Source organism: Serinus canaria, chromosome 6, assembly GCF_022539315.1.
Source record: "Serinus canaria isolate serCan28SL12 chromosome 6, serCan2020, whole genome shotgun sequence".
NCBI lineage: Eukaryota > Metazoa > Chordata > Aves > Passeriformes > Fringillidae > Serinus > Serinus canaria.
In genome coordinates, this window is record NC_066320.1 from 34,458,630 (window position 1) to 34,580,525 (window position 121,896).

At 53.2% G+C, this 121,896-nt stretch overlaps 4 protein-coding genes across 14 annotated transcripts; 3 read left to right on the forward strand and 1 right to left on the reverse strand.

The window, feature by feature from the left end:
• The first annotated feature begins 8,709 nt into the window (after window positions 1-8,709).
• Window positions 8,710-32,167, forward strand: PPP2R2D (protein phosphatase 2 regulatory subunit Bdelta). 2 transcript variants are annotated; one of them, XM_050976549.1, is made up of 10 exons: window positions 8,710-8,841; window positions 9,059-9,154; window positions 19,866-19,963; window positions 22,106-22,271; window positions 23,303-23,415; window positions 25,805-25,982; window positions 27,112-27,276; window positions 28,923-29,092; window positions 29,170-29,261; window positions 30,191-32,167. In XM_050976549.1, the coding sequence occupies exons 1-10, from the start codon at window positions 8,835-8,837 to the stop codon at window positions 30,468-30,470; spliced, it is 1,365 nt and encodes a 454-aa protein (XP_050832506.1). In that variant the 5' UTR covers window positions 8,710-8,834; the 3' UTR covers window positions 30,471-32,167. The 2 variants fall into 2 exon arrangements, with proteins under 2 accessions (XP_050832506.1, XP_050832505.1); XM_050976548.1 differs by having other exon boundaries at window positions 8,716-8,841; window positions 9,056-9,154.
• A 1,175-nt stretch (window positions 32,168-33,342) lies between these two features.
• On the reverse strand, window positions 33,343-41,378 carry BNIP3 (BCL2 interacting protein 3). Its single transcript, XM_050976555.1, has 6 exons — window positions 41,271-41,378; window positions 38,767-38,947; window positions 38,085-38,169; window positions 35,145-35,251; window positions 34,908-35,057; window positions 33,343-34,275 (listed from the first exon to the last, which is right to left on the reverse strand). The coding sequence occupies exons 1-6, from the start codon at window positions 41,305-41,307 to the stop codon at window positions 34,224-34,226; spliced, it is 612 nt and encodes a 203-aa protein (XP_050832512.1). The 5' UTR covers window positions 41,308-41,378; the 3' UTR covers window positions 33,343-34,223.
• Window positions 41,379-46,757: 5,379 nt separating this feature from the next.
• JAKMIP3 (Janus kinase and microtubule interacting protein 3) lies at window positions 46,758-107,895 on the forward strand. Of its 10 annotated transcripts, none has more exons than XM_030241277.2 (24): window positions 46,758-46,956; window positions 68,548-68,691; window positions 69,538-69,720; window positions 70,827-71,324; window positions 78,039-78,254; window positions 79,853-79,972; window positions 80,782-80,928; window positions 81,347-81,478; window positions 81,950-81,985; window positions 83,366-83,425; window positions 84,634-84,762; window positions 86,141-86,269; window positions 88,012-88,095; window positions 88,812-88,874; window positions 89,494-89,592; window positions 89,862-89,960; window positions 90,047-90,106; window positions 91,699-91,764; window positions 92,481-92,549; window positions 92,621-92,698; window positions 95,556-95,759; window positions 96,044-96,109; window positions 97,765-98,987; window positions 106,765-107,895. In XM_030241277.2, exons 3-23 carry the CDS (start codon window positions 69,586-69,588, stop codon window positions 98,047-98,049), a joined length of 2,775 nt encoding a protein of 924 aa, XP_030097137.1. In that variant the 5' UTR covers window positions 46,758-46,956; window positions 68,548-68,691; window positions 69,538-69,585; the 3' UTR covers window positions 98,050-98,987; window positions 106,765-107,895. The 10 variants fall into 10 exon arrangements, with proteins under 10 accessions (XP_030097137.1, XP_018766035.2, XP_018766034.2 ...); XM_018910490.3 differs by having other exon boundaries at window positions 90,047-90,100; XM_018910489.3 differs by having other exon boundaries at window positions 84,637-84,762.
• A 1,047-nt stretch (window positions 107,896-108,942) lies between these two features.
• Window positions 108,943-121,601, forward strand: DPYSL4 (dihydropyrimidinase like 4). Its single transcript, XM_050976547.1, has 14 exons — window positions 108,943-109,251; window positions 111,455-111,543; window positions 111,821-112,005; window positions 113,271-113,435; window positions 114,802-114,863; window positions 114,955-115,035; window positions 116,406-116,474; window positions 116,590-116,710; window positions 117,351-117,507; window positions 117,701-117,842; window positions 118,818-118,988; window positions 119,631-119,810; window positions 120,791-120,962; window positions 121,510-121,601. Exons 1-14 carry the CDS (start codon window positions 108,943-108,945, stop codon window positions 121,599-121,601), a joined length of 1,995 nt encoding a protein of 664 aa, XP_050832504.1.
• Window positions 121,602-121,896: the final 295 nt, after the last annotated feature.

The window sequence follows — 121,896 nt, forward strand, 5'->3', positions numbered from 1 at the left end:
GCAGCAGCTGCAGACCCCCAGCCCTCGCTCACAAGCAGCAGCACATCTGCAGGGACACAGCTCCTCCCAGCCCAGCCCTCTCAGAGCTCAGCCCACCACTGCAGGTGTCCTGGACACCCTGGTGCACCTGGTACTGCTCCCCTGCCTCAGCCATTCCTGTTATCCAGGACTCTCACCCTGCTGAAGGACTGGCAGATGCTCTGCTCCCCAGCTCCACATCCCAGCTCACTTGTGCTGGCACTCAGCAGAACGCCTCGGGCTGGGGAGGAGCTCGGGCACCCCCTCCATGGAGCTGCTCAGGCAGTGCCAGGCAGGAGGAGGCTGCACAAAGACACATCAAACTCACCCAATTCCTCAGACACGAGGAGCTCTCAGCAGCCAGGGTGGGAGACAGCAGCTTTTCCAACCCCAGCAGCACTCCTCTCAGCAGAAACAGCAATTCCCTTCTGATTGCACAGGCAGAAGGGCACTTCTGGGTTTCTGGAGAACACCCTTTCATTGGTGCAGTTGTTTCTAGCAGGTGTGCACACCTCCTTCCCCAGATCAGCACCTAGTCTGATCCTTCTTCAAAATAAGTTCCCTTTCTTTGACTTTAAGCAGCTCAACTTCCTAATAAAAAACCATCTGCCATAAAAGAGCCTTTGGTGTAGAGCTCATTAGTAAGCTCAGCTCTCCCCCACTGCTTCCCACGTCTTTGGGATCCCTGGAGAGAACAGCTTTGCTTTGATTAGAGGGGAAAACATCTCCTCTTTCAGTTTATATCAGAGTGCCTGGAACCCAGCACTGAATTTGGGATGGGGACGTGGTACTTGTGCATGCCAGTAATGGAGAGGTTTGTGCAGAACGGAGTGAAAGCAGGGAGCAGCTCCAAGTGAAACTGGGCTGACAGACAGCACTCAGCAGCACGGCTCAGGGCAGGGCTTCCAGCTCTCCAGGGAAAGGTGTTCTCCTTCTAGGACCTTCTGGCTGACACAATCTCACTGTTCATCACTCAGATCTGGAGAACCCAGGGCTGCCTGCTCCCTGTGGCTGTGCTGGAGCCCTCCAGACGGATTTGGGGGTTGCCTGGGATGATTCAAGAAGTCATATGTATAACATGCCTCAGACAAAAGGTTTGAACACGGAAATCTGTAAAATGAGGAGTGCAGTGCCTGGTTTTGGTGTGCTGAGTGCAGAGAGCCTGTGCAGGCACCTGCACACCTTTGTCAGGGGGCTCACCTGGGCCACAGCCAGCTGCAGGACAGGGGCTTTGACATGGGCACAGCTCATCCCCTCACACTGATGGTGCCTCACAACATCTAACCCTAACCCCACATCCCCCTCAGAACATGAACCTGGGGTGTTTTCTTGCCCTGCTCACCACCAAGGGGAAGCCCCAATAGGACAGACACAAGAGAATGCTGACAAAAATATTGGTGTGAGGATAAAGAGGAAATGTTCAACCTTGGAAACACTGAGCAAAAACCAGTAAAGCTCAGAATGATGTGTGCTGCAACAGTGGAATGAGTTGAAGGTATAGCCAAAACGTACCCGCCCATCTGGAGCGTACCTGGGTGACAGCAAAGCAAACCAGCAAAGAGGGAGGAACTGGAGCCCAGCAGCTCCAGCCACAGCCAAGCTCCCTGACAGTACCTGCCCAGGTAACCAGCCAGGGCTTGTAATACAGCTCAACAACCAGCCTCATGGGTGTTTTTATAGGTGTGGCCTTGTCAGTAACTTCTATGGCATTGAGATGGAAATGAATCAATGGAAAAGGCCTCACTTCGGAATTACGACTTTAAAGAGTTCAATAGTTGAGACAAGTTGCACTGCTAATAGAATTTGCATTCTTTATGAGTAGGATATTCTGCTTCCCCAGTGGCTGCAAACACTTCCTAGGGCTGTGGTGAGCACACAGGGCAGCCCAAACCCCTGCGAGCAGCAGCTGAGCTGTGCTGTGTGGGTGCTGTTTGCCCTGCTCCGGGCCCAGGGCCAGCTGTGTCTCACAGCTCGTGCTGTTCCCCCAGCACACGCTCCAGGACACAGGCCAGGGACACTTCCTCAGCTGACCAGGGGCAGGACAGCAGCACAGCAGCACCACAGGGACACGCTCCAGCTCTGTGAGTGTCCGTGGCACTGCACGTTCTGGCACGGGAACATTTGGGGGCTCCTCTGTGCAGCTCAGGACGATGGGCTGTGGTGTCCCAGGCTCCTGTCCCCATCCCTGTGCGTGTGCCTGAGCACAACACCACACTGCACACCCCAGGGACACTGGGGAGCCACAGCACCGTGGGAGCAGAGCACTCAGAGCCCAGGACACAGCTGAAGGCTCCTGAGTCTATTTCCTCCCATGTTTTACAGCTCCAGTTGTAGCTATCCCAAGCAACAACCTTGCTGTTCTCTTCTTTACAGAGCCATGTCTCACATTGTGGAAGCCTGGGTGGTGCTCTCAGCACACGGCTGCCTGGCTGGCACCAGCCCTGGGGACAAGAGGGGCTGCTGGGGGCTGTGGGAGGGTGCACAGCCGTGCCCCCGTGCCCTGGGAGCCCCCACGGCCTCGGCCTGCGGGGCACAGCTGGACTCAGGGAACAGCAGCTCCCTGCGGGACACGGGGCTGTCCCTCTGTCCCCAGGGCTGGAGCACAAAGCAGCCTCAGTGCCACAGCTCTGGGAGTCACAGAGAGAAGGGCCCTGTCTCCACGACTCTCCTGGGGCAATAAAAATACCCAAAGCCGCTGTCCCTGGTTTGGAACTCCCTCCCCTTCACACACCATTGTCACTACGAGGTGCACAGGGCACACAGGCTGGAGACAGAGGAGTTTTAACAATTGCACTCTATGGAGCCCATAGTAACATATTCTGTTACCAACATCCACCAACTCCTCAAGGATTCTTCCTGAGACTTCCAACCCAATTTAGCTCCACCATATGTCAGTGCTACTTGCTTCAGCACTGAATTTTCTCCAGTATTTCACTACAGCTAAGCCACTCCTCTGTTATTCTGAATAAAATGAATAAAGGGAAAAAAATAACTGAATAACTGAAAAAAACAACTATTTAAGAGGATAATGGATCTGGAAGCCAACCAAACTTACCATCACCCATTGGACAGAGTGCAGGGAGCACCTGTTCAGTCCCACCTCCCTTAAAAATCCCCTCATTTTTAAGAGTTTTGCTGAACACTTTTTCCATGCCAAAGCCTGGCAAGCAGAGCACCCCAAGGGTTTTCTAAGACACTGCTGCTGGGATGTGCATTTCCTTCAGCAGCCAACAAGGAACGTAGAAGGGCTTGCTAATCCTGTTCATTTTCAGCTCCTGAGTTTGGCCCATATGGCTCTTTGATCCTTTAACCCTCTTGAAATCACAGCCTGCCATCAGCAAGGAAATAGGAGAAAAGGAGTCTTCATCCAAGCCTTCAGTATCCCAAACTAGAGAAGCTGCATCAAGGAAAAATGCCATTTCCTACATTTATGTCATCCCACACAAGTGGTTTGGGGGCTTCTCCCTGCAGCCGACCCCAAGTGAGGGAGACTCATTGGGGTCTGCAGCTCCTCCCGAGGGGCAGCTCTGATCCCTGCTCCCTGGGACAGGGACAGGACCCAGGGAAGGGCTGGAGCTGGGCTAGGGCAGGCTCAGGCTCATCCCCAGAGGGTGCTGGCACTGCCCAGGCTCCCCAGGGAATGGGCACTGCCCAGGCTGCCAGAGCTCCAGGAGAGCTTGGACAGCGCTGCCAGGGATGCCAGGGTGGGATTTTGGGGTGTCTGTGCAGGGACAGGGGCTGGACTGGATGATCCTTGGGTCCCTTCCAGCTCAGGATATTCCCTGATTCTCTGAAATAAATGGGTGTTTCCCCAACAGGAGTGTTCACAGAGGAATTCAAACATTTCCTTTGAAAAGTGAAGTGCTTTTCTTTTCCCCCTGCCTTAAGCATCCACCCTGGTTCCCCGCAGGAAGAAGTGCTGAGGAATGAGTGCTGTCCGTGCTGGCAGTGCCCCGTGGGGAAGGACTGAGAGCCCAGGAGCGCAGGGCCCGCAGCCACACCTTGCCAGGCAGTGACTCACGGCTCCGCTGGGACACGTTTATAACTTCTCCTCTCTGAGGAAAATGCACAGGTAGCAATTAAAATCTGGGTGAGGCTGGACAAACCCATAAATGTTTGGAATTATTCCGAAGTTTTTAATTGAAGTTGGAGAGCGGAGCAGCTCCAGCGGAATGGGAATGAGATTTTGACATTTAAGGAAGTGTCACTGAGAGAAATCTTGCTGTCACAGATATGACTCACTCATGCTGTGCCTGACAGGTGTCTTCTCTGACTCCTGAGATCAAGATAATTTCACTTTAATCTGAGAGAAGCAGAGGGATGAGCAATTCCATTTATTTATAATACAAGCTCCCTTCAAAGGTAACTTGGAAATGAATATTTTGGGAGGACGTTCAGAGTTTGTTGCTGCCGAGGTGTGAAAGCAGCACAAAGGGCCCTCTCTGGATGGACAGCACGGCACAGAGAAGCAACACCAATGTCCCCAGAGCAAAGCCTGCCCAGGGAAGAGACACTTTGTGGTGGGAGAAGCTGGGAGACATTTGGAGAGGCCAGCATCAGACAATGCAGCACGTGGCAAGGCAGAGATTTATTTGGTTTTCATTACAGTAACAAGGTGACGAACATTTAGCTCCCAATTTAACCTGAAAGACTAGAGTGGCACACCTGGTTCCTTCCAACAGCAATTCCCATTGGGAAGAAGTGCCCAGGACCTCTGCAATGCCATGACCCAGCCCTGAAGCAAACTGGCAGGGACTGGGCAGAGCAACCAACCATTTGTGTCAAAGGCAGTGATAACCTGAAAGGCTGGTTGCCATAAATCTGACTGGAACAGGATGGAATTCCCAGCTCTCAGGCAAATAACCAGGAGGTGATCTCCAAAGTCACCCTCAGCTGCTCCCAGCTCCTGCTCTATGGAACAGTGAGTCAGGCACCAAACGAGATGTGATCCCTGGCTTGGGCCCCAGTAACAGACAAAGCCTTTTCCAAATTCCCACCAGTGCCACTGTGGCTCCTCAGCCCGGGGCACGGAGCACCCATTCCCAAGGTCCTCTGCAGGCAGCAACATTTCGGACATGACTCCAAAAGTGGTTCCTGCAAAAGTGCTCCCAGAGTGCAGAGAAGCTGCCTGAAGCGTTGGGTTAGCTCTAGATCTTTCCTTAAAAAGCCAGAGAGCAATTACTGGATCACAGCACGAAGAACACAATAGAACAGACACTTTCTTCAGTCAGGAGGTGATTCAGCTATCAAAGAGGTTCTTTTGTTTCTATTTTGGGGGAAAAACCCATCGCTGCTTTCAGATGTCTAAAGCTGACGTTGCCAGGGCTCTTCAGGGCTGTCAGCAGCTGAGAAGGGCTCTGTGATCCCTCCCTTCTCCTCACACTCCAGCCTTTCTGACAGCCCTGTGGAACACCTGGGAATGCTACCTGAGGGTGAGCAGGACACGGACAGTGACTCAGGGCACACCGTGCCTCTGCAGCCAGAAATAGAGAGCACAGCACATGGCCTCATCCCTTCCGTCCCCTCACCCAGCCAGGACACACACACAGCGCCAGGAAAACGCTGTGCTGCTCCTTCCTGGAAGAGCTCCCCTCTCCAGGGCCGGGGCTCAGCCCCTGCCAGGGCCCAGGGACACTCTGCACGGGACAGGCTGCTGACAGCGAGGAAGGTGATGGCTGTCCCTGGGAGAGCAGGGAGGGAAAAGCTGAACCAAAGCTGAACCACGAGGTTTAGGACATTTGCTGGATGTGGCAAAGGGACTGTCCTGAGGAGCTTGGACACAAGGGCTCTCTGAAGCAGGAAAAGTCTGAATGCCATGCACACCCCATACAACACCAGCATGTCAGGGACAGCGGGGTCTGTGCTCAGCTGTGGGAACAGGGACCTGGGCAGGAGCCACCAGAGGTTAACAAGGACTGAAGCCCAGGGTATCTTCATGTACCATAGGGGTAAATACAGTGTAAAAATAACAGGTAAAATTACTAAACACAGGGCTCATAAGGCAACCCACCAGCTGCCAAACCACAGGTTTGCTCCAAAGTTTGGAACACTGACAAAAATTCCATGGGAAAAAAATCTGTTGCGCTTCTCACCTAAGAATAATCAGGAGTTTTGCTGTCAAAGAGCACGTGACATGCATGTGGTTTCTATCTGTTAATGAAATCTGACTCCGTGTGCCCACCAGCCGTACCTCCCTTTAGGATAAACGCTCTTTCCATGGCTTGCCCCATGTTTTTTGAATTTACCCTTCCAGCAGCCTCTGTTTTCAGAGCAGTAGCAGTGAGAGCCCCTGGCAGAGCTCAGGGCTCTGTTAGTCCTCCCCAGAGGATGGAAAACGGGCTGAGGGACAGGGCTGCAGCGCTGGCAGCACCTCCCACAGCACACGTGAGGGCACAGAGCAGCTGGCCCTGCAGGATCTATTTCCAGAGCACATTTGGAAACTTTGCTCTCAGGAGCTTTTCTTGCTCAGAGTGGCCAGGGCAGAACGTCACCTTCCTGTGAGTGCAAGCCCTGAGTACACAGCAGTGACCCAGTGACTGGGAACAGCCGCTGCTGACACCCTGTGCCTTACTTCTGGGAATTCTGCAAAAGCATCAGACCCCAGCTTGTGCAACACCTCTGCCCAGGCCCCACACGCACCCCGAGCTGAGCAGGGACAGCTCTCCCACCCCAGAACCACCCTGTTCCCAGCATGGGCAGCAGGAAAGGGGGGATTCTGCCCCTCTGCCCCTGTGCCCAGGTGAGCCCCACCTGCAGAGCCCAGCCCAGCAGGGACCTGGGGCTGCTGGAGAATCCAGAGGCACCAAATGCTCAGGGGATGGAGCAGCTCTGCTGGGACACCTGGGGGGGCTCACCTGCACAGGAGAAGGTTGGGGTGACCCCAGAGTGGCCTCACAGCACTTGAAGGAGCCAACAAGAAACTGGAGAGAGATGATTTACAAGGGCCTGGAGTGCCAGGACACGGGGAAGGACTTCCCCCTGCCAAAGGGCAGGGTTTAAAGGCATTCTTTGCCCTTCAGGATGACTTTCCTACAGCTACAGAGGAGACAGCCAAGAGACCAAGTAAAAAATTATTTTATTTAAACACTTGACGCACAACACACTGCATAAGGAATAAACACAAATCAAGTCATGAATTTATAAACGGGTACAGATGTCATAGCAAGACATGAAGTCTTAAGTCAAACGCATTTCTGTATCTAAATTACCAAGAACAGGCTGCAAGCTCAGAGCAGAAATGTGTCTGAGAGGAACCATCCTGAACACAGGCAAGTGCTAGACTTTAGTCCTTCCACAGGAAAATCCCAGAGAACCTGCAGGCAGAATTCCATTCAGTAAAATAAAGACTCCCAGCAGAGAGATTTACTTGTCCCTAACAAGACTCTTACTCTGTAAGTTCTTCACTTATCTGGGTTCAAGATCACAATTAACCATGTCTGTTCATCAACCACTTTCCTTGTGTTTCCTACAACCAACAGGATTTAGGAAACCACCTCAGACTAAGACACAACAATGCAGACCTGTCACCTTTCCAAGCACTTAGCCCTTCCCTAGAAACAGCTGGGCTTTAAAGTTCTTTAAGTTGTACCACTTTCCAAGGGACTTAGGGACCAGGAATACATTAACAGAGGGGTTTTGGGGCAAACACAGAATTCACTTTTATTTCTTTCTGCTCTCTTGGACTTGGGGGCAGAAATTGCATCTTCACAACTTCCAGTATCTGTGCTAGGAAAAGAAGCGGAGCCAGGCTTAGGCAATGCTGTCAGAGACACCAGAGCTGAGCCGGGCTTAGGAAATGCTGTCAGAGACACCAGAGCTGAGCCGGGCTTAGGAAATGCTGTCACTGAGACACCAGAGCTGAGCCGGGCTTAGGAAATGCTGTCACTGAGACACCAGAGCTGAGCCGGGCTTAGGCAGAGCTGTGACTGAGACACCAGAGCCGAGCCGGGCTTAGGCAGTGCTGTCACTGAGACACCAGAGCTGAGCCGGGCTTAGGCAATGCTGTGACTGAGAGGGCGGTCGGGCCTTGGCAGGCGCTGCCCAGGGAGGGTTGGAGTGCCCATCCCTGGAGGTGTCCAGGGAATTCCTGGAGGTGGCACTCAGAGCTCTGGGCTGGGGACAAGGTGGGGATGGGGCACAGCTGGGACTCGGTGATGCTGGGAGGGCTTTTCCAGCCTCAGTGGCTCTGGCATTCTGTGATAAACCTGTCCCAGAGCAGCGCTGACCCCCTGAGCCCCCGCTACCCTCCCTCCCCTCAGCCAGCTCTGGCGCTCGCTGAAGGCGGAAACGAGTCAGAGGCACGTTTGAGGGGTTTTGTTGCTTTTGTTGTTTTTTTCCCTCATCACAATTAACCCTTCAGGGAGCGAGCAGAAATAAATCGGGAAGCACAGCGTTATCTCCCCTCTGTAGCGGGTCCCGCCCCGTCCCTTCACGTAAAGCCGCGTTTGGAGCAGCGCGCGTGGAGCCCCCGCCGCCGTCTGGGGAGCGCCTCCACAGCACCAAGACCACCACTTCTTCCTCCTCCTCATGCTCATGCTCATCCTCCCGCTCCCGCCGCCCTGCTCGCCCCGCCGGACCAGTACCAGTAACGGTGCCGCGGCCGGTACCGGTACCGGTACCGGTAGCGGGCCGGTGCCGGGATCACCGCCCCGCTCGCTGCCCGGCCCGCCCTCCCTGAGGGGAGCCGGCGGTGACGTCACGGCCGGGCCGCCCGGCAATGGGCGCCATTTTGAAACCGCGAACCCTCCCGCGACTCCGGGCGGCTCCGTCCCGCTCCCGGCCCCGCTCCCGGCCCCGCTCCCGCGGCTCCCCCCGCCATGGCAGGTCTGTGTCCGCGCTCCGCGCTCGGCTCCGCGTTCGCGCCGGGATGGGCCGCGGGTCGGCTCCGTGTGGCCGCGGGAGCCGGCCGCAGGCCGGGCCGCGCCGGGCGGCACCGGCGGGTGATGCGGGAGCGCGGCGGCCCCGAGGAGTCCGGGCCGGGCTCGGCGCGAGGTCTCCTCTCTCCCTCCCTCTCTCACCGCCCTTTCTCCCTCCGCAGTAGTGGCGAGAGCTGGAGGCGACGGCGGCGGCAGCAACAACGAGGTGCAGTGGTGCTTCTTGCAGGTGAAGGGGGCGATCGACGAGGACGTGGCGGAAGGTGAGGGGAGCCCCTGCACGCTGAGCCCTGCCGGGCGGCCGCGGGGCAGCGCCGCAGCATCCCCGGCCGTGCCGGGGGGTGTGTGCCATGACTAAGCGAGCTCCCACCCGTAGAGCATCGCAGAGCAGTCACGGCGCCTTCCTCCAGGTCTTTGGTGTGAATCCCTAGGTAGTTGGGGTTGGAGGGGATCTCTGGAGATCACCCAGCCCAACCCTGCCCAGGCAGGGCCACCTGCAGCAGGGACACAGGAACGTGTCCAGCAGGGTTGCAATGGCTCTGCAGGGGGAGACCCCAGCCCCTCCCTGGGCAGCTGCTCCAGGGCTCTGCCCCTCCAGGGAAAGAAGTTCTGCCCCACGCTGGGGTGGAACTTGCTGTGGTTCAGCTCCTGGCCAGTGCTCCTTGTCCTGGCACCGGCCTCTGGCAGCCCCTGGGGAGATTTGTGGGGGTTGATGGGGTCCCCTCTCAGCCTTCCCTTCTCCTGCCTGACCAGGCCCAGCTCCCACAGTCTCTCCTCATCTCAGAGATGCTCCAGTCCCAAAATGATCTCAGTGGCCTCTGCTGGACCCTCTCCAGTAGCTCCTTGACTTTCTGGTCCTGAGCAGCCCAGAACTGGGCACAGTTCTGGGCTTAGGATAACTGTCTACAGTTCTGGGCTTGGGATAAAAGGTAACAACAGTGATACGATACAGGGAGAGGAAAAAAAGAAACACCAGTGGAGTCTGTCAGGCTTGTCAAGTTTCGCTCTGACGCACAGAGAGTGCAGCTCTGTCATTTGTGCTGCACTGAAAAGTGCAGTTTAAAGGGTTCCTGCAGCTGCGGAGAGATTTGATTCCCACTTGTTAACGTTTGGGAGCTATAAATAGGGATATTAAGCAGGGAAAAAGGGCACACCTTCACATTTCTCTGAAACTTTCCAGGCGCTTCATGTTTTGGACAGAGTAGAAAACAAGAAATGTCTTAACTGGGAAAAGTGTTTTCTGTGGAGTGCAGAGTGCAGAACCTGGGTGGAGGTTTTGCTTGACTCTGATGAGAAAGTTCTTTTTTTGCCCCTAAATTTTCTGTGTTCTAACTGTCCAGGCTGGCAGTGCTCCTTCTAAAGCGTGAATTAACTTGCAGGGCCGTGTGTGCTCAGCTTGGGTTTGGGATTTTATTTTTGTTACTGGATGCAGTAAATATTTTTCCTTGCTGCCTGCTATGGGGAAATTGTGCTGACAGTGTTTTCATTTTCATGCCACTTGTTTGGCATTCCATTTAGAATAATGGCCACTGGAGGGATAGACTGGAAACTGCTCAAGAAACTGGACTCATTCAGTTGTTTTCTTCCTTTTTCTTCCCACTGTATGTTTGTAGCTTGCTCTGAAGTTCCCAGAAATCTTGTAGAAATGTATATTAAGGAGCTTATGAAATCTTGTAGAAATGTATATTAAGTAGCCTGTATGTTTTTTAAATCTTTCTTTTTTCTTGGACCTGTCACCTGTGTGACTAAAAGTCAGTTCTCCATAAGTAAAGGATTTATTCCTGGGGACATCTGGCTCCTGGGGGCATCTTGCTTCCCAGGTAACTCCTGTGCAGCCTGGATTTGCACAGAGCAGGAAAGCTCCAAAAATCATTCAGAGCCTGATTTTGCAAAACTGCCACTAAAGTCTCATTTTCCTGTGGGAATACCAGAACTATTTACAGGCTTTGTGACTTCTTGATTTTTTGTTTTGATTTGTGGCCTTTCCCCTCCTCTTACATTTTGCCTTGAAATTGGAATTAGCTATAAAAAATACACTATTTATTTGCTAATAACTGCCCAAATTTCATTTCCTAGTAAGAGTACAAATACATGGCTAGATTTTGGGCCTCAGTTAGGGACATATTTACTCATTACCATCTTTTAAATCATCTCTTACCAAACTGCACATCTAAACCTGCTTGATGGACAACCGTTGCCTTGAAATAGTCTTCAAATTGCACATAAATTTTTGTGACTGTGCAAACTTGATGCTGCTGTCAATTTTGGTCTATTTTCTGAAAAATCAGCTCTCTAGAGGAGGAGGACACCATGAAGTTGCTGTCCAGCCTGTTCCATGCAAAGTGTTTTGCTGGATTTTCTTAAAAGTATGTTCAGGAGTTGAAACTGCTCAGCCAGGCAACTTTATTAGAAAATCGTTTCTTTTGCAGTGCAGTTCTAACACACATTTTATACTCCATAGTTGTTTCTCAGGTGTCTGGCTTCATCACAAACACTGGGACAAGTGGCTGTATCAGACTGGCAGCTGGATTTTCCTGACTGGGGCATTAATACAGAAAATCACTGTCTCCTCTTTGTCTTGTCCGTGCGTTGCCTTTCCTCGGTGACTAATCCTTGACCTCTGTTCAGGCTCTGTGTCAGGAAAGAGAAGGGCACTGTTCAGTCTGACCAGTGTTTCTGAAAGACCAGGATAATCCATCACTTATTGAATATGGATTTTGTAGAGGCTTGGATATGACTCTTCTGGAACGGAAAAGTTTAGCTGGATTCAGGGAAGAGGACTGGAGGATAAAACAGAGATTGTGTGAAGATTTAATATTAGGGATGGCAACCATCACAGTTTGAAAACAAAGCTAATTAAAGATTGTGTTGTAATTTTGCTGTTAGAACCACGTGACTCCAAAACTTGCACTGATTGCCCATGGAACTTGTAATTCTTGGGCTGCCTTCTTGTAGAAAGACCTTTCTAAATAGAGAATGCAAATGCTGCCAGTGACTTTATCACTTCCATGATTTTGGTGTTGAATTTGTTTTGCATGTTCAAAATTGTCCATTTTGGGAGGCTCTTTTATTTTTGGGCAAGTAAAATGTAAATCTGTTTGTTTAAATAATGTAGAGATTATGCCCAAATTCCCGTGGGCCAGATGTTCTGCATCTAATCCATGACCACTTGTGGATGCAGTGCTGTATCTCCTGTTAGTGATCCAAGAAATAAACTTCTTTTTTTTTTTTTTTTTTTTAATTCTCCAGATAGGACTGGTATTGATTGGCAGGACAGTCAAACTGAGACATCCCATGTTACCATCACTTCAGCCAACTCTCCTCCTGCTTTTGCTGCCTGTTAGGTGCTAGGTCAGACACCTCAGGAGTTTGCCAGGAAGCAGAACACAAGGAGCAAAGACAACCACCATCTGATAAAAATATATTAGCCTGCCATCCTGAGTGCAGCTACAAGTGATTTAGAAATGTTCTTTAGAAATTGTTGTTACAAATGAGTGGTTTAAGATGTTCTCAGGTGTGGTTGGGGATTTCACTTTGGCTATTCTCCTGTTCTTAAAGGAAATTCAGGCATGGTTTTGTGCTTTAAAAAAAACTTTTCAGTAGGGTGCAGCTCTGCGATGTCTGGTTCAGTTGCCTGAAGGGAGGTGCAGAATTGGTTGCAAGCTTTAATATTGTCTTTTTTCTGTAAGAACTGGAAGGCAGGGGACTAGTGACTACAGAGCCATGTGCTGTTTGCTGTCACCCTAAGTCACTGGTCATGCCTGGAGGTGACACTTGTGCTGCAGAGGGGCAGGAGGTGGGCTGTAAGCTGGGTTTGGGCTGGGTTTTTCCTTGAAAGCCAGTGCTTTGCCATGAGCAGGACCTCAGATGCCTCTTTGCCTTCCCTGAAGCCTTAGGGTTACCCAGGGCAGCTGGGGCTGTCCCTGGATCCCTGGAAGTGTCCAAGGCCAGGTTGGAGCAGCCTGGGACAGGGGAAGGTGTCCCTGCCACCCATGCAGCCGTGGCACTGGGTGGGCTTTGGGGTCCCTTCCAACCCAAACCAGGCTGGGATTCCAACATTATATTTTGATGAAATATAAAGTTTTGGTAAGATGGAACTTGTGAATGATGAAGAGTTTGAATAAGGAGTGAGTATCAATTGCAGAGTTGTAAGTGGGAATGCACAACAAAGCAATTTGAGTGGTGGGAATACAGGAATTAGTGCAAGTCTTCCTGTGTGAGCAGTGGGAGCCACTGCTCACACAGGATTTGTCCCTGCAGACAGGCAGGCTGCGTGCAGAGGGAAAAGCCTAATGAAAAATTACAAAACCCACTATTTTTTTTAAAGGATGGGAAGGTGTGAAAGCTTCAACTGAAAGAAAAATTTGATTTTCTTATCATGGTAAGACTTTTATGAACTCCTGATAGAAGTACACCCAAAACCATCACAATGAGCTACTTAGAAAAAACTAACAATAGCATGAATTAATTAAATACACTTCTAGTAGGAGAAGGCTTATTGGAATTAGTCTTCCAAAGGTTAAAAAATAATACCGAGGCAGTAGATTTGCACAAAGAGTACTGGATTATGTCACGAATCTGAGAAACAGCCTCCAGAATTTCTCATGGCTTGTAGGGAAGGCAGGGCAAGTTCTGCAGGCAGGAAAGGAGCACATCTGTGGAACTGAGCTCTGGCTTTGCTGCTCCTTCCCGTGCCATGCTGGTCTGGCTTTCTGTGCACTGACACAGACAGCTCTGTGCACCCCAAACTCAGAAGACAGCTTTTTCGGGATGTCATTCCAAGACTGGACTCCCAGTGTCAGGTCATGGCTGGTTCCATTGATAGAAAACTCAGACTGAGCTGCATGAGGGGATGGCACTCACGTCTGCCATGAGCCGGAGCTCTGGGGTGCTGTGCCGTCCCTGGGGGTGCTGGCAGCCCCTGGAGCAGGGTGCTGCTGCTGCCTGTCCGTCTGTCTGTCCACGCTGTGCTCCCGGCAGAGCAGCCTGCGCACTCCTCCAGGAGCCAGGTGGCTCAGCTCCAGGCATCCAGGACGCACAGGAGCTGGCAGGCTTTCCCACACAGCTCCAAACAAGATGTTTGGAGTCTGCCATGGCCTGTCAGCAGCAACACTGACCTCAAAGAGCTTCTGCTTCCCGGCTGCCTGGTGCCCTGCTCTTGCTTTACCTTAAATCTGTTCAAGGATTTCAATTAGTCCCAAAAGCAGAGTTATTTTGGACTAAGTTAAACACTGCCAGGTGCCTAAAGGCAATTCAAGCCAATTTCACAAGTGATTTGAGTATTAGGGCATAAAAAAAATGGTTGGACCTTACAAAGAGGTCTTTAGGTTGGCAGAGTGTTTAGTGGTGTAAGCTGAGAGAAGTTTGGTCTGAGCAAAACTATACCCCTTTGGCTTAGTCTCCTTATTTCTGATACACCTCACTCCTGTGGTAACTCTTCAAAGAAATCCTGAAAGTGGAAATGTACAAATTGAGTATATAAGGAGGCTTATTCTGAGCAATAGGCGATTTGAGTAACTTGGATGTGTATGTATATTGTCAGGTGGTTATTGGCAGCTGTAAAGTTTGGCTCATGTTTCAGTGCGATTGTGATTTCTATCGGCTGTTAGGAAACAGCACTTCAAGAGCACTGACAGCAGGAGCAGTCAGTCCCTCCCCACTGCAGGGTGGCCCCCTCTGTTCCACTGGCTGTCCTGGCAGCTCCAGGGGACAGCCCTCCTTCACCTGGAAGCAAGTCAGTGACATGGACAGGGAGGAGGGGAGAGGCTGAGGGGCAGAGGTGGGTGCTGGAGTCAGAGTCCTGCAGCGGCTGCAATGGCAGCTCTGCCTGCCTGCCCAGCACCAGGAGTGTGGAGCAGGGTGCTGCCAGCAGCCATTCCCACTGGAGAGCTGTCTGACTTCACACCCCTGCTTCCCTCTGCCCACCCCAGAGCCTTCAGTGCAGCTGTATCTCCATGGGAGTGTTTGGGAAGTGCAATTACTGCAGATCAGTGACAAGCAGTTCTGAGGCCCTGTGTGTCTGGAACTTGTTAAGCTCCGATAGGATTTTGGTTTTTAAACGTTTTTTCTATTATTTTCTCTTTAGCAGGTCCTGGTCTCTAAATTGCTTGATTTTCTTTGATAATCTCTTCCCTCTAAAGGGGCTTTCTGGTTTTTTGACTGATCTTATTTGCTCCTATTATATTTTTATTTGAGGAGTCTTTCCTGAGTTTCTCTGAAGCAATGGCTCCTTGCTGTTCTCACTGCCCACATCTGTCTCCTGTGGTCCCTCAGAATGGTCTGCTGTCCCTGTCTGCTGCAAAGAGAGTTGTGTTCCTTCTGATGTCATGTCACACAGTTCAGCTCAGCATTCCAGGGGGATCCAGTGTCTGCTCTCTGAGTTGATGTAGGAGCACATAAACTGCACTGATCCCTTCTACACTCTCTGCTTGCTTCCCATCTGCTGTGGGAGACCACACGGTGCCTCTCACAGCTTTGTCCATCCACAGGATAACTCCAGCTTTATAGGATAGCAGTGTTGAGGGAAAGGTGTGCACCTCTTAGCTTGATCACAGCCACAAAAATATTCCCTCTGCTCAGCTCCCACTGGCAGTGGGAGCTCCCCTCACAGTCCATGCCAACCATCTGCCTGCAGGCCAGTCCAGCCATTTCCTCTCAAAGCAGGAGCCTCTGCAGAGGTTTCCCTGGGCCTTACAGAAGTTCCTGCTTTGGTCCCAGGATGGGTCATGGGAAATGGGGCTGTGCATTCAGGCTCCTCTCCAGGGAGCAGGACAGGAGCCAGGTTTGCAGGCAGGCATTGTTCAGGCTGTGTGCTGAAGTGATGCGCTGTCCATTACATATTTGGAAAATTCTAGGTTAAAATGCCCTGGAAGGTGGAACAGCCTCCTTTTTAGGTGCTGTTGGAGAGCTGTGAGTGTATGGTTCCTTTTTACTTCATGTCTGAGGAGTGGGTTGTAACAAAAGGCCCAATGCAGCTCGGGAGGATGACAGGCACTGGTGCTGACCATGTCTCATTAGTGTTGGTCCTGAGTGCGAGCTGCAGCTGCAGATTCCTTCTCTCCTGGGTGAGCCATCAGGTAATTCCATTTTTTCAGGTTTGGGTTTTAACCAGAGCAGCAATGCACAGCCAGCTTAGAGAGGAAAAGTTCACAGGAGCTAATTTTAGGCACCTGATGTAGATGTTGTGGATCTCTTTGCATTCTCCATTACCTCAGCTGAGAGGCCGGGCGTTGATACCCGTGTCAGAAATACCCAGGATGAATCCTAGGGGGATTAAGTTAGTTTGCAGGTATAAGTTTGCTGTCATCTCCAAATCCTTACAAAAGCTGGTTTCTGCCACCCTGGCCCACTTCACTCGCAGCAGAGCTTGCCCAGGAGGCTCTGGAGGCTGTAAACTTCCCAGAATTCTGGCAGGAGTTGTTTGTAGGGAGGTTTGCACTCAGCAGAGATGGTGAAAGGCTCAGAGCACTCAGACTGAGCTTTGTCACATCTGTCAGGGCTTACAGGGCTGTCCTGAGGCAGGCAGTGGGCTCTACCACATTACTGCACAGCTGGATTTGTGGCCTCTGATGTGTTGGGATGGTGTTTCCCACCCATGGAAGTGATGAGTGCTCTTAAATTGGGGGTTCAGAATCACAGTGTAGTTGCCAGCAATCCTTTTAATACACCAGCTGTGAAGACAGCTCGAAGTTTCTCCTCTGGATGCAGTGTAACCAAGTTGGAACTCATTTCCAGAAGTGAGGCTAAAGATGAATTTTTCTTGTCTGGAAAGAAATATTACCAGCCTTGTATGTTACTGTGAAGTCCCAGGGATTGCTGCCCTCCCTGGTTACAGGAGGAGGATTTACATGGGTGCAGAGCAAGTCCCAGCCCCACAGGAACAGAACTGGAGGGACAGCTGGACAAACCTCTGTTTCTAGAAAAGCAGTACCTGGGAAGAGCCTTGGGGTGCTGTCTATGAGCAAATATCACCCTGGTTTGGCTTTGCTCACCCTTCCCCACATTCCATTGGGAGTTCCTCTGCTGGCATGGAAAGTGAGGCAGGGGGATAAGAGTGATGCTTGTATACCTGAGAAGCAGTTACGACATCTAATAAAAAAGCCTAGAAATCCCAGAGTTAATGCAGTGATGAAGAGCCTGCAGAGGTTTGCTTTGTTCTTTCCTAAAAGTTTTAAGGTGACTTGGAAGTGAAGAGCAAATGTAGGTGGGTGAAGTGTTGAGCAGAGCAGGGATGGTGTGGAATTCATTCTGTGCTGTACTTGGAGTATTGGAATACTTTTTTTATTTCACCTGCTTTGAGATGGTAGAGTGGTGAGGATAGTGGGTGGAATGATTTGGGGGATTGATCTGCTTCAATTAAACGTGCCCATAGGGAAAACTATAATCCATACATTTATGGATAAAACAAGTACAGGACTATTAAAGCAAGTATGTGCTCATATTCCAAATTTTGTAATTTAGAAAATATTTGAAGGAAGCTTCTCTATTTTTGTCCTGCTATGCCCCCCCAGTTCCCTGTTCCCTAGGGCATGTTGGTGACAGACTATTTCAGTGCATCTTCTTTTCTCCTCGTCTCCCTGCATTTCTTGTTTCAAGCCATGGAATTTGGGTAGTGTCTCTGTTTTGGTGCATTTCCACCCAAGACTTTGTCTGGGTAGCACTGCTGGGGAATAATGGCTGTGTCAGCAGCTGGTTTGGGCATTTTTGAGAAACAAAAATGGTACACAGATTATTTTGAGCAAATAAGTGTGTGAATACTCCAGCAGAAAATGGGAAAAGCTAATAATAGCTTCTTCTTTTTCTAAAATAAAATGGAAAAGTAGCTTTTGTGACTTTGAAGGAATTGTATGTGCTAAGGAGGCATTTATTCCTGCTGTTCTTCCTAATTCTCCTAGGGTAAAAGGGATCCTTGCTAGAAGGGCTTGCAGGTGGGGGTTGTAATGGAATATTAGTTTTGCTACTAATAAACTGCCATAACTCAAGGGCTTCTTCCTGTCTGAGTACTGAAAATGTCATAAAATTCTCAGTGAAGTCACTTCACTGATTGCTTACCTTCTCAGTTTGTTTCTTTTTTCTTGGTTTCCTGCTTCTCCAGGGTGTCTTCTAAAATCCCTGTGTATAATTAATAATAACAGATAATTGACTAGCAATTCCCTTTAAAGAAAGGTGGCTATAAAACTGGATGCGTCCAAAAGCTGGTTAGTAAAGTGATATTGGAGGCTGGCATAAATCTGGCATATAATCTGTGGAAAGATTATATTTACTCATTTATTTAGTTGTTCTAAATATTTTTTTTAATCCAAGAAGGTAAATCATTATCTCTCCATACTAGGAAAAAACTTTTAATGGCACCATTGATAAAAGATGAAAAATGAATTTATATTGAGAAAACTGGTTAGTGTCTCTAATCACCTTCCTCGTGAGAGTGAGGCATTATTGAAAGGAATTTCAAAGATAGCACATCAAGATCAATACAGGAAAGGAGTTTCCAGGGAGTCTCCAATTGCACACTCTGGTACTAATTGATATGATACACTTCAAACCTCAGAATTTTGCTATCTGCATCATAAATGCAATATTTGATGTGAGCAGGAGCAGTGTTTGCTGAGTGCTTTGTCGGGTTTGTTGCCATCTGCCCCAGCCCCGGGACAGACATTTCCAGCTCCTTATCACACCTCCCCTTGGCTGGCGTTGTTCAGTGGCAATTATTTCTTTATTGGCACCTCCCAGAGGGACTGGGGCTGCTCTGGGGGATAAGCACTGGCCTCTCTCCAGCCCCAGGGCACTGCAGGTCCTGAGGGCTTTTCCTTTGCTCTCCTGCTCCTTTTTCCTTTGCTCTCCTGCTCCGCGTGTCCTCGCTGAGGCTTCTGCAGGGAGCTGGTTCAGGAAACTCAACTGAAGAATTTTGTTTCTGTTTTGCACCTTTGGCCGAGCAGAGCTGCCTGTTCCAGGTTCCTGAAGTTGCTAACTCCCTGAATGCTTGGCTTGGGGAAGGCAGGTGTGCCTCAGCCTCACCTGGATCAGGGCATGCTGCAGGTGGGAGCAGCACCCGTGGCAGGATGTACACACTGGATGGGATCCCTGGGGGAGGCTCAGGGCAGGGATGGCCCCATGGACACTGCAGAGTTACTGCCCAGGGTCAGCACACACACCTTGGGGGGCTCAGGGCAGGGATATCCCCATGGACACTGCAGAGTTACTGCCCAGGGGCAGCACACACACCTTGGGGGGCTCAGGGATATCCCCATGGACACTGCAGAGTTACTGCCCAGGGGCAGCACACACACCTTGGGGGCTCAGGGATATCCCCATGGACACTGCAGAGTTACTGCCCAGGGGCAGCACACACACCTTGGGGGGCTCAGGGATATCCCCATGGACACTGCAGAGTTACTAACCAGGGTCAGCACACACACCTTGGGGGCTCAGGGATATCCCCATGGACACTGCAGAGTTACTGCCCAGGGGCAGCACACACACCTTGGGGGGCTCAGGGCAGGGATATCCCCATGGATACTGCCCAGGGGCAGCACACACACCTTGGGGGGCTCAGGGCAGGGATATCCCCATGGACACTGCCCAGGGGCAGCACACACACCTTGGGGGGCTCAGGGCAGGGATATCCCCATGGACACTGCAGAGTTACTGCCCAGGGGCAGCACACACACCTTGGGGGGCTCAGGGATATCCCCATGGACGCTGCAGAGTTACTGCCCAGGGGCAGCACACACACCTTGGGTTCCTAAGCCACTGTGCCTTTGGTGACTAAAGGCCTGCACTGAGGAATGAGTAAGTGTTTTAGCTTGTCATTAAAAGTGTGTCAGGCTTTGAAACATGGCTGCTTTTGGGGATGTCAATGAAGAAATTTGTCATTGCAATAATACAAGTTGTAATTCTTTTTTTGTGCTCAAGTCTTGGGACTCCTTGATTTGCTTTCCACATTACAGTGCTGGTTTATTTCTGTTCTCTTTACAGCTGATATAATTTCAACAGTTGAATTTAATTACACTGGTGATCTTCTTGCAACAGGAGACAAAGGTGGCAGAGTGGTTATATTTCAAAGGGAACAAGAGGTCAGTGACTCAAAAAACAAAAGTGTTGTTACTACACTGTTCTTGTGTTGCACAGTCTCACTTCATCTGTTCATGCCTTGATGTTTAAATGGAGAGTTTTCTCAGAAAACCCCAAGTTAGACACGTTTCTAAGTATCTGCCCTGTGCTGTACTTGGTAAGTAGGTTTCGTGAGGGTTCCCCTCCCTCCTTCCAAAGAAGAAAGTCCCCAAAATCCAAGTGAGTTCTTTATATGTACCTGGTGTCCTCAGTGTCGCTTTGCAGAATTTGGACTTTCTCCTGAATTTTTCCACTGGGTCAGGCTGGTCTGAGATAAATCACAATGCTTTGGGAGAGAATGTAAAAGAAGTTCAGGAAATAAGCTGCAAGAACTACAGGATAAGGTAGTTTAAAAATTGTTTGAGGATTTAAAACCAGTGGAAGCAGCCACTTCTCCAGAAACACTTGAGAATTTCCCATCAGGAGGGTGGGAGCACTGTCCCCTTTGCACTTCCACAGCTCCTCTTCATGAGTTCAGCAGTTGTATGACAGTGCTGTAATGTTCCTGTGTGTTCATCCTGAGCTAGGATTTCCTGAGCAGCAGTGGGGATGGGAAACGTCCACCAAGTGCTGAAAGGTAATTGTCATGTCTGAGAGGAATCTGGGATTGTGTTCTTTAAAAAATCAATATTCCACATGGCAGTTCTCACCAAAGTATCAGCATATTCTGTCCTTTGAGGAGTTGAGAGGAATTTGAGGGTTTGAGCATTCTCCTGGGTCAGAAATACCAGAATTGATAATGGAATTTTAATTCCGCTTGTCTGTACATGCCTATCACAGATCTTTGGGTGCTGTGGGATTTCTCCAGCAGAACCCCTCTGCTCTCCTTGTGGGGCTCAGATGATGCTCTGTTAATGAGCACCTGGCCAGTGTTTTTCATTTGTGCTCACTGTGCTGCTGGTCCCAGCCTGTCCCACAGTGCCTCTCTGGTTGTACTGGGAGGCTCTGGAGCGGGAGGTGCCAGCACTGCTGAAATGTTACCTGGCTGCCCCCACACGCCTCCGGGCTCATTCATCATTTACTGGGGTGGCCAGAGGCTTGACTAAGGCCCAGAGATAAGGTCAGAAGTGCCTCTGGCACATCCTGAGCTTCTCAGGATCTTGGACTTGCCTGATGTGGAGGGGGACTATTATGGGCTGGCTCTCAGTTGTTCCGTAAGGCAAAACCTGCCTGTCATGGCACTTCATCAGAGAGGGAAAAACAAAGCCCAGGTCAGAGTGTTCACACAGGAGTGTTCTGCTGTCTCCTTGGGAACACATGGAAACTGAGGGAAGAGTTGGGAATGAGGGACATTGATTTTGTTATGTGCAAAGCTGCAGGAAAGATTCTAAAATAAGTGTATAATGCTGGAACCTTAAAATAACAGTATTTTTAAACCAGTTTGTATTTAAGATTCGGTTCACTAGGTCAGTGACAGTTTAGGGTGGTTATACAGTTCCCCAGACTCCTGGAATTTGGGAATGCACCCTGGAGTGCTCTGCATCATGCCCTGGTCTCATAGGACTTGACTTCACTTGCAAGCAGCAATTACTCCAGCCAAACGTGTGAGTAGAGAGGGAAAGCACCAGTGCCAAGGCAGCTCACTCTGAGTGCAGGAAACTTCAGGATGGGGTCAGATGCGAGGAACCTGCTCAAAATTCTTACAAGTCAATGACATGTAGGGAGCAAAATCATGTAAAGTCTGAGAGTTCAGTGGCAGTGTGGAAACTCCACAGCCATGAGACACTGCAGGGCAAACTGCACCCCAGGGCTATTCTGCACCACAAACCACTGACACCAACTTACTCAGAAAGCCTGATAACAAGTTGCCTCAAATCTGATAATGCAAATCTGGGGAGCCTTGGGACTTTGCTCTCTGTTCCTTGCTCCCACACCCCCCACATGAGAATAGCAAAGCCTGAAGGGTGCACAGATATTTATACATAAACCTGCATTTCTGAAGAGGAAGGGCTGTGTGCCCTGTATTGATGCTAAACTGGGTACAGTATCACAGAGCTGATGTAAAAGCTGATGTTCTGATTGACAGTTTCTAGTGGTTGTGTTGTGTGGGCCATTTCTGAGGGACCCAGTGCTACCAGCCTCAAGAAATGCTCTTTTTCTTGCAGACTAAAAGCCGTCCTCTCTCTCGGGGAGAATACAATGTTTACAGTACCTTCCAGAGTCATGAGCCTGAGTTTGACTACTTGAAAAGTCTAGAAATTGAGGAAAAAATTAATAAAATTAGGTGGTTACCACAACAGAATGCTGCTCACTTCCTGCTGTCTACAAATGGTAAGGGCCCTTTCTTTTGCACAAAGAACTTTGTCATTGGAATATTGTCTCACCTGTCATACACTTGGGGTTTTTTTCTGACATTTTGGGGTTGTTTTAATGTCTTTTCTAATTACATGCAAAGTATGTTTTGATTGTAATGTTGGCTGTGTGAATATTTGGTCTGTTTAGTTTTGATGTATCATGGAGCATCTGTAAATGAAATTGTAGAACTGGGTACATGCATTAATTGGAACAGTTAGACTGAAGTCTTAAAGGTATTTTCCAACATAAATTATCCTGTGGAAAAAACTTGCTCTTTTTATCAGAGGAATACATTATTCCTAACTGTTTATGTCACTTTGTGAGGTCGTGGTAAAATTCCAGAAGCAGGAGTGACTTCTGTCTACTGATCTGTGCAATTAAAATAATTTCCTGTGATAGGAGTCTTAATAAAGTATTCTTTAAATGGTGTCATCTGAAATGCTCTGCAGGAGTTTGGGGAGGAGAGGTTTGGCTCCAGGGATCTCACCACTGGGTGAGACAAGTGTGCACTCACTGCCTGCACTTGGGGTGCTTCTCTGGTAACACCTGGCAAGTGCATTCCTTTGGAAGCCCAAACACTGGGGCAAATCCTGATCTCTGCCTTTGGCTGGCTCTGAGCAGGTGCCTGGGACAAACGTGGTTTCCTTTAGGACCGTTAGTATGAGGAGTTCATGTGGTTGTTGGGTTTTGTCCCCAGCAGTGGTCTCCTAATGTAATTCAGCTAATCATCCAGGGCTTAGTGGGGAGTTTGGGTAATTGGTGTGTGAAACTCTCCCCAGGCAGTGGCATTTGGGTGAGTGGGAGGCACAGGGCCTTACTGCTCAGGCACAAATTGGGATCTCTCTCAAACTGCACCTCACGTTGTGGGTAAAGAACTCTGTCAGGGTCCTTCTGCTGCAGGCAGGGGAAACGCAGACAGGTCACTCGTGTCCTCTCTGCTGAGTCCATATTTACTGGTTTGATTTTGTATTCATTCCGTTTCAAGCATGTGAATTTTTTGGTTTTAGATAAAACTATTAAACTATGGAAAATAAGTGAAAGGGATAAACGAGCCGAAGGTTATAATTTAAAAGATGAAGATGGAAGACTTAGGGACCCTTGCCGAGTCACAGAACTACGGGTACGTCTCTGCTCTTTGACTTTGTGCATCTCTCTGCATGCTCTTCTCTGTCTCTGTGCTACCAAACTGAAATGTGCAAATCAGAAATGGTGTTTGCATCAGGCTCATTGAAACCTTCAGAAAAAAATGGAGACACTTCATGTTCTTAGATATAAAAACTAATAAAAAAAGTTCCTCTGGAAAGCTTGAGGAAAACTTTAATTGTTATAATACTGTATTTCTAAGAGTATGCTTCAAAACTTTGAGTAAGGTATTCTCTGGCTGGATGAAGGTGTGTTTGTTAGAGCAAGTTTCAAGCATTTGAATAACCTAATGTGCACTGGAATAGTCTTGGACATCATGCTGTAGTGGTAGGGTTAGTGCTCCAAACTTGGGATCATTTGGAGCAGGAGCCCAAGAAATGAAAGGTGGGGTTGGGGTTTTTCCTGGGGTTTGTGATGTTCCACCATCAGCAGAACTTAAGGCTCTCGATGCTCTCAAGAGCCACTGCTCTGTGGTTGGGACTTCAGCTGGAGGCATTTCTTGGGGTTTGTCTTGCTTTTGCCTAAGCTGAACATTGAACAGAAGCTTTGGGAGTAGGAAATGCATTGGGAAAGGATTTCCACTGCCTCAATTTGTGCAAGCCAGGATTGGATTGAGTGTTCCATGAGAGCAGCTACATCCCTTAGGATCCAGTGGTAGAAGGAGGTCCCAGTGAAGTTTTGGGTTCTGCAGCCTTGCCCTGCTGGAGCAGGCACCAGCTGGGGCACTGGAGGGGCACTTTGGGCTCCTTAAGGCACTGTCCTGCACGGGGGGAGCAGCAGCAGCACGAGCCTCTCCTGTCAGTGCCCTGCACTTGCTGCTGCTCTGGGCTGCAGCCCTTGCAGGCACCGCAGCCTGCCTGGGAGAAGGGCTGATGGATGAGCCAAATGTGAACAAGAGCTGGCTGGAGGAAAAGCCTCACCTGGAGGTGTTGAAATGCTCGGGGTTTGGAGAGCCGGTGTGCCAGGAGCTCAGGGCTCTCTTGGCAGGTTTTGTTACAGAAACACGGTGCTCATGTTCATGGGGACGTGGCCATGGAGGAGAAGGAGCACTTTACACAGAGACCGTGGCATTTCCAAGTCCCATTCCTGATCTTTCCCATTAGTGCCCCTGTGCTGCACAGCCAGGCTGGGAGCACTCTGCTGAGCTAGGACAGTGGCCTGATAAAAAGGAATGGATTATTTGCAGTCGTTAGGTGGTGTAAACAGGCTGGGAGATACAAACTGGGAAGGCAGGTAGGGAGCACTGGGCTGGATCAGTCCTTGTTCCAGGAAGGCAGGTTACCTTGGGCACCCCTGAGCTCAGCTGGCTCTGGGAGCAGGACACCCTCGTGTGCCTGAATTCCTGCTGACTGTTCATGAACAAATTGGGGATTTTCTTGGGAGAATGTTCTGGCCAGTTTCCTGAGCACCCGTCCAAGGTCTGGGGACATTTCTGAGGGTTTGTTTACAAACACAGCCAATGTGCTGTTGGGTGAGGCACCAAGGGCTGGCTTTGACTGAGAGGTTTCCTGTTGGCAGTGTCCAAAGTCAGCATCCATGTGCTCTCTCTGTATTTTTTGTGCTCAGTGGATTTCAGAAGTGTTTAGTCACCTAATCAATACAGAAATCTGTGCAGTGCAATTAATTAATTGCCATCAAACAAGCTGTGGGGATCAGGGCTCAGTGTTGGCGCCAGTTCTGTTTAAGGTCTTTATTGATGATCTGGCTGAGGAGATCGAGGGCAGCCGCTGAGTTGACAGAGAATGGAAGGTGAGTGGGATGTGCATCTGCTGGAGGGCAGGAAGCTCTGCAGGGGAAACTGGACAGGCTGGATTTGTGGGCCAGGGCAGAGGGGTAGAGTCCCCATCCCTGGAGGGGTTTCACAGCCGTGTGTGGCACTTGGGGACAGGGGATGGTGGTGGCCTCAGCAGTGCTGGGGGTATGGACTCAATCCAGAGGCTGTTTCCTAAGGCACTGACCCTGTGCTGGGTAATGTGTGGGGGTCAGCAGTGACTCTGTGGGTATCACCAGTGGCTCTGTACCAGGGTGGTGTGTCAGGGTCAGCAGTGACCCTGTGGGGGTCAGCAGTGGCTCTGTATCAGGGTGGTGTGTCAGGGTCAGCAGTGACCCTGTGGGGGTCAGCAGTGGCTCTGTACCAGGGTGGTGTGTCAGGATGAGCAGTGACTCTGTGGGGATCAGCAGTGACTGTGTGCCAGGGTGATGTGTGGGGGTCAGCAGTGACTGTGGGGGTCAGCAGTGACTGTGTGCCAGGGTGATGTGCGGGGGTCAGCAGTGACTGTGGGGGTCAGCAGTGGCTCTGTATCAGGGTGATGTGCGGGGGTCAGCAGTGCCTCTGTGCCCAGCCCGTGTGCTCTGTGCCCGCTCAGGTGCCAACGCTGAAGCCCATGGACCTGATGGTGGAGGCCAGCCCACGCAGGACCTTTGCCAACGCCCACACCTACCACATCAACTCCATCTCTGTCAACAGCGACTACGCCACGTACCTGTCTGCCGACGACCTGCGCATCAACCTCTGGCACCTGGAGGTCACCAACAGGAGCTTTAGTATCCTTCGGTGCCCTCTGCACAGCAGGTGCAGCTCAGCTGCCTGTGTTTAAGAGAATCACTTCAGTGTTACTAATTAGAGTGGGTGTTTGAAGCCAGGGCTTAAAAGAGGAATCTGAAGTCTGGAGGTGTAATGCAGTGAAAGCAGGCTTTGGGATGCTCAGTCTTTGCTGAGGGCAAGCATGCCTCCAGTGGAAGACTGTCAGTAGAAACATCAGAGAGGGTTTGATTTCTAAGGAAAAATTGAGGAATTGTGGGAGCATCCCTAACCTTGGAATTCAGTAAGCTTAAATAAGAGTTGTTGGATATGAACAGTAGATCCTTTGTTACTGCGGATACTTGCTTCAAAGTTTGTGGTCTCTTAACCAAGTGGCATTTCTCTTGAAACCAAATCTCAATATCTTTTCATGTCAAATGATACCATTAACTGCAGAAGTAATTTTCAGATCTTTCTGCAAACCTCTGCAACTAAAACTAACAGAGTGCTTTACATTGACAAATCTGCAGTAAAATAAAAGTTGCGGGAGTACTGGTGCCTGAATAGGTCAATTTCCAATGTTATAGGTCAGGTTTTCCAAAGCTTTAGGTAGAGACAAGGCTTATTTGGTGTGCAATAAGAAGCATTAAGAAGGATGCTGAGGGAGACTTGCTGGACTTTGTTTCTTGTGAGATAGTCTTTCACTCCAGGTGTCTGAAACAGTCCAGCATTTGTGGATTCGAGATGAAGAAAGCACTTTTTAAAGAGTGGAGAGGCACTTTTTAAAAGAACATGTAATGACAGGCCAACGGGGAATGGCTTCCAAGCGCCAGAGGACAGGGCTGGATGGGATGTTGGGAAGGAATTGTTCCCTGGCAGGGTGGGCAGGCCCTGGATCCCTGGCAGTGCCCAAAGCCAGGCTGGACATTGGGGCTGGGAGCAATCTGGTCCCTCCCACCCCAGACCAGTCTGGGATTTTGTGACTTGTGAAATCCAGAGTGCTCCAGGCTGTCCCCCACTCTTGTACCTTACACAGGGTGGAAAGGAAGCTCTTGCCCCAGTTTCCTAGCTGGCATTGATAAGCTCTGTCACTGATGAGCTGCCGGAGGGGCTCGGGTGTGAGGCGTTGCAGGCCTTGACCAGCTGTGGCAGACATCGTGGACATCAAGCCAGCCAACATGGAGGAGCTGACGGAGGTGATCACGGCGGCCGAGTTCCACCCGCACCACTGCAATGTGTTCGTCTACAGCAGCAGCAAGGGCACCATCCGCCTGTGCGACATGCGCTCGTCAGCGCTGTGCGACCAGCACTCCAAGTGTGAGTGCCCTCCCTCCCTCCCTCCCTCCCTCCCTCCCTCCCTCCCTCCCTCCCTCCCTCCCTCCCGTCCCTCCCTCCCTCCCTCCCTCCCTCCCTCCCTCCCTCCCTCCCTCCCTCCTCCCTCCCTCCCTCCCTCCCTCCCTCCCTTCCTTCCTTCCTTCCTTCCTTCCTTCCTTCCTTCCTCCCTTCCTTCCTTCCTCCCTTCCTTCCTCCCTTCCTCCCTTCCTTCCCTCCCTCCCTCCCTCCCTCCCTCCCTCCTTCCTTCCTTCCTGCCCTCCTTCCTGCCCGCCTTCCTTCCGCCACTTCCTTCCCTCCTTCCTTTCTTCCTGCCCGCCTTCCTTCCTGCCCACTCCCTTCCTCTCCTTCCTGCCTGCCTGCCTTTCTTCCTGCCCGCTCCCTTCCTCTCCTTCCCTCCTCCCTGCCCACCTTCCTTCCCTCCGGCCATGGGGGACCCGACCTCCCTGGGGAGCGCCAGGGGAGGGGAGTGCAGCAGTGCCGGGCACGTCTCAGTTCTCTTGTTCTATATCCACCCCTGGGCACAGGTGTAGCGTGAGGCACCACCTGGCTGCTCTTTGTCCATTTGTGCCTCATAAACTGACAGAGGCAAGTGCTTTGGGCACAGTAGGCCTGTCTGCTGGCCTCACTCAGGCTGGGTGCCTCTCAAGGTGTCTGCTCTCCCCTGTGACCAGTGCAGCTGCTAGGATAGGATGAATCCCTAGGAATGCACCCTGGAAGTTTCCAGGGGTGCAGGTTGTCTGCTCCCCAGGCTGCTGAGCCACCAAAGCATGAGCAGGTGAGGAAAGAAAGCTTTGCTGTGGAAGCCATGGGGATCCTGCCTGGGCCTTGCACACAGCCACATGTTCCTGTTCCCTGCTGGCAGAGCTGAGCTCTAGCAGTGCCCAGCCCTAGGGATGCCTGCCACACGGACACTTCCAGGCCAGCTTCCTGCAGTGCAGAGAGGGCTTTCTTGGGCTAGAAGGAAATACTTGTGCAATGGGAAGTGACTAATGCAAGGCCACCCCACTGATCTGGTTCAGTGTTGCATTAAATCACTTAAAAGCACTTTATTTTTAATTGCTTGTGACTAAATCACATCCTGCTACAAGGGGTCTTTCAAAAATGAGTGAGATCTGGGTAGGCTGGGTCAGGGATCTCTGATTTCAGAGGTTGACTTGTGGATTTAAACTCATGTGTTGATCTGCTCTCTGAAGTCACTCAAACTGTGTTGCAAATGTAGCTGCTCACATTTCAGGGTTTGTTTAGTACAGCTGTGGTTCAGAGCTAAAGAAAAGTACATGGTCCAGTGGTCTCCTGGTGTTGGGGTCCCTGCTGCTCCCACCTGCTGCTGTTCTGGCTGATGTGTAGGTCAGGTGTGATGGTAACAGTACCCACTGCAGTTTGCTGCTCTGGTTGATCCCCAAGACCTGTGAGTTGTGCTCCAGTTGAATGTTGGAGATGGACATCTGGCACTCTGGTGACCTAGAGCACCACAGTGCTTAAAAAGAGATTATTTCTGAGACGTGTCCAACAGCAACTCTCTTCAAAAAGAAGCTAGTCACTGATTTAAAATTCTCTAGTGCTGAAAACATGGAGGCCACGTAAGAGCCGGCGTTGGTTTCATGTGGAACTGTGTGTTCTCTCTGCAGTTTTTGAGGAACCAGAAGATCCTAGCAGCAGATCATTTTTTTCAGAAATAATATCCTCGATATCTGATGTGAAATTCAGCCACAGCGGGCGATACATGATGACAAGAGACTACCTGTCTGTCAAGGTGTGGGACCTCAACATGGAGAACAGGCCCGTGGAGACCTACCAGGTACAGCAGCCACACATGCTGAGCTGTCCCTTTTGTCCCCGTGCCGTGTGCGTGTCCAACGCGTGTCCCTTCCCCAGGTGCACGAGTACCTGCGCAGCAAGCTGTGCTCCCTGTACGAGAACGACTGCATCTTCGACAAGTTCGAGTGCTGCTGGAACGGCTCCGACAGGTGAGGCTCAGGGCCTGCTCTGGGGAGGGGCTCAGCCTGGCCAGGGCCCGGGCTGGCTGCTCCCAACAGGGTGCCACAAATCCCTGCAGTAGGCAGGTCACACCCACAGGATTGCCAGGGCTGTTCTGCCCTGTGCCAGGTGAGCCCCCACCTGCAGAGCTGGCCCAGCACAGGAGGGACCTGGAGCTGCTGGAGAGAATCCAGAGGAGGCACCAAATGCTCACAGGATGGAACAGCTCTGCTGGGAGAGGCTATTCAGGCTCTTCCTGAAAGGCTGTTCCCTGGAGAGGAACAGCTCCAGGGTGGCCTCACAGTACCTGAAGGAGCCAAGAAACTGGAGAGTATTTACAAGGGCCTGGAGTGCTGGGACACAGGGAATGACTCCCACTGCCAGGGGTCAGGGATGGATGGGATATTGGGAATTGTGCCCTGGCACGGTGGGCAGGCCCTGGCACAGGGTGCCCAGAGCAGCTGGGGCTGCCCCTGGATCCCTGGCAGTGCCCAAGGCCAGGCTGGACAGGGGGCCTGGGAGCACCTGGGACAGGGAAGATGTCCCTGCTGTGGCAGAGGGGCACTGGGTGGAATTTGGGATCTCTTCCAGTCAGATCAGTCTGACTTCTTTTGACAAGGGGCAAAGGGATAGAGGAGCTCCAGGAAAACCTGCTTTGCTCATGTGCAGCTGAACAAAGTGTCACTGCAGCTGAGTGCCAGTGGCAGGAGGGGACACCAGGGGAACACCTGCTAAAAGAGAAGTGGTGCACTGGAAGCAGTGCTCAAGCCCCAGAGGAATGGAGCAGGTGTCAGTGGAGAGGAGAGGAATGGAATGCCACGGCCTGGTGATGAGCGTGGTCTGACAGTCACGTGTGAGACTGAGAGGAGGGGGTGGATTTTATTTCTTACAAGATGTGCCTTCCTTTTCCTTGAACCAGTACAATCATGACTGGATCTTACAACAACTTCTTCCGGACGTTTGAGCGGAGCACGCTCCGGGACACCACCCTGGAGGCCTCCCGGGAGAGCAGCAAGCCTCGTGCCATCCTAAAGCCGCGCAAAGTGTGCACTACCGGCAAGAGGAAGAAGGACGAAATTACCGTTGACAGTCTGGACTTCAACAAGAAGATTCTGCACACAGCATGGCACCCCATGGAGAACATCATCGCTGTAGCTGCCACCAATAACTTGTATTTATTCCAGGAAAAGGTTAACTAAGGATGGCTGCCCGCGGACAGAGTCTCGTCTCACATAGTTCAGCTCAGTTGTTTATCTGTAACAGAAGGCCTTGTTGTCCTATCAGTGAGGAACATTGATGCACTTACTTCCCTTGAGCTATCGGAGAGCATCTGGCCTGGCTTTGAGTTCCTGGCGTGGTTCTGCCTTCGGTGGGGTGGGAGCGTCCACGCGGCTTTCGGGGAGGACCCTCCCAGGCAGAATTGGTGGACAGTGCTCAATGAGGCCAACACTCAAAACAAATGTATTTATTGATGTCTGAGCCTTCCTTTCCAGTTTATAGACCAAAAAATTTAACACCTGAGAAGAAAAAGTTGTCATAGAAGTGTAATTTCTCTCTCTCGCTCTCTCTGCTGTAATATTTGGGCCTTTCAGAACATTTCTCGTGCTTGATGCCTGTCCATTCCTCCTCGGGCCCGGGCCAGGGCCTGACCTCAGAGCACAGTGCAGGGCTTGAGCTGGGGTCTAGGCAGGTGTCCATGGCTATTTACTCACCAACTGTACCTATAACCACACCTTCTGGTGGAAACCACTTAATAAATAACAGCCTATCAAACGTGTTCTTAGAGCTGGAGGGATGTATTCAGTCTTCTTTTTGTATTGCATGTCCTGAGCTGGTGCAGAACAGTTCTGGTGGCACCTCTGACAGGGTTTGCCCCAAAACACCGAGTTTTTGGCAGACTAATACGAACTTTTTTGTGTAGTATTTCAGATTCTGAATTTAGAGTTTCCATGGCATTGTCATAGAGTTGGAGTTGCACTGGATTTGTTGTCAAAGGCTCTGTGTGTGCCAAGTAGGAGATGGAAAGGGTCCTAGAAACATCCACAGCCTTAACCAAGTGTCGGCCTTGCACGGAGGGAACCAAAACATCGACACCTTCTCTGCTCTGAGGATAAACATGCAGCTTCCTGGCGCATCTCACCCTCAGCTGGAGACAGACCTGATGTGCATTAATGGTTTTTAACCTTTTTAGTATTTGTCACAAAGGGAACAGTTTATTTTAAGTATTTGGCGTAGAATCTTGCATTTCCCACTGCAGTTCCAGAGCCACTCTGGGCTGTGCTGCAGCAGGGCCGGGCTGGGCTGCCCAGGGAGAGCCCCAGCTGGCGGGACAGCAGCTGCTGGAGCTCTCTTGCTCACTTGTTTTAAGCCTTAGGTACTGTTTCTTTCTTGGTTCTTTTTTTCTTCCAAAGAGGCCTAAATCACATCCCCTTCCCCCGGATGAGCCCGGGCCACGTCCAGCAGCCCCCAGCAGCCAGAGGCTGCACTCTGCCAGGTGCCTGCAGCCTGGGAACTCCTTCCCAGAGCCCCAAGCTTTCCCCCAGCCAGCCCCAGGTGTGGTTACACTCCGTTTTCCCTGGAACAAAGGCTTGTTCCAGTCCCAAGAGCAAACCGTGGCCGTCCTGCCCCTCCCGGTACCGCCCCCGAGCCGCTGGGTCCCAGGAAGGTGGGAAGGACAAAGCCTGAGGTTCTCCCACCCAGGAAAGGCTCGGTCCAGCCAGTCCTGTCCTGTAGTTGGTTGTGACACTTTGGAACTCTTGGAGATGTGGAACTGGGGGGTCGCTGAAGCGTTGATCCGACCGCGTTCCCAGCGCCTGCTCGAGCCGATCCGTGGGGTTGTACATAATTGTTCAGTTCTTTTGACCAAAAAGTTTAATAAATTTTAAATGTTTACCTGGCCGTGCTCCCTGTGTTTTGCAACGTTACCTTCTGTGGGGGAGGGAGTTGGCTGGATGGGCCAGCCCAGGGGCGTGTTTCCAGTTGGGATGGTTGGAGCGGCCAGGGCTCCTGGTTGTGGATCTGTTTTTTCAGCAAATGCAAGTGGAATATCCATAAAAAGGATATGGTGGAATCTCCTGTTCTACAGCCCTATTTGCTTGTACACTTCCAATTAGCTTTTGACTATTCTCATGGAATTTTATCCTTTTATGCAAAACCAGATTTTGGTGTCAAGTTTGGTAAAACTGCTGCCTAGCGGAGCAGCCAGTCTAGTGCAAGGTTGTGCTCCCCATGGTAAGAGGCAGAACTGGATGGGGCAGAGCTGGGTGGGCTTTCAGGTCCCTCCCAACCCAAGCCCCTCTGGGACTGTTCCTGCCCCTGGGCTTTGGGCAGGCCCACAGGGAAGCAGCTGAGGGAGCTGCACCAGCCCCAAGGCCATGGGCTCAGCCCCTGGTGATGGTCCCAGCAGTGAGGAGTGGGTGAGCGTGGGACACTGCAGTACCTCACTGTGCCTGAGCAGCCAGCGCTGCCCCAGCGTGTCACCTTTGGGGGGACAGAGCCGGGGACAATGGCAGGGAAAGAGGGACACGGTGGTTTAACCCCTTCCCTTCTCCAGCCAAAGCCCGGCCGTTTGCTCAGCAGGGATCTGCTGCTCTCCACAGGAAATGGGAGGTGGCACCGGAGCGTTCAGGGGCTCTGGTCCCACCTTTACTCTTGGCTCCAGCCTCAGGGGAGAGGTTTGGATTGGAGGGAAGGAAAAATTCCTTCCCAGAAAGGGCTGCCCAGCCCTGGCACAGCTGCCCAGGGCAGGGCTGGAGCCCCCACCCTGGGGGGAGTTCACAGCCCTGTGGAGGTGGCACATGGGGACAGTGCCCAGGGCAGTGCTGGGAATGGTGGGACTCCATGGGCTCACAGGGCTTTTCCAGCCACAATTCCATGGTTTCCAGCTCCTCCGGAGCACGACACCCTGTGTGTGCAGTGAGTGCAGGTTACCCCGGGCCTGCTGAGGTTTGCTTGAGCTGTTTCCATGGAAACTTCTCCATTCCACATCAGGAAGTGACCAGTGGGAAAGGGGCAGGCAGAGGCCAAGAGCCTCATCAGCCCCTGGAGAAAAATGAACGAGGAAACTCTGAGTTCACCAGGAACCTTTTTATTTAAATATATAAAACATGGTATTTTGGCAAACATTCATTTTCTCATTAAATAAGGTAAAATCACAAAAGGGAGAAAGGCATTGCATCAGTAAAAACCAAGGAGAAGCCACCCTGTGGTTCATCTGCCCAGGGCTGGGGTCAGGTGCAGATTGATGAGGGACAGGAAAAGCCTGTAAGCGACAGCCTGCGATAGGTACAGCAGAGAACCTGGAGTAACTGCTGGGGCTAAATAAATGTCCTGGCAAAAGCAGCTTTTAGTAGGCACTAAATCCAAATTCTACCTCTGAACTAGGACAAACTGATGGAGTTTTACCCACGTGCTCGTCTCTTCCCACTGTGTCTCAACACCTTACACCTCCCACCAAAGTGAACTAAGCACCACCTACCCGAGGAAAGGCTGCCCGGGGCGGTGAGAGCCCCTGGGAATTCCTGGATCATCTGTAAGGCCACTCCAGTCTGGGCTCATCCCTCCCTGTGGGGGCTGCAGGAGCAGGGACAACATTCCCACCACAGGCACAGGAGGGGCGGGATGGACACGGCCCAGCACAAGGGCTGCTGAAAGCTGGGACTGATTTAAACACGGAGCTGCTCTAATGCTCAGGTACTTCACTACAAAGCACTAAGGGACATTACAGCATCTGCCACGTGCTCATGGGGTTATCCAGCAGGGATTGATCCAGAAGGCTCTACGTGACACGGGAGCTCCAGCGTCTCCCTTCCCATTTTTAGACTAGACTAAAACAGGACACAGACAGGACACACACACACACACACACACGGCGCCACGACCAGCTCCCCCCTCCTCTGCACCTCCTGCGCTCCAGCTGCGGCCGCTCTGCTCCAGCTCCACCCCCGGTGCCTCTAAAAGGTGCTGCTGGAAGCCGTGGTGGTGAGACGCCTCCCGATGTAAATCCTGCAGCAGGGTCAGAGCACACGGCTGTGTTTCAGGGCTGGGAATGCCCTCCCTGCCAGGCCACTGCCTCTGGAGTTCCCGGCAGGAGCAGCACTGCCAGCTGTAACCAGGCAGGAACAGAACTGCTCCCGAGCCCGGCCCCAGCCCCAGCGACTGCCCCTGTTCTGGCAGCCCTCCCAGCTCCAGGGCCCAGCACCTGCCCCACGCTCCTGTGGAAAGGAAACGTCCCCCATCCCTCTTAGGAGGGAATTTAAAAATCTACTGAGTAATTTAAAATAATATTAAATATTTTTAAATCTATGTCAGTGGAACTTTTAAAATCTATTCAATATTAGCTTTTTGCTTTGCTGATCTCCTAGTTGTGAGATTAAGAGTCTCATCTCCAGTGGAGCCAAGTGTTGTGTGACTACAGTTCCAGTGTACAGAATTCCACATTTCCCTGCCTCTTAACTGTTCTGAGAAATTCCCAACCAGGGAGAAAATCAGAAAACTTCAACCATCCAGCAATACCACAGGCAGGAAGCACTTCCTGAATAACCATCTTGGACAAAGAGGGAATTGGGAATCAGAACCAGGCCTCAAAGAAAGCGGGTAAAAAATCTTTTTTTTTTTTTTTTTTAATTGAACCTTACCCTAGTCCAATGGCCAGCAGGTGAGAGAGCAGCAGGGATGGGAGGAAAACCTTCAGGAATTCCGCAGAGAATATCCCCCCTTTCTTCATGACACTGGTGTTCCTCATGCTGAGCGTGGCTGTGCGCCGGGGGTGCTTGAAGAGGAATTCCCTGGATTTGGGGAAGGAAGGTGAGCTGTGTGCTCAGGCAGCAGAGGAGAAGCTGCAGGAGCTCTCCAGCAGCTGTGGCAGCACTCACTTGGGCGGGATGTTCTCGGGCCGGCTGGACCAGTCCCAGATCCAATCCGCGTTCTTCCTCAGCAGCCGCTCCACCTCCCTCCTCCTCTCCAGGAAATCCTCCTCAGACTGCAACCAAGAGCCACCAGCACTGAGCACCGAGCAGGGCACGGCTGCAGCCACACCACGGCCAGGCCAGCCCTGACACCCACCTTCCCACCCCCCTTCTGGGCAGTGTTCACATCCCAGACCAAGAGCGGGAGCAGGGAGATCCATCCTCACTCAGAGTGGGGTGGGAATGGCAAAGAACACAGCCCATATCCCACATCCCATATCCCATAGCCCACATCCCATAGCCCATAGCCCACATGTGCCTGAGACAAGACTGCCCTGGCAGTGAAATCCCAGAGCCAAGCATTTAATCCTCATGCACAGACCAAAATATCCCCAGCTCCCAGCCCTGATGGACACTGGGCACAGGGATTCCTGCCTTATCCCAGCCCTGATGGACACTGGGCACAGGGATTCCTGCCCTATCCCAGCCCTGATGGACACTGGGCACAGGGATTCCTGCCCTATCCCAGCTCCCAGCCCTGATGGACACTGGGCACAGGGATTCCTGCCCTATCCCAGCTCCCAGCCCTAATGGACACTGGGCACAGGGATTCCTGCCCTATCCCAGCCCTAATGGACACTGGGCACAGGGATTCCTGCCCTATCCCAGCCCTAATGGACACTGGGCACAGGGATTCCTGCCCTATCCCAGCTCCCAGCCCTGATGGACACTGGCACAGGGATTCCTGCCCTATCCCAGCTCCCAGCCCTGATGGACACTGGCACAGGGATTCCTGCCCTATCCCAGCTCCCAGCCCTGATGGACACTGGCACAGGGATTCCTGCCCTATCCCAGCCCTAATGGACACTGGGCACAGGGATTCCTGCCCTATCCCAGCCCTGATGGACACTGGGCACAGGGATTCCTGCCCTATCCCAGCCCTGATGGACACTGGCACAGGGATTCCTGCCCTATCCCAGCTCCCAGCCCTGATGGACACTGGCACAGGGATTCCTGCCCTATCCCAGCTCCCAGCCCTGATGGACACTGGGCACAGGGATTCCTGCCCTATCCCAGCTCCCAGCCCTGATGGACACTGGGCACAGGGATTCCTGCCCTATCCCAGCTCCCAGCCCTGATGGACACTGGCACAGGGATTCCTGCCCTATCCCAGCTCCCAGCCCTGATGGACACTGGCACAGGGATTCCTGCCCTATCCCAGCTCCCAGCCCTGATGGACACTGGCACAGGGATTCCTGCCCTATCCCAGCTCCCAGCCCTGATGGACACTGGCACAGGGATTCCTGCCCTATCCCAGCTCCCAGCCCTAATGGACACTGGGCACAGGGATTCCTGCCCTATCCCAGCCCTGATGGACACTGGGCACAGGGATTCCTGCCCTATCCCAGCTCCCAGCCCTAATGGACACTGGCACAGGGATTCCTGCCCTATCCCAGCTCCCAGCCCTGATGGACACTGGCACAGGGATTCCTGCCCTATCCCAGCCCTGATGGACACTGGCACAGGGATTCCTGCCCTATCCCAGCTCCCAGCCCTAATGGACACTGGCACAGGGATTCCTGCCCTATCCCAGCCCTGATGGACACTGGGCACAGGGATTCCTGCCCTATCCCAGCCCTGATGGACACTGGCACAGGGATTCCTGCCCTATCCCAGCCCTAATGGACACTGGCACAGGGATTCCTGCCCTATCCCAGCTCCCAGCCCTGATGGACACTGGGCACAGGGATTCCTGGCCATGCTCAGAGCTGGCAGATGTCACTGGCAGTCCTTGCCCAGCTCCTGGCAGGACCAGTTCCGGACCCTGGCCCTCCTGGGAGGCAGGTGAGCCTGGCCAGGTGTGTGCTCCCAGAACAAGCCCCCCCAGCCCCAGCTCTGGTGCAGTTACAGCACAAACGCTGAGTCAGGGCAGAGCTCCTGGCTCCGCTCTGCTCCATTCCACACAGCCCAGGCCTTGGGATAAAAATAGATCCTGCTCCCAGAATTCCAACAGCTCTGGATGCGCACACACACACGATGGAAATAAAACTGTCCAGGCAGCTGGAATTCTGATGGCTTTCTAACTTGGGGTTATTTGTTCTCAAAGTCTAAATAATGATCTTTAAACAACTGAAGGGTGTTTCTGACAATATAAAATAATAATTTCCAGTAATAATTAACTTGCAGTACCACATTTAGCTAACCTAAAGCTGAGTCCTTGGAGTCTGGCAGGAGCTGTAGAAATGATGCAGAAAAATTCACTTCCTTGAAATACTTCCTTCCTCAAAATGCTTTGTGAGTCATTTTTTTAATATTAAAAGCTAATTTATTACACTGAAGACTTCAGATTTCAGCCTGTCATCCCGCAATAAGCCCTGTATTGATGAAATATGGTCAATGCACATTATTTCCCCCACTCTTGTTGCAAATGTGTTTATTCATTTTCCTTGCAAGGTAAACAAACCTGCAAAGTGAAATCAGAAAGAACAGGGAGTTTTCCAAAGCAGCACATATTCAGGTTTGGTATTAATTGTTAAAATACCTGGAATCAAAGCTAGGGCTTGGAAGTTGTGTATTTTTGCCTGCCATATTTAAGTGACTCTAGAAATTCTTGCTGCTGTCAAAATATATTTTTAAATTCCTACTGAATTGATGGAGGTGCCTTGGAGGAGGACATAGGAAATGCACCCCATCAGCAGCCAAAGGGAGAGAGCAAATCCTTCTGAGAAATCTCAGTCACAGAAAGACCAACCCAAAACATCCCCACATGTCAGGAACAAACACAGCCAGGCTGGATCTGCCAGGGGTGCTGGGAGTTGTGGAAGTCTCTTCAGCAGCTTCTGCTGTTCCTGCCCAAAGCACAGGGACCCAGAGCTCCCCTCTCCCCCAGCCAGGTGAGGATCTTACCTGGAAGCTGTTCTTCTCCCCACTGCTGTGGCTCTCTATCTCCAGAGCTCTGTGGCTGTCCTGGGGGGTCTGGGAGCGAGGAGGGCTGCACCAGGACAGAAGCACCAGGAAAGGAGGAGTGAGGTGTTCTGTGACACCCTGGGACACCCGGACACTCTGCCCAGGAGTGCCCCAACCGTGCCCCAGGGGCTGCATGGGGCAGCGCTGCCACAGCCCAGCCACCTCAGTCCCTGCTCTGATCCCCAGCCCTCTGCCCACGCCGCTGGGAGCCCTGGCACTTGCACAGAAACAACAGGCAGCACACGAGGAGTGGCAGAGGGGTTTGGTTTGAATCCCCACCAGCCAGGCCGAGCCTGTCCCGCTGTGGAGTTCCAGTCCTGGAGTTTGGGCTTTTCCAAACACAATTTAGGCTGGAGACCTCACGGCCCATCAAAATCCAGCAGATGCATTAATGGCACTGCCTGAGCGCCTGCCCCAGGGCTGGGCCATTGTGTGACACCCCTGGACATCTGCTCTGGTTTCTAGGACACATGCACACACGTGTTCATATGGGAACACACACAAACCACACATAACCCTATGCACACGTGTGTTCATACAAACAGGCACGTGCACGTTAACACACCCATCAACACTTCTGTCTCTGGGACCCCGTGGTGACCTTGGCAGAGCCCCTGCTCACCTGTCACAGTGGGAGCTCTCCCTGGAGCTGCTCCTGCCCGACTCGTGCTGGGCATCCAGCAGGATCTTCTCCATGTCCCCGTTGTGGATGGACAGCGAGGCTGGCACCTGCTCCTGGCTGCCCGTGGACACAGAGCTGCCACTGCCACTGCCATTGCTGAAGTGCAGCTCCACCCAGGACCCTGCCAGGCGAAAGCAGAGCTGAGCCCCACGGCCTGGGCTGCCAGAGTGACAGTGCAGGGACACGGGCCAGCCCTGCCTCCCAGCTCATAAACAGCACGGCATGCAAAGGGCAGGCACTCGAGCTGGGAAGGCTCACAGGGCTGGGAAGCAGCTGCTCAGAAGTACATTGTGTTTCTCTCTGCACATACAGATCTTTCATTCTGGAATATGTTCAATTTTTATTGTTCAACATAGGTGGCAGTCAAAATAAACCTAAGGACTTCTGCTGCCAAAGTTCAGTTATTCATTCGTTGAAATTATTTTGGGCTCCAGAGCCCAGGGACTGTTTAGTGCAGCCTCTTTTCAGTGCCATTTGTAGGTGCTGCTGTTAAGCAACTGCGGGTGTGTGGCAAGGGCTGTCATGGGTTTGCTGCTAGCAGTATATTTAACACGGTCACATGGGCTTTGTTTTCCTAAGGGAGGGAATAACAACTCCCTCCTGGGCAGGGACAGCTCACTGCAGGGCCTGGAGCTGTTCCCTCCCTATAGAATCCTGGAATGCTTTGGGTTGGAAGAGATCCCAAATCCCACCCAGTGCCACCCCTGCCATGGCAGGGACACCTTCCCCTGTCCCAGGTGCTCCCAGCCCCAGTGTCCAGCCTGGCCTTGGGCACTGCCAGGGATCCAGGGGCAGCCCCAGCTGCTCTGGGCACCCTGTGCCAGGGCCTGCCCACCCTGCCAGGAACAATTCCCAATTTTCTATCCATCCCTGCCCTCTGGCCGGGGGATGTCCTGTCCCTCCTTCCTGTCCCCCAGAAAGGAGCTCAGGGGACAGAAAATACCTGAGTTACAGAAATGCCAGAAGAACTCCACTGTGGAACAGGTGTGGCCCAGCTCCAGCAGTGCACAGGGAGCAGAGCAGCGAGGGCAGGAGCAGGAGGGCAGCAGGAATTCCCTGGATTCTGGGCAAGGATGTCTAGGGAATCAGCAGGGAAAGCAGAGACAGGGACAGTGGTGCTCAGGCTGCTCAGGGAACCAAGGCACAGCAGGAGCAGCTGGAGCTGCAGGGTCCCTTCCCAGCCATCCAGCAGCACAGGAACCAGGTGGGGAGAAGCCAGGACAGGGGTTTAGAGTGAGGCAGGAACGTCAAACCAGCAAAGATATCCCAAATATCCTGGCTGGGAGGAGACTGAAGGCTCCAAAATCAAATGGGAACAGCACAAAGCCAAACTGCCTCTTTTGCATCAACAACACGAGTATCTCCATCCCAAATACACGGACCTCCATCTGGACAGCCAAAGTACCAAAAAACTGCTGGATACAAACACTCCCAGCCACCGAGTTTGGAAGAGACGCACTTCTTCCAAACCCCTGTTCCTTTACAGCTGGTTTGTTGTTGTTTGGGTTTGTTTGGGAATTTTCCCCTCCACGTGACAGTGCCTGGCATGTGGCAGGGAGTGTGCTCAGAGCCAGACAAACCCTTCCCTACCCTTTCCCCCAAAATCTAGGGAAGCTCAAGTTGTTGCCAAAGAACGATCACAACCACTAGAGCTCAAATTAAGACTTTATCTGCTGAAATCTTACTGGGTACAGCGCTGGGAATGCAGGATAAAGCAGGGACAGGGTTGGGATTGCAGCAGCAAGCAGACAGAAGATGTGGTTTACAATTTTCTCTTTTTTTCCTTCTCCTTTTGGACACTCCTCAGAGAAGGGCTGTGCTGGAGCGCATGGAACGGGCTGTGATATCATCATTTAAAGATAAAAGCAGCTGTGTTTTTATGAAGCTGGAAACACAAACAGACCGAAGCCCACAAGAGGCGATACAGCCCGGCCAGACGAGTCCGGGGATGGGCTCGGGACAGAGGGGTCTGTCACGATATCCCAGCCCAGGACACATGTGCGAGCACGGACCGGCACTGCAAAGCACCGGGTCAGCGCTGGGAAGTGTAATTTTCTTACGATACAGCTTTCAACGCTAGGAATTAAGACGCAGAATTCTAGAGAGCGATGAGGACGGCCCCATAATCGCTACAGCCCCCGTGCCAGCCGCACTGCGTGTGGCTGCGCTGGTTTTTCCCTTCCCCGGCCAATCCGGGGCTATCCAACACCCGATCCCCGCGACTGGCCCGAGCCCTGCCCACAGGCACATCCTCCGGGCCTCCTCCCCGGGACGCGGGCCGATGGACACGCACTGCGGCGCGCACATCGGCCACCGCAACCACCCAATATCGCCACCCAGAAGGGCCGCGCGCGCGGGTCCGCCCCCAGCCCGCAGCGCCCGGGCAGTGCCGCCCCGGCCGGCAGTGCCGCCCCGGCCCGCAGCGCCGCTCCCCGCGGCCTTACCCTGCAGGTTCTCCTCCTGAGGGCTCTGTCGCGACATGGCTGGCGGGCGGCCGGGCACGCACTGACCGCGCTCCGGCCGCCTCAGCAACGCCGCGCCGCCCCGGTGACGTCAGCGCCGCGCCGCCCGCCCATTGGCCAGCGCGGCGGGGCGGGGCAGGGGTTGGGGGGCGCGCGCTCCTTCAGCGTCCCCCCAGGCCGCCATGATGGCGGGAGCGAGCGGGGCTGGGCGGGTAAACGGGAGTGCGGGGACCGCTCCTCCTGGAACTCCCTCAGGACTCCATCCCTCAGGACACCATCCCTCAGGACTCCATCCCTCAGGACTCCATCCCTCAGGACTCCCGCTCTCTGCCCGCTGAGCGCTCCGCACGGCGCTTCAGAGTCACACGGGGAACGCGGACACGGAGGGGTTTCACAGCACACACGTCCGCTTGCGAAGTCACGGCTTGCGGCCGCTAAGCCAGCCCCGACGGCGAATGATACATGGCCTTAAAATAGGTAATAATCACAGAACGCTTGGGTTGGAAGGGACCCACAAGCACCAGTCCGACTCTCGGCCCCGCACAGAACAGCTCCAAGGAAATTAATAATAACAAATAAATAAATAATAGATAATAAATAAATCTCCTTTTGGTCTTTAATTGACGCGATGCCATCAGCGCTCTCGACAGCGGGAACCACTTAACTCGTGTTGTTATTTGAAAGCAGATACTGATTTACTGCTGGGACGTTGTAAAGACAAATGCATAAAACCTGATTTTGTTTAGCCAAATTATTAACTCAATTAAAGCATGCAGGCTTTTCTGCCTTGTCTGGAATTGTTTGCACCTGTGCCTTTTTGCAGCCGAGTCACAAAGCCCAAGTGAAATACATCAGTAAATTGACTGTGAGTTGTTGCGAGAGTAAGGAATTGCCTTATAACCTTCCCAGAAGGACGAGGCCGGGGTGTTACGGTGAGGGCACGGCACTCTGGTGGATAGAGGGGCAGTGGAACCGGCTCTGTTCCAGTAGGGAAGGGCCGTCCCTGGCAGGGGCAGCGAGGGGCGGGTTCCCGGTGCCTGCGCTCGGTGCCGCTCCCGCTCCTCCCGCAGAGCTCTGCTGCTCCCTGCTGCTGGCAGCCCCGGCACCGGGCACGGGCATGGGCACGGCAGCCTCCCTCCCCGGGCACGGGGCACGGGCATGGGCATGGCAGCCTCCCGGCACGGGGCACGGGCATGGGCACGGCAGCCTCCCTCCCCGGGCACGGGGCACGGGCATGGCAGCCTCCCGGCACGGGGCACGGGCATGGGCACGGTAGCCTCCTGGCACGGGCATGGGCACGGTAGCCTCCCTCCCCGGGCACGGGCATGGGCACGGCAGCCTCCCTCCCCGGGCACGGGCACGGCAGCCGCTCCTCGGGGACACAGGAGGTTCTGGCTCCAGGATCTGCCCCTCTCCTGCAGCCAGCCCTGCCTCGGCTGTGAGGAACGGGGGGCTCAACGCTGCGGGCACACAGCAAGGGCTGCCTGCCTCAGGAGGGATGTGGGGATCGCAGAATCACAGAATCCCAGAAGGTTTTGGGTTGGCAGGGACCTTAACTCCCACCCAGTGCCACCCCTGCCATGTCAGTGACATCTCCCACTGTCCCAGGCTGCTCCAAGCCCCATCCAGCCTGGCCTTGGGCACTGCCAGGGATCCAGAGGCAGCCCCAGCTGCTCTTTCATCCGTCATTGGGTGAATGATTTTATTTCCATGTATAATCTGATGGCAGAAACTTTTGGGTTATTGGCAGAGACCCACTGTGCTGTCATCAGGAAAACTTGTGAATTTTCATGTTGTTGGATGAAGTCTTTGAAAGGTTATTGATTTATTGCACTGCGATCCTCTGCACAGCTGGGACTCGCTCTAATCATATTTACTTGCATGTCACAGATCAATCATGTATTGATTCATTCCCTTTAAGCCATAACCAGTGACCATCTCCTCCACAGAAAAACAACGGCGATGATTTGGGTACAGAGTCACGCTTGCTGCTCAGACAGCTTCAACTTTGTGTTTGGTTTTCAGCCTCTGGGCTGGGCCTGACATGAGGGCTCAGCCCAGCTGTGAGGGACAGGTATTTCTTTCAGGCATTGCACAGAAGTTGTTTGTAATCCCAAACCCGTGATAAACTTGCATTAGTTTACAAATGGATAATATTCACTGACATTTCTTTGGTTTCTTACTAATAAAAATCAAGGTAATCCACCCACTTCCTAGAGGTACAATGTGAGACAGTGGGAATTTCAGGACTGATTTGGGAAAATGTGCCTACAACTCCCTGCCAGGAGGGGACAGCCAGGGGGGTCGGGCTGTGCTCCAGGGAACAGGGACAGGAGCAGAGGGAACGGCCCCAGGCTGGGCCAGGGCAGGCTCAGGGTGGGCACAGCAGGAATTTCCCCATGGAAAGGGGGCTCAGGCACTGGCACTGCCCAGGGAGGGTTGGAGTGCCCATCCCTGCAGGTGTCCCCTGGAGGTGGCACTCAGGGTTCTGGGCTGGGGACATGGTGGGTAGGCACTGGGCACAGCTGGGAGGGCTTTGCCAGCCCAAATGATTCCGTGATTCTGTGACTGTTGCTCTCCTGTACAGACACACGCTCAAGCCCCGCTGAAATCTGAGCACTGCCTGTCTGCATCCCCCCGAGGGTTGGTCATTAACCTCCCTGGCTGCCTCTGGAAGTGGAACCGTGCGTGTGTTTCATGCTGAGCATTTCTTGGAACCAGGTTCATCATTAACCACCCAGCTGCTCTTGTGTCCTTTCCATGGTGCTGCTGCTCACCCAGGCAATGCAAGGTGTCCCTGCCCATGGCTGTGGAACACGATGAGCCTTAAGGTCTCTGGCAGCCCAAACCCTTGTGTGATTTGCTGGTTCTCTGATTTTATTCCATTTGGAGAGTTAATAAAAAGCCTGTGTGTGGTGTGGTCGCTGCTGTGGCAGGGCTGTGCTGTCCTGGGCCATGTCTGTCACATTCCTCAGCAATCCCCACGCGCTTTGTGCCGTTCTGTGGTGGCTGCACAGGGCATTGATCCTGCCTGACCTGAGCTCGGTGTCACAGGGAGCTCAGAACCTGTGCTGGCACAAACCAGGGCTCAAACCAAACCCAGAGCACGCTGGTTTGCTTTTCAGTCCTACAAGGGAAGAAACTGACCACTTCCAGTGTGAATCAGAAAAGCAGAGCATGAAAACTCCTTCAGCTCTTCTGTACTTACTAACTTCAGGTTTTTAAAGCCCATTCCCATCTGTGTGCAGCTCAGCCCGTGGAAGTTGCCAGAGGAATGCTTCTCCTGAGCACTTGCCAGCTGAAAAACAAACCCCCATTCTTTGAGTGATGCAAACCACTGCTGGGCTCTTGTGTAGGTCTCTTACAGCACTGCCTGCGACGTGACTTGTTTTGCTTACAAACTCCCACAAAGTGTTGCAATTCAGCTCTAAAAATAGAAACCAGTTTTATTTGTCCCAGAGCCCTTGTTGTCACAGCTCTCAGAGCCACAGCCAGTCCTGTTGTCTCCAAGTGCCACTACAAGTCCCTTTGGCAAAGGATAATTGAACCACTGAGCAGGGAACAGGCAGAACACAACGTTGGGATCCACAAAAATAGGAACAAGTTTCTAAGGAATCTGGTTAGCAGTCACGTGTTTCTCGTCCTGCACAGTTGTGAGCTTTGGATGGAGGGAAAATGAAGATTTTCTATGCGAAGTTCCAGATACTTAGCAGTTGTTTAAGGGGAAAAAACCCCAGACCCTCCTTTCTAAAACTGAAAATTTTGTGTTCCAGGGTAGGTTTCTGCTTCCCAGCCCTGCACTCAGATCACCCTGTCATTCCTATCAGCAGTTCATGGACATACACTGGGAACAGTTCCCAGTCTTCTTCCCAGTCTTCACTATGTCTCATGTCAGGAAAACACAAAATCAAACAAATATGCCCTATATCCTATTTGCTTGTAGAGAACTTGGTGGTGTGGGGCTGTTAGAAGTATCTTGTACCCAAATGCATTTCTTTCATGCATATTTGTGATTAGTTTCTGATGGAAAGGGGAATTTTCAGTGGGCAATTGATTATTGACAATGGATATTTCCTCAGGTGTGAGGAGCAGTGGGACACAGCACACTGAGAGTTCCAGACTTGCTTTACATTCGTGTGTTTTAGTCCTCAAACTGAGCCTTACAGGGCCTTGCAACAACACCTGCCTTTTCCACCCCCCAGCACTGCCAGGTCACTGCAGAGCACGCTGGCACCCAGGAATGTCAATCCTGTAAGAGAGAAACACCCCAGTGCCTGCCCTGCACTTCCACAGGGATTGGCTTCCATGGAACATGGAGTGAGTCCAGAGTCCTGCTCTGGAGCCAGGCTGTGACACCTGGGGGGGCTCACCTGGGCAGGAGCAGGGAGAGCTCAGAGCCCTGCCAGGGCCTGGAGGGGCTCCAGGAGAGCTGGGGAGGGACTGGGGACAGGGATGGAGGGACAGGACCCAGGGAATGGCTCCCAGTGCCAGAGGGCAGGGCTGGATGGGATATTGGGAATTGGGAATTGTTCCCTGGCAGGGTGGGCAGGCCTGGCATAGGGTGCCCAGAGCAGCTGGGGCTGCCCCTGGATCCCTGGCAGTGCCCAAGGCCAGGCTGGACACTGGGGCTGGGAGCACCTGGGACAGGGAGAGGTGTCCCTGCCATGGCAGGGGTGGCACTGGGGGGGATTTGAAATCCCTTCCAACCCAGAAGAGCCTGTGATTCCATGATTCTCGAACTTGATCCCATCTCTATTGCTAGGAGCAAGTGCAAAGCCTGGCAGCTGTTTCTAAATCCAAATATCCTTCAATCCCCCCCTGCCCTTTTCAGCAAGGCAGCCCTGCTGGAGGAACAGCTCAGTGTGGGTTCCAGCTGTGCTGGATGCAGAGCTTTGGCTTCCTCATGGGGCTGGGAATGCCCATCCTGGCTGGAGTGCAGGGCCTGAGCACGTTTGGAACAGCAGCCTCGGCTGGCTGGGAAGGGACAGGGACAGAACGGAGGGAGCAGAGAGCTCTGGAACTGGTCTGGGAAGGCAGGGATGGGAGGGCTCTGGAGCTGGTCTGGGAAGGCAGGGATGGGAGGGCTCTGGAGCAGGGCTGATCTCGGGAAGGGAGGGCTCTGGAGCAGGAGCAGTGCTGATCTCGGGAAGGGAGGGCTCTGGAGCTAATCTCGGGAAGGGAGGGCTCTGGAGCAGGAGCAGGGCTGATCTCGGGAAGGGAGGGCTCTGGACCAGTGCTGATCTCGGGAAGGGAGGGCTGATCTCGGGAAGGAAGGGCTCTGGAGCAGGAGCAGGGCTGATCTCGGGAAGGGAGGGCTCTGGAGCTGATCTCGGGAAGGGAGGGCTCTGGAGCAGGAGTAGGGCTGATCTCGGGAAGGGAGGGCTCTGGAGCTGATCTCGGGAAGGGAGGGCTCTGGAGCAGGAGTAGGGCTGATCTCGGGAAGGGAGGGCTCTGGAGCAGGGCTGATCTCGGGAAGGGAGGGCTCTGGAGCAGGAGTAGGGCTGATCTCGGGAAGGGAGGGCTCTGGAGCAGGAGCTGCTGACGTGCTGCCGGGGCTGCAGTGACTCCGCAATGGCTGAGCCTGCCGGCACTGAGCTCATCCCGCAGCCTGCCGGGGAAACCTGTCCTTAGCTCCTCCGACTGCTCGGATCCGCGCTCGGGCTACGTGGTGAGCACGTTTTACTCTACGCTTGGGGGATTTTTAGTATTTTTTGTTTTATTTTCCTTCTCTGTCCTCTCAGTGCTTCCCTGGACCAGTCGATGCATCACTTCTCATCTGATCCCACTGTTTAGAGGACAGAGAGGGAAAACAGAAGCATCTGCAGCAGGGATGGATTATTTTTTTAGCCTTTCGCAGTGTGAATAGTAAAAAATCTCTTAAAATGTGTCTGCTCGAGCAGCCTACAGGTTTTATCTGGAATGCACTGCAGGAAGGGGCTCCCTCGGTGTGCAGCATGAGGGAGTGAGGTTTCTGCCTACCTGTGCTCCTTAATTAGCATCTACCTGTGCTTGCTAATGAGTGCCTAACTATGCTCCTTAATTAGTGCCTGCCTGTGCTTGTTAATCAGTGATTACCTGTGTAACGTATCTATAAATATGGACATAAAGTGTGATAGACAGATTTGCTGCACATGACCCATCTGCTGCCTAGAGGCTTTGCAAGCTCCATTTTCAGGTGTGCTGTTTGGCATTCTGTGTCGGGGTGATTCCCCGTTCTCCCTCGGGGTGGTGATACCCTGGCTCTGATGTGCAAAGCTGTGCTCTCGGGTGCCAGGAGGGGATGGCTCTGCCTGGCACTGGGGCCCAGCTGCACCTTCCCTCTCCGTCTGCTCCTCAGCATTTTGTGGAGCCTCTGTCTGTGTGTGTGATGCAGTCGAAATGCCAGGTCAGAGATTGCTGCTGAGCCTCCTCTGCAGCTGTAGGTGTTGGTGTTTGGGGTAATACACGCCCTGATAAATCGCTGTGACAATAATCTGTGTCTGTGCTCAACGAGGAGCTGATTCGGGCATTTCCTGTCGGCTGAACTCTGCGCACGGCATCTCAGAACTGCTTCCATGGCAATCCTGTGCTCCTAGGAGAGCAGCTCCCCATCCCTGGCAGTGCCTGAACTCCTTCCCATGGCAATCCTGTTCTCCTAGGAGAGCAGCTCCCCACACTGGCAGTGCCTGAACTCCTTCCCATGGCAATCCTGTGCTCCTAGGAGAGCAGCTCCCCATCCCTGGCAGTGCCTGAACTCCTTCCCATGGCATTCCTGTTCTCCTAGGAGAGCAGCTCCCCATCCCTGGCAGTGCCTGAACTCCTTCCCATGGCAATCCTGTCCATAGGAGAGCAGCTCCCCACCCCTGCCAGTGCCTGAACTCCTTCCCATGGCAATCCTGTCCATAGGAGAGCAGGCTCCCCCACCCCTGGCAGTGACAAACTGCTTCCATGGCAATCCTGTCCATAGGAGAGCAGCTCCCCATCCCTGGCAGTGCCAAACTCCTTCCATGGCAATCCTGCCATAGGAGAGCAGCTCCCCATCCCTGGCAGTGCCCGAGGCCAGGCTGGATGGGCCCTGGAGCGCCTGACACAGTGTGACATTGGTGTCCCTGTCCATGGTAGGGTGGAATGGGGTGTGCTTTAAGGTCCCTCACAACCCAAACCAGTCTGGGCTTTTGATTCTATTCTGTGCTATTTAACCTAAAAAAAGAAAGTTATTTTATTTTTCCTCCCAGCTGCTTGCTCTCTCAGGCATTTTAGATGTGATTTATCTCATCCAGATTCCTTTTCCTTTCAGTTCATGGGATGCCTCTACTGACACTGCTAAAAATGGAGACAGAGATTAGAAAACACATTGGAGTCGGGTTGACTTTTGCCTGTTATTTCACACATTGTGATACAGCCAGAGAAATGTGTGTAGTACAAAATAATGATTTCCTGGCAAGAAAGACTCACAGCTGTCAGCCTGGGCTCTCTCTCTGGACATGCAGCATCCTTAACCTGCCACCCCTCTGCACTTGGGCTCCTCTCTCTGTGTAAGGGCTCACTGGGTGCTTAATACATGCTCAAAACTGAAAGTTTCTCAGGGCAGATTTCTTTACTTTGCAGTGGAATTTCTGCCTGGTTTGTGTTGGCTCTTGGCAGCTTCCTGACCCATAACCCCTTGTTCTTCACCTGCAAATATCAGGCTGGTAGGAAATTTAGTGTTTGCAGTGGTGATTAAGAGGACAGTGGGACCAGTAGGAGGCCACAGGAAAGTGCATTTGTCACCAGGGCCCTGATGGAGAAAATGACACCTCACTTGAACAAGGCTTTAAAGAATGTGCTGAAGGCTCATGGGTTGTCTTGACAAATACCAGTCTGGGATGTATTTGTGGAACCGTGTGCCTGTAAATCCCTCCCTTGGTATATGCTCAGTTGTCAACACCTCCCACGTGGTGAAGTTTCACCAAGTTTCCCAGTGCACTGTCGGTTTACATGAAGAGTAAAACTTTGCTTTTTTTCCCTTAAAATGCATCTCTAAAATATTATTTTTTATTGCAGATGGCTTGAATTCAAAGTAGCATCAGCAAATGAATGTTAACAAGTGAAGGCCTTTAAATAATGATCTTTAACATTTTCCCCTACAACATGTGTTCTCAGTTTGTCACCTTCTGTGCTGCAGCTCTCCATGTATGATCAGGAACAGAGGCTTGGCTTAAATGGAAAAATAATTTCAAAAGCAAGTCCTGAAAATTTTACACATCCTGGTTGACTGGGATGTAGGATTTGAACCCATCCAACCACTCTGGGAGCACTGAACAATTTTAAGACATATAACAACATTTGTAGGAATATATTTTATGGTAAAAGCAGACAAATACTGGCCAATACCTCATCAATCCAAACAAAATCACTCGTGGGATCCTGTCTTTATTTGCCCACAGTGGGCCAGGAGCAGGTACCTGCTTGCAGAGGAGAAGAGAGCTTCCTTCTCCCAGAGCACTGAGTGCTGGCTGCTGTAGTGGCTGAATGCTAATCCATTTCTAGCAGTCATTTCACCTGGACAGCTCATTCCTGATTGTCCTTTGCAACCACAGCCACACGTGCCATGCCCAAATAAACCCCCAGAGGTCTCAGGAGCTGAACAGAATTCTGTAAAGTGACTCTAATGGAGAGTGACATGGTGACAGATTTTTGAAAATCCCTCATTGCTGTGCAGACCCACAGCTCTTTCCAGGCACACGTGACCAGGATTTGTGATTCACTGCTGGTGTGGAATCCAGATGAGGGTTCAATGGATTTCATCTGTGGAGCAGAGGCACTGCCTGAGGACAGACAGCTGGGAAAGGTCTGGGAGAATGTCTGGAGGACAAATGGGTTTCCCCAAACACACAGCCAGCAGCAGGGTGTGGAGTCCTGGCTGCCCTTAAATCCAGTAGGGCTCCTGGGGCTGGAGCTATTGCACCGTGCCGTGGTCACTGACCTTGACAAGGTCACGTGCCAACAGGGGCTCTTCAAAAGGTCCCTCTGAGCTGCAGAAAGTGCCTTTCCTGTCCCCTCAGCTCACGCTCCTGGCTGTGCTGTCCCTGTTGGTGGTTCCAGCTCAGCTGGCCCAGCCTGGAGGCACTGCTGCCCAGGGAGGGGCTGCAGGCTGGGCTTGGACCCCGCAGCTCTCCCTCACTCCCTGGGGTGGGACCGTGGGCTGGGCTGGCTTGGGAGGGCCCTCAAAGCTCATCCCAGTCCTGTAACCATCCAGGTTTTACCAAGGTGAGGCACAAAGGGCTGAGCTACCACGAGATCTGACCAGGGTGTGTTAAACTGAGCTTGTTACAAGCATTGTCAGGTCAGGCAGTAGTCAGTGGCCACTGTGACTGGTTTGTTTGCTCCCAGGGCTGTTGTGCTTGTTCTCAGTGTCCCTGAGATGGTCCCTGCTGTGCTGCTGTCCCCTCTGAGTGCTGGGCTCAGGTATGTTTGTGTTGGGGTTGTGACACCTGGTTATGGTACAATGGAATGGTTTTGAGGGAAGATGTATTTGCTTTTAGTGCAGTATAGCAAGCAACTGGAAAACAGTGGTCAAGATTTATCCATTCTATCCCAGATAGTGCCTGCAGTGGTTAAAAGCCCTTTTCTCTCCAATCAAAATGCTTTTGGGATTTCTACTGGGGCTACTAATGACTAACAAAAACTTGCTGTACTGGTGGATCCCAACTTTCTCCTGCCTGAGCTCTTCATGTTCCCAGCTGTCACTGAAGGGGGTGGGATGGATTTGGGGTTTGTAAGCCAGCCCTGGTGCATCCCAGAGCTGTCTCTAATGGGGGTGGGATGGATTTGGGGTTTGTAAGCCAGCCCTGGTGCAAGCCAGAGCTGTTGGGAGCGCTGGGGAGGTTCCTGCAGGGCTGGTCCGGGGCTGGAGCAGCCCTGTCACAACGGGGGAACCCTTTATTGTCACAAAGCACAGACCCTTTACTGTCTGTGCTGCCCCTGGAAAGGCTCCCTGCACGGTTTGGCACTCCCTCTGACTCGTGCCTGCTCTTCCCAGGCAGAGCTGGGGGCTCCTGGCTCCCCTGCCCATCACAGCCCCACGGCTCTGCCTCTGCCCCCTCACCCCTGGGGAAAGGGGCTCAGCCTGGGGAAAAGGGGGCTCAGGGGGGACCTTCTGCTCGGGGTCTGCTCCCAGGGAATGGGAGGAGAGGGAACAGCCAGAGAGGCTCAGGGTGGATATTGGGAAAAAATATTTCATGGAAAGGCTTGTCCAGCCCTGCCCCAGGCTGGCCAGGAGGTGTTCAAAAAGCGTGGCTGTGGCACCTGAGGACATGGCTGGTGGTGGCCTTGGCTGTGCTGGGCTGGCAGCTGAACTCGTGGGCTCAGGGGGCTTTTCCAGCCATCAGGATTCCACAGTTCTGTGATTTAGCAGCACAGTCAGAGACAAATCAAAACAAGCCTTTGGAACAGAGGGTGCTCTTTGGGTTTAGTTTTCTCTCCTTTCCTGAACACACAGCTGGCTCCTGAACTGGCTCATGCAGAAATTCCAGTTCCCCATGTTGCCAGTCCCAGTCTAGGGGGACAAAACCAGCACTGCCAAACTCTGGACTGTGCTGGTTTGCAGGGCTGCAGTGGAGGGAATCCCATCAGGTTTGATTCCCTTAGGACACACTCAGGTGTAGCAGGAGTTAAAGGAGCTGCTGCTTGGCAGGGGCCCCTTGTTACCTGTCAGTCACCCAGCAGCCTGACCTGCTTCCAGCCTGAGGGACCTCTGCCAGGCAGCACTTCCTCAGCAAAGGCCTTTTTTGACTTTCTTTGGTCAGGAATTTTTTTTAAATTCCCCTCTTGCTAAAATACCAGTGTGTGTCCTAGGAGTGACACTGGTTTGGCCTGGTAAGGTTTTACAACCAGAAATCGAGTAAAAAAAGCACAGTGGAGAAGCAAGGAATGCAGCAAATAGGATATATCCTGGATGTGAAGAGGAGTGCAAAGCCAGGAATGCTTAAAGCCTCCCTAGAGTTGTGCTGCAGGAAAGAGAAGGTGGGAATGGATGCTGAGACAGGAAAAGCAGGGGCACAGGGATGGGGACAGTCACTAAGGCTGGTGTCAGAGTTAGCATCAAGAGCAGGAGCAGACAAATATAAACATGGTCTTTTCCCTCAAAGCTGTTTGTGGTGTTTTGGGAGTTTGGGGGCAGTGGCATGGCTGGTTGGCTGTAGGAGCAGTAACAGTTCTGTGAGGGGAACAAGTTGTTGGTGAACTCGGTGTTCTGCATAAACCTGTGAGACCAAAGAGAAATAAAGGCTTGCTGAAAATATCGTTGCTGTTGTTTAAAAATAAGCCAGTCAACAGCTGAATTTGAGAGTGAGGAGTATTTCCCAGGCAGGAATGTTTCCTTTCCTGCTTGTGTTCCGTGTCAGTCAGCACAGGGTACTGGGGAGTGGCAGTGAGCAGACGTGGCTCCAGGCAGGGATGTCTGCACAGGCAGGGGTGCACCACACATCCCTGTGGTCATTATTGTTGTGGTGGTGTTGGGAGGGTCTCCAGGACAAAGTGAGAGGTGAGAATTGACTCCAAGTTATCAGAAGGTTGATTTATTATTTTATGATATTATATTATATTAAAAGAAAATTATATACTAAGACTGTGCTAAAGGAAGAGAAAGGAGCCATCAGAAGGCTCGATAAGAATGATAATAAAAACTCGTGACAGACTCAGAGAACCCAACACAGCTGGCTGGGATTGGTCATTAATTAAAAACAATTCACATGCTGGGTAAACAATTCTTCAAATCACATTCTAGAGCACCAAAACATGGAGAAGCTGAAGCTTTCCGGGAGAAGAAATCCAGGCAATTGATTGTTCAGAAAATATGACAGTGACACGTCCCCAAAGTGGGAGTGAAGGGCAGGCAGCAATGACCCAAGGGCTTGTTAAAACAGCTGCAGCTTTGGGATGGAGTTTGGAGGTGCTGTTGTACCCCAGCACTCAGGGGCTCTGGGTGGTTCAATCCCTGATGAGCCCTGGCTGTGACCAGGGAGCTGCAGCTTTCCTGAGGGGTGCTGTACTTGTGCCTTCAGGAGCGTTATTTCATGGCTGTTTATTTCATATTAATGCACTCATCTATTTGAAGTAACATGAGTGCCAGCTTAGGGCCTTCCACTTTCCCTGGAGTTCTGAATTCCAGGCTGGCTTGACTCACATAGGGTAAAATTTTCTGAGATGTTTTTCCATGTTCTTTATCACCCAGATCAGTTTTGTTCCATCTAAACAGAGGCTATCAGCCATGCAGACCTGGCAGGAGTCATTTCTGACACCAGCTGTTGTTTCATTGCTGTTGTGTTCTCAGGCTCAAGCCCAGTGCTGGGTCTGCCTTGTGTCCTGCCCACTGCTGACAGTAAAGTGCACTGAACATCAGAAATGTGAAGTGGAAACCTCTCTGGGCAAGCTTTCCCCTGGGGATCAGAGCCCTGTGTCAGTGCTCTGCAGCCCCCCAGCACAGGTCCCTGACTGTCCCCATGCCCTGGTGCAGGCAGTGCTGAGCACAGGAGGCCAGCCTGCTCTCAGCCCAGGTCCTGAGTGTCCCCATGTCCCCCTGTCCTGGTGCAGGGAGTGCTGAGCACAGGAGGCCAGCCTGCTCTCAGCCCAGGTCCTGACTGTCCCCATGCCCTGGTGCAGGGAGTGCTGGGCACAGGAGGCCAGCCTGCTCTCAGCCCAGGTCCCTGAGTGTCCCCATGTCCCCATGCCATCATTCAGGCAGTGCTGAGCACAGGAGGCCAGCCTGCTCTCAGCCCAGGTCCTGAGTGTCCCCATGTCCCCCTGTCCTGGTGCAGGGAGTGCTGAGCACAGGAGGCCAGCCTGCTCTCAGCCCAGGTCCTGAGTGTCCCCATGTCCCCCTGTCCTGGTGCAGGGAGTGCTGAGCACAGGAGGCCAGCCTGCTCTCAGCCCAGGTCCTGAGTGTCCCCATGTCCCCATGCCATCATTCAGGCAGTGCTGAGCACAGGAGGCCAGCCTGCTCTCAGCCCAGGTCCTGAGTGTCCCCATGTCCCCCTGTCCTGGTGCAGGCAGTGCTGAGCACAGGAGGCCAGCCTGCTCTCAGCCCAGGTCCTGACTGTCCCCATGTCCTGGTGCAGGGAGTGCTGGGCACAGGAGGCCAGCCTGCTCTCAGCCCAGGTCCCTGAGTGTCCCCATGCCCTGGTGCAGGCAGTGCTGGGCATGGGCAGCCAGCCTGCTCTCAGAAATGTGGCGCTGTCTCCATTGCTCTCTCCTCGTGAGCAGGGCGCTGGGAGGGCGCTCAGAGAGAAAAGCTCTGTGTGAAATATCACGTTTGGCAGCCTTGCAGCATCTCTTCAGAAAATCTCATTTGCATCCTGAAATATTGTAATATTCTTGCTGGGATATAGGATTTGTTGTGGTTTTTTTAAAAAAATTGCAACACATCTACTTTGAAGATGAAGCATAAAAATTATTTTTAGCACTTGATGCTAAGTCATCAGAGATGATAAAGGAGAAAGAGCAACATTTATAGCTCCCTTCTCTTTGGCAACAGCAGAAAAACCCATCCTCCTTCCTGGCTGAGTAAGGAGCTTTCCTCAAAGTTGACCCCAAATCCCACCCAGTGCCACCCCTGCCATGGCAGGGACACCTTCCCCTGTCCCAGGTGCTCCCAGCCCCAGTGTCCAGCCTGGCCTTGGGCACTGCCAGGGATCCAGGGGCAGCCCCAGCTGCTCTGGGCACCCTGTGCCAGGGCTGCTCACCCTGCCAGGGAACAATTCCTAATTCCCAATATCCCATCCATCCCTGCCCTCTGGCACTGGGAGCCATTCCCTGGGTCCTGTCCCTCCATCCCTGTCCCCAGTCCCTCTCCAGCTCTCCTGGAGCCCCTTCAGGCCCTGGCAGGGCTCTGAGCTCTCCCTGGAGCTGCTCCTCTGCAGGTGAGCCCCCCCAGGTGTCCCAGGCTGCCTCCAGAGGGGCTCCAGTTGCAAAATAGGGCTTTAAAATTCTTGATTTTAATTAAACATAAGTGCTTCTAAAAATTCAAATGCCATTCTAAAACACTTCATTTCATTTTTGACGGCATCTCAATTTCTCATCTTAATGTTTTGACTAAAATGATTGAGAACTAAATCTATCACCAAAAAATGCTCCAGGCAGCAGAGTTCACCCCAGCAGCTGTGTGGGGTTGTGGGGTCCCCATCCCTGGAGGTGTCCCAGGAACTCCTGGAGGTGACACTCAGCTCTGGGCTGGGGACAAGGTGGGACTCCAGGGCTGGGAGGGCCTTTCCAGGCTAAACAGTCCTGTGATCCTGTGTGTCAGCCAGTGCCTTGTGCCTGCAGCCTGTGGGGCTCCCTGGAAAGCTCAGTCCCTGCTCTGCAGCAGTCATTGCCCTTGTTTAACAGGAAGGGAAGAGGCAGAAGAGCAGCGGGTTTGGCTCCATGGCAACGGCGGCTCCAGCCATGCCTGGGGAAGGGCTCCTGAGCAGGGGCTTGTTTGCAAAAGCTGCTAGGCACAAGCCCCTTGCCAGCAGAGAAAGCCTGTTTTCCTCATTCAGTGAGGAGAGGGATGTGTCACTGTGCAGGGCCAGGCAGGGCTCTGGGATCCCCTGGGGGCTGCTGGGGACAGGCCTTGCCTGCACTCAAGGGGAGCAGGGCACGACAGGAAAAGTGGGCACTGGAAGCCCCTGTTCAGCTCCAAACAGGGCATTTCACTCCATCCCCTCTGGTTTGTATCCTGCACTCAAGGGGAGCAGGGCAGGACAGACTGGGCACTGGAAGCCCCTGTTCAGCTCCAAACAGGGCATTTCACTTCCATCCTCTCTGGTTTGTTTCCTACTCTGCTGGAGGGTTCCCAGCCCATAGCACGGGTTGGAAGTGTCCAAGGCCAGGTTGGACATTCTGCCTGGGATGGTGGAAGGTGTCCCTGCCATGGTGGGGTGGAGTGAGAGGAGCTTTGAGTTCCTTTTCAGCCCTAACCAACCTGGGATTTTAAGGTTATAACAAATACAAGGGTCAGACTGCTGAAAGAAATGGCTGAGTTGGAGATGGAGAGGTGCCAGCCTTTCTGGGGTCTGCCTCCCCCTCCCAGAGGCGTTGCTGGTGTGTAATTAGGGGCAGTGTCCCCCTCCCAGGTGCTGGTGTGTCTGGGGCAGTAATTACAGGTGTGTAATTAGGGACAGTCTGCTGGATTCTGGCCTGGGGGGTCGGGGCTGGTGCCCCCTTCCCTTTGAAGCCAGGCCAGTGCACAGAGCTGCTGTGAGCAGTAGCTCAGGCAGCAGGAGCACAGCCAGCCCTGCTCTCCTGGGGTTTGCAGACTCTTTTAAATTGGGATGCTCTTGTGCTTCAGGCTAATATTGATTTTTTTTTCTTTTCTGGTTTTATTATTTTTTTATTGAAGTATTCACCTCTTGTCTCCTGCATGACATGAAAATTTCATTCTTCTGCTTTCTTACTTGTTCACACATTGAATCCATTCTAAAACTCTCAGCTGCACCTTGTATTTCTCTTTTTAAAGAAGATGCTGTTCATTGGTTCACAACTGAAACTGTACCTGATGGTCACTAATATTTTAGTGGTTTGAACAGATTTATGTCTGCAGAGATGTCAGAGTTCTCTGTGTGTCTCTTCTATATGTCTGTCTTCTGTATCTCTTCTGCACCAACTCTTGGCTGCTGCTGGAGCACCCTGTATCCCAAACCCTGGTGGTCAGAAGCTTTGTAACCTTGAGGACTTTGGTAAATCCATGGAAGTTTGCAGGATGTGTTTGGAATTCGGTGGTGCCAGCACAGGAAGGAAAACAAGACAGTCCTTTTATGTGAATGACATCTGCATTCTTGCTTCTAATTAAAAACTCGAAGGGAAAAGCTTTCTGTAATTAAAGGGCATGTTTGCTAATTTGTCACAGGCTGGACTCTGGAGCAGTTCTGGTTGGAATTGGATCATTCTGGAAGTAACTTCCAGTTTTCCCTCTCCACAAGAGCAGGCTGAGCATTTCTCTGGTCACAAATGCCAAGGGCAGGGCTGAGCAGGGGCAGGACAGTGTCCGTGTGTCTGACCCGGGCTGCTGTGCCTGCAGCCATGGCCCCCCTGCAGACCCCTGCCCAGGTGTGGGGTGGTGCCAGAGCTGGGGATGCCTTGGCAGGGGCTGGGGGTTTATGGGCTGGGCCAGCTGCTGCTGCTGAGCTGCTGGAGCTCAGGGCTGTGCCAGTGGCAGCCACAATCACCCAGCTGGGTCGTGCCCAGCTCCTGCCCACCCAGGCAGGCTCAGCCTGGGGCAGATGGGCATCTCAGCCCTCCCCAGCTCCCCTGAGACCCCGCTCAGGGACCCCCTGGGCTGTCCCTCCCTGCTGTGGGCAGTGCAGAGCCCCGGGATGTGGTGGGCTCTGGCCCATGGCTCAGAGCTGTGGTTGGGGTGAGGAGATCTTGCTCTGCCTGGTCCCATCCAGGGGGATCCTGCAGCCTGTGCAAGGCTAGAGGGATCCTCCGAGAGCCAGCCTCACTCGTGGGGCACTTGCCAACCTCACTCGTGGGGCACTTGGCATCCCTGCCAACCTCACTCATGGGGCACCTGGCATCCCTGCCAGCCTGCCAGGTCTCCCCGGGCAGGGCTCCTGGGGCAGGGCCTCCCATTCCCATTGTTGTTCCCATCCCCATCCCCATTCCCATCCCCTTTCCCATTCCTGTTCCCATCCCCTTTCCCGTCCCCTTTCCCGTTCCCATCCCTGTTCCCATCCCCGTTCCTGCTCCCGTTTCCGTTCCCATTGTATTTCCCATCTCCATTCCCGTTCCCATCCCCATTCCCGTTCCCGTTCCCATTCCCATTGTCATTCCCATCCCAATCCCCGTTCCCGTTCCAGCCCAGCATGGTCCCCGCAGCTCCCGGCTGTGCTCCCAGGCTGGCTGTGAGACGTCGCCTATGCTTTTCCCTCCGGCGCAGGTGGAGGCTGGCAGTCTCTCCCTGCTCGCTCGGCCCCGGTTCCCATGCAGGCTTTGCATTTGATTTTTTTCCCCCAAGAAACCGTTTCCTGTTGTCGTAACGTAGCCAGATGGGGAGGGTTCAGTGGAAATACCTCGGGAGAGGCTGGCAGAGCAGCGGATCCAGGAAGCAGATCCTCCCCGTAATATTGGCACGGTTTGGTAAGTTCCATCTGAAAAATAAAAAGCTGCTCCTTTGCTGAGTCACAGCCCCTCGGAGCTGGAGCCGTGACAAGCCGGAGCCGCCGCTGCTGGAGTTGGGCTGAGGTGAGCGGAGGGCTCCGGGATCCCGCCGGGAGCTTTTCTCGCCTGAAATGATGTTTTACCCCTCAGGAAAGGGCTGTAAGTGGAACGCCGTCCGTGGGAACGTGCAGCGGCCCTGACGGCCCGCAGGGTGGGGGTGGCATGGCTGTGCCGAGGCAGATGCCGGGCACATCCCGGTCACTTCCCGGCCACATCCCGGGCACATCCCGGGCACATCCCGGGCAGCCCCGGCCGGGGCATGGAGCGGCTGCGGACGCTGCCAGCGGCTCGGGATGCGTATCCCGGGCAGGACCGAGCCCTGCCCCGGGCTGGCAGCTCCCGGAGGGGCCGGAGAGCCGTGCCCGGTGCCAAGGGCAGCTCTGCCGTGCCGGGGCCGGTGTCGGGGCCGGTGCCGGGGCAGGCGGAGCTCCTCCCGCAGCAGCGCCGGTACCGAGGCTGTGCCGGAGCCGCTCTCCCGTTCCGGGCTGTCCTCGCCGGACAAACCCCTGTGCGGCCACGGCCCGGGGCTGCTCCAGCCCTGGCACCGGGGGCTGTCTGCTGCGGGCTCACAGCTCCGTCCGTGCCCCCGTGCCCGGCCCCGGGACTGCCGATGCCCGGTGCCGGGCTGCAGGTGCACGGTCCGGGGTGCAGGTGCACGGTCCGGGGTGCAGGTGCACGGTCCCGGGGTGCAGGTGCACGGTCCCGGGGGTGCCGATGCCCAGTCCCGGTGTGCAGGTGCACGGTCCCGGGTGTAGGTGCACGGTCCGGGGGTGCCGATGCCCGGTCCCGGGGGTGCCGATGCCCGGTCCCGGGGTGCAGGTGCACGGTCCGGGGTGCAGGTGCACGGTCCCGGGGGTGCCGATGCCCGGTCCCGGTGTGCAGGTGCACGGTCCCGGGGGTGCACGGTCCGTGGTGCAGGTGCACGGTCCCGGGGGTGCCGATGCCCAGTCCCGGTGTGCAGGTGCACGGTCCCGGGGGTGCACGGTCCGGGGTGCAGGTGCACGGTCCCGGGGTGCAGGTGCACGGTCCGGGGTGCAGGTGCAGATGCCCGGTACCCGGGGTGTAGGTGCACGGTCCGGGGTGCAGGTGCACGGTCCCGGGGTGCAGGTGCACGGTCCGGGGTGCAGGTGCACGGTACCAGGGCTGCAGAAGCACCATCCCAGGTGTTTGTTCCCTGGAGCTTTTTTATCTCCTCCAGCACACCGAAATGGATGTCAAATCCAGAGGAATTTATGCAGGGAGGAGGGAGCTGGGATTGCTGAAGGAAAGACAGGAGGGTTCCCTTACAGCAGAGAACCTGCAGGTAGGACAGGGACACAGGAGCATTTCCTGAGCACCAGTAAAATGTGGCATTTGACACTTGAAAGTAATTCTAGTTCAGTTGAAATTCTGCCAAGATATTATTATCTCAACAGAAAAATGGTCTTGGGCTATTTCCAGTGTCTCTGTGGTCATTTCAATTGCAGATTTCGTTTTCAAAGCACATCTGAAGTTGTTATTATTGTTAGACATGTTTTCCTTGTACTTTTTAATAAGCTTTTAGAAGTTTTTAAAGCTCAGCATCTTTAGGAGCTGTGGTGTTGCTGATCCATGGGTGATCAGCCCACCTCCAGCTGCTGAGCACTGCAGGTGACCGTGGCCTGAGCTGACATCCCTGAGGGATGGAGCAGAATCATGGAATCATAGAGTCACAGAATTTATAAAGTTGAAAAAACCCTTGCTGATCATCAAATCCAGATATTGACCTACACCACCACCCTGTTCACCTCTAAACCATGTCCCTAAGTGCCACATCTGCATTTTTGGAACACTTCCAGGGATGGTGACTCCATCACTGCCCTTGGCAGGACTGCACAACCTTTTCTGTGCAGAAACTTTCCCTGATCGCCAACCTGAACCTCCCCTGGTGCAACTTGAGGCTGCTTGCTCTCATCCTGAGGAATGGAGCTGGGCTCCTCTCCTCCCGGCTCCTTGCCCCTCTCCTGAGCCTCTGGGCCATCCCCTCTCCTCCTGGCCCAGCAGGGCTCTCCCAGCTGTCCCCAGGACACCTGTCCCGTTCCACCTTGCACCAGGCAAGAGCAAAGCAGGAACTGTGATTTCAACACAGGAACAACTAAATGAGAAGGACAATGCTCTCCCCCAAAGGCAGAGTGCAGGCACCAGGGACTGCCAGCCCTGGCCTGCCCTGCCTGCTGCAGGTCGGGCTGATGGGCTGGGCTGGGCTGGGCTGGGCTGGGCTGGGCTGGGCTGGGCTGGGCTGGGCTGGGCTGGAAGGGCTGGGCTGGAAGGGCTGGGCTGACCTGACCTGACCTGACCTGACCTGACCTGACCTGACCTGACCTGTGGTGGCTGCTCTGGTCCCAGCCCCAGGGTCTCAGCTCCTGCCTGTTCCTGCCCAGTGATGGTTTGACCTCAGGAGCAGTAGAATGATGGGCAGCTGCTCCCAGGGTTTGTGGTGTGTGATCCCAAGTCAAAGATTCATCTTGCTACCGGAAAAATAATTTCATTTCCTGCCAGTGCCCACAGGGTGGTTTCTTGTTCTTGCATTAGTACAAAAAAGTAACTGAAACATCCTTTTCACCTACACAGTATCAATCATTTAATAACTTCCTGTTCAATGCCCTTCCAAAAACTCACAGAGCCTCTCTCTTCTATTACCTGGTCACACCTATTATGTTTCATTTCGGAGAATTTGAGTGGATTAATGAGCACCTACCATTTAGCTTTCTGCAGCATCATAGTGCTTTTCCTCTGATTTCCCATTTCCTGCCTCTGTAATACCTTATTTACATTGCTGTGTGCACTGCAGATGTCCTCAGTGATGACTTGATCTTTCCTCCTAAATCTCTGTGTGCAGGATATGTCAAATTGTATTTTTAAATGTAGATTATCTTGTACTTTCCCGGGTTGAATTTCGTGTTGCTAAGTTACCTATTTTTTCTTGTTTGAGGTTATTTTTTTTTTCCTGTCTTGTCCTCTTTCCTGATTGACCTACATAAACCTCTGTTATCAGCAGGATTTATGTCCTGCCCTTTACCAGGTCAGCAGTACACCCAACAGTGCCAGCCCCTGCTCTGAGCTCACAGCTGGGAATCTCCTCCCTGGAGCAGCAGCTTCTGTGTTTGGGTCCCCACTGTGACTGCAGCTTGTTTCACATCAGTCCCACTGCTCAGTCTCCTCTCAGGGTGCCCAGGGTCGGGTGTTGGGGTGCCCTGGCCAGGGCAGGGCTGGCTCAGTGGTCCCTGTGGGCCACATCCAGCTCAGATATTCTGTGATTCCACAGCCCTCGAGCAGTTACTCACAGCAGTGTCTGACCCTGGAGTGTCCTTGTGGAACTGAGATCCAGATTTCCATCCTCACCTCCCCATCACCTTTGGGCTCCAGGACTCACTGAGGTCACTCTGCTGCCCCAGAACAGCCTACATGTCTCAGCCCATCTGCCTGCTGGCAGCCTGGGCAGGGCGTGCTGGTCAGGGTGTGCTGGCCATGGGCTTCTCCCCTGGATGTCATGAGCCGTGGGAGCAGCGATCGGGTCCAGGCGGGGTCTGGAGCCAGATGGGCACAGCCCTTCCTTGGCTGAGGATCAGCGCAGTGCCAGAAGCCACTTTCCCTGATGTAATAAGTGCAGAAGGCCAAGAGACTGGAGAATCTGGAACTCAAATCCCAGATTACCCAGCTGCCACACTGACCCACTAGAGGAAAGGGCTTCTCTGCAGCTTCTCCAGCCTGTGACGGGAGCTGTTGGTGGCAATGCTCCCCCGGTCCATGGTGTAGCACATTTCACACGGGAAAGCAGGGCCGGTGCTCTTCCTGATCATCTGCACGTCTGAGGGGGAGATTCCTGCAGGGGAAGGATTCTCCAGAGGAGGCATCAGCCAGGAGAGGCCACCGGGAATGAGTCACTTGGCCTCAGAGGTGAACTCCAGGAAGTTAATTTTAGTGACCCAATGGTGAGCACAAGCAGAAGCAGCTGATGAAGTCCCTCTTTCCCCCCCCCCCCGTTTTTTTTTTTTTTTTTTTTTTTTTTTTTTTGTTAGTCTTGGTAAAAAAATCACAGACTGGTTTGGGTTGGAAGGGACCTCAAAGCCCACCCACTGCCACCCCTGCTGTGGCAGGGACACCTCCCACTGTCCCAGGTGCCCCCAGCCCCAGTGTCCAGCCTGGCCTTGGGCACTTGGATGGGGCAGCCACAGCTGCTCTGGGTAGATTGTTCAGCCTGGGGAGCTTGGACTGGAAATGTTCAAGTGAGGGTGAAGCAGCCTTTTCTTCCCTGGGCTCTGGGTCTGCCATGGTGCAAGGAGGCCTCACTCCCTCCTACTGATGCGTTCAGTGGAGCTGCAGGGCAGTGCTCTCTGGCCAGGCAAATTGACTCCAAAGGTCCATGCAGCATTCCAGATCAAATCAGCTTTGAACAATCAGATTACAGCTGCAAAGTCCTCAGCCCGTGCATGTGGTGCGTGCAGAGCCCTCCTGGAAGAGCTGCCCTGACCAAGGGCAGCAGCACGGGGTCACCTCTGTGCCTGGGGGCCTGGGTGCCTCCATACCCCCATGGGCACGGGCTTTGGCTGATGCCACACCAGTGCTTCCCGCTACTCTGAGCTCTCTCCATGGGCCTGCAGCCTTTTCCTTCCCACCTGTTGCTCTGTCCCTCCTCTGGAAACAGGAGCTTGGTTCTGCCAGGTTGGTCAGGGTTTCTGGCTCATCAGCTGGGAGGACATTTTGCTTCTAGGATTTTATTCACTCATTTTCCAGGGGCTGCTTTTGTTCTGAAATCCTTTTTATAGTGGATCTTTTCTGTAGAGTTGGAACAACTTATTTAGCTGGTGCCTGAAGGGGCTCCAGGAGAGCTGGAGTGGGGCTTTGGACAGGGACTGGAGGGACAGGACACAGGGAATGGCTCCCCCTGCCAGAGGGCAGGGCTGGGTGGGAGATTGGGCAGGAATTGTTCCCTGGGAGGGTGGGCACAGGGTGCCCAGAGCAGCTGGGGCTGCCCCTGGGTGCCATTGGAACAGTGCCATTGGATCACGGTCAGTAACAGGGCAGAGGTGGGCTGGCACTGGGAGGACACTCGCAGCAAGTGTCACAAAAAGGTCATTTAAACCAGGGTATTTAGTAATGAAAAATCAGGTTTGAAATAATCTGTTCCTCAGTTTTCCAGGCTGCAGAAACAGCTTTTCACCAGAGCCTGATGGACATCTCCCAGCTGTTTGCATTTGGGAGATTAATCAACTTTCCATTCAAATTCTTGTCTGTTGCTGGGAAATGTCAATTTTGGTCTTGATTTAGAGCTGGGCACACACCTACTGAGAAGTAAAACCCACTGTCAAATAGAAATGTGATTTTTGGATAGCCTGGTCAGCCTAAAGAAAGGTACCTACTCCTGTCAGTTTCTTGTCCTGCTGCCCAGATCCTCACAGCTGAATTTAATGATGATGAATCAGTCTGGAAATTAACCTTAATTCTGAAACCCAAAGCATAGGGGTTTTGTTGCCACTGTTGAGTCTGTTATTTTTCAAGCTCATTTATAAATTGAATAAATCCAAGAATTGAAAATCTTTTATAAGAGCGTAGCAATTAAATACTGCCTTTTCCATCCTCAAATCCAGCTGTGTTGTGTGTTGGTGCCGAAGAGGGTTGGAGAGGTAGCATTAAATAGTTATTTAGGGATGTTAATAACATGCTTAAAATGTTTCCATCAAGTGCTTTTGGATCGTGCGATGCCATCTGTGTTACAGTTGATTTAGTTAATTATACAGGCCTGGATTCCTTGGGAGAAGGGATTGCTCTAACAGCTTGTTTGTGAGCAAGAGAAGGCAGTGACACGCTATTAAACTCGTGGAATTGGCTCTGAAATATATTCCTCACTAATAGCCCTCCCCAAATTACTGCTGCAGTTTAACAGATCATTTGGATGGGTGTGTTATTGGAGCTTACTGCAGAAACTCCAATGGATTTTTGTACCTTAAATATTGGGGATTACCTGAGAAAAAGGAGAAATTACTTTCCTACCTAGTCACCTGTTTTAATTAATTGTTGCCCTTTCTGCAAATTAGCCCTTAGAGTTCCACAGTTAAGCAGGAGTCCTGCTGTAAAATGTCCCTGCTGGGATTCAGCAGCAATTGTGTCTGTGTTCAGAGACTGCCCTGGGACCCACAGGACCATCCAGTGCAGCCCTGGCCCTGCCCAGACAGCCCAGAATCCCTCCTGGGCATCCCTGGGAGAGCTGTGCAAGCTCTCCTGGAGCTCTGGCAGCCGCGGCACCATGCCCATTCCCTGGGCAGTGCCAGAACCCCCTGGGGATGAACCTTTCCCAAAATCCATCCAAACCCCTGGCATAGCTCCAGGTGTTCCCTATAAACCATAATTAGCTTCATAATTGACACCCACCTATGGTTTGCACTTGAAACAAAACCCCAAAAACCTGTGTGAGCCTCATGCTGAAGAACCAGAGGGTGGGATCTCCATCCCTGGCTGTGGCACAAACAGGGAATTTCACACACAAGGGGAGGATGCAAGTGTAGAGCTCACAAAGGACATGATCCACCCATCAAGGAGTTAAAGCCAACAACGGGGGAAGGATTAATCTTTGAGGAAAAATCCAGGTCAGTAGGGATTTGACATGTGTCTGTTACAGCTGCTGCTGGAATCAATCTAATCCTCAGCAAAACTTTGGCTAGACTTCCATCTGCAGAGGTGTCGGGGTGAGGGGTGGAATTATTTTGAATTTAAAGCAGATATTATATGGTGAGAGATAGGTTTTAGGGCTCACTTCACCCTGGGAAGCATTGGTTGGTTACTTATTTCCCTTCTGGAAATGGAGACTTGCTCTACAGCAGGCAGCTGTGGTACCAGGGTGTGTGCCCTTTGCAGTGTGGGGAGCCTGCAGCAGCATGGAGCCAGCAGGTGGGCTCTGGAGGTCTGGACTGGGTCATCCACACTGCTTGTGCTTTAAATAAAAGAATTTTATCTAATTAGTCTCAATCTAAATAGCACAGAGAAAAAAATTCTCATAGAATGTCCAGGGAAGGGAACAGAGCTGGGAAGAGGCTGGAGCCCCAGGAGGGGCTGAGGGAGCTGGGAAGGGGCTGGAGAATCCCTGAGGAGCTGGGCAGGGGCTCAGCCTGGAGCAGAGGAGGCTCAGGGGGCCCTTGTGGCTCCTGCCAGGAGGGGACAGCCGGGGGGGGGTCGGGCTCTGCTCCAGGGAACAGGGACAGGAGCAGAGGGAACGGCCCCAGGCTGGGCCAGGGCAGGCTTAGGGTGGGCACAGCAGGAATTTCCCCATGGAAAGGGGGCTCAGGCACTGGCACTGCCCAGGGAGGGCTGGAATCCCACCCCTGGAGGTGTCCCCTGGAGGTGGCACTCAGGGCTCTGGGCTGGGGACAAGGTGGCCATGGGGCACCAGGGCTGGGAGGGCTTTGCCAGCCCCAGGGATCCCAGCATTGGATTCTGCATGTGAACCCATGGGATCTGCATGTGACGGGAATGCACAACAGCACCCTGAGTGCAGGACAGCTCCTGTCTTGGCCTGCTCACTCCTTTTCCCATGCAATCCCAACAGGTTTCCCTCTCACCTTGCAGCTGAGGGAGTGATGCACTGGTTACATGGATATATGACAAATGTTTCTATGGATGAAGCCCAAAGCACAGTTCCAGCATGGGACACGATTGCATGGCTTAGCATGAAATTCCTTTTCAGAGCAAAACTCATTTTCTTGCATTTGGATCTCTAGGCTGGTGCAATCCTAAGTGGAACATGGATATTACTCGTATGAAAAAGTGGGAGCTCAGCCATGAACTGTATTATTTTCTTTCTATCATAGTATTTCAAGGTGCACCAGAGGCTCAAAAAGGTTTGTTTAAACTAATAAATCAGAACAATTTGTCAAAAACAGAGAACACCAGTGCTTGTAGGGCTGAGGCAGATGTTGGAAGTGTTCCATACTTGTAAGAACAGTGTTCTGCTTTCAAATATTGGTACCCTGGGTAGGGATTAATTCACTTATTTTTAAGCATGGTGAAACATTCATTTCTGCAGCTACTACCTAGAAAACACATTTCCTAATTAGTCTTGATGTCTGAATTGCAAGTCAGGAGGCAAAGGGAGCGCTGAGCCCTGCTCAAGGCAGCTCTGATGCATTATTGATGCTGTTTTCAATATCAAACATGCCAGGAATCAGATGCATAATCTATCCTCCCAGCATCAGAAATATCATGACCTTTCTGTTCTATTAAGGTGATGTGTCTGATGGCTGCCCCTTCTATGTAACTCACTGGAAAAATAAAGGGAAAAATCCCGGGGCAGGTGACTGTTTTCCAGGGAATGTCTCCTGTGCCCAGTGCTGTGGGGAGGGGGAGCTGCTCTGTGCCCTGTTGAGGGTCTGTGCCCGGGGACCTCCCGAGGTCCCCACATGTGCCCAGGGGCAGAGCAGAGCCTGGAGCAGCAGCTCTGTGTCCCCTGAACCCAGGAGGAGCCACCTCCTGCCTGCCCCTGGCTCAGCACAGCACACTGCCTGGGGAACCTTTCTGTGGCATGTTGTGCTCCAGGATTTGTGATAAATATTCTTTCAGGCCTGGCCTGGCAGCTGGCCCTGGGTCCAGCTGCCCCTGTGCCCAGACTGCTGCTGCTGCAGGGCCACACTGGTGGGAGCACAGGCCCCCACTGTCGTGGCTCCAACAATGGCACTTGTCCCCTGCACGCACACGAGGTCGTGGCTGTCACTGGGAGCTGCCGTGCCCTGCTCAGCCCTGCTTCCATTCTTACCCTGGGAACAACAACCCAGTGAGTCCAGCCCTGCTGGGGCAGCTGCCAGGGCTGAGCTCTGCTGGCCCCAGCACCACATATATACATACACATATATGTCTATAAATATATATACACACACACACCTGGCTGCTGCATCGCTCCTGGGCTCTGCCATCCTTCACACACTCACATCCCCACTGCCTCCCCAGACCCTCCACCCCTCAGAGAGAGCCACATTTGTGAGATTGGTGACATGGTTTAGTGGGCACGGTGCTCATTCCTGGACTGCCCTGTGCAGGGCCAGCAGTTGGAGTTCAAGGATCTAAGCAGCTGCTTAGCATGAAATGTGTCAATCCGTAACATTTTAAAGAAAATTAAAAACCTGTCACATTTTAAAGAAAATTAAGACCCTGATACTTGCACTGTAATTATCAGGATCTGTGCTCTACAAATTGACCTCAGACAGAATTCCCAGCCAGCAAACTCTGTTCCAGAGTACCAGCTCCTGAGTTTTCTTTTTTGTAACACACAGATGTAAATCCTCACAGCCCTTGTCTGTCAAAGGAATCCTGTTAGCAATTACTCCCTCAAACCCCTGCACCATTCAAATGATGATTTGTCTGCCATTCATGTGGAAGCAGTTAAAGCTTGTTGGTTGCTAACCTGGCTCACATTGCCTCTGCCTTTGGAGGGAATCCTCTAAGAAAATAATTGTAATGTGCACAAAGGGCTCATTTGCTGCAGCAGGTACAGCTCTGTGCCTGTGGCTACAGGCTGCCCCATTTTTTATCAGTAAAGAAAGGGGTTTTAAATCTCCATTGGTGTGTTGTGTCTGCTTGCACAAAGCAGCAAGAATCTTAAATGCAAAGAACATGTATTCATGTTACAGATTTCTCAGGCAATATCTTTAAAATTTAATTCATTTCTATTCCTTTGCCCTGTCAAACATGTTTTTTTGTATAGAAATTTCCAGGCTACAGAGTCAGGCACCAGCCTGAGAAACAGCAGAACTGAGACTATTTGTACCACCTTGGTTTGGACAATTAATTTCAGGAGTGTCATTTTATTCTCCCACTTGTTTCTCTAGGTCTCAGCCTCCCTCCTCCCCTCTGACCCAATGTCCTAAGTGATTTCTCTGGCTCTCAGCAGCTTTGCCCTCCCAAACCCCAGCCCTCTCCCAGCCTTGTATCCCATTTTTATGCCCCCAGAGCAGCTGCCTCCCTTGGCTCTCTTCTCCCAGGTAGATTCAGGCTTTTGCTCTTAGAATTCAAACCAGGCTTTTTTACTTACAGTGTTGTTGTGGAGGTTGGTTCTGTTGCCGTTTTGCTGCTATAATTCATGGTTATTCTCTCCTTGCAGGTGCCCTGACCTGCTGAGCCCCATCCCTGTGCCTGGGCAGGGACAGTGCCTCTGCTGTGGCTGGACCATGAGGGACAGAGCGAGGCACTGAGGGTGACCAGCCAGGAGCAGTGCTACCCACGTTAACAGGATTGCTTTAAAAAGGTTAGAAATGTTTTCCCAAATCTGAGCACTTTTTAAAGGAACTTTGTAGTATGACCATCCAGTGCTTCCATGATTCTATGCAAATAGAATAGAAATAAAATCTTCCCAGTGGTTGCTGCCTCTGAGCTGTGGCAGTGCCAGGGACTGGTGGGTGGATGACCCTCCTGAATTTCATCTCCTCTGCTCTGTGTAGGTTCCACATCCTCTACATTCTCTGAATTCCACATCCTCTGTGCCGTGTGGGTTCCAGGACAATAATTGTCCAGGGGGGAACAGGCCCTGCTCCCAGGGAAGAGGAGATGGGACAAGAGGCTGCAGCAGAGGAGGTTCAGGCTGGATATTGGGTTCACTTCTCCATGGAAAGGGCTGTCCAGCCCAGGATGGGATGGGATCCCTGGAGGGATGTAAAAGCCATGTGGATGTGGCACCTGGGGACGTGGGGGATGGACTGAATGGTCTTAGAGGACTTTTCCACCCCAGCAAATCTGTGATTGCACCCTCAGCCCGAGCAGAGCTGTGATTGCACACTCAGCCCGGGGATGCTGTGATTGCACACTCAGCCTGGGGAATGCAGTGATTGCACACTCAGCCCGAGCAGAGCTGTGATTGCACACTCAGCCCAGGGATGCTGTGATTGCACACTCAGCCTGGGGAATGCAGTGATTGCACACTCAGCCCGGGGATGCTGTGATTGCCCACCCAGCCAGGAGTGCAGCCCCTCCAGCTGACCCTTCCACCCCAGCAAAGCCATGATTGCACACCCAGGCGGGGATGCAGCCCCTCAGGTGGCCCTGGGGCGTGCTGGGTGCCGTGTCCCTGGCAGGTGACAGCTGTCCCTCCCTGCAGGCCCCAGAAGATGTGAGCAGCGCGCCGCGGGGCCGGGCCTCCCTCAGCATGGCCAAGAGGGGCTCCAGCAGCCGCGCCAGGGGGGACAAGCCCGACGCCCTGGCTGCCCTGCAGGCTGCCAACGAGGAGCTCCGGGCCAAGCTCACTGACATCCAGATCGAGCTCCAGCAGGAGAAGAGCAAGGTGGGCAGCTTCCCTCCCTGCGAGCGCATGCGGTGTGTCCGGAGAGGTCAGGGCTGCCAGAATTCTCTCTGCTGCTTCTCTTTCCCTTTCACGCTCAGTTCATTTGGGTTTTGCACTCCAGCTCCTCCAAACCAAGTGCTAACCCCCATGTGCAGTACTGAACCTCAGCTGTGCCCCCTGTGCTCATTCCCAAATTCCAAGGAGGCACAGCTTCTCCCTCAGCCTTTGGGAGAGGGGCAGCAATGGGGCTGGAGCCTCAGCTCTAAGAGCTTCCAGCTCCTGCCCTCAGATCACTTCTCAGCCAGAGCGTGGAATATTCATTTGCTTTTCCCCAGTTCTCCAAATCAGTTTCCACAGATAGACTTTGGGGGTTTTTGGTTCCAGAACAGAAATGTGTTGCTGTGCAGGGACAAAATGATAGTTTGCATTTTCCTGTGAATTTGCATCACTACCAGGCATTTTAGACTGTGAATCTGACACCCAGGTATAAGTAAATAGAACATCTGTTGATCCTTTTGCTGTGCAGCAGCCTTTGCAGCTTTAAGGCTGAGGACTTTGTTTTCCTTCTCCCTGTCCTTCACAGCCACTTCTGGCCATGGCTTCTCTAGAGTTTATGGCATGGTTTTAAATTGAAACATCACTTGAGCCTTGTGTGCTCAGGTACAGTCAGTTATTTCTGCTGAATAATTCTTCACTTAAAAACCATCTGGTAAAATGCAGCTCTCTGGGGCTCCACAGGAGCTTGCACAGAGCTGCTTGTGCCCTGCCTGTGCACGTGCAGGTTTGGCCTGCCTGCCTGAGCAGGCCACGGTGATGGCCTTGGCATCTGATTTTTTCCCTTATTTTGGGTGTAATGTGCTGTGAGAGCTTCTGCAGAATAAAGTAAGGAGTCAGACTTACTCAGAAGGTGCTGACTGACTCCTGAATGTGTGTTAAAAATGAGCCTGCAGTGAAAGAAAGGTCTTTGCTACCACCAGTTTGTAGACACAGATGTACCAGCACTGAGGTGTAATACTGTAAATCATCTGCACCATTTTTAAATATCATGATGTGTATTCATTGTTTGGTTGATTGAAAATACTGTATTTTTTTGGTTTTCCTTATAGGTCAGCAAGTTGGAAAGGGAGAAAAATCAGGAAGTGAAGCAGATCAAGGAGCACGAACAGCACAAAAGCACAGTGGTGGTCACAGAGCTCAAAGTCAAACTTCACGAGGACAAAATGAAAGAGCTCCAGGCTGTCCGAGAAACCCTTCTGAGGCAGCACGAAGCTGAGCTGCTCAGAGTGATAAAAATCAAAGACAATGAAATCCAGAGGCTGCAGACGCTGCTGAACGCCGTGCGGGACGGGGCCCCCGACAAGGTGAAGACGGTGCTGCTCAGCGAGGCCAAGGAGGAGGCCAAGAAGGGCTTCGAGGTGGAGAAAATCAAAATGCAGCAGGAGATCTCCGAGCTGAAGGGGGCCAAGAAGCAGGTGGAGGAGGCCCTGACGATGGTGATCCAAGCTGACAAGATGAAGGCGGCGGAGATCAGGAGCGTGTACCACCTGCACCAGGAGGAGATCACCCGCATCAAGAGGGAGTGCGAGCGCGAGATCCGCAGGCTGGTACGTGCTGCTCCCTGCTCCTCTGGCCCCTGCTCCTGGGGAAATGAGCAGGGCTGGCCTCTCTGGGGGACTCTGGGGCTCGCTCCAGCTCTGTTTACATTCACTACTAGAAAGGGCAAAGTGGTTTTTGAAAGTGTGAGGATGTTTTGTGAGAAACTTCTTTATCCCTGTGAGCACCTGTAGATGTTGTTCTTATTAAAGGTAGCAGGAAGAGCCCTCAGGCTGCTGGCTGGGCAGGGGAATGCTACCACGGCAGTGTGTCTTGGGTTATGCCTCTATTTGCTCACCAGTCCTTCCCTCCTGACCCACCATGGTCCCTCCCTTCCCCTGCCTTTGCTGACTCCCGTGAACACCCCATAGTGAGGCTCACACAATCCCAAATGCTCTTTGTCTGCACCCCTGAGTGCTGCCCACACAGCAGGGCATGCAGGGGGAGCTCTCTCAGTGCCCACCCTGGTGGCTTTCCCCAGGACAGGGCTGGCTCTGCTCCTGTGTGGCTCCCACCTGAGCAGGTGGCTGGGATCTCACCTGGGCCTCAGGAGCCCTCTGGGTGTGGCTGCTCAGCCTGCCCTCACCCCTGATCCTCAGCTGCAGCAGCTCCACTTTGGAGATTTCCTCTGGCCAGTGGGACCTGGCTCGGAGCTTGGAAGGGTGGGGGTGCTTGGGAAATGGGGAGATCCCTGTGGGAGAGAGGGAGGGAGGGAGCTCCCTCGCAGGGAAGGCTGTGCAGCAGAGCCTGGCAGGCCAGCAGCACTGAGGAGCTCGGGGCGTTCATTGCTGCTGTCCCAGCCCCTGCCTTGTGCCCCAGACCTGAGCCCCACAGGGCTGCTGCCCTGCCCCGGCCTGGGGACACAGCCATGCCCTCAGGATGTGTGTCTGGGCCTTGTCTCAGTGTCTGTGTGGTGTCACCATCACACAGCCATGCCCTCAGGATGTGTGTTTGGGCCTTGTCTCAGTGTCTGTGTGGTGTCACCATCACACAGCCATGCCCTCGGGATGTGTGTCTGGGCCTTGTCTCAGTGTCTGTGTGGTGTCACCATCACACAGCCATGCCCTCGGGATGTGTGTCTGGGCCTTGTCTCAGTATCTGGGTGGTGTCACCATCACACAGCCATGCCCTCGGGATGTGTGTCTGGGCCTTGTCTCAGTGTGGTGTCACCATCACACAGCCATGCCCTCAGGATGTGTGTCTGGGCCTTGTCTCAGTGTGGTGTCACCATCACACAGCCATGCCCTCAGGATGTGTGTCTGGGCCTTGTCTCAGTATCTGGGTGGTGTCACCATCACACAGCCATGCCCTCAGGATGTGTGTTTGGGCCTTGTCTCAGTATCTGGGTGGTGGTCTGTGTTTGCCATGCTGCCTCACAGCCTCAGTGTCCTGGCACAGACCCACCCAGGCCTCTTCTAAGCCATTAGCCCTCAGCTGTTTTCCAAACCCTAAGTAAGTGTAAAATGCCCCAGGAGCTCGCCGCCTGGCCCCAGATGAAAGGCTGGCAGTGTGACCAGTCTGCAGAGACCCCCTGCAGGACCCCTGCCCTGGAGGATGCTGTACAGCATCCCCTGAGCCCTGACCCCAAAGGGCCTGGCAGGGACTGGCACACCAGCACTGGAGTGTCCCCTGCCTTTATTTAGCCTCCTCTTCTCTCAGACTTTCGGCTGTTAAGGCTTTTTTCATAGATTATTTTATTTTTATGAAGAGGATATTGAAAATAATTTACAACCAATTGCTCTATTGATGCTGTTCAAATATCCTGCAGAGTAAGTACCTTCTCCTCTAACCATCCATCACTGGTGCATTGATTTCACACAGCACAGTGAATGGGGGTAATGGGCATCCTAAATAAACCTGCTGCATCACGTGGAAGGTCCCCACTAATGGCCTTTAATGTAGAAGCTGTAAAATAAATATGGTCTTAGTTACAGGGAACAGAGTGGTTCAGTGGGATGTTATCTAAACTGCCTTTGAAAATCAAACTTTTGAAAAGTTCCTGCTTGAAGGAATCAGATTGGCTCACTGCACCAATGACTTTGCCTGATGCCATGACTTTACCTGATACCATGACCTTCCCAAGCCCTGAGTGCCTCCTGGATGCATCCAAGTGCTCTCAGCTCCATGGGCTCCACCTCAGTTATTTGGGTGGGACCTGGTGGCTCCTGGCACCTTGTGGGGAGGGCCCTGATGTCTGGGGTGCAAGGCTATGCAGTGCCCTGGTAACAGAGATCAGGGACCCACTGACTCAGCCTCAGGGCATTTTCTGTGCTTGCACTGACTGCAGGCTGTGACAGGAGCAGAGGGAACGGCCCCAGGCTGTGCCAGGGGAGCTCAGGGTGGGCACAGCAGGAATTTCCCCATGGAAAGGGGGCTCAGGCACTGGCACTGCCCAGGGAGGTTGGAGTGCCCATCCCTGGAGGTGTCCCCTGGAGGTGGCACTCAGAGCTGGGAACAGGGCTGGGATGGACACAGCTGGGACCCCAGGGTCTATGATTCTGGGTATTCCCCAGATTCACCCCCAGCTCCTCACTGCAGCCATTCCCAGGGCCAGGGTGGATGCCAAAGGCTCCAGCCCACTCCCATGGTGCAGGGCTGGCAGCTCCCAGCACTGCAGGCAGCACAGAGAAGGCAGCTGGGTGGGTTTGGGTGTTTCTGGGTGTGCTCAGGCTGCTCTGACCCCGGTGCTGTGCTGGCCCACGTGGCTGCTGCTGTCTGTGCCTGCTCAGGCTGGCTCAGCTGGCCCTGGCTCTCAGCCTCAGGGGTGGCCCAGGGAGATGAGATCCCCCTGCAGATGGTAATGAGTACCTGTGGCAACAGCCTCCTTTGGAGAGAATGTCTCATTTTAGCCAACCGTCCCTAAATTTCAATTTGTGCATTCTAAACTGTCTTAAAATACTGCATGGCTGTGTTTAATGATGGACAGGAGCACTCCTGCTTAGTGTGTGCACAGCCAGGGCAGCAGCCTTCAGCCTGCAGTGTTCCCCAAGCCTTGTGGCTTGCCACGTGGGGACCAAAATTCAGTGTGGTACAGAGCATTTAAACTGTAATTAACTCTGGGTTGGTCAGGAGGGAAAAGTTCTGCACAGCCATGTCCACTGCAGCCTCCTCACTCCTATCTCCTTCATCAGGGGACTGAGAAATCAGAAAAACTGAGGAAATGGGATTTTCTGGAGCCTGAGAGTGGTTATTTTCAATCTAGATAAACTTTAGTTGATTATGAGCAGCAAAAGCTTTAATAACCTGTGCCAATCCCCCGTGAGACCTCTGGACACGGAGAGCTTGACAGCTTCTCATGGCAGTGCCACCACACAGCCAAAGAGGGGATCAGGGCTCTGAGCAGCACTCTGAGCTCTGCCAGACTGGTCAGTTAGTGAAGATGTCTGATGTAAAGGGTAGGAAGCTGAGTTTTTAAATATTGATTTTATTGGTGATTGATTTAGTCTTCACCCTCTGCTTTTGACTCCCTTGTGTGTTGAGAAACCCCTATATCTGGGGTTACAAAGGTGACTCAGCACCTGACAGGTACACACATGTTCAAGGTGAATTGTTCCTTCTTCCACCTGGGGATTTTTAGTCATTTGTGGTTTGACCCTCATTTACCACAATTTTCTTCCCCAACTAAACCTGGGCTGAAGGATTTTGTTGCGTATAAAAACCAGACAGCATTACTCCTACGCTTAGGAGGGTCAGGAAACCTCATTCTGAGGGGTTCCTTTCATGTCTCTCAGGCCAGCTTTTAATAACATTTTCCCCTGTGGACCTAAAGAAGGAACTAATGTTTCCTGGGCTGTAACCACACTGTTGTTGTGCTACAGCCCACCTAACACAGGATATGGGCTTGGGCCTCTGGGAGAGCTTTTGTGGGGTTTGTGCCTCCAGCAGGAGCTTGGCACAGCCCGTGCTCCATTCCTGATTCACCAGTGGCACTGCTGGCTCCACTGGGCTTCACCATCTGAGCTCCCAGCTCCCTCCCAGGCTCCCTTCCAGGGCCCTGTGCTGCTGTGGGGTGCCCAGGACAGGGAGGCAGTGGGGCTGGCTCTGCAGAGGGAGGGCACAAGCAGGGTGTGTGTCCCCTGTGCCTGAGCCCTTCTCCCAGGGCTGGCACACCCAGGGCCACCCTGTCCCCTCCCACCTGGGCAGCTCATTGCCAGGTCCCAGCACCCTGGCAGTCCCATCGAGGCTGGCACAGGTGTCCTGCCATGTGCTGTGCCCAGACCATGGGGAGACGTGCCTGCCATGAGCAGGGATCCTCCTCTGTGCCCCCTGCCTGGGGGGATGCCTTTGATCCCAGGCACTGGCAGCTTCAAAGGCCATTTCTGACAGCATCAGTCAGCTTGCAGGGCCCCAGGAGGATTGCAGGGACAGATGCCCCAGCCAGGACCCTCAGCCTGGGTTTGAATGAGGATGGCAATAATAACTTTAATAACAGAGTCAGGGCTCCAAGCCTCGAGCTGCAGGAGCACCGAGGAGCAGCACATCTCCCTGAGCACGGCTGCTGCTCTGTAATTGGCACCAGCTGTGCTGGGGCTGCCTCCAACCAGCAGACACATAAATATTCATCAATATCCGTGCAGCTCTGCGTGCAGCGGGCGCCTGCAGGTGCCTGGGTGGGTGCTCCTGCACTGCCGCCCCTTCCCCGCTCAGGAGCACCAGGGTGGGAGCAGGGAGAGCAGCCAGAGCCTGGTCCAGCCCAGCAGAGCCTAGCAGAGCACCAGTACAGCCCAGCATGAGGCCAGGCTGGCCCTGCCCGAGGGCAGCGTGCCCGTGGACCCGCAGCGCTGCCCGTGAGTTCTGGGGCCCTTGCCCTGCCTTTCCTCCCTCTCACCCCTGTGCTGAGGCACTCCTTCCCTTCCATCTGTGCTGTTTCCACACTGTCTCTGTTTGTAAGTGGCTGCAGGCACCAAACTTGTGCATGTGTCATGTATGGGAATTTGCTCGGGTGAAGGAAGATGTCAATGCTGGGGTTTGCTTGTGGTCTATGAAGGTTATGTTTAGGGATTTTTTTTTTTTTCTGGAAAACAAGCCATTAGTGAAATGCTTTGAAATATTTTGTGTTTTCTCATCTCTTTGCTCCTCCCAATTTCACATGTTGCCTTTGTTGTAATGTCTTTGTTTCTATATAAATAATAACCAACTCCCCAATATTCTGCTTATTTTAAACAAATAATCATTTGATGATGTGTTATCTTTTCACCTGTGCATCCATTTAGATTTCTCCTCATTTGGCATTTAGCAGAAAGACCTCAGGTGCTCTGGAGCACCTGTGTCTTTGTTTCATTCCAAGTCAGCAGATGCTGCCTTCATGGTCATTTTTGGAAGGATCATTAGTCAGTGGCACCCAAAATCCCTTTCATTTGCTCCATTTTGCTTTCCTGGTACCTGAGTGAGCTGCCAGCACCTGCCCTCGTGGACCACCTTGGCATTTACTGCAAACAAAGTCCTTGGAGTGACTGTTGATTCCCTGTGTCATTTTTTTCCAGGTTTGCAGACAAAGCAGAGATAAAAGTATGAACACAGCTCTTAGAAGGCAAAATGTTCTTATTTGAAACAGGCCAGGTTCAAAAACTGATTGTTAAAATTAAATGTCTGAAATCTCAGAAACTGATGGCAAAAATCTTGTGTTTCTGGAGTCTGAAAGCAGCTGGCAGTCCCCTGAGGGCTGGGTGGGATTGCTGCCTTTCTGTGCAACCCCTGTCCCTTGGGCTGTGCCCACTTCTGCAGCCGGGGGAATGTGCCTGGGGGTCCAGTGTGGGCAGCACCCCGGCCCAGCTGGGCTGGGATCAGCTGGGCTGGGATCAGCTGGGCTGGGATCAGGCATTCCTTCACTGGGCTGGGATCAGGCATTCCTTCACTGGCAGGACCCAGCCCCCCTGGTGAGCTGCCACCAGACCTCAGGGGTTGGATCCTGGCTGATCCCATGGGATGTGCACAGGCAAACAGGGAAGGAGAGCGCTAGACGTCACTGGGCATTTGTCATTTAAACACTTTGTAATTTTGCACAATGTTTATTATGTGTAAGTAAAACCTCTCATGGAAAAGAAATTGCTCACAAGGGAGACCTTTGGACAAAAAGAAATTTTAAAAATTCGTATTTCTTCTAAGAATTTTGAAAATTTAAAGAATACTGAGGTTTCAATATTTTTCTTTTAAAATTATTAATCCGCATTTTCTAGAAGTCACATGCAAGCAAAACACTGCAGAATCACTGAAGTGTTTGAGTGAAGCAATGCAATGTGATGCAAATGTTCAATTTTTGTGAAGATATTCTGAAGTGGTGATAGGATTTCAGGCTGTTTCCCAATATTTCACTGCCAGCTGCCTGCCAAAGGAGGGATTTCCTGCTGGGTGGCCCTGGAGAGGGGCAGTGCTGTGCACAGTGCTCACTGTCACTGTGGTGGCAGGGCAGTGCTGTGCCCAGTGCTCACTGTCACTGTGGTGGCTGGGCAGTGCTGTGCCCAGTGCTCACTGTCACTGTCACTGTGGATGGCAGGGCAGTGCTGTGCTCACTGTCACTGTGGGTGGCAGGGCAGTGCTGTGCACAGTGCTCACTGTCACTGTCACTGTGGGTGGCAGGGCAGTGCTGTGCTCACTGTCACTGTGGTGGCAGGGCAGTGCTGTGCACAGTGCTCACTGTCACTGTGGGTGGCAGGGCAGTGCTGTGCTGCCCTGGGGTGCTCGGGTGCTGCTGAGCCCTGTGTGACTGTGTTCTGTTCTCCTTGTAGATGGAGGAGATTAAGTTTAAGGACAGAGCAGTCTTCGTGCTGGAGAGAGAGTTAGGGGTGCGAGCCGGGCATGCTCAGAGACTGCAGCTCCAAAAGGAGGCTTTAGATGAACAACTGTCCCAGCTCAAAGAGTCTGACCGGCATCTGAGCAGCCCCAAGCGGGAACTTCCTTATGCAAGTGGTGCAGGAGACGCTTCAGATCATTCGGGAAGCCCCGTAAGCACTTCCACGTGGTTTCACCTAAATGAGCGACCAAACGAGTGGCAGAATCTTGATGAGTGCACCTTGGAGCAGGAGCTGTCCCATGGCTGTGCAGGGCTCCTGAGGCACCTGCTGGTGCTCTGGTTTTTGTGTGCCCAAACCCTTGAGATTTCCAATCAAAGCTCGCCATGGGAGAGCTTTTGCTTTCTGTCCTTTTGTTTCCCGGTCGGTTTGGTTTGGTTTGGTTTTGTCCGCAGGGTGGAATTGCTCTGTTCTTTCTCTCCTTTTCCTCACTGTACCATGCTCAGCCACCCGCCTTAGTTTGACACGACTGCCAACAAACGATGCAAATGCATTTCTCACCAAGCGCTGTTTGTGTGCAAGCTCTCGGAGGCACGGGCTGGGGCTTGGGGAGCAGACGTACGAGGCCAGTTCCAGAGGGGACGGGGAGGGCAGTGCAGGGCAGCACGGACCCTGCAGCCCCAGGGCAGCCCTTCCTGCTGCTCACTGTCAGCAGGACACAGAGCGAGCCAAATGCCTCCTAACCTATTCTCTGCTGTTTATCCTCTGCAATAGCCAGAACCTTTGATTGGAGTCACCCCTCCGCAGTGGCTTTTGCAGTGTAACTCTGGCCCCTCCCTGCTGGGGCCCCCCTCTGCCCAGAAGAGCCCTCGGGTAACTGCCCTCGTGCCTCTGACGTGTGCAGGTCGTCCTCATTGCTGATCCTCATCAAGATTTCTTTTGTGACAGCCTCGATTGTCTCAGTACAAGTGTAAAACTTACACCTGAGCAAACCAATCTGTTTTATTCTTTGGCCCAAGCCTCTCCTGCACCTGTTGAATGAGGAACCCTAGACCTCCCAAAAGTGCCACCAGCACTTTTTTGTGGGCACTAATTTGCCTCTCTCTAGTTCTACTCAACTTCTGCCAAAGACCAGAACAAGTTGTAGAGAAGGGGAAAAGTCTGTCACGTTTGTCAGGAGCTGTAACTCCTCTGATTCTGAACAAGAACACATCTACCTCTATCTCTATTCATTTCTAATTTGATTGACGCATTTTCACTCAGATAAAGTGCTACCCCTGTGGCCTTATGAGCAACCCTTTAGGACCCCATAAGGGCCACAGCTTTCTGGAAGAAGAGTTTATTCAATTCATAATTGCATGGATTTTCCCCATTCAGTAATTTTAATTCCAGTTTCTTATGACCAAGTCCTCAGAGTGGGCGATGTGTCTGAAGCTCTCAGTTCAACAGTGGCATCATTGGAACACGGCCTTCAGTTCTGATATTTTCTGTTGTTTCCAAGTTTACCATTTGTAAACTTTGTGTTTGCACATTTGTATTGTCACATTTGTGACGTTGTATTTGCATATGCATATACACATACATATGCATATACATACCTCTGCATTTGCATTCTTTGTTACATTACCACTCCTGACTTTCCGTCGGTGTCCCCCTGCAGCTTTCCATGGTCAGCTGGGTTCCACGGGTTACACTCTGTCCCGTAACGTTTTATAATGTTTGGGTTTGGGATAAGGAAAAGTTTGAGCTTTGCCATCGTGCTCTTGCGTGCACACTTATGAACAGTTATTTGCAGTTGATCTTTGTTTTAGGAACAGCAGTTGGATGAAAAGGACGCCCGGCGCTTCCAGCTGAAAATCGCGGAGCTGAGCGGGATCATCCGCAAGCTGGAGGACAGGAACGCGCTGCTGTCGGAGGAGAGGAACGAGCTGGTGAGTGCAGCAGGGCCAGGCCTGGGGACGTGTGCCCTGTGCCAGGAACACCCCGGGGTTTGCTCCTGGGCTGCCCTGGAGGGGCTGCCTCCTGCTCAGCCCTCTGCTCGGGCTGGGCCGCGCCGCTCCCCTCTTGGCTCGCCCAGCAATGGATTTTTAGGATGGCATTAGCTTGAATTATGTGTGTTTCTTTTTAAAAATAAGTACATTCCCCACATTGAACATTTGCTGCACAGGCAGGATATCTTACTGTAACCAAAGCTCTCTTCACAGAGAGCAGCAGGCGCAACTTTCCCAAGGATTTCTCTGAGGAAAAGGCAGTGAGAACCTCAGAGAAAATAATTCTTATCTCCACTTGCTGCTCCTGTTGTTTGGCACATGTGGAATGTGTGAGGAGATTGTTTACCGAAAGGGATTTGTTAATTGGACTCTGGTGGTGGTTGTTTAGATTGATGAGCCAGTTAGGTCAAAGCTGTGTCGTGACTGTCTCCAGACGGTCATGAGTTTTTCTTTATTATCTTTTTAGTATAGTTTTAATATATAGCATTAGTGTAATATAATATAGCTTAATAAAGCATTTGTTCAGCCGTCTAGAATCATTAGAGTCAAAGCACATTACTCCTGCCTCAGGGGCTCCCTACAATATCTTCTCATGTGGGAATGCTCTCTTCCCAATGGAAAATCCCAAGAGTTTTTTTCAGTTCTGCTTTGCATGAGGAGAAAATACTTCTAGTGTGATAGTTACAGAATGTAGTTAATATATTTGATGAAAAAGCTCCAGAGGTGTTATTTTCCTCTTTATCTTTCAGTTGAAACGTCTCAGAGAAGCAGAAAGTCAGTATAAGCCCATTTTGGACAAAAACAAGCGCCTCAGTAGGAAGAATGAGGAGCTGTCACATGCCTTACGTCGAATGGAAAATAAACTGAAATTTGTGACACAGGAAAACATTGCCATGGTGAGTGCCCATGCTCCTGGGAGAGCATGGGACGTGCAGCTGCTGGGGCTGAGCGAGTCTGGCATTGGCCCACCCCTGCAGGTTCCATGGGAAACTCTTCCATCCTGGCGAGGTCCCTGCCAACCCAAACTAACCTGGCATTCTATGGTTCACCTTCAACTTTCCTGCCAGAATCACCTCATCATCCCTGGGAAATCTGCACCTGTGACCCTGCCCCTCTCTCCAGCTGGAGGAGCAGGACCCTCTGGCACATTTGGAGCCTGGATGTGAGGCTCAGCAGAAGGGGGGGTAGCAGGAGATCTGCCAGGGCAACCATTAGAGAGATGTTTTTTACTTGCTGTAAAGGGAAGGGCCAGACAAGTCCCTGGCCAAGCCTCCTGATAATTTCTTCCTCTGCCCTGTGGTTTTTGGATTCTAGAGGCAAAGAGCTGGAGCAATAAGGAGACCAAGCTCCCTAAATGACCTTGACCACAGCCAAGAAGAAAGGGAAGTGGATTTCCTGAGACTACAAGTTATTGAACAGCAAAACCTCATTGATGAGCTCTCCAAGGTAAGATGGGAGGCTGCTGCTCTCACATAAGAGTGCCCAAGGGCAGAGCAGAGGAAGTCCAAGGAAAGGGTGCCTGAGGTTCTGGGAGCTGGTGGGCAGTGGGCAGCAGGGGAGCCTGGCAGGCATTTCTGTGCTTAGGAGTAATAGAAATTATCTGTGGTGTTTGGGAAAACTCTTTCCCTCTGCATTGGCCTGGCCTGACAGAATCATGTCCTTGCATGTGCTGGTGGCCCGGTCTGGGAGGGAATCTGTCCGAGCTCCTTCAGCTGGACACACCACCAGGGCTGAAGATTCCTGTGTACAGGGAGGGCTCTGCAGTCCTGGGCTTGGGGTTTTGCTTCCTTCTTAACATGTTCTCTGTCCTTGGAAACAGAAAACACCTAAATCATGATACTTTTCCCGAAAACAGCTTTTATTTCTTCCCTTTCTTTTTAAGCCTGTTCAGTTACTGACATTGTTCTTTTCCATTAGACCCTGGAGACTGCTGGCTATGTGAAGAGTGTCATGGTAAGAGTGACATTAGCTTCCCCCTCATCTATGTATGCTTTAAATTGCTGTTCATGGAAAGCAGGCAGGGTACAATAGCATTTATTCTCCCTTCCATCTGTGTTCAGCAGTGAGCTGACCCAGGGGTTTCCTCAGAGCAGATTTTGTATCAGCAGTTGTTCACCAGAGAAAAGCACAGCAATGGTGGGCAAGAAAGCTTTAATCCCACCACCTGTCCTGATGGCCAAGGGCAAGTGTCCCCATCTCCAGGGCAGCTCTGTCCACTTGGAATTGCCTTTTTTCTCACTCTGGCTACCCCTGGCTTTGTGTGACCCACAGCAGGCTGTGCTCAGCCCTGCCCTTGCCCCATCCCTGTGCTGTGCTGAGCTGTTTGGGGTTCCAAACTGGGATGTTTGGGGTTCCACCACTGATGGGTATTGATGGGATGTGCTGTTCCCACTGCCAGGCAGCGAGTGTTCGATTGTCCCTGGCCTGGGATTGGCCACCAGGCTGAGCAGCAGCCTGTGTCAGTGTCCCCAAGGTCGCCACATCCTTGTACCCAGGGGAAATGGAGCAGCTGAGGGTTTCCTCTGTACAGCTTCCCTCTCTGCACTCCTGGGCTTTGCAAGTCCAGAACAGAGACCTTTTTCTGAGTACTGTAAAAAATCAACCTAAAACCACAAAGAGGAAGGAATTGTTCCCTGGCAGGGTGGGCAGGCCCTGGCACAGGGTGCCCAGAGCAGCTGGGGCTGCTCCTGGATCCCTGGCAGTGCCCAAGGCCAGCCTGGATGGAGCTTGGAGCAGCCTGGGGCAGGAGAAGGTGTCCCTGCCATGGCAGGGGTGAAAGGAGGTGATATTTAAGGTCCCTCCAACCTGGAATTTGATTATTTTATAATTTTGTCTGATTGGAAGAATTGTTGGCAGCAGTAAGGGCTCAAACCTTACTCCAGAGGCACAGGAAACCTGCAGATCCTTAGAGAAGGAGCTGAGCCTGGAAGTGCAGAGTTCCTGCAGTGCGTGCAGTGTGTTGGGTGTGTGCCCCTTCCAGAGCCACCAGCAGCCGACAGGGGCAGGGACAAGGACAGGGGCAGAGCCAGGGCAAGGGCTGCGGAGCCATGGTCACCCAGGGAGCAGCTCCACGGGTCACCCAAACTCTCAGCACAAAGCTTATCACCAGCTTTATTGTAGCTTGATTTTCATGGACATAAAGAGCAATTTCTAGTTGTCTGTGGCAAAGCTGAAAGATGTTGGAGTAAATAACCCCGGCCTGGTGGTGGTGTGGGACAGTGGCCAGCAGGGACATTCCTGTCTGCTGCTTCCCCAGTGGCTCCTTGTACTGACATGGTTAATTTCAGTAACTGCTCTCTGAAAACAGCTAACACGTGTCTCTGACTCTTGCAGGAACGTGATAAGCTGCTAAGGTTCAGGAAGCAAAGGAAGAAAATGACAAGAATTCCTAAGGTAAAAAACAAAGCCTTCCATCGTGACATGCTGATGGACAAGGCTGGGGTGCTCAGGGCACCCCAGGGCCATGGCAGTGTTCTCCTCAAGGGTCTGCAAGTGGGTACTGAACTTCAGTGTGGGTGATGTAGCTCAAGGACATTGACAGACTGCATTGGGATATTCAAGGGGGGCTGGGGACCTGTTAGCATTGAGCATTCTGAGCCTTTTCATGCTCTGCATTTATCCTGGGGGACTCTGCTGGGATGTGGTTGTCTTAAGAGCAGACAAATTTTATGAATTAACACATCTCCAAATGATCTTCTAATGGTGCTGCCTGAAAACATGTGTACATAGTAAATAATTCATGCTGCAGTTTAGTAACATGTGAGAATTGCTGGTTGGGGAAGCAATGGTTAGAGCTCAGGGAAAAGGGGATGTTGGTTAATGAGGGCTTGGCAGGGTGTTAATGTAAATATTACCACTAAAATGGCACAGTAAGGTTTAATGTCAGGGCTGCCAGTGTGCTGTGATCCACTGATGAACAATTAGAGAGAGGCTGGAGCTAATGAACCTATGAATAACTAATTGAGGTCGATGGGAGATAACTCCTGTCATCCTGAAAGCACATCAGGCCTTCCAGGGAGACACTTCTGTCTGAAAGCTGGGTGGGGCTTGGGCAGGGGCTGGAGGGACAGGACCCAGGGAATGGCTCCCACTGCCAGGGGCAGGGCTGGATGGGATATTGGGAATTGGGAATTGTTCCCTGGCAGGGTGGCAGGCCCTGGCACAGGGTGCCCAGAGCAGCTGGGGCTGTCCTTGGATCCCTGGCAGTGCCCAAGGCCAGGCTGGACACTGGGGCTGGGAGCACCTGGGGCAGGGGAAGGTGTCCCTGCCATGGCAGGGGTGGGATGGGGTCACAGAGCCATGGAGGGGATCCCAGGACCCCCCTGTGGCTCGGGGCTGTTTCCATCCCCCAGCACTTTCAGCCAGTGGCTCTTTGCCTGGCAGGACATCTGTCCAGCTGCAAGGGCAGTCTGTCTGGGTGCCAGGGGCAGTCTGTCCAGCTGCAGGGGCAGTCTGTCCTGGTGCCAGGGCAGTCTGTCCAGCTGCAAGGGCAGTCTGTCTGGGTGCCAGGGGCAGTCTGTCCAGCTGCAGGGGCAGTCTGTCCTGGTGCCAGGGCAGTCTTTCCGGGTGCCAGGGCACTCCCTGACCCTTCTCTCTGTCAGAAGCCAGTGGTGGAGACGTTCTATGGCTATGATGAGGAGGCTTCCCTGGAGTCAGATGGTTCCTCCATCTCCTACCAAACCGACCGCACCGACCAGACCCCCTGCACGCCCGAGGACGACCTGGAAGAGGTACTCCTCAAAAACCCCTCCTGCTTTGCTCCTGACCTCGGTGCTGGTTTTTAATGAAAATCCCTGCTCTGTTCCATCACTTCTTTCTTTCATTGCTGCTCTCTCATATCTGTTCTGTCATCCTGTCACCTAAGACCACAAAATGAAACACTTCTGTTAAATTTGGTACTGTGCATGTTGGTCAGTATCTCTAAATCTCAGATCTTCAGCAGCTTCCCAACTTCCAGCCAAGCTGGAAATCTCATATCCTAAGAATATTGAATTTATGGCAGGTTTGCAGGTCTGAAAAACTGAGAAATTGGACAGGCCTTGGGAGGTGTGTTCACTCTGAGCCTGGCTGCAGATTTTGGCAGGTGCAGTTTGGGCCAGCCAAGCTCAGTAAGGTCTGTGTTGGTGGAGGGAGAGGGAAGGAATGCTCCCCTGAAGCTCTGGGCTCCAGGGAAAGGCTGGTTCCTGGCTGGGTTCCAGAGGCTCTGAGAGCAGAGCACACAAATGTAATACAAATTAAAGGGATTAGTCCTTGGATTTGCCAGGGCTTCCCCAAAATGCACTCCCCAGTGTGTGTCAGATCACTGGCCCATGACACAGCTCTGGGCTTAACAAGACTCTTGTAATAAACAAGAATTACCCCTGATGATGTGCAGCCTTTCCACGGTGTGCTGGCTGCAGGTGTTAATTCAGTCTGCAGAGAGGGAGCCTGCAGAATTCCTCACTCCATCATGAAAGAAACCTGATGGTTACCAGGCTGCACTGCAGGAAATCTGAATGCATTTGTGTATGCATGAGCCTGTTTATTTTTCATTCCTGTATTGACATCTTCCCCCCGTTCAGCCAGTGGGAGTTGATGTGTGCACCCAGCAATGTAATTCCATCTCATGTTGAGTGAAATATTCCGGTCAGACATGAAAGCATTCCATCCTAATATTGTAAGGAGGGTGAAGAAGATGAAGGGCTCCTTTCATGTTGGCTGTCACCACTGCTACAACTATTAACTCTGGATTCGTGTTTTAATAATTGAGTGAGGCTGTCAAGCTTGGTTTCCTTTCCAAATTGAAACCTTTTGTTGTTAAAGAAAGCTGCATTTTCACCTTTAATGTGACGATTTTGCCTGTTCCAGTAGGAAAGGGTGCTGCAGTCATTAGTGTGCTATGGGAAGGTAAGCTTTTATCTTTCCAAGGCAGGGATTATCTTTGTATTTCTGTATTGCACTTCCTGGAGGTAAGAGCGTGCAAGAGATGTGTAGGGGACGGAGGGGAAGCAGCTTGAGGGCACTTAACCCAGATTTCTAGCGCCGTGCTTCCAAATTGCACTTCAAAAGGGATAATTTTGGCACTTTTAAGAGACAACAGACCCACCCCATCTTGTTCTGTGCTGGCAGGGCATGGCCAAGGAGGAGACGGAGCTGCGGTTCCGGCAGCTGACGATGGAGTACCAGGCGCTGCAGCGCGCCTACGCCCTGCTGCAGGAGCAGGTCGGGGGCACCCTGGATGCAGAGCGGGAAGTCAAGGTCGGCAGGGCCTGCATGCCATGGGAATGGGGCCTTGGAGCTGCCAGGGCTGGGGGGGGACCCACCTGGCGGGGCTCGGGTTGTTCTCCAGCCCACCTGGGCTCAGCCAGGCTCCAGGCACTCTGATGCTGCCAGCCCCATGGGAAGGGGCTGCTGAGAATCCAGCACTGCTGCAGCTCAGGCTTTTCACCTCTGGTCTGCTCAAGGGAAATCCAGAGGATTTTTTATGGGAAATCCTTGAAAGTAAGCTCTTTTTCTATAAAGAACTAGGACAGATAGCCTTAAATATATAATGCGTGGTCTATAATTCCTTGTGGGCTCTGAGAGATTACATGATTCCTCATAAAATGTTTAGAAGGCTTATAGCTGAGATTTTTTTGTTAATTAAATTGCAAAGTGCTCTGTGCTATTCTGCCTGTTTGCCTCACAGAGTTCCTGTGGCTCTGGGCAGCTGGCCTGACATGCTGCTTTTGTTAGGAGCTTGTTGTGTGTGCCAGGGACTTACAGAGGAATTGTTCCCGGGCAGGGTGGGCAGGCCCTGGCACAGGGGGCCCTGCCCCTGGATCCCTGGCAGTGCCCAAGGCCAGGCTGGACCCTGGGGCTGGGAGCACCTGGGACAGGGGAAGGTGTCCCTGCCATGGCAGGGGTGGCACTGGGGGGGATTTGGGGTCCCTTCCCACCCAAACCATTCCTTGACTCCCGGAAGGTCTGGCAGGATGGGTCATGCCCAGCCTGCAAGGGTGGGTGCAGGCAGGAAAGGGACAGATTTGCTGTTTAACAGGAAAAATGTGCCTGCAGAGCCCTAATTTGTTCCTACACCTGTTCTGTGGAGGTGTTATCCAGGAACTCTGGGAGTGGGTCACGGTGTAATGCATGAAAACTGACATTCCCAGAATGAACATCTACTCTGAAATGTCAGGGATTGCACCTGGAAGGAAAATCCCAGTGAGCCAAGGCATGCCCAGCTGTGAGAGTGACTGGATTTTAGTCTTTTCACAGGGGGCCAAAGGAGGCACCAGTGTAGGTCATGCAAACAAAATCACTTTCAGTGTAAGTAACGGGATAAATAGCAGAGAAATGGCTCAAGGAAATAAATGTTCTGTGAAAGTGTGTAACAAATACAACTAGCAATAATTACATTTGTTCTCCAGAAAACATGTGTAGGAATGTGGTGTCTATTTAAATAAGCAGGAGGCTACAGATACAGTAAAAAATGAGAGATGGGTATGAAATAGATATGGCACTAAATCATAGATAAGGCTCCAAAGGCACAAGGTCAATGAAATTGCCAGTTTGGGCAAATTAATTACTGTGGTCTCTGTTCTGAGTGTTTAACGTGCCCCAAATGCAAGGGAACCAGCTGTGCCCAGAATTGGGCCATGGTAATTCTCATTTGTTCTCCTGGAGAAAGGGAGGCTCTGGCTGCAGCCTGCCATGAGCAGCTGGGAGGGGCCAGCTCTGCTTTGCCATCTTGTTACTCTTGAGTTAAATCTCAAAATCAGTAATCCCATCTCCCAGACTTGGTTGGATTACATTTGATTATTTGATACTCTGTGCTCAGCTGCAAATTTCTTCTGCCAGGGAACTTTCAGAATAATTTGTTAAAAGCCTTTGGTGTTTAAAATATTTTCTGTAACTGCATTTGGTTTGGTCTTTTGGAGAAAGTTTGATTTTTTTTAATTTATTTTAAAATTATTCTTTATCAATTTTTGGTTTTTTCATTTCTCTCTCATACCCCACAGACACGTGAGCAGCTCCAAGCTGAAATACACCGGTCCCAGGCTCAGATAGAGGATCTGGAGAAGGCTCTGGCTGAGCAGGGACAGGTAATGCTGACTCCAGCCCTTCCCCACCTCTCTGCTGGGCGACCAGAGAGGTTCCCAGGCTGGTTACACCTTGTGCACCACTTCTGCTGACAAAAAACAGCAACCAAACAAAGCAAAAAAACCAAAACAACAACAACAAAAGTGAACAGAAAGTGTTTTTGAGACAATTAAATATTGTCTCAAAAAATATTTGCCTCAAATCTCATGAAATAAAATATAAAAATAAAATATAACAACAAAATATAACAATAAAATATTAAATAAATCAATCATTGCCTTCCCAGCATAACCTCTTCTTGTTGTTCTTGCTGATAAATGATGTTCTGGGTTTGTGGGTTTTATATTCCTCAGACTAAGAGATTAGCTTCCAGATAAAATTTAGTTTGCCTGATCTGCAGAAATATATAATTTGTATTTAGCAAAGAAGAAGTTTGATAGTTAACACATAGTTAGAAATATCCCTTTTAATGAGAACCAGATTTTTCCTGAAAGAGTTGTTTAATCACTGGAGTGTTTTTACTCCGTTTGTGTACTACAGAGCTGTTGAAATGATGTGGGCAAGTTTAGCTTAGGAAGTTATTTTAGGAGGTAATGGACTTACATTTCACAGCTCTCCCTGTCCTGTCCCTCTGCACGTGAGGCTCAGTGAAATACTTGCTGCTGTGCTGCTGCAAATGTTGCAGCTTCACCTGCACTGTTGTTCATTTCTCCCCAAGGACATGAAGTGGATTGAGGAGAAGCAGGCCTTGTACAGAAGGAACCAGGAGCTGGTAGAAAAGGTATTTAATGTTTCTGTTTGCATTATTCAAATAGCAGTTGTGTCCTGAGGGATGCAGGAGGTGCAATATTCCAGTCTGTATGGCACTGCCCTGCTGGCAATGACTCATGTTTAATAGCAGATCCTCATAAACCTGCTGGAGAAGTGGGGCTCTGGCACTCCCCGTGCCCTGTGGGTGTCTGTGCACAGGGACAGTGGCCCTGGGGGTGCCCTGTGTCCCCCTGGCCCGGGGTGGCTCAGCCCTGCCCTGTGCTGGCTGTGCCTGTCCTCCTGGCTCAGACAGGTGCCCAGGGCTGGCTGTGCCTGCCCCCCTGGCTCAGACAGGTGCCCTGTGCTGGCTGTGCCTGCCCCCGTAGCTCAGCCCTGCCCTGTGCTGGCTGTGCCTGCCCCCGTAGCTCAGCCCTGCCCTGTGCTGGCTGTGCCTGCCCCCTGGCTCAGGCAGGTGCCCAGGGCTGGCTGTGCCTGCCCCCCTGGTCAGACAGGTGCCCAGGGCTGGCTGTGCCTGCCCCCCTGGTTCAGACAGGTGCCCTGTGCTTGGCTGTGCCTGCCCCCCTGGCTCAGCCCTGCCCTGTGCTGGCTGTGCCTGCCCCCTGGCTCAGCCCTGCCCTGTGCCTTGGCAGATCAGGCAGATGGAGGCTGAGGAGGCACGCCTCAAACACGACGTGCAGGATGCCAAGGACCAGAACGAGCTGCTGGAGTTCAGGATCCTGGAGCTGGAGGTGAGCCCCTGGGGCAGCCCCATCCTGCTGGGCACGGTGGGTGTGGGGCACTGCAGAGGGGCACTGCCTCTGCAGGGAGGGGGGCTCTGCACCCAGTCTGGTGGGAGAGGAGAACCACAAACACCACAAACAAACACCAGCGTGGTTGATAGGTTGCTGTGGCAGGAGGATGGGTGGGATGAGCTTTAAGGGCCCTTCCAAGCCAGACCATTCCAGGGTGCTGGGGTGGGACACAGCCAGGGGGTAACCAAGGATTCCTGTCCTTTCAGGAGAGAGAGAGACGGTCCCCGGCCATCACCTTCCACCACGGCCCCTTCACGGAGGGCAAGAGCCCTCTGCAGGTGTACTGCGAGGCTGAAGGTGTAACAGTAAGGGATGCTCCTTCCCTCTCCTGTCCCTGAGCAAAGCCAGGTGCCCTGTGCTGACTCCTGCTTCTCCGTTTCTCTCTTGCCAGGACATTGTGGTGGCAGAGCTGATGAAAAAGTTGGACATTTTAGGGGATAACGCCGTAAGTGTATGTTCCTTTAATAAATTGTGCATGCTTTGGGGAACACCTGTCCTCGTGTGGAGTGAGCAGAGCTGCCTGCTTTGGTGCTGCACAGCCTGCCCTGCCTCTGGTTTGGGCTATGAGCAAAGCATTTGCTGCATTTCAAGGTTTTGCTGCCCCTGAAGAGTGAAGTACAGGGGCTCATGGCACCACATTGCTCCAGATCCCTGTCACTCACTCATGTTGGTGTTTGGGGCTCTCTGGCCCCACTGTCACACACAGTTCCTTGATTTGCTTGCTCTGCATTTGCTTTGCTTTTGCATTTCAGCAGCTGTGTGCTTGGAGTTTGCCCAATAACCCATTAACCCTTGATACAACCAGGGTGTTAAACAAGAAGCCAAAAGAGCAGCATGAAAAGGAGAAGCAAATAACAAGAAAGGTCCAGTGCTTCTCCTTCAGCAGTGGCAGTGAGTAACTGCACACAGCTATGCACATGGAAGGCACCCACAAGGTCCTGTGGGTCTGTTCCTGTGCTCTCCTCTGTCAGCAGAGCCCCAGGGCTGGACAGCCAAGGAGAGCTGAGCCCCTCAAGGTCTCACAGAGCCCTCCTGGGACACCCACCCCAGCACTGGGGCTGCAGAAGGGTCTCCACTGTTCTCACAGCTCTGCACCTGGGCTGCCCCACCTCTCCCTCTGACCAGGTTGGACACCCGGGCTGCCCCAGTTCTCCCTCTGACCAGGTTGGATAGCAGCAAAATTCCATCTCCAGGACCATGGCACAGCCTGGAAATACTAGAACTATAAATACCTGAGGGTTGGCAGGCCCTGGCACCTGCTCAGGTGCCCAGAGCAGCTGGGGCTGCCCCTGGATCCCTGGCAGTGCCCAAGGCCAGGCTGGACACTGGGGCTGGGAGCACCTGGGACAGTGAAGGTGTCCCTGCCATGGCAGAGGTGGCACTGGGGGAGTTTTAAGGTCCCTTCCCACCCAGAGCATGCCAGGGTTCCCTGATTCAGTCCCTGCAGTACAGCCCTGCCGTGTCCCAGCAGTGCCTGGGGCTGAAGCTCTCCAGAGTCCCCCTGCTCAGCAGCTGCCCTGGCTCTGGCTCAGGGTCCCACACCAGCCAGGCTCAGCCCTTCTCCTGCTGTACCCGTGGTCACACTGGAACTTGGGATGAAATGCACAGCTCCACTACTTTGAGATTTTTGAGAAAGCAACAGAGGAGGGATGGAATGGCCAACACCTCAACAAATGCTTCCCAAAACCATCACTTGGCTGCACAAAGTGAGGATGGTGCATCTCTTCTCCCCATGGCTCTTGGTGCTGAGCTTGATCCTGTCCTGTGTAAATGTCTGCTTATTCCCTGTTGGGTACCAATAGATCCAGGGTCCCCACTCTTGTTAGTAAATATGAGAGTTTTGGGAGAATTACATATGACAAGGATTGGTACTAAATAGTGACAATGCCTTTTACAATGATTTTGCATTACAATATTAATTTTCTCTGCCTCAGTTTATTGTTCCTCAGACATATTTAATTCCAGACATTTTTGAAACAGCCAAGCAGTGGGTTAGGCACAGGAACTGGGATTTGTTGTAATTGTGCTCTGCTTTTGGTGCAGAATCTGACCAACGAGGAGCAGGTGGTCATCATCCAGGCCAGGACTGTCCTCACGCTGGCTGAAAAGGTGAGGAGCACAGGTGGGGAGGGGAGGAGAGCACAAGTGGGGAGAGGAGGAGCACAGGTGGGGAGGGGAGGAGAGCACAAGTGGGGAGAGGAGGAGAGCACAGGTGGGGAGAGGAGGAGAGCACAAGTGGGGAGAGGAGGAGCACAGGTGGGGAGGAGCACAGGATGGGAGGAGCACAGGTGGGGAGGGGAGGAGCAGAGGTGGGTGGGTGAGGAGAGCACAGGTGGGAAGGTGAGGAGCACAGGATGGGGAAGGTGAGGAGCACAGGATGGGGAGGTGAGGAACACAGGATGGGAGGTGAGGAGCACAGGATGGGAGGTGATGAGCACAGCAGGGGAAGGTGAGGAGCCCAGGTGGGAAGGTGAGGCTCAGGGCACCTCTCCAGGTCTCTGTGTTTGGAAGCATGTGCCCCTCTGAGCAGACCTGCTGAGGGAGCTGCCAGCCCCACACAAAGGCGTGGTGCCTGTTGAGGAGCTGCTCTGGGCTGTGTCCCAGCAGGGTAGCCAGCCAGCAGTGCAGCAGACTACACTTAAATGCAGCTCCACTTAAATGTGGCTGAACTCTCACGGCCAGGCAGAAGGAAGGGCCGGGCTTGGCAATGCAGCTTTGCAGAGAAGACCAGTGGCAGGGTTAATGGTGCTCTGCTGTGTGGGTGGCACCTGCCTGCTGGCACAAGCCCAGCCCAGGGCCCTGCTCAGGCTCTCTCTGCTCCCCAGTGGCTCCAGCAGATCGAGGTGACCGAGTCTGCGCTGCAGCAGAAGATGCTGGACCTGGAGAACGAGAAGGTACCAGGGAGGGGTGGGCAGGGACAGGGCCTGGCCCTGGGGGTCACTGACAGCCCCTTCCTCCTCCCCAGGAGCTGTTCAGCAAGCAGAAGGGCTACCTGGACGATGAGCTGGACTTCAGGAAGCAGTCCCTGGACCAGGCCCACAAGGTGAGGGCTGTCGGGGGCTGGCTGAGGACACCTGGGTGTGAGCCCTGTGCTCTGGCCCTGTGCCAGCTCTGCCCTGGGCACTGCTGCTGTGTGTGCCCCAGGGGCTGCATGGTCAGGTCCAGCGAACCCTCTGCACCCTGAGCTGGCCAGGACTGCCTCGTGAACAGAGCTCCTGGCTCTGTGTGGCCCCTGCAGGCTGAGCACCTAAACATTAACTGACTCAACACCAGTCTTAATTCAACCAAAGTTTCAGTAAAGGTCTGATAAGGAAACTGGGTTTTCAATAATTTGCCTTAGATTTTTAAATAAGATATTTTAGCCTGCACATTTCCTTGGATTTTGGATTACACCTTCTGTAACCAGAGCAGCTGGAGGTATTCTGGGATATGTAAATTTGAAATTAAACTGCTTTTAAGTCGAGTTCATCATTAGCTGATCCTAAGGCATTTTGCCCATCTTTTCAGTCATCAGCTGTCTTGTTTCCATCAATGAGAGAAAGGTTACACATATATCCACAAAAGGCATAAATTTTCCTCACAGCTTATCTCATTTTCCCAGTTCTACATAAACCTAGAGCACAGTTACACTTTGTGAGGAGCAGTGAGTGTTTATGCCTCTGTTTATGCTCCTGTTGTCTACTTGTGTCTTGAACCATTTGGGGGAGCTTTTGCTCCATACATTTTCTGTCCTGTGGGTGATTTTTAGGACTGGTTTTGCCACGTTCTGAGCTGTACCAGGAACCAAGGCACAGTGGAAACCTTGGAAAGCACACAAGCCCCCTCAGCTGTGGTCCCAGCCCTAAAACATCTTGCAATGGAATTGCCCTGCCCATGGCAGTGGAATTGCCCTGCCCATGGCAGGGTTGGTCTTTAAGTCTGGGACTCTGTGGTTGCATCCCCTCCTGTCCTGAGCAGCAGTTTGTGCAGCTGCAGGCTGACTCTGCTGATGGGAAGCAGTGAGTGCAAGGAGGGGCAGCCCCTGCAGAGGGGGCTCAGGGCTATTTGCATTTTCCTGTGTTTTCTGGGGCACCACACGTGTGTCCCAGGCACTGCTTTGTTCCAGGGCACAAATACAGCCTGAAAGCAGCAAAGGAAGCTTTGTTCTGCCCTGGAATTCGAGTGGAAAAAGCTCTTTTGCTTTATAGAATTCGCTTCCCTTCCCTGTTTCCTTTGTGCCCCTGGAGATGAGGAGCAGCTAATCATGATTCCCCTGAAGCAGAGCCAACAGGATTAGCAGGCAAACCCTCTGAGCCTGGCTGCTGCAGGGTCCTGCTCCAGGCAGCACTCAGCTGACACTGCTGCTGCTCTGGGGCCAGGAGGGTCCCCAGCCCCTCTCCAGACAGGGCTGGGCTTGTGTCCATGAGGCTGGGCACAGCAGAAATACAGGTATCAAACAGCAGCATTTTGCTGGGACGAGGTTAGCAAGGTGCTGGTGTTCTTCTAAAAGGAAAAGCAGAATCTTCTGAGATCTGATGTGTTCTTCCCCATGGAGATGCCTGGTTTTCACCAGTTATTAACCAGTTATTAACCAGTTATTAACCAGTTATTAACCAGGTATCAGCAGTTATCACCAGCTGTCACCAGTTATCAGCAGTCCCACAGCCCCTGCCATGGTGCCACTGCTCTGCTGGGAGCGTTCTGCTCTCCTGGCTCTGCTGAGACCCAGTCAGGCACCAGCAGCAGCTCAGCTGGAAAATGGGATTTTGCATGGAGCTGAATTATCACCACAGACCCAGCAGGGATTTCAAAGCCCTGTGGATGTGGCACTTGGGGACACAGGGCAGTGCTGGGGGACAGTTGCCCTGAGGGACCTCGAGGACTTTTCCCAGCCTCAGCAGTTCCGTGGTTCTGTTGCAGTGGGGTCCTCCTGAGGCCATGGAGAGCTCTGCAAGGTGCCCCCAGCTCTGGAGGGGGTGTGCAGAGGTGCCCCCAGCTCTGGAGGGGGTGTGCAGAGGTGCCACCAGCTGCTGCCTTTTCTCCTGTTCTGGATCCAAGGTGCTGAAACAGCTTTCAGCTCACTGTTGGCTTGCTGGGGTAATAGCCTTTATCCTGGATTCCAGGGCAAGGGACCCTGTCTGCCACCACCAGGAGGGTGCCAGGGATGCAGGGATGCTCAGTGACCCCAGGGAAGCGTGGCCAGTGCATCTCCTGCACTTTTCCATCCCAGTGGATGCAGAGGGTCCATCTGTCTGCCTGGGAGGGGCAGGAGCAGAGCCCAGCTGCAGGACAGGGTCGTTTCCTTGGGCACAAACCCTCCTGGAGCTCCCAGAGGAGGTGCTGGGAATGTGTTCCCATAAGGCATTTTCTCTGGTTGGTACAAAATGCTGCACACACGTGGCAGGGAGTTGTTCCTTCTGGCAGGAGCATGGGCTGGTGCTGCTGTGTCCTCTGCTGGGGAGCAGGAGAGCTGGGAAAGGGCAACCAAGGGACTGGAAAATGCATGTCAAAAATATCTGTAACTCACAAAATTAGTCTTTTATGAACCTCTTTCCTTTTTCCTGTTGGCCTTTTCCCTTCTCCCTTTCCCCCTTCCCTTCCCTTTTTTCCTTCTCCTGCTCTCCCCACGGCCATCTCCCATGCCCAGGGAGGAGCAGCTGGCTCCCACACCTTTGTGGGGCAGACCAGGCGGGGCCCAGAGGCTGTGCCAGCCCCAGGGCTGCTCGGAGCCCCTCAGGATGGAGGCAGCCCGGGGTGTTTTCCCTCTGGATGGAGTTTTCCATGCTGTCCTTGTGGAGGCTCAGCACGCAGCCCCTGCTCCGCTCCCGTTGCCTTTCAGGGTCGGACGTTCCGCTCCTCACAGATTCCTCACCCAGCCGGGGACAAGGTCGAGCTGACAGCTTTATATTGTTTTTGATTAGCAAATTCTGGAATTAGAAGCCATGCTCTATGATGCCCTGCAGCAAGAAGCTGGAGCCAAAATTTCCGAACTTCTTTCAGAAGAGGAGAAGGAGAAGCTGAAGAGCGCCGTGGAGCAGTGGAAGCGGCAGGTGATGAGTGAGCTCCGGGAGAGGGACGCGCAGATCCTGCGGGAGAGGATGGAGCTCATCCAGCACGCCCAGCAGGTGGGTCTGGGCAGGGCCCTGGCCTCCCCTGGAGCTGTCCCGAGCTGGCCAGGCCCGGGACAGGCTTTGCTTGGCCTTGGATGCCCCTGCAGACAGGGCAGCGTGCTGTTCCTGCCTTTGTCACACACGGTGGCAATCACAGAGCGCTCACCTGCAGCCCAGTGCCCAGTCTGGCTTTGGCAGAAGCACAGCACATACAGTCTATATCCCCCAAAGTAATGCATCTGCTGGGTACATCTGTATTTGGTTGGTTAATAAATATTTTTTTATTTGAAATCTGACAGAGAATTAAAGAGCTAGAAGAAAGAATTGAAGGCCAAAAAAGACAAATAAAAGAGTTAGAGGAAAAGGTAAGGTCATGCAGACGGAACAGATGCTGTGTGTGCACATGACCATTCTCCATTTCACCTGGGCCAAGGAAACCACCCTAGAGAGAGCTCATGTGTGTAGTGCAGTGAGAAAGGGGGACAGCTCCAGGAAAACAGCTTGCATTTGCACCAGCCCCTCTGAGGAGGGGAGATGAACTGGCTGAATTGAGTCCTTCCTCCCTGTTACCCCTCAGGGCAGCCTGGCACTGGGCAGGGAAGGGCCAGAGCCAAGGGCTCAGCAGCAGAGCTCTGGGGAAGGGGTGTTGCTCCCTGCTTCCCTCCCATCCATCCCAGCCCCTGGAAAGGCAGTGCATGGAGCAGCCTTTCCCTGCAGGAACAGGGGCTTTGCTCTCTCTCCTCCCTCACCTGCAGCCATGGCTCGTGTCCTAGAGCATTCTGCAGCCAGCCCAAACTGCTGTGTTTTACCCCAGAATGGCCTCAGCCCTGCCCTGCCTGCCCGTGGGAGGGCTGTGCTCAGGTACAGCAGGGGCTGAGCCCAGAGCTCAGCAGGGCCGGGCTCGGGGTGTTTTGAGGGGTCAGGAGAACTCAGCTGAAGTTCCCCCATTTCCCCCAAGCCCGTGGCTGGAGCTGGCTGGGCTCACAGGGCCAGGGGGTCACTGTCACCAGCCCAGGGGACACGGGAGCTCTCCTGAGCCAAGCTGAGCCCTGAGCACTCGCACTTCACTTCACACTCCATATTTCTTCTCACCTGAGAGTTTTGTTGCACCCTGTCTGTAACCACAGCTTATTTCTCAGTTAAACACACTGTAAACTCTTAATCTCTTTCTTCTCTTCCATTTTTCCCTCTCTTCTCTCCCCCTTTCAGTTTTTATTTTTGTTTTTATTTTTCTCTTTAGCTTTCATTCTTTGGTCATAGTCCTTCAGGCCACATGCACAAGGTAAGTCTCCTCTGCTCTCTCCTCTTCTCCTCCTAGAGCATCTCTATTCTCCCATAGAGAAAAGAGCCTTCCTTCTGCTGTGTCAGCAGGATTGAAGGGTCTCTTGGGCATGCCAGAGAATCCAAAAATTGAAATCTCCAAATCCTTTAAAAAAACGTGAAACCTGGACACCGGCAGGCAAAAACTTGCCAAACAGAATTTCCTTCTTTAGAGGGAAGGACAAGGAAAAACTAAGCAGGCTTAAAAGCAAGGAAACCTCTGGCAAGCCAGGGGGAACCCCCAGTCTGGGGTGACTCCTCTGAGTGCATCAGGGCAGCTCCAGCTGATCTGTGCTGGAAGGCCATGGAAACCCTCAGCCCCTCTCCTGCCCAGCCAGAGAGCCTGTCCTGCCTCCAGGACAGCAGCCAGGTGGGTTTGGGGCAACATGGCATTTACTGGGGCGTGTTCCTGCAGGCATTGTGCCAGAGGGCCCCAGGGACCCCCTGAATCCCCTTTTTCCCATGTAAAGGGGGATAAATTGCCCTATTTCTGTGTGTGCTGCCAGGAATGGCCACAGCACGGATGGCACGGAAGGAAACACTCCCCACTAACAACAGAAATGGAACAGATCACAAATCCTTCTTTACCAGTTGCACAATTCAGCAGATAATTATAAACAGGACCTCAGAGAAGCTCTGTGAATGTTATTTTTGCCCAGGTGGGCTTTCCTTTGATTGCTGTTTTCCTCTCCTGTTTCAGCCCCCTGAGGCCACTGCAGCCGCTCCTGCTGTTCCTCCCAGAGGGACAGCCCTGCTCCCCGAGACCCTCACAGAGACTTTGCCCCTTGCACCCCGGATCTGTCTCGCTCCTTGCTGCTGGCCATGGCAGCTGCAGCCCGTGGGACTTCCAGCAGGGCTGGGCTGGGCTGGGTGGGAGTGCCTGCGCCCCCGAAACCCCCGAGGAGCCTTTGGAGAGGCTGAACTGAGCCCACCAAGGAAGCCCAGAGCTCTGCTGCTGCCTCTCCTGCAGCCCAGGCTGTGCTGAGGGCCAGCCCTGCTGCTGGGCAGGCTCTGCCAGCAGCACCAGCACTGATTCAGATACACTGGATTTACCCTGGTTCCCTGCTAAGCAGGTGGCAAATTGCTTCTGTGTAGAAGTGCCCGTGTCCTGTCTGTGTGCCACGTGCTCATGTTTGTTCCACAGTTCTTCAAAAACCTGCCTTGAAAGAAGATTTTAGGAAGTGTTCCAGAGGAGCAGCCCATGAAAAAATGGATGTGAGTGGAAATGAAGTGGTTTGCTCCAAGGAATTTCTCCGTGGCACAGGGTATGTCCCATGCTTTGTTGAATATCCCACGAGCCCAGTTTTAGGACAAAACATAAAGCTACATTCAGGAAACCAAACTCTAATTATTTTTTTTTTAAGTAAACCATTATGAAAAAACTGTGCAATAATTCATAATTGGCTGTCCCTGAACAATGACAAAAGGCTTAACACTGTCCCAGCAAAAAGTTCAGCCTGGAAAAGAGTGAACTAAACCAGATTATCCCTCATCCACGTGCACTGGGCTGGGAGAGGGAACAGAACTTGTTGTCACCTGGAAGGTGTCCTCACCTGGAAGGTGTCCTCACCTTGGGGAAAGGAAGCACAAGTCCCACAGAGCGCGAGCCCAGGGGGCTGGCACAGGAACCAGGAAGGAAAAAGGATCCTCTAGAAAAACAGGTGAAGAGGGGAAAATCAGAAGAAATTCCAGAGTGTGACTGACCACGTTGGATCCACAGCTGAGCACAGAAATGCAGGGCTGTGGGGCAAGGCCAGGGATGGACAAAGCCAGGACCAAGGCCAGGGATGAGGACCAAGGCCAGGGATGGACGACAAAGCCAGGACTGAGGACCAAGGCCAGGAGTGAGGTCCTGCCAGCAGCCAGGGTCCCACGGTGCCCATCCCTGGGAGCACGGGCAGGAGGGATCAGAGCTCTGGGCAGGTAAGATGGGCTGACCAGCTGAAAACCTCTTTATCCTGGGATTCTGTGGAACTCCCTCCCCTGCTGGTCTCTCTCACTGCAGTTAATAATTACAGGTGTTATTATTCTGTTATCATTGTTCTCTTAAGGTGATAACAGAGGAAATACTGAATTTGGTACTGAAATTACCAGAGTCTTTATGTAAACATTATTTAATTATTGCTAATAATTTAGGTGTTAAATTTCAGTGTGATATGAAAATAAATGCTGGGTTTGTACTTTAGAACAGTGGTCACTCTTAACATAAAGTTATTGGGAGTTAATTAAATGCACTATCAGATTTGTATGGACAGTAAGCAGTCATTCTGCTTTTAAAAAAATGTTTTAAATGCAGGAGATGAAAATAATTTTCATTTTGCATAGAAAAGACAAATAGTAATTGAAAAATATTTTAGTTCACAATTTCCCTCACTTTTTTCCAAATTTGTGCTGATAAGGAGTTCCTTGGCAGATAAACATGATGGGGAGAGCAGCAGAGGAAGCTGCAGTTGCACAGGTTTTACAGAAGTGTTATTTACATGCCAAATTTATGTATTAATTAGGCATCAAATGGTAATTCCACTACTTCCAGATGAAGCTGTCCTGGGTCAAAGTGGGCAGTGCCCAGGTAGGGGTGGTGGCACCCAGGGGTGCCCCTCAGCAGAGACCCCATCAATGGGCACCCCAGGGCAGGGTGCTGCAGCCAGGGGAAACTGGGAGCTGTGTGTCCTGGAGGAGAGAATTCTGCTTGACAGGCATTTGACTGTCCCAGGCAGGTTTGGGAGGGTGCTTCAGTTGTTTTTTAGTGTCTGTTTAACCTTGGGGACTGGAGGCTCGCAGGGCTGGGTAGCACTTGCCTGTGTCCAAATAAATAAGCTGTCACTTACCTAAGAGAAATTTTTATTAGATATTAACTGTTACATTTATAGAAGAGGCTTGAGTGTTCATATTTTTTGCCCTGATTATCTTAATTTAATTAAAACCTCCAGCATTTCTTATAGCTCCAGTTGATGTTTGTTCATTCAAAGGAAACAACATGTGGAATGTGCTGGAACAAATAATATCAAATCATTGTTTTCAGTTTTCCAGTGATGGAAGGATGGGGAGAGCACCATGGCAGAGGGCTGGAGCCTCATGAGCTCTGCAGGCCCTTCCTGCCCGAGCCAGCCTGCATTCCATGTTTCTAAAAGCAGCTGGCTGTGTTTCACTGCTCTGTGGAGCTGAGCCCTGGGCTCATGGGGGGATGCCAGCCATGGTCACCAGCAGCAAGCCAGTTTTAGGTTCATGGTGGACTCACCTATTTTCAGATGCTCCTCTAACTCTTGCATTTCTTACAACAATATAAATTCTCTTTAGAAATGGCCCTTAATATTTTTAATTAAGAATACACAATGTATTTCCTACTGTAAGCAGCAATTAGAAATACCAGTTTCAGGAGTTCAGAGCTTGATGGTTTTATTTAACCACAGCTGGGAACATTTCCCCAGGGGGAACCTCCTTCACCCCCAGAGCAGGATCTGTCCCTGTGAGCCTCTCAGTTTTGTAGGTAGTTCCTTTTCCTTAAATGACTTTGCACACTGATCAGCTGAACAGTAGCAGGTTGTTCTGTGTTCCTGGTGTTCCCTGCTGTCAGCAGAGGGTGGGGTTTTGGGGTTTTTCCTCCCTTGCAGAAGGGATCCCCAGGGGAGGGGAGGGTGCTGGAGCTGGCAGCCGTGTGTGAGTGCTCAGGCCCTCTGGAAATGAGTCCCTTCACAGGGGCACTAATGAGCTGCAGCCTCAGAATGCTGACTGGGGACTCTGCTGTGCAGGGTGAGCCCAGACAGCCTCGTTTGAAGTGAAGTGTGGGCAAATTCAGGCCGTCAAGGAGACTCCCATCGAGCACAGGCACTGACTCAAAAGCTTTTATTCCTCTTGCTGTGCTGCAAACCTTGCAGGTTCTCCCTCTCAGAGGGCAGGATTGGCTCAGCACCGAAGGAGATTTCCAGTGGGTTAATAACTGTCAGTTTGGATAAGAGCAGGGGGTGTCTCCTGGCAGGGCGATGCTGCTCCCCTGTCTGGGGGCTGCTGCAGACTGAAATGCACAGAGATGACAATGTCAGCCTGAATTTGTGGCTGAGGCGGGGGAGATGGAGGCCCTGGGGCAGGGGTGCCTGGCTGGTGCTGAGGGAGGCTCCAGCCAGGTCTGGGCATGGCTGGGGGCTCCTCACCCCCCTGCTCACCCCAGACATCTCTGCTGTGCAGAGGCTGCTCCTCCATGGCTCTGCCAAATCCCACGGGCCAGCTGGGAATGTCCTTCTGAGCAAAACACCAGGTTCATTACAGCAGGAACTTTTGGTTGTGCTTCCTGGGCACCTTCTGGGGGCAGGACGTGGGAGCAGCCTTTCATTTATCCTCTCTCCAAGTAAAACCTCCCACTCCTGTGTTGCTGCAGGGGTGTCACACACAGCACAGGATCCCAGAATGGTTTGGGCTGGGAGGCACTTGCAGGGTCATCCCTGCCATGGGAAGGACGGGAACCTCCCACTACCCCAGGTTGCTCCAAGCCCCATCCAGCCTTCCCTTCAATCATTTCCTCTTTCTGTGAGAAGTAGAGAAGAGCTTTTTTGGAGTGTGAATTTGTGCAGCAGCACTTTGGTGTCCTGTGTGCTTCCCCCTTGAAACCCCAGCACCTTGCATCCTCAGCTTGCTCTCAGAATGAAAACTCTGCCTAACTCTGTACAGACTGGCAGGGTAAAAGCCTGCTCCACCAAGCTGGTTTTAAAGATAATCATTCATTTCACCTTTCATTCCCCAAAGCACTCCTGGGCAGAGCAGCTTCAATTCTCATCACAGCTGAAGGGTTCTCCCCCTCAATTTGGGTCTTGCTGAGCCCTTGCACATAATAAGGACAAGTATTTTTTTAGTTTACCAAACTCAGCGTTAGCCTGGAGCATTATTCAGCTGGAAAATCTATCACGAAGTTAGCTTTTTTAAAAGAATGCATTCTGTTTGTAAATGGTGTTGGTGTGAACAGCCCTGCCGTGGAGGGGCTGGGCCCAGTGATATGTCTGCACTTGCAGGGCTGCAGAAATCCCAGAGAAACCTCCCGGGAAGGGAGGAGGGGTCCAAGGCACTCAGGCTGTGCTGCAGATGGGTAGAGGCAGCCGAGGAGATGCTGCTCTGGCAATGGCTTTTCTGAGGAGAGTTGCCCCGGGGCACTGTGCTCCTTGCAGTAAACAAGGATGCTGTGAACCCCCCCGGGACACCCAGACTGGCCAGTGCAGTGTCGGGATTGTCACGGCTGTCACAGAGGGGCTGGCAGCACTGAGAGGGTCTGCAAGGGGGTTGTGAAATACCCACATCCTCACTTAAAGCCACATTTCTCCCTTTGCTAAATCCGGGAGGATTCTAAGGGCTGTGCATGGATGGGGAGCCAGGCTCTGGCAGGGCTCCCACAGCTCAGTTCCCCAAAGTGGGGAGGAGGTGCAGGCACGGGCAGGGTGTGCCAGCAGCACAGAGCAGGTCTGTCACCCAGAGCCCCCAGTTCCTGTGGGTGCCAGCAGGGCTGGCATCCCCCCCATGTCCCCCCGATGTCCCCCGGTGCCCTTCCCGAGCAGGTGCAGGGGGGCCAAGGAGTCAGCCTGCATTTCCTGCCTCAGCTCCCTCTGTTCATCCTGCTCAGCTGTCCCTGAGCTGTCCCTGCTGAACTGTCCCTGAACTGATCCCACTGAACTGTCCCTGAGCTGTCCCTGACCTGTGCCTGAACTGATCCCACTGAATTGTCCCGGAGCTGTCCCGGAGCTGTCCCTGAACTGTCCCTGCTGAACTGATCCGCCTGAATCCAATGTGGAAAGAAAATGCTATGGGTTTCTATGCATATATATATATATTTATATATATATATATATATATATATATATACACACGTGTGTGTGTGTGTGTGTGTGTGTGTGTGTGTGTGTGTAGAATGAGCAGTACCACGATTTTACCACAGGTAAATGATTTGTAATGGAAGGAAACAGCTTTTTAAGCCCCTGTTATTATGCCTGGAGGGAGCAGCTGTGTTTTCTGCTCTAGCAGAAGCAGTTTGCAGCAGGTCTGTGCCAGAATCCCCCCGTGTCTGTGGGGGCAGGATGGGCACAGCCTGACTGGGGGCCAGAGCCACCGGGTTCCCCTTCCAGCACAGGAGGTGATGGCAGTGCCAGAGCACAGCCCTGCCCAGCCTGGGGTGGCTCAGGGCACGAGGCTGCAGGGAGGGAACAGAGGGGTTGAAATCAGCCGAGCTGGCTGCTCCTGCAGCCCTGCCCGGCCAAGCAGGGCTGGCACTGACGGGCACCGTGATGCCCAGCATCCCCAGCCCAGCTCCAGCCTCCCCCCAGGCTCCTGGAGCTGCTGGAAGGCTTCAGGGGGCCCGGGAGCTGCGTTTCAGATTCCAGTCTGTGAATATTGATGAGGTGAAGTGCTTTTATGCTCATGGGTAGTTCCTCTGCTCAGCGTACACTCAGCATTTGTCAGCATAAATGGATAGGGTCAGGAACGCTCCTTCCTTGGTAAATTGGACTGGAAAACCCCAGAATCTTCCAAGTCAGTATAGACAGGAACAAAATATACCATGGGCATGTTCACTGGGATGTCCTGTGAAACTGTGCTCTAAATTTTAAATTGAAAATGAGGAATTAAGTAACAAATTAGGTGGACAGTGAGGGGCTGCTGATAGCTGAGATTCTTAGGGCTAGTAGCCCATCCTCCAGCCACAAAAACCATGGGAGTGTGGCCTGAAATGTAATCAAGAATCTGAATTTTTGCAGAGACTCTGTAGTGAATTGCCTGAGTGTGTTCACCCCCTCACCCTGCTCTCAAAGGCAGGTGTTAAAAAATAGCATCTTAACAAAGAAGGTGCACTTTGTCAAAGCTGGGGGTGCAGCTGAGGTTTGTGTAAGTCCATTTGTGTAATCCATTGACTGTTATTACTCTGATTTTTGGCTGGTTCGCTGCAGCCAGCACTTCCCTCTTTCTCAACAGGAAAAAGGGGAAAAGAAAAAAGAGCTTCCTATTCTTTCCAGGGACCTGTCCCGTCCTCTTCCCTGTCATCAAATGTTCCCCTTTCTGTGGAACCTATTGGAACTAAATGGCCACTGTTTTTAGATGGTTAAACAACTCCCCTCTGTATTTTATTCTGCTCATGATTTCTCATCTTCCTGTTCTCTGGCCCCACTCTCTGCCCTGCAGTTCGTCCCAGAGGGTTATTTGCATTTGTATTCATGTGCACAGGAGGGGATGAATATGCCATAAATGCCCTCGTGTGAATCCAGTGGGAGAGGAAGGGGGAAAGGCAAGGAAGCCAAGTCCAGCCCATTGTTCTTTACATGGACATGAAATTCCACCTGTTTATTCTCAATGTGGGGCATGAGTGGGAAGGTGAGAGATTCTGCATTCCCACCTCTGGGGGGCTTGTGGGGTCCCAGGTGAGGATGGGGTCCAGCCCCCAAGGCCACAGCCCCGAGGTGTTGGTGTGGGTCTCTCTGATCCACTCCTTCCCATTGCATGGATCCCAGAGGGATCCATGATTTGCTGTCCCACTGACACCTCCCAGGCAGCAGCGGGGTCCCAGGGTGTGTCCCAGGCTGGATTCAGGTTTGGCAGTGATGAAGAACCTCAGGCTCATCCAGGCAGACTCTCCTTTGGGAGGGAGGAGTGAGCTGCCTCAGAGCCACCTCCAGCAATCCTTCACCTGCTTGGTACCTCTGCATTACCTTGGCCAGTCCAAGGGCTGCCTGGTGGTTCTGGTGCCTTTTCCTTACTCCCCAAACATGTCCCAGCTTTTCCCAGCAGCCCAGGATGCTGTCAGTGCCTCCCTCAGCCATATGGTCCCGTGTGATATATATAAATAAACATATGTATATATAAATAAGCATGTAAATATATATCCATAGATAAAGATGAATGTGTAAATATAGATCTCCTTCCATTGCAGCCTTGGTAGGAGGCTGTGCTGATGAAGGTGATCATTCTTCTTCAGGAACTGTCGTGACAGGACAAGGAGTAATGGGGTCAAACTAAATCAGGGGAAATTTAGCTTAAATATATGGAAGAAACTCTTCCCTGGGAAGATGGGCAGGCCCTGGCACAGGGTGCCCAGAGCAGCTGTGGCTGCCCCTGGATCCCTGGCAGTGCCCAAGGCCAGGCTGGACACTGGGGCTGGGAGCACCTGGGACAGGGGAAGGTGTCCCTGCCATGGCAGGGGTGGCACTGGTGCGATTTGAGGTCCCTCCCAACCCAAACCAGTCTGGGGTTTTGTGATTCCTTTCTCACATGAAATTTGATCCGTGATCTTTGAGAAACTGCCTTCCTGCACTGTTCTCTTCTGCAAAGCTGCTGTTTTCCACAAGCCACGAGTGCTCAGGAGCACAACTAGCGCTCCGTGCGTTACCATTTTTCACATGCTGTTGTCCCAGTTTTACAGCTCTGGAGCAATTCCGTGTGTGTGGCGGGGGTGAGGGGGGGGTGACCGTGCCGTGTGCGAGGCCGCGGCAGCGGCGGGGAGCGGCGGCGGGAGCGGCGGGCAGCGCTGCCGGCACCGGCGGGGAGCGGCGGGAGCGGCGGGGAGCTCTGCCGGCACCGGCGGGGAGCGGCGGCAGCGGCGGGAGCGCTGCCGGCACCGGCGGGGAGCGGCGGGAGCGGCGGGAGCGGCGGGGAGCGGCGGGCAGCGCTGCCGGCACCGGCGGGGACAGCGCTCGGCTCCGAGCGCGCCGGGACGGCCCCGACGGGCGGGGATCCAACAGAGCAAAGCGGCGTGTGGAAAACCCGTGCCAGCCGCCCTCGCTTCCTCTTCTTTCCTTTACTGCTCGGTCTCTTTTCAGGAATTGCTTCTGAAATCCTTGGGTGCTGTTGTCGCCTGTGAGCAGCATCCGCTGTCTCAAGGCTCGGGGGGACAGAGGAGCCCGCAGGACCTGCTCTGGTGCAAGGTATCCCTGCCCGCGGCAGGGCTGGAACCAGAGGAGCGCAGGGCAGCCCGGGACTGTCGGCCCTGCCGGCCGGGCGGGCTGGGAAGGGTTAACCCTTTCCCTGCACGGTGGCTGCGCCAGGGAGGGGATTCGGCTGCTGCTGAGGCCGGGGGAGAAGAGACAGGGAACAAGGGCTGGAGAAGGGACAGGGAGCGGGGGATTCTCTCCTCTCTGGCCGTTGGCAGGGCTGCTCTCTTCCCTTCCCATGTGTTCCTTCCCCAGCCATTCCCCGTCCGCCGGCGCTGCTCTCCTGGTGGGTGGGACATGGGAACAGGGGCACGGCGCCAAGGAGGGGGCACGGGAAGGGTCAGGGCAGCTGCAGCAGCCCCCTCCCTCCTACGGGCACCAAATCCTTCCTTCGTGCCGCCTCTCCTCCCCTGGGGAGGTGGAATTTGCCTTCGTGGTCATTAACTCGTCCTCTCAGAGTTTATCAGATGAGGCACATTTTAAATTCGTCATTCATCACGATCATCACCATATTCTGAGTGCTACCCAGAGCTGTTAGGGGGGTACTGCTCAAGGAAAATGAGTTATTTGATGTGTGGCACAGCCTGGAGAAAAAAAGTACATTTAACATTTAATAAGTTATCTCTTGATTTTCAGGGAAAAAACAGTAACTGGCTAAGCCTACTCCAACTCAGACTTAACTGAGAGCTGCTTGACACAACCCAGCACAACCTGTGGAATGGGAATGTTGTAGATTTTGGGATTAAAAATCCCATGTGGAGGAGAGGACCACAGCTGTAGTTAAACCTTGTGTTTATTTTATTCTGTAGGTACCTGCACCGCTGGAGTTTATAAAGCTATGAAGAAAACCCCTGGATACTGAAATTCTTCAGCCTCTTCCTGCACTTGTACATCCACCGTGTTAACCCAGCACAGGGAGCTCAGCTGCAGAAACAGGAGGAAGGGAGTTGGTCAGAGAAGTGTGGTATTTCAACCAGAGGATGCAATGTTTTAAGGCCAAGGTTGTGGATTTTGATCTCAGCATACGATTCTGTCATGGAATTGATTTAACAAGCTCCGATTCTACCAGATACCAATACCAACAGTGCTGGCATTCTGGGATGAGCTGCATTTTTGCTTCTGCATTTCATGCCTAAAACAAGTTCATTTTGAGTTCTACTGAAATACTTCATGTCTTAAAATACTGTGTTCACTGGAAGCCCTGCAGGTGGCGGCTGAGGTGACAAAGGGCACCTTAGGAAGTGGCTTAAGTCCACCTCATGGCTCTTCATTCAGGACGTGCTCTTGCCCGGTGTGTCCTTGTGTCTCAAATACCGGTTCTGTTTTCCCATTCACTTCCTTGATCCTGGGGGTTTTAAGTACAAAGCCAATTGTACAGGACAGGTCTGTGTGTAAATAAGGAATTGTGCTTATCTATATGTCACTATAAATATGTATGAAGTTTTGTACATAGGAAAGAGAAAACGGCTCAAAGAATGTTTTCAGAACTGTGTCCTCCGTTTGAATGCACAGACAGGAGATTGCCATCCATGTGCTCCCTCACTCTCCGGGAAGGGATCCCGCTGGTTCCGCTCGCCGCCCGCGTCCAGCTGGGCTCTGTGTCAGGAGTTTTTGGTGGCCCGGAGCCGGGCTGGGCTCTGTGTCAGGAGTTTTTGGTGGCCCGGGGCCGGGCTGGGCTCTGTGTCAGGAGTTTTTGGTGGCCCGGGGCCGGGCTGGGCTCTGTGTCAGGAGTTTTTGGTAGCCCTGAGCCGGGCTGGGCTCTGTGTCAGGAGTTTTTGGTGGCCCGGGGCCGGGCTGGGCTCTGTGTCAGGAGTTTTTGGTAGCCCTGAGCCGGGCTGGGCTCTGTGTCAGGAGTTTTTGGTAGCCCGGAGCTGGGCTGAGCCGTGCCGGGTCTCGGCTGCTCCCGCCTCACTCTGGCCCCTGTGCATCTCTCACAAACACCGTCTCCAAGGCCCGGGACGGCGGTGGGAGAGTGCCCCGGCCCGGGGCGTTCCCGCAGTCCCTCCGTGCCCGGTGCGGGGACCGCAGCCGGAGCAGGGGGTGCCGCGGGCCGCCCCCCGCCACCGTGTGTGCGTCAGGCATGGACCGCTTGTTCCAGCTGCTGGAGGATGTGGCTGTTATTTCCTGTATTCTGCTCTATATCTGTAGCCTTCAGTGATTCCTTGAGTGCCTTACATGGCTTGTGGACAGAATTCCTGACCAGGCGGAGAAAATGCCCCTGGACCGACGCCGGCTCCTTCGCACCCCTGTGGCCCTCGCCCCTTGCCGGCAGCGTGCCCAGGAAGAGATTTAGCTTCGACTCAGGAAATCGCCGTGTGAATATGTGTATTAAACCCTGTATGATCTGCTGTACAGTTTATAAAAAGGGACTGTTGTAAACTTATGCAAAACGTAACACAGAGAAGATGGAGGGTTTTGGTCCCCTGGCTGGCGTGCCGTAACCCGTGTCCTCTAATCCTACTCCAGAATCATATCCAAAATATAGAACGCTGGGTTCAGTGCTGCGACAGCAACCGACAGCCCGAAAACAGGGGCTGGAGAGAATTTTACAGTTATTTTTGTATTGTGATTCCTATGATATATATCGAGAGACTTTCTATTCCTTTGTAAAATACATAAATTATTGTCAATTTTAATTAAAAAGATCTGTTTTAAACCTTCAAATTAGATGAAGTGGTTTGGGGTTGAGGGGATGGGGAAGCTGGACTGTGACACCGGCCAGGCTGGGGGACCGGGAGATGCCCGGGAGGGCTCGGGGGGGGGGGGCGTTCACCCGATCCCCGCGGCAGCCAACCCCGCGCTGTCTCTGCCATCACAGACGCTGGAGATGTCACCTCGCGGTCGTACGCGGGGCCGAGCACGGGTGGATGGGCACCGGGAGGGGCGGGGGGTCCTTGGGCGGCTCTTAACGCGGCGCTGGGCTCTCCTCCGCAGGGCGAGCGGCTGCGGAGCGCAGCGGCAGCGGGGAGCGCAGGGGTGCCGGGCCCATGGCCGGGCGGCAGGAGGAGGCTCTGCCCGCCTGCTTTGCGGGGCTGGGCGCGGGCAGCCCGCGGCCGCGCCAGAAGCGCGGCGGGATGTTCTGCAGCGTGGAGGATGCCTTCGACAACAAGACGCTGAACTTCGCCTCGCTCGCTGCCTCCGGAACATCAACACCCGTCGGGGGGCAGCGCCGCGATACCCACCCGGGACCGAGCCCCGACGCGGGACCGAGCCCCGACCCCGGCCCTGACCCCGGCCCCGCCGCGGCCGCGCTGTCCCCGAGAGCTCCGGCCGCGCTGCCCGACGGCTGCCGGCAGGTAACGGGACTGCACCGGGACAGGGGCCGGGGACCTGTCCCGACCTGGCGAGCCGGCCTGGCCGAGACCGCGGCGGGAGGGCGAGCGGGACCCGTCCGGCTGTCCTCCTGCCTCCTGTCCCATTCCTCCCCGTCCCATTCCGTCCGGTCCCGCGGAGTTCGCTCCCGGAGCGGGCGCTGGGCCCATCCCCGTGGCGCGGGTTTGAGCAGGGCACGGTGCGGGGGCGCCGAGCGGCCGCCTTTCCCTCGGGGGCATGGCTGGGAGCGCCCCGCCGGCCCCGGCCCCGTTCAGCCCCGCTCGGCCCCGCCGGACCGTCTCTGTCCGCGGCCGGGCGCGCGGCGGGGAGGGCGGGGGCGCGCACGCAGGCGAGGGCGCGCGGCGGCGGGCGCGGGCACGCGCGCAGCCCCGCACACACGCGGCGGAGGCGGCGGCGATGTCGCAGCCGGGCAGGAGGAGCGGGAGCCGCGGCACGGTGAGGGCTCCCCGCGGGGCGAGGGCTGCGGGACCGCGGGGCTGCGAGCCGGCCCGGGGGTCGCTCCGGCCGGCGGAGGTGGAGCGGGGCGGGCGGTCGGTCTCTCCAGCCGGGGAGCGCCGCGGGCTCCTGCCCTCCCCGGGGTCAGCGCCCGGCGGGGCCGTTGCCGGCGGTGCCGTTGCCGGCGGGGCCGGTGCCGCGGGGCCGAGCCCCTGCCCTGTCCGCCCCTCGCAGCCTGCCCGCTCCGCTCCTTTGTTGCGCGGCCCGGCCGGAGCCCGGCGGTCTCGGCGCTTTGTCCCGGGGCCGCCCCGGAGGGACAAAGGCGGGCGGGCTCAGCGGCGGGGCTGCCCCGCCGTGCCCCCGGCTCCCTGTGCCGCCGCGGCCGGAGATGGGCTCCGGGCACGCTTCCATCGCGGGATGGGCTCGGCAGTGTGAGAGCATCTCGCAGCCGTGCTCTGCCTCCCCCGTCAGCCCGGGGTCCCCCCGCGACTCCCCCGGCCCCGGCCGCGCTGCGTGGAAGGGGATTCCCTCCTCCCGGCGCTTCCCAGCAGGAGCTGGGATAAATCCCTCGATTGCGATGCCTTGTGTTTTGTTTTTTCTCCTCTTGCTGGCTCGTGGCAGAACTCCCTCGGGAAGAACCCAGTGGGTGCGGGAGCCAGGGACCGGTCCCGTTACTGGGCTGCGGGAGCGGATCCTGGGAGTGGGGCGCTGCCGCCGGGGTGGGGACGGGGTGAGGATGAGGGTGAGGACAGAGTGAGGATGGGCGTGGGGTGAGGATGAGGACGGAGTGAGGATGGGCATGGGGTGAGGATGAGGACGGAGTGAGGATGGGCATGGGGTGAAGATGGGCCCCACAAGGGGAGGGGCCGTCAGGCTCTCCCATGGGGCTGTAACACTGAGGCTTCTTTTGATTGATGTTATGGGACGAGGGGAAACAATAAAGACAATAAATCCTTGACTGTTCAAAAAAAAAAAAAAAAAAGTAATGCATTTCTTTAGTTTTCCTTTTATATGCCAGCGATGCTCTTCTAAACAAGCCCCGAAATGTTTCTAGGCAGTTTTGCCTTCGGACCCGGCTCTTTGTGGTGCAGCACCTCCAGACTGTGCTGCCACGTGCTCAGGCGTCCCTCGGCTGGTTTTGTACCCAGGCCGTGCTCTTTGTGTTGCCCATTTCAGCACTGGAAATAATTTTTCAAGCAACAGCAGAGAGCAGGAAAGGAATCCTCTGAAATTAGGCTGCAGCTCCACATAGACATCAGTGCTGCTGCTTTCTAAATTTTCTAGTTAAAGATTCTGGGTGAATATTCTGCAAATCTGAAAACTGTGCCAGTGTCTGGCTTTGAAGTGAGGCAAGTCCTCGAGGCTTTATCTGCCTCTGCCGAGACTGTAAAAACGAATGAATGGCAATAAATTACCAGGTTAATGAGATGCACTGAGAAGCCTGTAGCCGGAGCTGAGGCAGGAGCACGGCTCAGCCCTCGGAGCTGGGGGTGCCCAGGGCTCAGGGATGCACCCCTGGCTCCTGCCACCCCTCAGACAGCTGGGCTCCTCCAAATGACAATTTCATATGGTTCCCCTTGCAAATGTAGTTGTAGAATAGTCCAGATAGTCACTGAACTTGAGTGATTGCAGGGAAAATACTAAACCTAGATTTACTTAAAGCTTGGAATGAGTAAAGTGGAATCCAAACAAAAAAATCTTTAAAAAACTGTGGATTTTTTTTCCCATTAGAGTGACCACATTCTAATCAAAGGAGGAAAAATTGTCAACGATGATCAGTCATTTTACGCAGACATTTATGTGGAGGATGGCTTAATAAAGTAAGTTAAAAATTTATATTTGCTAATGTAATTTCTTAGAACCATACAGTGCCTTGGGATTTGAACAAGGTTCCTTCCCATCATTTTTTCTTTAAAAACTTTTAGGAAAATAAAGGCAGCATTTTAGAGTAGTGTCAGGAAAGAGCTACACTGGTGTAGCTGCAGCTGTAAAGACTTGCAAAGCACTGGCAGCCGGGGGAGGAGCAACAGAGGTTGCTTTGGCATCCTCGCTTCAGAGCTGTTGCCAGTTTAGAGGAGATGTTGATTTCCTTTGCAGACAAATCGGAGAGCACCTGATCGTTCCCGGCGGCACCAGGACCATCGATGCCCACGGGCAGCTGGTGATTCCGGGCGGCATCGACGTCCACACGCGGCTGCAGGCGCCCGCCATGGGCATGAGCTCGGCCGACGGCTTCTTCCAGGGCACCAGGGCAGCGCTGGCAGGAGGCACCACCATGATCAGTAAGGGCTGCTGCTTTCCAGCAGAGCACACGGGGCTGCAGTCACTGCGGGGTGTTTGTTTGCCTTCACAGCACAGAAATGTTTTTCTGCTGGACAGGTCCAAACACCACAAAGCTAATTGAAGGTGGTGTGTACTGTGCAGAACCTCCTTCACTTGCTGTGCATGGATATGAAAAATACACACATATATAAAAATATCTGTCTGCTCCTGCCTCACCTCATCTGAGAGCAAGACAGAAGAACACTTTAAGCACCTTTTGAAATGTTTTTAACAGCTCTGCAAGTGTGGGGCATTTTTGAGTTTCCCAGCTTTAATCACAGACTCCATTTCTGTGTTAATGTAAAATAATTTTGCTCTCTGTCCTGTTCCTGTTCCATTCCCAAGTTCCACTGCAGTTTGTGACTGCAGGACCAGTCTCACCAGTCCTGGCACAGCTCCCCAGCGAGCCCACAGCCAGTGCTGCAGTGAATGGAGCAGAGCTGAGGGAAGTGGCCCATGGACACTGCCCCAGGGCAGAATCCTCACCAGCACTCACGGTGTGGTGCTGGCTGAGAAACATGACAGAGCTGTCACTGGGCTTTGCTTGTTGCACATGTATCACTCAGTCTGGGAGCTCCGTGCCCCCTGTCCCTCGGCAGCACCGTGAGTGAGCTGGTACTGCCATGCCCGTCCCGCAGCAGCAGCTGTGTGGCCAGGGTGTGGTGCCAGGCGTGTCCCTGTCCCTGACCCGTGTGTCCCCGCAGCAGCAGCTGTGTCTGGGGCACAATGCCTGGCGTGTCCTGTCCCTGTCCCTGACCCGTGTGTCCCCGCAGCAGCAGCTGTGTCTGGGGCACAATGCCTGGCGTGTCCTGTCCCTGTCCCTGACTCGTGTGTCCCCGCAGCAGCAGCTGTGTCCCGGGCACGGTGCCCGGCCTGTCCCTGTCCCTGACCCGTGTGTCCCCGCGCAGCAGTGTGCTGGGCAATGCGGCTGTCCTGCCCTTCCCTGACCGTGTCCCGCAGCAGCAGCTGTGTCCGGGGCACAATGCCTGGCGTGTCCTGTCCCTGTCCCTGACTCGTGTGTCCCCGCAGCAGCAGCTGTGTCCGGGCACGGTGCCCGACCTGTCCCTGTCCCTGACTCCGTGTCCCCGCAGCAGTAGCTTTGTCCCGGGCACGGTGCCCGGCCTGTCCCTGTCCCTGTCCCTGACTCCCGTGTCCCCGCAGCAGTAGCTGTGTCCGGGGCACGGTGCCCGGCCTGTCCCTGTCCCTGACTCCCATGTCCCCGCAGTTGACCACGTGTGCCCGGACGTGGGCAGCAGCCTCCTGGCCGCCTACGAGCAGTGGCGCGGCCGCGCCGACGGCCAGGCCTGCTGCGACTACGGCCTGAGCATGGACATCCCGCGCTGGCACGAGAGCCTCAGGGAGGAGCTGGAGGCCCTGGTCAAGGACAAGGGTAAGGGCAGAGGGACCCCGCGGGCTCGGGGTCGCTGCAGGGTCCCGGGGTGGCTGTGGCAGCCCTGCTGTCCCCTAGCACCCGGCACTGCAGGGACACGCGCGGGCGGCCGCGCTCCTGCCCGTGGAGCTGGCACCTCCCCGTCCTTGGCTGGCCAGGGGAGAGCTGTGGACAGGGACACGGGCATCAGGTTCCTGCCATAACATCTGGGTCTGTGCCCTCACCTTTGGGCAGTTGGCAGCCTGGTCATGGAAAGGGATTTTGGAAGCTGAAGGAGTAGGGTTGGCCACCCTGATGTGGGCTGCCAGATGTACAGAAAAAACATTTCAAGAAAACCTCTGGAACAGGGCATAGAGAAGGAAACTCAGTTGTAAGCATTCCATAGTGGTTCCATTGTGCCTGTAACTCCTGTGCATCCCCAGGTATCTGTGGCACATGGCTCACTGGAAAGCAGGAAAGTAGACCACGAGGCAGGGATTCATGCATTCATTAATACCTATTGCCATGTTTGCAACTACACTTTCCTTCAGATATGCTAATGCAGAGCTAAATGTCTTCAGTGTAATTTGTAGTCTTGCAAGCAAGGGTTTAATTGGCCAATTACCATAGAAATTCGCAGTGAATTTCCTATTAAAATGCAGAGTGGCTGAAGTAATGGAGCTGTTCCTTGGAGCACATATGAAATACAGCTGTAATTTGATCATGGTTTGGTATTGCTCATTGCCTCTATCGATACAAAATACAGCAGCAATTCACAGAATCATGGAATGGTTTGCATTGGAAAGGACCCTATCCCATTCCCTGCCATGGCAGGGACACCTTCCCCTGTCCCAGGTGCTCCCAGCCCCAGTGTCCAGCCTGGCCTTGGGCACTGCCAGGGATCCAGGGGCAGCCCCAGCTGCTCTGGGCACCCTGTGCCAGGACCTGCCCACCCTGCCAGGGAACAATTCCCAATTCCTAAGATCCCATCCATCCCTGCCCTCTGGCAGTGGGAGCCATTCCCTGTGTGCTGTCCCTCCATCCCCTGTCCAAATTTGAGAATAAGCCATAGACTGAAGCCACCACTGGGGGAGAAATCAGCCTGTGTGCATTCAGAGCCAGTCACAGAGGGTGCCTAACCCCAAACATGGACCACAAGGGGTTTCATTTTTAGGGTTCAAGTGCACCATAAGGTAGGGGTTTATTGTATTTCACAACTCCTGAGCTTTGGGGTCAGTGGGGACATCTCCCACATCAGCCCTTGACTTTGCTTTGCTTCCAGAGTAACCCTCTCCAGCACAACCCCTTGGTCCAACCCCCCCTGCCCAGCCCACACCAGGGCAGTGACAAAGGGACAAAACTACACGTGTCATTTTCTTTTTTCAAGGTGTGAACTCCTTCCTGGTGTTCATGGCTTACAAGGACAAGCTGCAGTGCACTGATGGCCAGGTAGGACCCCAGAAGGCAGGGAAAGCCAGGGCCTGACTCTGAGCAGGTGGGAGGTGGCAGGGCTGAGCCTGCCCCCGCTGTGTCTCGGCAGATGTACGAGATCTTCTGCGCCCTCCGGGACCTGGGGGCCATCGCCCAAGTGCACGCGGAGAACGGAGACATCATCGAGGAGGTACCGTGGGGTGTCCCCTCCCCTGGGACCCCGGGCTGAGCAGGTCCTGGGGAGGAGACCCCTGCCCCTGCCCCGGGAGCTGGAGCCCCAAAGCCTTGGAGGGAATGGGACCCTGTGTAGCAGCGGGTGCAGGCAGAGGAAGGTGCAGGAGCATCAGGGTGTCCTGTGGAACCATCAGTGTCCTCATGGATCTTCACATGTGGGTGCTTGGGTTCCCAAAAAGCACTTTGTGCGTTCCTAAGGGATGACTGACTGTCTTAAGTGATGCTTTTTGCCGTTATCTGTTGTGTTTAGGAGTTTGGATTACTTGAAAAAATCAGGAGGTTTGAGGCTTTTGCAGTAAAGTCTGTGACATTGGCAGCATTTAACTCCACCATCAGCACTTGGGAATTCCTTGGTGTCACAGCCTCTACTCAGGGGCCTTATTTTTCCTTTTTACCGTAGAAAAGACAGTCTTGGCTCCAGCCTCAGTCAGGTACATGAGGTGGAGTTAGACTGGCAGTTCCTCAGGCTCACGGTCAGCCAGCGTTCAGTCTGGTGTGGGAGGAAGGCTGAACTGAAAGCCAGATCCAATCCTTCAAATGGGTTTATTTGAACAAACAGGATAAAGACTAATTCCCACCTCCTGGGATTTTATCTGGAAACCTGTTCCTCAGGCAGCTCATAGCTGCAGCAGTGTTTCTGTCAGCTGCCAGCGTGGTGACACTTGAGGCCCTGGGGACAAACCCGGAGGAGATCTGTGACAGGAATACAAATAGGCACGCTCTAAGAGCAGGAGCAGGGTCCTTCAAAGGATCCTGTGGGATCTGCTCCGTGGAGTTGGATTACATCCTTGCCTTGGTGCCAGCTGCCTGGGAGGTTACATGATACAGAGCAGCAGAGGGACAGGGTGAGGTGTGAGCAGGACATCTGCGTTCAGGCACCACGTGAGTGACCTGGGACATCCCAGAGCTCATCTCAGCATCTGTCACTGCGGGTTCCCTTTCCTCTGTGCCACATGGTGAGGTGCAAAGGGACAGGAACCTTCAGGAGAGGTGGCACTGGCTGCACCCCAATGACAGTCTCACATCCCTGTGCCCATCCCTGCCTCCTCCAGGGGCTTCTGAGCAGCTCCAGCAGGCTCAGGTGCTGGGATCCCTCTCCCTTTGCTGTAGCTGGGGCAGCCTGGGTGTGTCCCCTCCTCCAGAACCGTGGTTTGAGGGGTGGGAGGGTCCAGAGGTGCTGCTAGGGCACAGCAGCTCCCATGCAGGAGCATTTCTGCAGCACAGGACAGGTCTCTGGGAGGTGGCCCTGGGGAGTGGGATGTCCCATGGTGCTCCAGCAGGCTGTGCCCATCACTGACAGCTCTCTCCTTCCTCCTCGCCCCCCAGGAGCAGAAGAGGCTGCTGGAGCTGGGGATTACGGGCCCGGAGGGGCACGTCCTCAGCCGCCCTGAGGAGGTAACGCCACCAGCCCTGGCTGCAGCGCCAGGCCCGCCCTGCAGAGGGGCTGGGGCCCCCATGTCCCGGGACACCTGTGTCGTGGGACACCCGTGTCCTGTTCTTGTGTCCACAGGTGGAGGCAGAGGCTGTGTTCCGTGCCATCACCATTGCCAGGCAGGCCAACTGCCCCCTCTACGTCACCAAGGTCATGAGCAGGGGGGCTGCAGATGTCCTGGCTCAGGCCAAGAGGAAAGGTAACACTGGCCTGCCCAGGCAACCATTGAACCTCTAAATCCAGCCAGGAATCTCATTCTGACTGCGAGGTCTGAGAAGTCCTTATCTCCTGAGCTGCCCCACTCTGAGGGCGCTGAGGCTCGTGCTGGTTTCCATGGCAGGCTGTGCCAGAGCTAATTGCTTGGAGCTGGGAGGATTGAATGTGTTGGAAGCTGTGACACTTCCATCTAGGCAGACACAGCTGAGAAACGGGGAATAATCCACTTGTGATCGTTTGGTGTGAACTGAATGAAAAACAGATGTGGAGCAAGCTCCAAATTGTGGCTGGGGGTGGAGTGGGAAGGGCTGGGATCAATCCTGTGGGGAGCAGGGTGGAAGGGGGAGCACAGTCACTGCTTCCCCCGGCCTGGTGGCTGCCAGACAGAGACAGGTTTGGTTTAAAGGAAGGCATGACAGCTCCTAGGAATGTGAGCCTGGTGAAAGGAGGGGACAGACAGATTCAGAACTCGCTTTGACAGCGTCTCCCAGTCACCTGAGATAATGTAAAGGATTAGCGAGGCTCTGAAGTGCTGGCAGTGCTGAAGGAGTGGCACTGCTGTGTGTGGTTGTGGCAGCACCGTGTCTGTGCCCACGCTGCCCTGACAGCACCTTGCTCTGCAGGCACCGTGGTGTACGGGGAGCCCATCACAGCCAGCCTGGGCACGGATGGCTCCCACTACTGGAGCAAGAACTGGGCCAAAGCCGCCGCCTTCGTCACGTCCCCGCCCATCAGCCCCGACCCCAGCACGCCCGATCACCTCAGCACTCTGCTGTCCAGGTGGGTCCCTGGGCACACCTGCCCTGCCCGGTCTGCATCCTGCCCACACCCACCCGCTGCCATTTACAGCACCCACATCGCTGTGGGGCCCGAGCCTCTGGAGCCCCCATGGTCTGCCCAGCAAGGGGGGCTTTGCTGGCCCGGGGTGCCATCAGTGCCCCCCTCCCTGACCCCTGCCCTGTCCTTTCCCCAGCGGGGACCTGCAGGTCACAGGCAGTGCCCACTGCACCTTCACCACTGCGCAGAAGGCCGTGGGCAAGGACAACTTCACCCTGATCCCTGAGGGCACCAACGGCATCGAGGAGAGGATGGCCATAGTGTGGGAGAAGTGCGTGGTAGGTGCTGCAGTGGAGCTGCACGGGAGGGAGCACACGTGAGCTGTGCCTGGCCTCCAGGCTGTCACAGCCTCGTTAATGCAGACGAGCCAGAGCAGTGACACTGTCTAGACACTGCTGCAGCTTCAGAGAGCTGCTAACACAGACACACAAATGCCTGCACGGTGTCTTCAAAGGCTGCTGTGTAGGGACCTCCCTCTGCTCCTGCTCAGTCACCAGGGAGTCTCTGCAGCACTTTCTCCCAAGGATGATGAGGTGTTCCTGTCCCCTGGTACTCAGAGAGGCCTGGGGGGTGGATAGGGAGAGGGTGTCTCTCCCGTGGGACGTGGCTGTGGCCGTGCTTCCACTGCCAGGTCAGCCCAGGCCCCAGCAGGCTCCGTGTCACCTCTGTCTGCCTGGCAGCAGGGCTGTGATCCGAGGGTGGGATCAGTCTGTGTCCCTGCACTCCAGTGCACATTTCCCTGCTGGCAGCATCCCTGGGGGCCTCTATCCTGCATCCCACAGAGCAGATGTCCCTGTGCAGACTGCAGGAGCTTGGGAGCCAAGCCACCCTGAAACCTCTCTTAGATGGGCTTTGTTCAAAGAGCAGTAGAACTTTTCTTAAGATGGTGAGTGAAGATGGTAAAGAAATAGCACTGGTTAGGTTCAGGTCCAGTCTTTCTTCACTGGGCTGTCCTCCACCCTCTTCAGTGATCCTGAGATGCCTGTGAGGAGCTGGAGCCAACCAGTGAAGGTCTTGTTTTTCAGAAACTTCAACCTTTGGAGTCCAAGGAAAATAAAACCTGTCTCTCGTATCCTTAATCCCACAGGGGCAAGGCTCATCCTCACCTCCCCCTCCCCTGTAGCCACCTCTCTGGCAGAGCAGACCCTCTCCTACATGGGCACAGGGGTGGGGGCAGCAGCTCTTCCCAGGGGACAGCCATGGGGAGGGACGTGCCCCCAGCCCATGTCACCTGGGATGTTTCCTCTCCCCAGGTCCCCGGGAAGATGGATGAGAACGATTTTGTAGCTGTGACCAGCACCAACGCTGCCAAGATCTTCAACTGCTACCCCAGGAAGGGGCGCGTGGCTGTGGGCGCCGACGCAGACCTGGTGCTCTGGAACCCCAAGGCTACGAAAATCATCTCAGCAAAAACCCACCATTCGGTAAAACACACTTTAAATCATTTCCTGGGGCTGGTTTTACAGTCAGAAGAGATCTGGAAAGCAATGCATGTCCTTAGCTAAATCAGAGCATTCAGTTGTCTGTGTGGGTAAACTGATGAAGGACCTTGCATTTGCTTTTAAAAATAGTAGGAAAATATCCTTTATAGGGTGGGATTGGTACTGAGTGACCCCTCCAAGACAGCTGGCATCTGGTAAGGAAATCTTAGGTCAGTGTATTTGCTGTGGACTAGAAAAATGTCGGTGCTGAACTGAAGTATTAAACTATTGCTGAACTGCAATGTGTATTAGTTACAGTTTAATATGTATTAAACTATTGCTATATTTTAATATATAGTGGTATTAATCTTAATACAAAATTTAAATATTCCATAAATAATATATAAATAATATAAATATATTTTAATAAAAGTATTAAACTATTGTTGTAGTTTACTATGATTGGTTTTAAGGTTTATTTACTCCATTCCAGTTTGCTTCCCATTGGAATCTTGTTATTTGAAGTATGGGAGGTTAGTTAGTTCTGACTGATGGTGCACGAGGGGCACTGTACAAAAATGGGAGGCATTGTTGGCCTCCTCTTAAATCCTGCAGGCACTGAATGTCAGGGTTTGCTTTTTCCAGAACGTGGAGTACAACATATTTGAAGGCACCGAGTGCCACGGGGTCCCAACCTTGGTCATAAGTCAGGGAAGAGTTGTCCTTGAAGATGGAAATCTGTGTGTGGTCCAGGGCTCAGGTCGCTTCATCCCCAGGAAGACGTTTCCTGACTTCGTTTATAAAAGGATAAAGGCAAGAAACAGGGTAAGGAGAGTTTTATTTGCCATAATCCCCTGTTTTGATCACAATCTCTCAGCTGTAGTGTATTGGAGCCGCTGTGATGGCAAACCTGCAACAGCAGCAGGAATATTATCAATGGAATATTATCAGCAGGAATATTATCAATATTATTTCTTTCTGGGTGTTGTCATGTAACTGCCTGGCACCTCAGTCAAGAATTCTTAGTATTAGAGCTAATAATGACAGTTTTACTAGCCTATGGCAATGTTACAGAGCAAAAATATGACTTCTTTGTATAGATGTAGAGGGAGGAATTCCTCTCTTACCTGTGCTAGAGAAGTTTCTGTTGCTGTATTCCCAGTGTCTGCTCTGCAGCCTTTGGAAGGTACAGGATGTACATCCCGTAGGTACTGTAATACAGTAACATAAATCTTCCTGTGTGATGGCACAGCTGTTTAAAGAGACACAAAGGCATGCAAATATGTAAAGAGCTTCTTAGCAGCTCTGTCCTCCTTCCCTTTTCCCCGTGCTATTTCAGGCACTGTAATTCTGTATCCTACCCAAAGGCAGAGCAGGAATCAGTAACCCAAATTAACTGCAGAGGCAGGAGCCTCGACTCTGGTGTGCCTCAGGGTGTCTGGGGTGCCTGGAGGGCAGGATGGGGATGTCCCAGCTCCCTGCAGGGTGGGAATGGGACCCAGAGAAGGTGCAGATGCCCCATCCCTGGAGGTGTCCGAGGCCAGGTTGAAAGTCCTTTTAAGACCATCAATTCCAATCAGTCTCCCAGCGCTGCCCAGGCCACCACTGCCCCGTATCCCAGGTGCCACATCCACATGGTTGTGAAATCCCCCCAGGGATGGGGACTCCAGCCCTGCCCCGGGCAGCTGTGCCAGGGCTGGGCAGCCCTTTCCATGGAGAAGTGTCACGTACCCAGCCCGAGTCTCCCCTGGCACAGCTGGAGGCCACTGCCCCGGGCCTATGGCTGACCCTGTGTTCCCCTGCAGCTGGCCGAGGTGCACGGCGTGCCCCGGGGGATGTACGACGGGCCGGTGCACGAGGTGCCAGCCAGCGTCAAGGCCGTGGCGCCTGGCGCGGCCCCGCGCGTCGCGCCCTGTGCCAGCAAAGCCGCAGTGCCACCCGTGCGCAACCTGCACCAGTCCGGCTTCAGCCTGTCCGGTATGTGGGGCCGTGGGAGGGCTGGGCGGGGGCACTGCCCGCAGGGCTCAGCCACAGAAACCTCCGCTGTGCCCTGTTCTAGAGCTTCCCTTTGTCTCAGAAAGCTCTAGAATGCTCTACAGTATTGATGTCAGTGCACAAAGCCTGGTGGGGGCTCTGTTCCCAGGAGCCAGAGCAGGCAGTGATTCAGCATCATTTGTTCTGCAGAAAGCTGCCCAGCAGCTGTCGAGAGCTTGGAAAGCCAATGCTCTGCCCTAAAACTGCTTCCATAATGGTTTGTTAGCTTGTTGGATCATATGGGTCCCATATTGTTTGATAAATGTTACCAGTCCCCACATTTTATTATATACAGAATTCATTTCTAGGAAAGCGACTTATAAATCTTCCAGAAAGAAATAATGAAAAATTCAGGCAAATATAGCCATTCCAAATTGTGCCATGCTCGTAGAGTCTCCAGAATGACATACAATGAAATTACTTCCTGAGGAAGTGTTTTCTGGTTGTGGCATTTAAGCAGCAGGACTGCCCCTCTCTCTGCTCTCCCCAGGGTCACAGGCCGATGACCACATTGCCCGGCGCACGGCACAGAAGATCATGGCCCCGCCGGGCGGGCGCTCCAACATCACCTCGCTGTCCTGACGCCGTCCCCGCGCCGGCCCCGCCGCCTCCCGCCGGGACGGGGCCGGGGGTCGCTCCCGAGCTCGCCAGCTGTGCCAGCCCTCCCCTCGTAGGTAGAAAGTAGAGTGATCCCCGAGGTAGCGCTCCCAGCTGGGTTCTCTGTGCGTGTTCCTTCGCTAGCTGCTAGGAAAGCCCTTCCCTCCTGTGCATGTGGCACCGCCCGGCCCCAGGGCTGCAGGGCTGCGTGGGCATGAGGGCACAGCCAGGCTGGATCACGCTCCTCTCCAGCAGCACCCACTGCCCGCTCTCATCACAG

Excerpts from the sequence above, each read along its gene's own strand:
- PPP2R2D (XM_050976548.1), top strand. Across the intron at positions 9,155-19,865 it reads CGACGAGGACGTGGCGGAAG|CTGATATAATTTCAACAGTT; the intron begins GTGAGGGGAGCC and ends TTCTCTTTACAG. Across the intron at positions 27,277-28,922 it reads GTGCGACCAGCACTCCAAGT|TTTTTGAGGAACCAGAAGAT; the intron begins GTGAGTGCCCTC and ends TTCTCTCTGCAG.
- BNIP3 (XM_050976555.1), bottom strand. The coding sequence starts at position 41,307 with ATGTCGCGACAGAGCCCTCAGGAGGAGAACCTGCAGG. Across the intron at positions 38,948-41,270 it reads TCAGGAGGAGAACCTGCAGG|GGTCCTGGGTGGAGCTGCAC; the intron begins GTAAGGCCGCGG and ends TTCGCCTGGCAG. Across the intron at positions 34,276-34,907 it reads CTGCTGGCCATTGGACTAGG|GATTTACATCGGGAGGCGTC; the intron begins GTAAGGTTCAAT and ends ACCCTGCTGCAG.
- JAKMIP3 (XM_030241277.2), top strand. The coding sequence starts at position 69,586 with ATGGCCAAGAGGGGCTCCAGCAGCCGCGCCAGGGGGGACAAGCCCGAC. Across the intron at positions 89,961-90,046 it reads GCGAGGCTGAAGGTGTAACA|GACATTGTGGTGGCAGAGCT; the intron begins GTAAGGGATGCT and ends CTCTCTTGCCAG. Across the intron at positions 92,699-95,555 it reads CCCTGGACCAGGCCCACAAG|CAAATTCTGGAATTAGAAGC; the intron begins GTGAGGGCTGTC and ends GTTTTTGATTAG.
- DPYSL4 (XM_050976547.1), top strand. The coding sequence starts at position 108,943 with ATGGCCGGGCGGCAGGAGGAGGCTCTGCCCGCCTGCTTTGCGGGGCTG. Across the intron at positions 109,252-111,454 it reads TGCCCGACGGCTGCCGGCAG|AGTGACCACATTCTAATCAA; the intron begins GTAACGGGACTG and ends TTTTCCCATTAG. Across the intron at positions 114,864-114,954 it reads TGCAGTGCACTGATGGCCAG|ATGTACGAGATCTTCTGCGC; the intron begins GTAGGACCCCAG and ends GTGTCTCGGCAG.